General features: G+C 42.7%; 1 protein-coding gene across 4 annotated transcripts; it reads right to left on the bottom strand.

Moving 5' to 3' along the window:
• Nucleotides 1-2,472: 2,472 nt before the first annotated feature.
• LOC129812564 (brain-enriched guanylate kinase-associated protein-like) lies at nucleotides 2,473-102,350 on the bottom strand. Of its 4 annotated transcripts, XM_055864224.1 has the most exons (7): nucleotides 102,298-102,350; nucleotides 80,134-80,165; nucleotides 25,444-25,605; nucleotides 21,522-21,588; nucleotides 11,785-11,892; nucleotides 9,213-9,296; nucleotides 2,473-6,447 (listed from the first exon to the last, which is right to left on the bottom strand). In XM_055864224.1, the coding sequence occupies exons 2-7, from the start codon at nucleotides 80,136-80,138 to the stop codon at nucleotides 4,918-4,920; spliced, it is 1,956 nt and encodes a 651-aa protein (XP_055720199.1). In that variant the 5' UTR covers nucleotides 80,139-80,165; nucleotides 102,298-102,350; the 3' UTR covers nucleotides 2,473-4,917. The 4 variants fall into 4 exon arrangements, with proteins under 4 accessions (XP_055720199.1, XP_055720200.1, XP_055720201.1 ...); XM_055864225.1 differs by lacking the exons at nucleotides 80,134-80,165; nucleotides 102,298-102,350 and adding an exon at nucleotides 79,856-80,004; XM_055864226.1 differs by lacking the exons at nucleotides 80,134-80,165; nucleotides 102,298-102,350 and adding an exon at nucleotides 71,485-72,798.
• Between the last annotated feature and the right edge of the window lie 19,546 nt (nucleotides 102,351-121,896).

Here is a 121,896-nt window from a genome sequence, read left to right as displayed (position 1 = left end):
TTGAAAAACGAGTTTTATTGACTTCTAGACATTATATTGCCCATGTAATGTTAAGGTGGCGCTAACAATGACGAGACGGCTTACAGCGAGGAGGTGAGGGCCCTGGCGGAGTGTTGGCAAGAAAATAACCTTCCTAAACGTCAACAAAGGAGCTGATCGTGGACTTCAGGAAATAGCCGAGTGAGCACGCCCTTATTCACATCGCCCCTATTCACAAGCTTCAAGTTCCTCTGCGTACACATCACTGACAAACTGAAATGATCCACCCCCACAGACAGTGTGGTGAAGTCACAACAGCGCCTCTTCAACCTCAGGAGGCTGAACAAATTGGGCTTGGCCCCTAAGACCCTCACACTTTTTACAGATGCACAATTGAGAGCATCCTGACGGGCTGTATCACCGCTTGGTACAGCAACTGCACCGCCCGCCCTCCAGGACACCTACAGCCACAGGAAGGCCAAAAAGATCAACGACATCAACTTCCTGAGCCACGGCATGTTCATCCCGCTATCATTGAGGTCAGTACAGGTGCATCAAAGCTGGGACCGAGAGACAAGGCCATCCGACTGTTAAATAGCCATCACTAACCGGCTACTCAACTCTGCACCTTAGAGGCTGCTGCCCTATAGACATCGTATCACTGGCCACTTTATTAAAGTGACTAGTGTTCCATTATTAATGTTTACATACTGCTTTACTCATCTCATATTTGTATATACTGTATTTTAGTCATTGCCACTCTGACATTGCTCGTCCTAATATTTATATATTTCTTAATTCAGTTATTTTTGATGTGTCTATTGTGAATTGTTAGATACTACTGCAATGTTGGAGCTAGGAACACAAGCATTTCGCTAAACCTGCAATAACATCTGGTAAATATGTGTGTGTGACCAATAACATTTGGATTGATTTGACATGGCTGCCAAATAATTGTGAAGTGTCATGTTAATGCATCATAATGCAGAAATCTCCTTTTATTAATAAGTTAATAAACATACAGCAAAAATATAGAAACATGCATCAAACAGCCAGCTGGACTGTTGGTCCTTGAAAAGTTATTTGTCGTACATAGTCTGAGGTAGAACAGGACAGGAGGACATTTTATTCAGGGGTCAAAGTAAAGAACAACATAACCAGGATAAAAATATAAATGCTAACGATTATATATATATTTATATTTTCTTATTACATCCACAATAAAAAAGACCATCTATGGGGATCAGAATCTGGGCCTCTTCTGTAGTTTAGATTTAGGGAAACCATCAGGTCTGCAAAAAATGGACAGAAAGTACCAAAATGGCCGCCTGGTGGAAGAGGTACAGTGATGCCAGTGCACAGAGGGGCGCAACTGCCTCTGTGCGCTCTCTGTCCCTGGCTTTAGCAGCATTTTGCAGGTGTCCACCTCCCCCAGATGATATCCTGAGACCAGGGCATGAACAACGTGTCCTGGTCTTAAAGTTTTGGGGAAAGTTAATAAAAAATAAAAAACGCCACAGTGAAAGGACTTGTCAGAGAAAGAAATGCTTTGTTTTGGTTAGAGATCAATGCGGCTGATGCCAACAATGTTCAAGATTCTAGAGTAGGAAACCTTGCTGGTATATTAATTAACATTAACAACATATACACACACCACTGTCAGAAGTGTAGAAAAGGAGAAGACTTGCTACTGAACAGAATTAAGGCAAAATGTACTAGCTAGTGGTTGGGTATTCATGTAACAGCATTGAATTCATGCTCTTTTCCAATTTGGACAATCAAAACTGCTTAGTTGAGACATTAGGTGCTCGGGCCAAATTCCTACATGTAATATTTAGACAGAGTAAAATAGCCCAGGTACATGGAATATTTCACACCCTGCTGTGCAACTTTTTAAATCCTTTATCAGTATCTCACTTTTTATCAAAAGCGTTGTCAATGTCTGTTCTGTGGGGATATTTTCCTAGAAATAATATTGTACATATATATTCCTTATTTTCAGTATTATTGGAAGGAAAATACCCCATACTGCTCCACCAACTTCTTACGATTGTATTACAATGTATAGTATGTCTATAAAATTGTTATTTAATAGTCTATTCTTTTTAAATCTGCCTTTTGATTCATCGAATTCCAGTGCATGACAAATTTATTTTTCAGACGTCTTCCTCCTAAGTATCAATATGCATGTAAATTGGATAAGAGACATTTAACAATGATTTCTGTAGTCTCTCCCCAATGTTCAGGTGCTAACCATGAGTTGCTGCCTAGAAGAAATCACTCTAGGGTTAAAAGGTTTAACACTTTTCATACAGTGCATTCGTAAAGTATTCAGACCCCTTCCCTTTTTCCACATTTTGTTACATTACAGCCTTATTCTAAAATGGATTAAATTATTGTTTTTCCTCATCAATCTACACAAAGCAAAAACAACTTTTCTTAGGGTGCAAATTTATTAAAAATCAAAAACCGATACCTTATTTATACACCTTTTCAGATCCTTTGCTATGAGACTCGAAACTGAGCTCAGGTGCATCCTGTTTCCATTGACCATCCTTGATGTTTCTACAACTTGATTGGCGTTCACCTGTGGTAAATTAAATTGATTGGACATAGTATGGAAAGGCACACACCTGTCTATATAAGGTCCCACAGTTGAAACTGCATGTCAGAGCAAAAACCAGGCCACGAGGTCGAAGGAATTGTCCTTAGAGCTCCGAAGCAGGATTGTGCCGAGGCACAAATCTGGGGAAGGGTACCAAAAAATGTCTGCAGCATCGAAAGTCCCCAAGAACACAGTGACTTCCATCATTCTTAATCGGAAGATATTTGGAACCACCAAAACTCTTCCTAGAGCTGGACTCCCGGCCAAACTGAGCAATCGTGGGAGAAGGGCCTTGGTCAGGCTGTTATCGCTGTCCAAAGTGCTTCAGCAAAGTACTGAGTAAAGGGTCTGAATACTTATATAAATGTAATATTTCAATTTAAATGTTTTTATACTTTTGCAAACATTTCTAAAAACCAGTTTTTGCTTTGTCATCATGGGGTATTGTGTGTAGATGAGGGGGGAAAACAATTGAATCCATTTTACAATAAGGCTGTAACGTAACAAAATGTGGAAAAAGTCAAGGGGTCTGAACACATTTCAAATGCACTATATATGCATAACATGCAGTTTGTACATGAGAAAATGAGGCCTTAGAAGTTAACAGCTTTCGAGACAGCAGCATACATAAACTCAGCATATAAAGAAACGTCCCCTTTTCAGGATCCTGTCTTTCAAAGATAATTTGTAAAATTCCAAATAACTTCACAGATCTTCATTGTAAAGGGTTTAAACACGGTTTCCCATGCTTGTTCAATGAACCATAAACAATTAATGAACATCCACCTGTGGAACGGTTGTTAAGATGCTTACAGACGGTAGGCAATTAAGGTCAGAGTTATGAACACTTAGGACACTAAAGATGCCTTTCTACTGACTCTGAAAAACACCAAAAGAAAGATGCCCGGGGTCCCTGCTCATCTGCGTGAACGTGCCTTAGGCATGCTGCAAGGAGGCATGAGGACTGCAGATGTGGCCAGGGCAATAAATTGCAATGTCCGTACTGTGAAACGCCTAAGACAGTGCTACAGGGAGACAGGACAGACAGCTGATCGTCCTCGCAGTGGCAGACCACGTGTAACAACACCTGCACAGGATTGCTACATCCGAACATCACACCTGCGGGACAGGTACAGGATGGCAGCAACAACTGCCCGAGTTACACCAGGAACGCACAATCCCTCCAGTGCTCAGACTGTCCGCAATAGGCTGAGAGCGGCTGGACTGAGGGCTTGTAGGCCTGTTGTAAGGGTAACATCTCACAGCAAGAACTGGCAAATCTGGTGCAGCGCATGAGGAGGAGATGCACTGCAGTACTTAATGCAGCTGGTTGCCACACCAGATACTGACTGTTACTTTTGATTTTGACTCCCCCTTAGTTCAGGGACACATTATTCCATTTCTGTTAATCACATGTCTGTGGAATTTGTTCAGTTTATGTCTCAGTTGTTGAATCGTGTTATGTTCATACAAATATTTACACATGTTAAGTTTGCTGAATATTAACACAGTTGACAGTGAGAGGACGTTTCTTTTTTTTTGCTGATGAGTTTAGGTAGCCTTTAGTTGGTGGTATGTCATGGTAATGAGATCCTCAATAGCGGGGGTTTGATGGGAACTTGTAATGGAGCGCTCAGCTCTCACAGCATAAGTCTGTCTGCCGAAATGGTACACATTATGCTTGTACTAAATTATGTTGTGTTACTGACATACTTCAAATGCTAATAGCTTATGTATTTAGTACAATAGTTACTGCCTCAATACTGTCGTCATTGTTAAGGGATAATTCGTCTTGTGAGCCTTTTCCAAAATAGCCATTCAGCAAGCTCAAAGCTGTCTCGGAGAATAAGGGACGATATACTGTAGGAAATCTGGTGTCTAGTCTCTCTGATAACTACACCGTATCATGACATAAACAGCGAAAAAACAACAGCTGTGTAGCATCTGACGGCTTGAAACTTGCCTTCACCGGATTACAAATGAATCTCAAATCCTCACCAACTGTGTGTTTGCCACAGGAAACATGGAGATGTCCATAATCATGCATAAATGGAAGAGCTGTTGGTAACACTACTTCAAGCTGACCGGTATAATTGTATTACTTGTTATAAGCACGCGCGTGAGCTTTTATTTCTTATTACAAGGGTTACAATATGTTATGTCCTTTTTATGAAGCATATTTTCAACTTGCTCAAAATTGCTATTATTTGGTCATTGAGATAATATTAAGACTTTTTATAAGGGGTCACATGTGCTTATGACAAGTCTTACAATGAATTATAACCGCATCGTAATGCATTATACCTGTCAAGTCTAAAGTGTTACCGAGCTGTTCAGTTCAGGAGGGTGCCGTACAGCTGGGCCTTGGTAAGACTGTCCTTCCTGTTAAGTCCTGATCCTGTGCTTCCACATTTTTGGTGGTGTTGAGAACTCTTCCTGGGAACAGCTAGGATCAAGCTGGGCCTCACTCTCTCCCTCTGGTAGTGTTGCTGCTGCAGACCGGAAGCTTCCAGGGAGCTTTGGTGGTGCAAGGACTCGGCCAAGCTGTTGGGGCTCACATCCACATGTTCCTTGTTCATGGTCCCCCGTGCCGCTCCAGCCGCCCCGCTCTCCTTGTCCTTCAAGCTTCCAGAGAAGAACTGGCTGCACTCTGAGTCCTGGCTGTCCTCCTTGGCTCTGTAAAGGGGCTGGGGCTTGCCCCGCAGGCCCATGCTGGGGTGTTTGGGACTGGGTGAGAGTCCGCCACCACCGACGGCAGCGGCCAAGCACTGGTCCAGCACATGGCTGTGGAGAGAGATGTTGTCGTCCCCCTCCTGGAAGCTGCTGTAGAGCGGCCCCAGTTTGAGCTTGGCTGGGCCTATGGTGAAGTGCTGCTCGGAAAAGCTGTAGGGAGACATGCGGCCCGGATTGCAGTTGTAGGAGTACGAGTTGATGTCCTCTACACTCAGCTGCCTCCAGCTTCCAGATAGTTCTTCTTCGGTGGGGACACCTATGCTGGCCTGGCTGTCAGAGCGCTCCACCGCCTGGGGTCCTCCTCCACCCTGGGCCGAGCCCACGGTGTGCGACGATGCTAGGTGAGGCGAGTGGTACGGCTCACTGTAGCCGCAGGACGGCGTGTGCACGTATGCTGGCGAAGAGCCGCCACCGCCTTTCGCGGGGTTGGGGGAAGGCGGCATCATCATGTGCTGGAAGCTGTGGGACATGGGGAAGAGGCTGTGGCTGGGAGGGCTGTCCTTCTCATAAGAAGAGGTGCTCTTGCGCTCACCGTACCCCCCATCCCGCCAGTCCATGTAGAGTGCCTGGTGGGAGGAGGACATGGTGCTGCTGAGGCCGCCACCGCAGCCTTCCCCTCCCCTCTCCTCCTCCGAAGCTTGGCTGAAGCTGGAGTAGGAGCTAGAGGCCGGCAAGGAGCCCACCGTAAACTCTCCGTGGAAGGAGGGGGCCCTGTGTTGGGAGAAGTTACCTGAATGGAAGGCCACCTCCTGAGGGTTGGAGTTCTGGGCCTGGAGGAAGAGACCCTTGGGGAGGCCGTGGACCTCTACGCTCTGCCTGCGCTCCTGCCAGCGCTCAGGGCAGTAGAGGGCCGTGTCGCTGCAGTACAGATAGGCGGTACGGCGCTGAAGGATTTCACCGCCCACACTATTGGTCACGAAGTCATGGTCATGGCCCTCATCCACCAATGGCTGAGGGCTGGTTGAGCGGGTGACTGGGCAGCTGCTGCCCGGCTCGGGCTTCTCGAGCACCTTGGCGATGACGGCGGTGGGCACAGCATCGGAGTAGGATGAGTGGCACAGCGCCATTGTGACGCCGCATCCGTGCTTCTCTATGTGGGAGCTCACCCGCTCCTGGAAGTCAATGGGCAGCTGGAAAGAGAGAGCGGGAGGGTGAGGAGAACTTCTAAGATAGGAAGGAAAGAAAGCTGGATAGCCAAACAACATAAAGGAAGAAATGGGAGTGAATTTAAGAGATGGATTTAGAAATTACAGCAATAAATAACGAAGGAGGACTACTACTTCTCTAACAAAGAGCCAGCATAACTTTTACCAGCATAACTTTCTCTACAACAAAGCATTCCTAAAAATAGACTCCATATAGATTCATACAATGCTGACAACCACTATCAAATCTCCCCATACATATTCACAACCACACCATTATCGAATGCTTGCTACATCCACACAGCTGTTTTTGTCAATGCTGTTCCCTAGACTCCAATCTGGAGTTTGAGTTTAGAGAAGTAATTTCTTATTGTGTGTTTACTCAGACCAGCTCGGACACCCGTTGGGACTTCCACTACCCTCTCTAATGAACTTGTCAGAACTTTTGCTGACCACAACCTCTCCATTGCTGTGCTTTGGCCTTTCTTTTTCCTCATTTCTCAGTTTACAATCGCTAAGTTGTAGGATACATCAGCATGGACAGAGAGGTACATCAAGACACACACGTTCATCCATCCTCACTTGTACAATGCCTTCAAAGTGTTCATGCCCCTTGACTTATTCCACATTTTGTTGTCACAGTCTGAATTCAAAAATGGTTAAAAAAAAAAAATTGTTCTCACCCATCAACACATAATACACCACACCAAGGGTTTGCACATTTATTGAAAATGAAATCCAAAAATATCGACTTTACATAAGTATTCACACCCCCGAGTCAATACTTGGTAGAAGCACCTTTGGCAGAGATTACTGCTGTGTCTCTTTCTGGGCTTTCCACATCTGGATTGTGTGACATTTGCCCACTATTCTTTGAAATGTTCAAGCTCTGTCCAATTGGTTGTTCATCATTGCTAGACAGCCAATCAATTCTTGCTGTAGATTTAAGTTGAAAATGTAACTTGGCCACTCAGGAACATTAACTGTCTTCTTGGTAAGCAACTCCAGTGTAGATTTGGCCTTGTGTTTAGGTTATTGCCCTGCTGGAAGATGAATTAATCTCCCAGTGTTTGGTGGAAAGCAGACTGAACCAGATTTTCCTCTAGGATTTGCCTGTGCTTAGATCCATTCCGTAATATTTTTAAACAATTACCATCATACCCATAACATGATGCAACCACCACTATCCTCAAAAATCTGGAGAGTGGTATTCAGTAATGTGTTAGATTTGCCCCAAACATAACACTTTGTATTCAGGACAGAGTTAATTGCTTTGCCACATTTTTTGCAATATTACTTTAGAGTCTAATTGCAAACAGGATGCATGTTATGAAATATTTTCATTCAGTACAGGCTCCTTCTTTTCACTCTGTCATTTAGGTTAGTATTGTGGCGTATCTACAATGTTGTTGATCCATTTTCAGATTTCTCCTATCACAGCCATTAAACTCTAACGGTTTTAAAGTCACCATTGGCCTCAGTGAAATCCCTGCGCGGTTTCCTTCCTCTCAAGCAACTGAGTTAGGAAGGACACCTGTATCTTTGTAGTGACTGGGTGTATTGATACACCATCCAAAGTGTAATTAATAACTTCACCATGCTCAAAGGGATATTCGTTGTCTGCTTATTTTTTGGGCCATCTACAAATATGTGCCCTTTTTGGATAACCTCCCTGGTCTTTGTGGTTGAGCTGTGTTTGACATTAAATGCTCGACTGAGGGACCTTACAGATGTGTGGGTTACAGAGATGAGGTAGTCAATAAAAAAATGATGTTCAACACTATTATTGTGTCCATCAATGTATTATGTGTCTTGTTGAGCACATGTTTACTCCTGAACGTTTAGGCTTGCCATAACAGAGGGGTTGAATACTTATTGACTCAACACATTTCAGCTTTTCATTTTTATTCATTTGTCAACTTTTCGAAAAACAATTCCACTCTGATATTATGGGGTATTGTGTGAAGGCCAGTAATAAAAAATCACTGGGAGCAGCTTCGATTTAAATTAGACCAGTGCTCAAGGTCTCCAGCTGAGAATCAAAAATCAAAAATAGCCACTTGCTTTTTTGGTTGAAAATAGACACCCAGCTGAAAAATACCAGTGTTTGAAGTATGGAGCTATTTTTAGCAGCCTGCTTTCCCCATTTGAGAATTGAGTGGAAAAGTAGATGAGACTGCAGGGTTAAAGCGTAACTCCAACACGCCGCTTTCAGCAGCTTTCCCGAGGGGCTCCTCTGTACACGATACATTTCTCTGGCTGGTAGCAGAGTTAAGTCCCAATGAAAGTCATACAGCATCCCTTTGATCGCACTCCGCTATATTCATCGCTGCATTTTTGATGGATTCGTCAATGCTCTGGAATTGGTCACTTTGTCGACTCGAAAGGAGGAATGTGCTTTTCAAAAGCCAATCACTGTTATTTCACCGGAGTACGATTATGGCGAGCCGAATGAGTCAACAGCTGTGGATGCTGATATCCTACAGTACCTAAATAACTCTGTCAATTTCATACCGTAGCTGTGCTACTACGTCATCCATAGATGCATGACCTTACATTTTAAAAGATAGTCCCACGTCTTTGAGGAATTTTTTTACGAGGAACTGTGATTTCTCTCTCATACCTCACTTCCTACTCCCCCTTCGAGTGGACTAGATGTTGTCTTAGACGGTTTGCACGGTGAAGTCAACAGGGGGAAATAATACGTGGGGCTACTTGTTAGTGTGAGTGGAGAGCAGAGCAGAACTCACCTCGGATAGCTTGTGGGCTCTGTGGTGTGACTTGGAGCACTGGAGGAGCTGTGCTGCCAGGTTACAGTCCTTCCTGTAAAGGTCCTGGGAAATGGGAAAGATTAACACTGAGTCATAGGTTGGGATGCCATGCAGACTAAGAACTGTATAAATTGTAATGGGAGTAACTGACCAACATTTGTTTCAAATAGGTTACTACATGTAATGACATAGTATTGGGACCAAACAGTCATTTCAGCATGTGGCGTTGTTAACCTACCAATGCTTGACAAACCAAAAAGAATGCCTCCGAAAAAAATATTCCAGATTGATTGCTACATCCTGAAGCTGTTTTCCCACTCAACCCTCTTGTGACAACCCCAAAAGTTTACTTCGATTTAAAGCTCTGAGGGTCTAACACTTTGGGAGAACCCAATCGAAGTAACAAACGCATCATCGGCCACGGAACAAATCCATCCACCCAGAAAATAGTGCTTGTTTTTCTCATCAGGCCCCTGTGGCGCTGACAATGGCATTAATGATCCGCAAAATCGTATTAACTCTGAGGAACTTTTTTCAATTGCAATAAAGCTCTTCACTGTTTAATTTTATTACGGGGCTTCTGAAATGGGCTCTTCTCCTCTGATCTAGAGGCTAGGCTAGTAAGCTTCCTCTCTGTCAGTCTGTATCCATGCTCTCGCTTTTCCACTGAAACTCCTCTGTGACACAGCAAAATCTGACAGCCCTCTCATAAACATCAAAGGCATTTCTTTGACAGCTTCAATTCTCCTTCTAGTTAACAGTGTGCATTTTTTTTCTCTCACATACAGAACAATTGGGACGGTGGTAGTTTGAAGGCAGCACAAAGACCTGTCCCGTCCAGTCATTAATGTCTCAATGTCAGCCATGTTGTTTTCTCTCAGCACTCTGGTGTGAAGAAGTTCCATGCTAACTGAGAGAATAGCTTTTGGCTGCAACCAGAGGAAAATGGCTAGCTGTGAAAGCTGTTGCTAACAGAAGTAGCTACCACAAAACAAATAGGTGACAAAAGACACATGTACCATTACACCCAACTCTTCCTTCCACATCTGCAAATGCAGCCTGAGTCAACCTAATGGCTTATTTGGTCTTTCCTCACATTCGAGACATTCCGCCATCTCCAATTAAGACAAGATGTCTGCCTTCTCCTCCTAACAGATAAAGTTCTCCTGTAAGACCCAATTCTGACCCCAATCAGCCTCCCTGGATTCAAGGGAATCTCATCATGCCCAATGGCTCATATGTGTCTCGCTAGCACAGCAGTCCTGCAGAGAGCTAGGTAGAGAGCGAAGCTCGACAGATGCTTGGGCATTCACATCAACGAGACCAAGACCGTAGATTGAAACAGTAGGTCCCCAGGGCTAAATCCAGACTCGAGCTTTAAACCTGCGTACAGTCTCAAATCCCCTATTGATTTAGGAGTAACTACTGTACACAGAGTACAAAACAGTAGGAACACCTTCCTAATATTGACTTGCACCCCCTTTTGCCCTCAGAACAGCTTCAATTTGTCGGGGCATGAACTCTACAAGGTGCGTTCCACAGGGATGCTGGCCCATGTTGACTCCACAGGGATGCTGGCCCACGTTGACTCCACAGGGATGCTGGCCCATGTTGACTCCAATGCTTTCCACAGTTGTGTCAAGTTGGCTGGAAGTCCTTTGGGTGGTAGACCATTCTTGATACGCACAAGAAAATGTTGAGTGTGAAAAACCCAGCAGCATTGCAGTTCTTGACACACTCAAACCAGTGCACCTGGCACCTACTACCATACCCTGTTCAAAGGCACTTATCTTGCCCATTCACCCTCTGAATGGCACACACACACAATTCATGTCTCAATTGTCTCAAGGCTTAAAAATCGTTATTTTAACCTGGTCTCCTTCCATTCAGCTACACTGATTTGAAGTGGATTTAACAAGTCACATCAATAAGATATCATAGCTTTCACCTGAATTCACCTAGTCAGTCTATGTCAAGGAAAGAGCATATACTTTATGCTGTAAAAAAGTATTTGCCGCCTTTCAAATTTCATAAACAAAGTTATGCAACACCCTATTGCCCATGTGTGAAAAAGTAATTGCACCCTGGTTGTCACCTTTTAGCTGCAATGACTCCAACCAAATGCTCCCTGTAGTTGTTGATCAGTCTCTCACGTCGCTGTGGAGGAATTTTGGCCCACTCCTCCATGCCGAACAGCTTTAACTCAGCAACATGTGTGGGTTTTCAAGCATGAACTGCTCGTTTCATGTCCTGCCACATCATCTCAATTGGGATTAGGTCTGGGATTACCACCACCATGCTTGACCGTTGGGTAGAAGGTTCTTACTGTGGAATGCAGTGTTTAGGTTTTCGCCAGGCACAATGGGACCCATGTTATCCATAAATGAGTTGAGGCAGTTCTGCATGAAAGAGTGGGCCAAAATTCCTCCACAAGCAGTGTGAGAGATTGATCAACAACTAGGCCACCACCAGGCATTGGACGTCTAACTGGCCATTTATGCTGTTTCGGCGATTCACTGATGCACAATGACTGGCTATACAGTATACTCACGTTGTCCTCTCTGAGCTTTTCAATGGTGATCTTGGCCTCCAGGAGGTGATTGTTGAGGACGATGATCTCCCGACTCAGCGCTCTTTTCTCGTCCTCATGGTGCTGGGACTAAAGGAGGGAAGAGAGAGAGGAGGAATTGAAAGACCAGGAAGAGAAAGGAGAGGGAGAAGAGGAGGAGAGCAGCCAGTCAGTCCGTGTTCCTGCTCTCTACGCCAGTGGCAGGTCTTAATTCAAATAAGATTTCACTGGCCAGTGCCCATATAAAATCAATTACTCTGCCAGGGCGAGAAAGCATCAATCACAGTCCTGAGAAATGAAAGCGGTTATTAAAGCAATTTTTTGACACATTAGTATTTTATGAGAGTTAGCCTCAAACAATGCATGCCAACAAGATCCTTTCCCCCTCACTCAATAATTGTTAATCCCCTGTTGTGTGAAAGGATGTGACAAAGGATGCATCATTGAGTCTCCACCGCACAAGGGTCACGATTGTTTTGAAATACGGGGTGGGGGAGCAGTTTAATAGAAGTCAATTAGAGGTCAGTTTAAGCAACCGGTTGGCATTGATATTCAAATCCATTCTGTAATTGTCTCATCTGCTCTGGCATGTTGCTTTGGAGGTCTCATTCAGGCACATTATAATCATATTTCACTCTGGGGGAAGGTGAGTCTTGCTATAGGCCTCCTACATAAGAGACTGACATGAGTCTCCAAAGCTGCTAACGCCTTGTCCCCGGCTTTCTTTCAGAGATTTCCACATCCCAAAACCCCCTCTCACAAAACTAGCCCTTCCTAACGTGGAATGGGTTTGTAACGTTGCCAGAAAGGTATTGAGCGTGTCCACTCCAGGGAAGGTGGAAATTGTAAAAATGTGAGTTGTAGCCATTACATTTAGCTTGAATTTGAATGACTCACTTCAACTGTTTCTTGGGTTAGCTGAACACCCGCATCTAATCTGCAACCTGTTTGGATTGACATTCAGCCGAGGGATGATTTAACATCCGAATATTAGAAATCGTCTAGAGGTTGCCCATAGATTAAAAGAGTGCAGGATATTATAGATTTGCATATGATGACTGACATGGTCATATTCCATCTTGGCAGTACAGTTTGAGGTTTTATTTAATTACAATTGTTGGGGTTGAGAGTTAGTAATGGCCTCCACGCATATAAGCACCTTTAGAACATCTACTTAAAATTAAAAAAAGTATAATAAATCAATTAAATATACACCACAACAATAAATCCATTTATTTATTTTAGGCAAGTTTTAAAGAAACATGATATGAAGAACAATATGACTTGTCTTACTGTACGTTATCTGGCTATGTGCCATAGGCTGTAGGCTTGTTCATTTAGCAGACAAGATATGTTTATAAGTCCCGTGCTGTTCATTTTATACTATATGCTTTTATAGTAAGAAGAATATAATTGAACTTAGCTGAATAAAATAGAAAGGCTGTTTTTCCCGGTCTGGAGAGAGTGAGAGTGCGCATATGAAGTGGAAAAAGTACCCAATTGTCATACATGAGTCAAGAAAATGACTCAAGTAAAAGTGAGTCACTCAGTAAAATACTACTTGAATAAAAGTCTAAAAGTATTTGGTTTTAAAAATACTTAAGTATCAAAAGTATGAATCATTTCAAGTTCCTTATATTAAGCAAACCAGGCTGCACCATTTTCTTGTTTATATTTATTTATGGGTAGCTAGGGTCATACTCCAACACTCTGGCATCATTTACAAACAAAGCATGTGTGTTTAGTGAGTCCCCCAGATCAGAGGCAGTAGGGATGACCGCGTGAATTGGGCCAATTTCCTGTCCTGCTAAGCATTCAAAATGTAACAAGTACTTTTGGGTGTCAGGGAAAATGTATGGAGTAAAAAGTACGTTATTTTAAAAGTTCTCAAAAATATAAAGTACAGATACCTCAAACTACGTAAATAGTACTTTAAAGTATTTTTTACTTAAGTTCTTTACACCACTGGAAGTGGCTATGTTGAGTGTAAAAGTGATCCCCTCTCTCTGTGTGCTGGAGAAAGGAATGAAGGACAGAGGGGAGGAGATGGAAACGCAAGGTGGTGAGATTCTGTGGATGTAAACCTATTAATTATGAAACTATAAAAAAAATCCCTATTACTAGGCTATTCAAAATCAAATACAATTCACTAGAATTGTAGGCTGCAGTGTGTAATATGTGGTAGGCTATGTATTTTATAACCATTATGTATTGTATAACCGCACAATCATTTTAATTCAGGATTTTTTTCTGGCTTGGGCTCGTACTATATATAGGCCTATGCATATGCGTGTTTTGAATGAATCATCCCCTTAGAAAGCGCTGTCCATTTTGTTGTAAGGCTTTGAAAACATCTACAACGACCATGTTCTCCATTTCAATTCTTCAAATTGATCGATCACAGTGAGGGGAGTTTTAAAAGCACGCACTGTTTTGAGAAGTGTTTGATGTGATTTTCGATTGCATTTGCAAAATTTATTTATTTTGCTAATGCAAGTTGGGTAACGCATGTCCAGAGTGCATAAGAGGAGATTACCATCAATGGTCAAGTAGAATTTTACTGCAGTCATGACTCATGACTGCCGTTGTGGTGGTAATATGGTCACCGCAACAGACCTAGTCATGGCCATCCAGTGACTGACTTGAGTACTTTTTTTGTTCCCCTTAGAGTCGACAGTGTAGCCTACTGTACTTTCATCCACATCCAGCCAAAGTTAGATCATTTGATGTACCAATGCCTCACACAATGGGGCAGCAAGGCAATTTACAGAGGTTAGAGTACTTTTTTTTATCATAGATTGCAGAATATTACTGGGCTTATGTGAATATTGAAAAATCATATTGTCCCTCACTTTAGCGCCTCAATTTGGAGCTAAATTGTGTTTTGCAGTGTTATTATTATTATTTTTTATATATCCCCCTTCCTGTCTGTCTCCACTGAACTGCTGTCTTCACAGGACAACAAACTGAGCTTTTCCCCCCCCGAGACGCAATTACTGTATACTAGAGTTGGGGAAGGGGAGAGAAAAATACAAGATTTACAGGCTTCTGAGAAAAAAATACAATTTGTAACCTGAAAAAAAAAGGTTATCAGCCTCTCAAGAAATAAATAACTACCTGCTCAAAAGTTTTAAATGATCAATCGGTGTACAATTATCTGAAATGCCTACAAGTCTCTAAAGGATAGGGCTGGCCATATGTGACTTGATAGCCAATTCATCTAAAGTTTGATGTGCTTCAACTAAATCATTTAGGTTTTCTTTAGCTCCTTTTCCCTTCTGGCCCCATTTCAATTCTTAGGGTGAAAGACAGTATCTTTTGAAGGAGCTTTAATTCATGTCTTTATCTAGGTCAAGTCTGATAGCTGTTTGAGATTTTTTTCCATCAATCCATGACAAGCCTGGCTAATGGATAAGGGGTAATGCATGTTGGGTTCAAATGCTGAGAAAACTAGCAAGACCACAATAAACGTTTCTCTATACACCGGATGTGTACCAAACTCACTAACAGTGGCAGTAATAAAGCCTCTCTTGAAAAAGCCAAACCTTGACCCAGAAAATGTATAAATTAAATCGGCCTATATCGAATCTTCCATTCCTCTCAATAAAAAAAAAAGAAGCTGTTGCGCAGCAACTCACTGCCTTCCTGAAGACAAACAATGTATACGAAACGCTTCAGTCTGGTTTTAGACCCCATCATAACACAGACTGCACGCATGAAGAAGGTAAATTACCTTTTAATGGCGTCAGGCCGAGGCTCTGCATCTGTCCTCGTGCTCCTAGACCTTAGTGCTGCTTTTGATACGATCAATTACCATATTCTTTTGGAGAGATTTGAAACCCAAATTGGTCTACACGGACAAGTTCTGGCCTGGTTTAGACCTTATCTGTCGGAAAGATATCAGTTTGTCTCTGTGGATGGTTTGTCCTCTGACAAATCAACTGTAAACCTTGTTCCTCAAGGTTCCGTTTTAGGACCGCTATTATTTTCACTATATATTTGACCTATTGGTGATGTCATTCGGAAACATAATGTTAACTTTCACTGCTATGCGGATGACACACAGCTGTACATTTCAATGAAACATGGTGAAGCCTCAAAATTGCCCTCGCTGGAAGCCTGTGTTTCAGACAGAAGGAAGTGGATGGCTGCAAATGTTCTACTTTTAAAGTCGGACAAAACAGAGATGCTTGTTCTAGGTCCCAAGAAACAAAGAGATCTTCTGTTGAATCTGACAATTAATCTTGATGGGTTGTACAGTCGTCTCAAATAAAACTGTGAAGGACCTCGGCATTACAAAATAAACTTCAGTTACTAGCTGCTAGAATCTTGACAAGAACCCCAAAATTTGATCATATTACTCCAGTGCTAGCCTCTCTACACTGGCTTCCTGTTAAGGCAAGAGCTGATTCCAAGGTTTTACTGCTAACCTACAAAGCATTACATGGGCTTGCTCCTACCTATCTTTCCAATTTGGTCCTGTCGTACATACCTACACGTACGCTACGGTCACAAGACGCAGGCCTCCTAACTGTCCCTAGAATTTCCAAGCAAACAGCTGGAGGCAGGGCTTTCTCCTATAGAGCTCCATTTTTATGGAATGGTCTGCCTACCCATGTGAGAGACGTAGACTCGGTCTCAACCTTTAAGTCTTTATTGAAGACTCATCTCTTCAGTAGGTCCTATGATTGAGTGTAGTCTGGCCCAGGAGTGTGAAGGTGAACGGAAAGGCTCTGGAGCAACGAACTGCCCTTGCTGTCTCTGCCTGGCCGGTTCCCCTCTCCACTGGGATTCTCTGCCTCTAACCCTAATACAGGGGCTGAGTCACTGGCTTACTGGTGCTCTTCCATGACGTCCCTAAGAGGGGTGCATCACTTGAGTGGGTTGAGTCACTGACGTGATCTTCCTGTCTGGGTTGGCGCCCCCCCTTGGATTCTGCCATGGCGGGGATCTTTGTGGGCTATACTTGGCCTTGTCTCAGAATTGTAAGTTGGTGGTTGAAGGTATCCCTCTAGTGGTGTGGGGGCTGTGCTTTGGAAAAGTGGGTGGGGTTATATCCTGCCTGTTTGGCCCTGTCCGGGGGTATTGTCGGATGGGGCCACAGTGTCTCTCGACCCCTCCTGTCTCAGCCTCCAGTATTTATATGTGTCGGGGGGATAGGGTCAATCTGTTATATCTGGAGTATTTCTCCTGTCTTATCCGGTGTCCTGTGTGAATTTAAGTATGCTCTGTCTAATTCTTTATCTCTCTCTCTCTCTCTCTCTCTCTCTCTCTCTCTCTCTCTCTCTCTCTCAGGACCTGAGCCTCTCTCTCTCTCAGGACCTCTCTCACCACCTGGCTGTGCTGCTGCTCCAGTTTCAACTGTTCTGCCTGCGGCTATGGAACCCTGACCTGTTCACCAGACGTGCTACCTGTCCCAGACCTGCTGTTTTCAACTCTCTAGAGACAGCAGGAGCAGTAGAGATACTCTGAATGATCATCTATGAAAAGCCAACTGACATTTACTCCTGAGGTGCTGACCTGTTGCACCCTTGACAACCACTGTGATTATTATTATTTCACCCTGCTGGTCATCTATGAACATTTGAACATCTTTGCCATGTTCTGTTATAATCTCCACCCGGCACAGCCAGAAGAGGACTGGCCACCCCTCATAGCCTGGTTCCCCACTAGGTTTCTTTCTAGGTTCTGGCCTTTTCTAGTGAGTTTTTCCTAGCCACCGTGCTTCTACACCTGCATTGCTTGCTGTTTGGGGTTTTAGGCCGGGTTTCTGTACAGCACTTTGAGATATCAGCTGATGTAAGAAGGGCTTCATAAATAAATTTGATTTGAAGAAGCTTGGTAAACAAACAAAAAAAGCTGAACGGTGGCAACAATAACCCAATTTGGTGAGCTGTATGTTCTGTGATGCCTATCCCCTGGGTGTAATTTGCACTTTTCATTGAAGAGCATTGACTAATGAGTGCACTGCGAATAGCACATTGAGAAATGTACGAAGCAGAAAACAGGCTCTTCTGGCACGCTGGTGAGCACGGCAGAAAGGCAGCACACCCTGATGAGAACTCTAATTAGACGCTCACTGTAGTGCCAGTAGAGCCAGGAGTTGCCTGCTTAGCCGGGATCTTGAAAGGCACACACACCCCTGCTTGTGTGCAAGCACACACACACACACAAACATCTCCTTGATCACAAGGGCAATATTACCCTCCAGGTGCCATACTGTATGTGAATCATTCATGATCTATTTCGCCCCCAGATCGTGCGTGGTGGCTTTGGACAACAACAACACTAACAAAAACAACAACCACTCCAGGGGCCTCAGCCCCACTAATTACCTTGTTGACTAGTGTCATGAGGAGGCAAGCTAACCCTTCCTCATAGAACCAAGGCTTCATTAAGCTTTCCACTCTATTCTGATGGGCTAATTAAAGTAGTGATTAGAGTACACATTTGTTCTGCGGGCCTTGTATTCTACTAACCCATATACAGTTCAAAATGGTCTTTAACGAAATACTATTTTGTTCTACGTAGAGCTAGAAAAGTGTTAGACATAGTTAAGGTACAGTTAATATGATATTTAATATGGTTGTGTGCTGCTGGCTGGGCAGCACCAGTTCAGCACCCTGGAGAGCGCCCTTTCCTTTGGCCTTTTCAGCACTGACCAGGCAGACAGCTCCACATCTCTGTCAACACTGGAGTCACCACAGCCAGGGTCCAGGGAGGACTCAATTAAAACAAAAGTGTTTTTTCACTGACCATGTGACCTGACCAGGTTACACTCTGGGCCCTAGTTGGGTAACATGGTCTGAAACAACTCTTGTCCCCATGCAAAATAATAGAAACCCTTTTGGAAATCCTCCCACTCTGTTCTCTTACTTGGTTGTTTTCATCATTTGGTTCGTCGTTTTTTTTCTAATGACCTTCCCCGTAGTTTCTCCTCCAGAACTTTTTAATTGCATGATGTGATTGAACCTCTTTGTCACCGAGTGTCTATCTAAGACCATTTCCTGCTCAAGAAATATTTTGCCCTTAAAATGCCATTTCGAGACATCAAAAGGAATGGCAATCACAATGAGGCATGCTTCTGAAGCAATCCTGTACTACTTCCTGTCATGAATGGTGATTAGTTACACCAAGGTCCAAGGAAGCTAATTCCTTTGAAAAGCCAACCACTTCAACAACAACAAAAAATCACACACTTCAACTGTATTCCAGTCATGTGACAGAATATGATTCGGGATACATTTTTTGGGTTATTGTCTTTTGTGACAATGCAATTCTGATTACTCAGACGTGTTAAAGAGCGATGGGTGAAGAAACAGCGAATAATACACAAATACTGTAGAACTGGTGTAAATAATATACAGTACTTTGCCTGGATCAATGTTCAAAATTTGTCATAAAACGACATGTAATAGATAGGCTATTGATTTTCTTATACCTCAGCACCAATGTATATAATAGGCCTACAAAACATGTAGCCCACAAATAGGCATATCTAGGGACAATGTTGTATGAACAGTGTTATCACCACAATCTCTTGCCTGAGGCAATCATCTAAGAAGAGGTGGTTGGGAAAATAAATTAATTTCACACAGTCGTATTCTATTAAAATGGCCACGGAGAATCAGCCATTGACTCAAACTTTTGTTTTGATGAGATTAAAAATCAATTTTAATCAGGATAGTCATACAGTACGTCTTAAATATGGACCCGAGGCCTGACCATGGACTCATCTTGAACAGTAATGACAGTGTCTTTGGGGCCTGGAGGAGGAACGAATGGAAAGGGGATTCTCTTGTCGGGGGAGATTGGGAGAGATACGCCCAGACAAAGAGGTTGTAGTAGTTTTCTAACAAGGTTCTGCGGCAGGTTCCATCACTTTGGACATGGATTGCGCTCCGTCTCTGATCATGTAATTGCTTTTAGAGAGGTGCGTCGGGGCCTCTCACCAAGGGAGAACGCATGTTCGGATCAATTATACTGGAGTTCTCATCTAAGATCTCAAACCACAGACCACATAGCCGATCACCAAGAGAGACAGCTCCACCTCAATTCAAGAGGCGTATGGAATAATCAATATACCCATTCTCATTCCCATTTAATATTTTCATGATAGCTGTTCTTGTTATCATTTTTACTGCTTGGCCTATGTTATATTGGCTGTATTTTACAAAACAAAGCTGGTAAGCCTCTTAGCAGTCTGTCGCACACTTCTTCAAACAAACACACACACTCACTCACTCCTAGATCCAATCTGTCCAAGCTCCAATTACAGGGGCCAAGGCACCTCAGAGCCATGTGTGTGTGCGTGAGATTGTGTCAGATGCTCGATAAGGTTCTGGTGGGAGATGTATAAGGAAAATATACTAACGAGACTAACAAAGTTTCAAACCCCCGCCCCCCTAAACGGAAGATCTCAGACAAAGTCCCACCACTTCCAATAACGTTCTGCTTGAAATCATTGCTTGAAATCCCCGCCCCCACGTTAAGGACCATCTTCACCCAATCCTAATAAGTCAAAATAACCAGTGACGGGAAACCAAAGCACCAGAACTACGGTTGGTCGTTAGTCGTTGCATTCAGCAGTCTTCCGACAGACATAACACTACCATTTTATGTTATGTCGTCTCTCCATGAGAGACAAGGGTGTGTGTGTGATGCGAGCGTGCATGCATACGTACTTGTGTGACGCTATGCTCTATGTGTTGCTTAGTGAAACAGAGCTGGGGGTTTTCCCTTTCATGCACTGACGCCAGACCCTGACCAACAGGTCAGCCTTGTCAGCAACATTCATATTCTAAAGCCTTTTTATCGCAAAGGATATGAAATATTGAAATAACTCCATTGTAAATGCAACATAAGGTGCACGGCGGAAGGTGTAACTATATCAAGACATCGACTTGTGTGTTTATCAAACGGAATCGAAAGCTAATTGGAATGGTTGCAGGGGAAGTAAACATGATTTCTCAATTCACTGGAGTGTGGCGCATGGAGCTGCATGCCAGGCTGCCTTAAAGAGAGCTGCATGCCAGGCTGCCTTAAATAGAGCTTATTCCTTAGATGCTGTATTCACCAGGGGCCCCTTAGGGTACCACCGGAGTGGCCGGTGGGGAGCGTAGAGCAAACCTCCATCCACCTCCTACATTATTTATGAGAACAAAGTGAGAGCTGAGGTACTTACAGGGAGCATTAGGAGACAGCAAATCTATCCCTGTAATGTCAATACCAACATCTTGGTAATGCCCCTGCGCCACAACTGTGAAGAGGTGGAGACTCTTAGGAGTGAAGAAGTGCTTAAGGGACAGGACTTTATGGGCACACTAGGTGATGTACTGTAACACAGAGTAATGAAGGTCGGAATGCCATTTAAGGTTGAAATGGTGCCAATTCAAATGGTCTTCTCGCAGGTCTCGGAAGAGTCCAGGAGACCTGAGGTGAGATGCTGTTTCTGACTTTCTGAGTTGACACCAGTATAGACTGTCAGAGGCAGACACAATGCTGTTGGAGTCTCGCAACAAACTGCCAGGAGCAAGAGAGTTGTTTTTAGGTCATTTCACTGCACTTCAGCTCAGTGGAGTCAAATGTGAAGGATGACGTTACTTCCGTTCTGCTTAATTGAGCTTAACTGGCGGAACCAATCGACGTGTCAAAAGTGAGAACATTGTGTGGTATTGGAGTGGGTGTCAGCAGAGTGGACGGCTGATCAGGTGGCTTACTGTCCTGTGCACCTTCTCCTCCAGGTCTTGATTGATCCTCTGTTGAGCTGCATAACTGCTCTGGATCCTGCAGGACAGGAAAGAGTACACATTGATGAAACATAGTCTCGAGTATGAACATGCTTTCAAAACCAATAATTCATTGACTTTAATTCAAGATGATGAATATGAAAATCCAAAACAGTTATTTGATCATTCAATGGATATATTCAAGATCATTCAATGGATATCTGATTTACTGTACAGTAATACTTTTTAGATGTGAATCCTCACACTTGAAGCATGGAAAAACACATTTTGTGATGAAAGCAAGAGAAAAGGTGATGGAAAATGCAGAATCAAACCCATAGGACTTATGCATGACTCATGAATGAGCTGAAGATTTAGGCAACATTTCAGCGCTGGCCGAGGTGTGTTTCCCAGCACAAAACACTGTCTGGTCGGCTTCCAAAACAGTAGTGGGCTTAATGAAATAAGCTGTTCTTTCACCTTCCATTAGTTAAATCATTATCAGCATTAGGCTACTATCTCTTTCAGCACACAGTACTTGCTGCATGTTATTATCACTGGCCCCGGTCTCATGGGGGTTTGGATACAAGCATTTGGAGATTCATTGTAAAAAATGTTTGTTATATAAGAAGACGGTGCTTTAGAAGTGGATTTGGAGCTTATATTCCAGGCTGCTCAACAATGATTGATCTCATAACACGTTCTATATTTTTTTAAATATATTTTTCTTTGTTTCCTGTCAAGTTAAATTGTAGGCCAAAAAACATTTGGTATTGTAACACGGGTTACAGAATAAACAACTCCAATTAGAAGCCACTTAGAAAGGTGTTATTCAATGAGCCGATGCTTGTTTTAGTGTCTTTACAAACATGCCGATGAAGATTTAGGAATTCATGAATCAAGTGATTATTGATCTGTGGAACATTCTCCATATATCTAACATACAGTATATACTTTTTATCAGTAAGATAAGGTATTTTGATGAATATAGTTCATGACAATATACACTGCTCAAAAAAAGAAAGGGAACACTAAAATAACCCATCCTAGATCTGAATGAATGAAATATTCTTATTAAATACTTTTTTCTCTACATAGTTGAATGTGCGGACTACAAAATCACACAAAAATGATCAATGGAAATCAAATTTATCAATCCATGGAGGTCTGGATTTGGAGTCACACTCAAAATTAAAGTGGAAAACCACACTACAGGCTGATCCAACTTTGATGTAATGTCCTTAAAACAAGTCAAAATGAGGCTCAGTAGTGTATGTGGCCTCCACGTGCCTGTATGACCTCCCTACAACGCCTGGGCATGCTCCTGATGAGGTGGCGGATGGTCTCCTGAGGGATCTCCTCCAAGACCTGGACTAAAGCATCTGCCAACTCCTGGACAGTCTGTGGTGCAACGTGGCGTTGGTGGATGGAGCGAGACATGTTGTCCCAGATGTGCTCAATTGGATTCAGGTCTGGGGAACGGGCGGGCCAGTCCATAGCATCAATGCCTTCCTCTTGCAGGAACTGCTGACACACTCCAGCCACATGAGGTCTAGCATTGTCCTGCATTAGAAAGAACCCAGGGCCAACCGCACCAGCATATGGTCTCACAAGGGGTCTGAGGATCTCATCTCGGTACCTAATGGCAGTCAGGCTACCTCTGGCGAGCACATGGAGGGCTGTGCGGCCCCCCAAAGAAATGCCACCCCACACCATGACTGACCCACCGCCAAACCGGTCATGCTGGAGGATGTTGCAGGCAGCAGAACGTTCTCCACGGCGTCTGCAGACTCTGTCACGTCTGTCACATGTGCGTGTGAACCTGCTTTCATCTGTGAAGAGCACAGGGCGCCAGTGGCGAATTTGCCAATCTTGGTGTTCTCTGGCAAATGCCAAACGTCCTGCACGGTGTTGGGCTGTAAGGACGTCGGGCCCTCATACCACCCTCATGGAGTCTGTTTCTGACCGTTTGAGCAGACACATGCACATTTGTGGCCTGCTGGAGGTCATTTTGCAGGGCTCTGGCAGTGCACCTCCTTGCACTAAGGCGGCGGTACCGGTCCTGCTGCTGGGTTGTTGCCCTCCTACGGCCTCCTCCACGTCTCCTGATGTACTGGCCTGTCTCCTGGTAGCGCCTGCATGCTCTGGACACTACGCTGACAGACACAGCAAACCTTTTTGCCACAGTTCGCATTGATGTGCCATCCTGGATGAACTGCACTACCTGAGCCACTTGTGTGGGTTGTAGACTCCGTCTCATGCTACCACTAGAGTGAAAGCACCGCCAGCATTCAAAAGTGACCAAAACATCAGTCAGGAAGCATAGGAACTGAGAAGTGGTCTGTGGTCACCACCTGCAGAACCACTCCTTTATTGGGGGTGTCTTGCTAATTGCCTATAATTTCCACATTTTGTCTATTCCATTTGCACAACAGCATGTGAAATTTATTGTCAATCAGTGTTGGTTCCTAAGTGGACAGTTTGATTTCACAGAAGTGTGATTGACTTGGAGTTACATTGTGTTGTTTAAGTGTACCCTTTATTTTTTTGAGCAGTGTATATTTTTTTCTTCTTACAAGCCTTTAATTAGTATACTTGGGGTTAGTTGTAACACAGTGTTACAACTTCCCCCTTACCTAAAATGATGTAGTATATAGACAAATTAAGATTTTTACATATATGTTGGCAGTGCAACTAAGATTACACCTTAGAAAAAATTATGTTGAACGCTAATACAAAATATAATATTTAAATATAGCATGCCTAAAATATCAAATAAAAATATTTTGTGTCAATTTAGTGTATTTTCATTCAAATATCAGTGTCAAATCTTAACATTGTTGAATTACTACTCATTTGTACTATTAAAGACATTGTCCCATATACTGTTTCAACTAACCCTGCTATTGGGGTTAATTGTAACATCGGGATTTTTTCAGACTTGAGGCAGAATTGTGAAAAAGCCACATTTAGCACGGTTCTCTGAATGTTACTATTAGTTAGCAGACAAATGTACATTTTGAAATCTCTACATCACAGTGTTAAAGTACATGTGATTTTTAAAACAACTTCAAAAAGTGTTACAATTCTCCCGTCTCACCTTATTAATTGGCAATATCAATTATTTGAAGTCAGAAAATGTGACCTCTAAATAAAAAAATAAAAAAGGTTTTCTTTGTCTCTGGTAAAAGGAAAAGCCACAGGCTACATATGTACTTCTGTTGTAAATTACTTGCATTTTAATTATTACTGGCTTTCGATCATCTTGCCCTGCAGTAACACAGATGATTCAGCTAATTATGGTCCGGACTGAAGACATTGATTAGTTGAATCAAGGTGTGTTCCTGCCTGCCAGACAACTCACCCTGAATTTAATTCCGCTGCTCTATCGATCGCTACATACATTAAGTCTGAAACTGCCATCCTAGAAGTCATTTGTGTGACTTCAAAATGAGGAGCATTGTACAAAACAAATTAATCAGCGATTGGATCGTCTCTAACAAATCTAACCAATCAAAGTTCATAACGTCCTTATGTAGTAACCAATCGGTTTCTGGGACCAATCAGAATGTCAGAATGTGTTCGCATTCTAGAAATTGTTGGGGAGGGAGACAAATCCAGACTAATCTTGGAAGAAGAAAAATCAATTGGCCAGAGCAATGCGGAAGGGTAGCCAGGCAATGTTACTGCAGGGATAGGATCATAGACAATAGTTGTAGAACCTTGCATTGGATTATTCCCAATGCAGACTCAGTTGAATTAGTCGATTTGTAAATCCATTGACTCATTAGGTTGACGTGAAAGATGGCATAGTCACGCTTTGTTAGACACAGGAGCTCTGGTAAGAGAATAAAGATGGCGTAACGGGACTGACATGGCGTAACGGAACTGACATGTAACAGGGCTGACATACCTGCGTAGTTTGTCAGTGAATTTCTCCAACTCTTCCTGGGCTCGACGGAGTTCCGTCTCCAGGTACTGACGGGTGGAGTCGAACTCAGACTCCACCATCTCTAGTTTGTGGGTGGTGTAGGACAGACGCTTGTGAAAATCATCCTTGTGATCATGTAGAGAACTAGACGGGAAGTAGAGTGATGGGCAGACAGACACAGGGTCAAAACAGCTCATGGTATCATGAGGTCTTAATTTAGGCTGTGTGCAAACTGCTGAATATTCTTTGAGGTAATTGAAGTGCGTGACTAGACATAACGTACATTAGATATGAATGAACTAAACAACATTTCAGTCATTTAGAAAAATAATCTGATTTCTTTTCTACGCATATACAATATGTCATCTACATATCAACTCTCTTCTGAATTGTGTTAAAGATACAAAATGACTCAATTCTCAAAAGGTACTAATTGTTCACAGTACTGTTTTATAACCGGAACACAGTCAGACTTAGATAAGAGCAAAAGAGAGAGGTATGAAATGGAGATTAAATCTAATTCAGCATGGTGTGAAAAGTCCCAGCCAAGGAAGGCCCGTGGGTATGTATTGATCGATGGAGGCTCGAGCGGTAATGATTTTCCATTGATAGCTATAGGGAACCAGGGCAGCTCACAATGTAACGGTGAGTCCCATTACACACGTCTCCAGCGTGACATCACTGGCAAACCAGATAGAGATTCTGATTCTATCAAGATACAATGCCATAAGGGGTTTGTGGGAAGAGGGATGTGACTGGGGTTGCTCAGTTGGTGAATAAGTTTGGTCTTATAACGTACTGTATTATACAGGAGAATACTGACAACATGTATCTGGAGAGTTTCTCTAACGTGCAAACGTGTTTCTTTGGTAAATGATAGAGAGAATGTGTGCGTGAGTGCTTGTGTGTGTGTGTGTGAGAGAGAAAGACATACACAGACAAAGAAAAAGAGAGAGGCTGGAAATAAAGTAGGTTGGAAAGGGAGCAGTTTGCTCTGGGGATTTAGAGGAGACTGATACGGCGCCTTGCAAAAGTATTCAGACCCCTTGGATTTTATTGTGTTACAAAGTAAATATAGTTGTCTGCTTAATTATTCAGTCCCTTTGTTTAGGCAAGCCACAAGTAAAATGTGGCTTAACAAATCACATAATAAGTTACATGGACTCACTTTGTGTGTGTGTTTTTTTTTTACGACTAAACCTCTGTCTCCCATACATACAATATCTGTAAGGTCCCTCAGTGTCACGACTTCGACCGAGGCAGGCTCTCCTTCCCGTTCGGGTGGCGTTCGGCGGTCGTCGTCCCCGGCCTATTAGCTGCCACTGATCCTTTTCTCCCCCTCCCTATGTGTTTATTGGGTGCACCTGTTTTGTATGAGGGTGTAATTAGTTGGGCTTATTTAGTCAGCCGGCCCGCACGTTTCTTTGTGCGGGATTGTTTGTATGCAAGTGTGGTGTTGGTTTTTGTGCTTCACGTTATTCTGGACTGTGTTCATTTTCCCCCGTGTCTGGGGTAGTTTATAGTGGACTCCCAGTGTGTTAGTAGGGTGGCCTATTTTGTTACGTGTTCATTAGAGAACATTTGTATTTGCACTTGCTGCTCCTCCGCTTTTCCTTCACACTCCGACACCCAGGCCTTACACTCAGTCAAGTAAAGAAGGGCAGTGATTGGTAGATGGGTAATAATAACAAATCAGACATTGGACATTTCTTTAAGCATGGTGAAGTTAATAATTATGCTGTGGATGATGTATTAAACCACCCAGACACATCAAAGATACAGTACTTCTTCTGAATTGAGCTGCAGGACAGGAATGAAACTGCTCAGGAATGTTACCATGAGGCCATTGGTGATTTTAAAACAGCTACAGATTTCAATGGTTGTGATGGGAGAAAACTGATGGATTGATCAACAACATTGTAGTGACTCCACAATAATGACCTAAATGACAGTGAAAAGAAGAATACGAATATACAGAATAAAACTATTCCAAAACACAAAGAAGAAAGGAATACAGTTTTTGGTCTACTTGCAAAGCCTTATGTTTGGGAAAAAACACGACACATCACTGAGTAACTGCCTCCTTATTGTCAAGCATGGTGGTGGCTGCATCATGGTATGGGTATGCTTGACATCGGCAAACACTGCAGAGTTTTTCAGGATAAAAAGTAACGGGATGGAGCTAAGCACAGGCAAAATCCTAGAGAAAAACCTGCTTTGATCTGCTTTACACCAGACTGGGAGAGGAATTCACCTTTCAGAAGGACACATCTACACCAAGAAGACAGTGAATGTTCCTGAGTGGCCAAGTTACAGTTTTGATTTAAATCTGCTTGAAAATCTATGGCAAGACCTGAAAATTGCTGTCTAGCCATATTCCCCAACATCTTGACAGAGCATGAATAATTTTGAAAATAATAAATGGCCAAAAATTGCACAATACAGGTGTGCAAAGCTCCTATAGACTTAACCAAGAAGACTCACAGCAGTAATCCATGCCAAAGGTGTTTCTAACGTGTATTGACGCAGGGAGCTGAATACTTATGCAACAACTTTATTTTAGTTATTACATTTGTATTAATCTTATATAAAAAATAAATGTAAAAAACGTGCTGTTTGACATATTTTGTGTAGATTGTATTTTTTTTGTTGGTCAATCAATTTTGATCCCACTTTGTAACACAATAAAATGTGAAGAAATCCAAGGGGTCTGAATACTTTTGCAAGGCACTATAGATTCTGACTCCGAGACAGTACCCCTGTAGAGGTTCAATATCAGGCTGCCAGTGGCACACTGATCTCATGTCATGACAGTCTGAGGACGGACCATTTGACTTTCTCACAGCCTGGTTGGCTAGTGCAGAAACAGTTTGACAAGGTTATTTAAATTGTATTTATTTAACTAGGCAAGTCAGTTAAGAACAAATTCTTATTGTCAATGACGGCCTAGGAACAGTGGGTTAACTGTCTTGTTCAGGGGCAGAACGACAGATTTCTTTTACTTTGTCAGCTCGGGGATTCAATCTTGCAACCTTTCGGTTACTAGTCCAACGCTCTAACCACTAGGCCACTTACTCACGGTACCAATTTCTCAGTCATTCTCAGTCATCGGTATTCTATTTAAACTTTTAGACATATAATATAACCTTATATAACCTTTTAGACACTTAACCTTCAAAACCTGATGTTTGATACAGTACCAGTCCAGGGTTCTTCAGATTGTTTTTCTACATTGTAGAATAATAGTGAAGACATCAAAACTATGAAATAACACATATGGAATCATGTAGTAACCAAGAAAAGTGTTAAACAAATCAAAATATATTTTATATTTGAAATTCTTCCAAGTAGCCACCCTTTGCCTTGATGACAGGTTTGCACACTCTTGGCATTCTCTCAATCAGATTCACCTGGAATGCTTTTCCAACAGTCTTTAAGGAGTTCCCACATATGTTGAGCACTTGTTGGCTGCTTTTCCTTCACTCCGCGGTTCAACTCATCCCAAACATCGAAAATTGGGTTTAGGTCGGGTGATTGTGGAGTCCAGGTCATCTGATGTAGCACTCCATTGCTCTCCTTCTTGGTCAAATAGCCCTTACACAGCCTGGAGGTGTGTTGGGTCATTGTCCTGTTGAAAACAAATGGGATGGCGTATCGCTGCATAATGCTGTGGTAGCCATGCTGGTCAAGTGTGCCTTGAATTCTAAGTAAATCACTGACAGAGTCACCAGCAAAGCACCATCGCACCTCCTCCTCCATGCTTCACGGTGGGAACCACACATGCGGATATCATCCGTTCACCTACTCTGCGTCTCACAAAGACACGGCGGTTGGAACCTAAAATCTCAAAGGACAGTTTTTCACCGGTCTAATGTCCATAGCTCGTGTTTCTTGGCCCAATCAAGTCTCTTTCGTCTTATTGGTGTCCTTTAGTAGTGGTTTCTTTGCAACAATTCGAACATGAAGGCCTGATTCACGCAGTGTCCTATGAACAGATGATGTTGAGGTGTGGCTGTTACTTGAACTCTGTGAAGCAGTTATTTGGGCTGCAATCCGAGGTGCAGGTAACTCTAATGAACTTATCCTCTGAAGCAGAGGTAACTCTGGGTCTTCCTTTCCTGTGGCGGTCCTCAAGAGAGCCAGTTTCATCATAGTGCTTGATGGTTTTTGCGACTGCACGTTCAAAGTTCTAGAAATGTTCTGTATTGACTGACCATGTCTTAAAGTAATGTTGGACTGTCGTTTCTCTTTGCTAATTTGAGCTGTTCTTGCCATAATATGGACTTGGTCTTTTACCAAATAGGGCTATCTTCTGTATACCACCCCTACCTTGTCACAACACAACTGATTGGCTCAAACACATTAAGGAAATAAATTCCACAAATGAACTTTTAACCGGGCACACCTGTTAATTTAAATGCATTCCAGGTGACTACCTCATGAAGCTGGTTGAGAGAATGCCAAGTGTGCAAAGCTGTCATCAAGGCAAAGGGTGGCTATTTGAAGTATATTTAGATTTGTTTAACACTTTTTTGGTTACTACATGATTCCATATGTGTTATTTCATAGTTTGTCTTCACTATTAGTCTACAATGTAGAAAATAGTAAAAATTCTGAAAAACCCTGGACTGGTACTGTATAATACATCCAGGTTTTGAAGGTTATGTGTCTAAAAGTTTAAATAGAATACTGATGACTGAGAATGACTGAGAAAATGGTACCGTGAGATGGTCGTATAGTTGAAACGACATTTTGATTATTTTGGTAGTATTGAGACAAAATCTTTTGGAATGGGTTCTCCAATGAATAAGATTGATTCACATGATATAAATGGCATTTATAAGTTAAACCACCACTCTTACCTTCTTTTCTGATGCTTGCAACTATTTCTCTGGGCTTTGAGAGCTGTTTTCCCAATATATATCTTTTTCATATTTTCCGCTGTGCATTCACCTTCATTTGTTTTCTAGTTGCTGATGACGCTGATGCAGAGTGTGACCTCTAACACCAACCACTCAAGCTGTAAGTCTTGCCTGTGGAGTCAGGCAGCAAGCAGTTGTCTATCTAGGTTGACTGTTGACCCTGCTAACAGAGCACAGAAAAAACAGCTTTGCAGATTCAAGTGTACATGTAATACATTACTACTATGGTATGTGCTGTGAATTCATGCAATCATTTGAACAAAACCACATTCCTCATGGATGATATCAATGAACACCATCAGCGGGCCTATGCTACAGTACAGTCATATACTAACATTTTCTCCAGTGGCCCCAATAGGTCACTTAATGAGCTCCCCTTTCATATCTCTCCATTTGTCCCATTTAAAGTCACTGTCCAGTGTTTACACAATTCTGTGAAATAAGACTTATAATTAATTACAATATGAGTGAAATACCTTCTCTTCCAAATATGTTTAATTTCACTACATGACCAAAAGTATGTGGACATCTGCTTGTCAAACATCTCATTCCAAAATCATGGCCATTTGTATTTATTATGGATCCCCATTAGCTACTTTTCCTGGGGTCCAGCAAAATGAAGGCAGTTTATACAATTTTAAAACATTACAATACATTCACAGATTTGACAACACACTGTGTGCCCTCAGGCCCCTACTCCACCACCACTACCACATATCTATCTTTTGGGGTGGCAGGTAGCCTAGTGGTTAGAGCGTTGGATTAGTAACCGAAAGGTTGCAAGATCGAATCCCCGAGCTGACAAGGTAAAAATCTGTCGTTCTGCCCCTGAACCCACGGTTCATAGGCCGTCATTGAAAATAAGAATTTGTTAACTGACTTGCCTAGTTAAATAAAGAAAAAAGAAAAGAAAAAAATCAACAGTACTAAATCCATGTGTCTGTGCCAATGTTTGTGTGGCTTCAAAGTCCTCGCTGTTCCATAAGGTGTTTTATTTAATCTGTTTTTTAAATCGAATTAAATTTTACTGCTTGCTCAAGGTACTTGATGTGGAGTAGAGTTCCATGTACTCATGGCCCTATGTAGTACTGTGTGCCTCCCATAGTCTGTTCTGGACTTGGGGACTGTGAAGAGACCTCTTGTGACATGTCGTGTGGGGTATGCATGGGTGTCTGAGCTGTGTGCCAGTAGTTTAGACAGACAGCTCGGTGCATTCAACATGTCAATACCTCTCATAAATAAAAGTAGTGATGAAGTCAATCTCTCCTCCACTTTCAGCCAGGAGAGATTGACATGCATATTATTAATATTAGCTCTCTGTGTACATCCAAGGGCCAGCCGTGCTGCCCTGTTCTGAGCCAATTGCAATTTTCCTAAGTCCTTTTTTGTGGCACCTGACCACACTGAACAGTAGTCAAGGACAAAACTAGGGCCTGTAGGACCTGACTTGTTGATAGTGTTGTTCAGAAGGCAGAGCATCGCTTTATTATAGACAGACTTCTACCCATTAAAACAACTTTGGGAGACTGGTTATTGTTCGGAATTTCGGATGACTCACGTGCCCAAAGTAAAATGCCTGCTACTCAGGCCCATAAGCTAGGATTTGCATATAATTGGTAGCATTGGATAGAAAACACTCTGAAGTTTCTACAACTGTTACAATAATGTCTGTGAGTATAACAGAACTGATATTGCAGGGAAAAATCAGAGGAAAATCCATCCTGAATATAAAAAAATTGAGGTCACAGGCCATTTCAGTGCTAGCCTATGGAAAATACAAATAGATAGGACCCAGATTGCAGTTACTATGGCTTCCACTAGACTACAGTCTACAGTCTAAAGACTACAGTCTTTAGAAAGGGTTACAGGCGTGTTTTTTGAGAAATTAGCAAGTAGTTGGAAAAACTACGAGGTGTCTCTCATTAGAAAAGTAGTCTTGTTGGCGAGTGAATGAGGTGCGCACTCTTTGTTATTTATCTTCCCTATTGAACATACTATTCTCCATCTTAAATATGAACGTTTATTTAGATATTAGAGTACATGAGGATTAATTAGAAACATCGTTTGACTTGTTTGGATGAACTTTACCGGTTGAACGAGTGGATTACTGAGATCATTGGCGCCAACTAAACTGACTTTTTTGGATATAAAGGACTTTATCGAACAAAACAACCATTCATTGTGTAGCTGGGACCCTTGGGATTGCTAACAGAGGAAGATCTTTAACTTCTTGCAACTATAGGGGGTGCTGTTTCGCATTAGCATAATTTGCTCTACAGATTAAACTGCCTAGTACTCAATTCTTGCTCGTACAATATGCATATTATTATTATTATTGGATAGAAAACACTCTCTAGTTTCTATAGCCGTTGGAATTTGGAATTTGGAATCTCTGAGTGAAACAGAACTCAATCTACAGCACTTTTCATGATAGGGAGTCAGATTTCAGACATCTTGGCCCCTGATCTGGAGTCAGTTTAAAGGTCTGTGTAAATGCTATGGAGAAACAGACACTTCTTACGTCTTCCCCTGGATGTCAGTACGTGATGACGCTTTGAATGGAGTCGATTGCGCAATCAGTGCCTCTATAAATCACCAAATACCGGAAGTTACTTTCTTTGGCTGCCTGCGCCTGGCGCACGAAGGATGTCGGACTCGCCTACTTCCAAGCTGTTGTTTAGCCAGTAATATTTCTCTGGTCATATTTTTACTCGTTATAGGTGTTAACAACATCATAAGGTAGGTGCCCCTGTGTTGAAGATCAGCGTGGCAAATGTGTTGCTACCTACCCTTACCACCTGGGGAGGCCTGTCAGGAAGTCCAGGATCCAGCTGCAGAGGGAGGTGTTTAGTTCCAGGGTCCTTAACTTTGTGATGAGCTTTGGTGTTGAACGCTGAGCTGTAGTCAATGAATAGCTTTCTCACATCGGTTTTCCTTTTGTCCAGGTGGGAAAGGGCAGTGTGGAGTGCAATAGAGATTGCATCATCTGTGGATCTGTCGGGGCGGTATGCAAATTGGAGTGGGTCTAGAGTTTCTGGGTTAATGGTGTTGATGTGAGCCATGACCAGCCTTTCAAAGCACTTCATGGCTACTGATGTGAGTGCTACGGGTCGATAGTTATTTAGACAGGTTACCTTAGTGTTCTTGGGCACAAGGTGGTCTGCTTGAAACATGTTGGTAGTACAGACTCAGACAGGGAGAGGTTGAAAATGTCAGTGAAGACACTTGCCTGTTGTTCAGCGCATGCTCGGAGTACACGTCCTGGTAATCCGTCTGGCCCAGCAGCCTTGTGAATGTTGACCTGTTTAAAGGTCAACTTACTCACATCAGCTACGGAGAGCGTGATCACACAGTCGTCCGGAACCTCGAAGCGAGCATAGAAGTAATTTAGCTCATCTGGTAGGCTCGTGTCCCTGGGCAGCTTGCAGCTGGGCTTCCCTTTGTAGTCTGTAATAGTTTGCAAGCCCTGCCACATCCGACGAGCATCGGAGCTGATGTAGTACGGTTCAATCTTAGTCCTGTATTGACGCTTGCCTGTTTGATGGTTCGTCTGAGAGCAAAGCGGGATTTCTTATAAGCGTCCGGGTTAGAGTCCCGCTTCTTGAAACCGGCAGCTCTACCCTTTAGCTTAGTGCGGATTTTCCCTGTAATTCATGGCTTCTTGTTGGGGTATGTACGTACGTTCACTGTGGGGACGACGTCATTGATGCACTTATTGATGAAGCCAGTCATTGATGTGATTTACTCCTCAATGGCACCAGAAGAATCTCGAAACATATTCCAGTCTCTGCTAGCAAAACAATCCTGTAGCTTGGCATCTGCATCATCTGACCACTTCTTTATTGACCGAGTCACTGGTGCTTCCTGCTTTAGTTTTTGCTTGTACGCAGGTTAGGATAGAATTATGGTCAGATTTGCCAAATGGAGGGCGAGGGAGAGCTTTGTGTGCATGTCTGTGTATGGATTAAAGGTGGTCTAGAGTTTATTTTCCTCTGGTTGCACATTTAACATGCTGGTAAAAATGAGGTAAAACTGATTTAAGTTTCCCTGCATTAAAATCCCCGGCCACTAGGAGCGTTTTCCTGTTTGCTTATGGCCTTATACAGCTCATTGAGTACGGACTTAGTGCCAGCATCGGTTTGTGGTCGTAAATAGACAGCTCCAAAAAATATAGATGAAAACTATCTTGGTAAATAGTTTGGTCTACAGCTTATCATGAGATACTCTACCTCAGGCGAACAAAACCTTGAGACTTCCTTCATTTTAGATTTCGTGCACCAGCTATTGTTTACACAAAAAAAACAGACCGCCACCCCTTGTCTTACCGGAGGCAGCTTTTCTATCCTGCCGATGCAGGGTAAACCCCGCCAGCTGTATTTTTTCCACGTCGTCGTTCAGCCACAACTTGGTGAAACATAAGATATTCGTTTTTAATTCCCGTTGGTAAGATATTCGTGATCATAGCTCATCTATTTTGTTATCCAATGATTGTACTTTGGCTAATAGGACTGATGGTAGAGACAGATTACTCACTCTGTCGGATCCTTACAAGGCACCCCGACATCTCCGTCGCTTTCTCCTGCGAATGACAGGGATGTGGGCCTTGTCGGGTGTCTGAAGTAAATCCTTTGCGTCGGACTCGTTATAGAAAAAATCTTCATCCAGTACTAGGTGAGTCATTCTGTGCTGATATCCAGAAGCTCTTTTCGGTCTTAAGAGACAGTGGCAGAAACATTATGTACAAATTAAGTTACAAATAACGTGAAAAAACACGCACAATTGTTTAAGAGCCCAAAAAATGGCAGCCATCTCCTCCAGTGCCATTCGAGGAAACCATTTATGTATGGACCTTGCTTTGTACATGGGGCATTATCATGCTGAATCAGGTTCCTTCCCCAAACTGTTGCCAGAATGTCATTGTATGCTATAGCGTTAAGATTTCCCTTCACTGGAACTAAGGGGCCTAGCCCGAACCATGAAAAACAGCCCCAGACCATTATTCCTCCTCCACCAAACTTTACAGGTAGTGTTCTCCTGGCGTTCGGACTACCAGATGGTGAAGCATGATTCATTACTCCAGAGAACGCGTTTCCACTGCTCCAGAGTCCAATGGCTTTACACCATTCCAGCCGACAATTGGCATTGCACATGGTGATCTTAGGCTTGTGTGCGGCTGCTCAACCATGGAAACCATTTCATGAAGCTCACAGCGAACAGTTCTTGTGCTGACGTTGCTTCCAGGGGCAGTTTGGAACTCAGTAGTGAGTGTTGCAACCAACAGACAATTTTTACTTTGCATTTAGGGTCAAAAGTGTATTCCTTTTGCTTTTTAAAAATATTACTTCAGTGCATTCAAGAAGCATGTTTTGGAATAATTTTATTCTGTATATTTGTCTTCTTCTTTTCACTCAGTCATTTAGGTCATTATTGTAGTCACTACAATGTTGTTGATCCATCCTCAGTTTTCTCCCATTAGCCATTGACCTCTATGTAGCTGTTTTAAAATCACTTAGGACCTCATGGTGACATCTAAGTGGTTTCCTTCCTGTCCTGCAGCTCAGTTCAGAAGGAAACCTTCATCTATTATGTGTCTGGGAGGTTTAATAATTATGCTGTGGATGATGCATTAACTTGACAATGCTTAAAGATGATTTGTTATTGTTACCCATCTACTAATTACTGCCCTTCTTTATGGGGCTTTCGAAAAGCTTCCTGGTCTTTGTAGTTGAATCTGTGCTTGAAATTCAATACTTGACTGACGGACGTTACAGATGTACGGTGCCTTCGGAATGTATTCAGACCCCTTGACTTTTTAATGACGAAGCAAAAACAAGTTATTGGAATTTTTGCTAATTAAAAAAGAAAAGAAAGGAAATAACATTTACATAAGTATTCAGACCCTTTACTCGGTACTTTCTTGAAGCACCTTTGGCAGCATTTACAGCATTGAGTCTCCTTGGGTATGGCACACCTGTATTTGGGGAGTTTCTCCCATTTCTTCTCTGCAGATCCTCTCAAGCTCTGTCAGGTTGGATGGGGAGCTGTGTGCTCAAAGTCGTTGTCCTGGAAGGCGAACCTTCTCCACAGTCTGAGGTCCTGAGCAGGTTTTCATCAAGGATCTCTCTGTACTTTGCTCCATTTATCTTTGCATCAAATCCTGACTAGTCTTCCAGTCCCTGCCCCTGAAAAATATCCCCACAGCATGATGCTGCCACCACCATGCTTCAACGTAGGGATGGTGTCATGTTTCCTCCAGACATGGCGATTGGCATTCAGTCCAAAGAGTTCAATCTTGGTTTCATCAGACCAGAGAATCTTGTTTCTCATGATTTGAGAGACTTTAGGTGTCTTTTGGTAAACTCCAAGCGGCCTGTCATATGCCTTTTTACTGAGGAGTGGCTTCTGTCTGGCCACTCTACAATAAAGGTCTGATTGGTGGAGTGCTGCAGAGGAACTCTGGTGCTCTGTCAGAGTGACCATCAGGTTCTTGGTCAGCTCCCTTACCAAGGCCCTTCTCCCGATTGCTCAAGTTGGCCGGGCGGCCAGCTCTAGGAAGAGTCTTGGTGGTTCCAAACATCTTCCATTTAAGAATGATGGAGGCCACTGTGTTCTTGGGGACCTTCAATGCTGCAGACATTTTTTTTCTCAACACAATCCTGTCTCCGAGCTCTACGGGCAATTCCTTCAACCTCATGTCTTGGTTTTTTCTCTGACATCCACTGTCAACTGTGGGACCTTATATAGACAGGTGTGTGCCTTTCCAAATCATGTCCAATCAATTGAATTTAACACAGGTGGACTCCAATCAAATTGAAGACACATCTCAAGAATGATAAATGGAAACAGGATGCACCTGAGCTCAATGTCGAGTCTCATAGTAAAGGGTTTGAATACTTGTGTAAATAAGGTATTTCTGTTTTATATTTATATTTTTTTATTTTTAATACAATACAACCTGTTTTCACTTTGTCATTATGGGGTATTGTGTATAGATTGCTGAGGGGAATTTAAAAAAAAATCTATTTTAGAATAAGGCTGTAACGTAGCAGAATGTGGAAAAAGTCAAGGGGTCTGAATACCTTCCGAAGGCACTGTATGTATGGGCGACAGAGGAAGGGGGTAGTCCTTCAAAAATCATGTCAATCCCTATTATTTTCCACAGAGTGAGTCCATACAACTTATTATGTAATTTGTTAGGCCAAGTTTTACTTCTAAACTAATTTAGGCTTGCCTAAACAAAGGGGGTGAATACTTGTGCAATGACTATATTTTTATTATTTAATTTGTATTAAGTTGTAAACATTTGTAGAATTCTATTTACGTTGACATCATGTAGTATTTTGTATAGATCAATGACAAGAAATTACAATTTCATCTGTTTCAATCCCACTTTGTAACTCAATGAAATGTGAAAAACGTTCAAAAGGGGTGTACACTTTCTATAGGCACTGTACGTACCTTTTTGAGGTGTTTAAAAAATATATTTTAAATTGTTTTATTTGGCAACAAATACAAGTATAGGATGAGTCAACAACATTTGGGGTTTGAGTTAACGGAATATGACGTTTCAAAAGTGGAATTTTCGCTGGACAGTTACTTTAATAATCATCAACAGCCGCATCCACAAATAACAAAATCCTATTGAGCATCGATGACCTGGCAGGTTATATAGATCAGCATTACAATATCCCGCTAACGGAACCTATGGTGTGTCTATTCATCCCTCTCCATCTGAACTGACTGTGGTTGGGATCAGTGGAGGAGCTTGAAGAAGATGTCTCGTTAGCATTGATAACCTTGTCACAGTCCCCCCTGGGAGTAGTAGGTAAAAGGTCTGGTTGGCTAACTGTGAGACGGAGCTGAATCACAATAGCGTCAGGCTGCTGCTTTCCTACTATTTTTACTTTATTTATGGCTAATGTTGGCAGTATTGACTGCATGATTTACGATATGATACTCAGACAGGAAAAAGAGGGGCTTGAAGGGGTGGGAGGTGATCAGACATCTCATATCCACTGATTTCTCCAACACTGATTTTCTTAACACTGATTTCTCCAACACTAATCTAACACACATTTTTTTTTAACACTGATTTCTCCATAACTGATTCACTTAACACTGATTTCTCTCCTTCAAACTCCAAGGAGACCGTGATGAATCTGTACCAACTCTAATTCCCCACAGAGTTCAGACACATCTTTAAACATCCTCTAAAATGAAAGAGAAACTTCAGGCTGTCAATAATTCACTATGACAACAGTTGCAAGGGATTAGAGGCCTTTATGTGCAGGCTTGTCCTCGCTCCAGGGATCTAGCCTATGCTGAGTGATTAGTCAAAAGGAACGTTTCGCCTTTGCACGCTTTGACAGTCATTACAGAAAAACTCTCCACGTATGATCGCTTTCAAAGTGGTTGAGAGCATAAATGAATTTGAAATACGAAACAAAACTTTTCAATCCCATTAACCCTACAACAAACTCTTTCGGATGAACACTCCAAGTGTCAATTTGTGACTCCACAGAGTATTCAACATCATTCAGATAGCATCTGATTGAAAGAGCGGCACAAACAAACTAGGCAGAGGTACTGTAAATGTCTAGCAATTTACCCTATAAACAATCCAGCTGCAGGCACCTATTAACCTGATAAAAACATGACAATGAAGTTCTACATATCTGTGGGGAAGCGTTATCGCTGTGCTTCAAGAGCCAAGAGCCTCAATGTAAATACCAAAAGAGCTGCAGTAACACTTCATCGGGTCCTTGCAGAACAGAGTTGGTGTACGACAGCGAGGCAGCAAAATGAATGTTCGCCGCCTGTCTCTTTCGCTCCGAAGACACCACTACTTATAATTTTTTTTAAATCTCTCTTTCACACTGCCTGCTAGAAAACAAAAAGGAGCCGGGATACACACTGAACACAGTCGCTAGCTGTGGTCTTCTCTCTAACTTGCAGAGAAAAGTTGCTGGAGTGAGGAATTGTGCTTGTAGCTAGCCGCCCCCCTCTTTTCTCTTTATTCTCCGGTGCTGTTGTCACTCTCTCCCTGTGTGTATGATATTGTACCTGTAATCGAGTACCTCAGGGGAGTTAAGAGAGGACTGGGCCTACGACATAAGACACTTCTGATGCTGGAGGATGTAAACGAACACAAGATACGAGTTGTATGTCTTCAGAAGGACCCATGTTTGCAGCCTAGTCGTACTCCTGAATACATGTACTACTCAACAAACATACCCTGGACAAAATATTTGTTATGTTGTAACATTCTAGTTTCACACCCTCCACAGCACAGTAAACACATTTTCACACAACACCTTTGACCATTCCTTCCCCTCAGAGAAAGCAGCTCCCATGGCTCTTTGTTTAATTAAAGATAAATGATCCTTAATTCTGCCAAACATGTGCTAAAAGGTCACTGCAATGCGACATCCATCTTTAGTGTGGTGCCTAGTGCCAGCGTCAGGAGGCTATTTAGTGCCTCCAAGATATATTACTTTATGAGCTAATGGAGGTCTGCAATTTTAATTACTACAACGTAATGTGAGCACTCCTTATAGGCTAGACTGTGTGGACCTTTCAGGGAAAACAGAATGGTCTGTTAAAGTTTTAATCAAGGAACCAGATCCACCACGTAATAACGACAAAATGTACTGGAGGAGTAGCCGTTCCACTTTACATGATATAGTATAACAGTTGTAGGTACTAGGTTATAATGTGTACTTACATTGTAAATGTACCTATGAGAACAAACCAGAAAAGTACATGCAACTGGTGTAAATCAATGCAAAACATTGTATAGAAAAGTGAAAACTGGCTGTACGAATGGCAAGAATTTAAAAATGTTTGGTCCAACTTTTTTCTTATTTTCTGTAGGCAAAACACAGCAATTGATTCTGAACACTCCAGAAAGCTTCTCCTATGTAATCCCCAGTGTGCGCCACCAAAAGCGATAAGGGCAAGCCCATGGTAACGGAATTGACTGAGACTCAGATTTGTCACCTTTTAAAATGTATGCAAAAACAAAAACAAATTATTTCCTCTAGGATTTTGCTTGTGCTGAGCTCCAATCTGTTTCTTTGTTATCCTGAAAATCTCCCCAGTCCTTAATGATTACAAGCATACCTATAACATGATGCAGCCACCACTATGTTTGAAAATATGAAGAGTGGTACTCAGTAATGTGTTGTATTGGATTTGCCACAAACATAACACTGTGTATTCAGGACAAAAAGTAAATTGCTTTGCCACATTTTTCCAATATTACTTTAAACAGGATGCATGTTTTGGAATATTTGTATTCTGTACAGGCTCCCTTCTTTTCACTCTGTCAATTAGTTTAGTATTGTGGAGTAACTACAATGCTGTTAATCGATCGTCAGGATGTAGTGATCACAATAAATATAGTAGTCATATCTAGGAAAAGTTCCAAAGGCTGGCCCTAATATAGTGTATAAGAGGTCATACAATAAGTTTTGTAGTGATTCTTATGTTGATGATGTAAAGAATATTTGCTGGTCTGTGGTGTGTAATGAGGAGCAACCAGATGCTGCACTTGACACATTTAATAATTTGCTTATTCTAATTACTAATAAGCATGCATCCGTTAAGAAAATGACAGTGGAAACTGTTCAATCCGGTTGGATTGATGAAGAATTAAAAAATGGTATGCTTGAGGGATGAGGCAAAATGTATGGCAAATAAGTCTGGCAGCCCAATCGATTGGCAAACATACTGCAAATTAAGAAATCATGTGAATAAACTAAATAAAAATAAATTATTCTATGAATCAAAAATAAATTATATAAAGAATAATAATAATAATAATAATAGTAAAAAGATTTGGAGCATCTTAAATTATATTTCGGAAAATTGGCAAACTCGGCTCCATCATTCATTGAATCAGATGGCCCATTTATCAAAAAAAACACTGATATTGCCAACTACTTTAATGACTTTTTCATTGGCAATATAAGCAAACTTAGGCATGACATGCCAGCAACAAATGCTCACCCGACATATCCGACCAAATTATGAAAGACAGGCATTGTACTTTAGAATTACAGTTGAAGTCAAAAGTTTACATACACCTTAGCCAAATACATTTAAACTCTGTTTCACAATTCCTGACATTTAATCCTAGTAAAAAATTCCCTGTCTTAGGTCCGTTAGGATCACCACTTTATTTTAAGAATGTGAAATGTCAGAATAATAGTAGAGAGAATTATTTATTTCAGATTTTATTTCTTTCATCACATTCCCAATGGGTCAGAAGTTTACATACACTCAATTAGTATTTGGTAGTATTGCCTTTAAATTGTTTAACTTGGGTCAAACGTTTCGGGTAGCCTTCCACAAGCTTCCCACAATAAGTTGGGTGAATTTTGGCCCATTCCTCCTGACAGAGCTGGTGTAACTGAGTCAGGTTTGTAGGCCTCCTTGCTCGCACACGCTTTTTCAGTTCTGCCCACAGAACTGAGTAAAGCCAGTGTAAGGCCAGTGTGTCTATGTATGTGGATGACTCAACACCATACACGTCAGCTACTACAGCAACTGAAATAACTGCAACACTTAACAAAGAGCTGCAGTTAGTTTCAGAATGGTAGCAAGGAATAAGTTAGTCCTAAATATTTCAAAAACTTAAAGCATTGTATTTGGGGCAAATCATTCACTAAACCCTAAACCTCAACTACATCTCGTAATGAATAATGTAGAAGTTGAGCAAGTTGAGGTGACTTAACTGCTTGGAGTAACCCTGGATTGTAAACTGTCGTCGTCAAAACATATTGATACAACAGTAGCTAAGATGGGGAGAAGTCTGTCCATAATAAAGCGCTACTCTGCCTTCGTAACAACACTATCAAGAAGGCAGGTCCTACAGGCTTTAGTTTTGTCGCTTCTAGACTACTCTTGTGCGGTCAGGTGCCACAAAGAAGGAAAATTGCAGTTGGCTCAGAACAGGGCAGCATGGCTGGCCCTTAAAAGTACACAGAAAGCTAATATTAATGATATACATGTCAATATCTCATGGCTCAAAGTGGAAGAGAGATTGACATCATTACTACTTGTTTTTGTACAAAGTGTTGACAAGCTGAATGTACTGAGCTCTCTGTTTAAACTGCACAGCTCTGACATCCATGCATACCCCACAAGACATGCCACCAGAGGTCTCTTCACAATCCTCAAGTCCAGAACAGACTATTGGAGGCGCACAGTACTACATAGAGCCATGACTACATGGAACGCTATTCCACATTTGGTAACTGATGCAAGCAGTAGAATCAGATGAATAAAACAGGTAAAAATATACCTTAGGGAACAGCGGGGACTGTGAAGAGACACACACAAAGGTACCTGACAGGTGTGGCATATCAAGAAACTGCTTAAACAGCATGATCAGTACACAGGTGCACCTTGTGCTGGGGACAATAAAAGGCCACTCTAAAATGTGCAGTTTTGTCACATAACACAATGCCACAGATGTCTCAAGTTTTGAGGGAGCGTGCAATTGTCATGCTGACTGCAGGAATGTCCACCAGGGCTGTTGCCCCATGGTTGCGGTGGGGTTAAGGTATAGGCAGGCAAACTAAGGACAATGAAGGTATTTGCAATTTGAATGCACAGAGATACCGTACAAGATCCTGGGGCCCACTGTTGTGCCTTTCATCTGCTTGCTGAAAGGTGAATTTATCTCCCAGTCTGTTGGAAAGCAGACTGGACAGGTCTTCCTCTAGGATTATGCCTGAGTTCTATATATATGAGTTCTACTCAGTGATGGATTTGTTGAACTTTCCTCAAACATAATTCTTTGTATTCAGGACAAAATGTTGGTGCCAATGGATCCTTTTACATAGAAATTCCCATAACCGAAACAATTTTATTTTGTAAGCAGAGTAAATGACTAATCAACAAAATGAGACTAGGAAACCGTGCAGTTACAGGGGAAAAAATCAAACCCAAAAATCAAATCCCAAAAGGTCACTTTTTTTCTTAAATTATCGTTTTTTCTGAGGAAACGATATCCTCACTGAAAGCTCTAGTCGGGAGGTAGAGAAGAAGAACATAATGTTATTTTGAGTAGCAAAGACAAGCAGCCAGCATCATCTTTCTTATCTGATCATGGTCCTTGATTTGCCAATTGCAAACCTGGGTTCAAATGGTATTTTAAATATTTCTAATTCTTTAGCTGTGCTTGATTGAGCTTGTCGAATGCAATGGAACCAATGGCATAGTTCCAAAAGTGCAAACCCCACCCACCAGACACACCTGGCCAAGTTTATTGGCCATGTTTAAACTTTAGTTACTTGTGCATCAGCTGGATGAGGATTATGCTTGATGAGCATCTGCATACCATAACTACTAATGAGGAGGTACTGCCCTCCACCTGCACTTTCCCATCTGGACAAAAGGAACTCCTATGTGAGAATGCTGTTCATTGACTACAGCTCAGCGTTCAACACCATAGTGCCCACAAAGCTCATCACTAAGCTAAGGACCCTGGGACTAAACATCTCCCTTTGCAACTGGATCCTGGACTTCCTGACGGGCCGCCCCCAGGTGGTAAGGGTAGGAAACACATCTGCCACGCTGATCCTCAACACGGGGGCCCCTCAGGGGTGCATGCTTAGCACCCTCCTGTACTCCCTGTTCATCCACGACTGCGTGGCCAAGCACGACTCCAACACCATCATTACGTTTGCTGACGACACAACGGTGGTAGGCCTTATCACCGACAACGATGAGACAGACTATAGGGAGGAAGTCAGAGACCTGGCAGTTTGGTGCCAGGACAACAACCTCTCCCTCAACGTGAGCAAGACTTAGGAGATGATCGTGAACTACAGGAAAAGGAGTGCCAAACACGCCCCCATTCACATCGGCGGGGCTGTAGTGGAGCGGGTCGAGAGTTTTAAGTTTCTTGGTGTTCACATCACCAAGAAACTATCATGGTCCAAACACCCCAAGGAATTCGTGCAGAGGGCACGACAATGCCTTTTCCCCTCGGGAGACTGAAAAGATTTGGCATGGGTCCTCAGATCCTCAAAAAGTTCTACAGCTGCACCATAGAGAGCATCCTGACCCGTTGCCTCACCACCTGGTATGGCATCTGCTCGGCATCTGACCATAAGGCGCTACAGATGGTAGTGCGTACAGCCCAGTACATCATTGGGTTCAAGCTTCCTGCCATCCAGGACCTATATACTACGCGGTGTCAGAGGCTCCAAAATTGTCAAAGACTCCAGTCATCCAAGCCATTGACTGTTCTCTCTTTTACCGCATGGCAAGCATTTATTGGAGCACAAAATCTAGGTTCAAAAGGCTCCTTAACAGCTTCTACCCCCAAGCTACAAGACTGCTGAACAATTCATCAAATGGCCACCAGGACTATTTACATTATTTAGCTCATAATGAATAGTTCTCCCCTGTTGTGAGATGACTCATCACTAAACTCACTTCTACTCCCTCATGCCTCATCCTTGGCCTTGGAACGGCATGTCTGTCAGATCGAGTCGAGGGGAAAGTGTGTGTGTGTGTTGGCCTCCACAGGAGGGAAAAACAGAAATTCAATCAACATTGGCCTTATTCCAGGTGAGTCACAAATCTCGCTCTGATCGGATCACGTCAGGGAGACACATGAGAAGAAGCCTTGGGGACCCTGTATACCCAGCATAGTGTGTATGTGTGTGTACGTTCATGTGTGTGCCATACTCTGCTTCTACACTACTTCAATACAGTGTTTACGTGACAAGCAGATCGTAGAAAGGATCAGTCTCTGAGACCTCTCCTGAGGGAGCTTGTGACTGAGATTAGTTAGCTTTTAAAGTACTGGTCCCGAACAAGGTGTCAACGTTCCAACAGCATCAAGATAGTTTGTCTACTCAGACTTTAACATCTTGTCTGGAGCCACCATTTCCATATGACTGGGCACAGATTGAGTGTTGAGCCTTGCAGCACTATAGTATCACATAGTGACATTTTAAAGCACTTTGTCATTTAGAATATTCATATCGAAGCACAATTTGTAAAGAAGAACACATACAATGCCTTCGGAAAGTATGCAGACTTTTTCCACATTTTGTTACTTTATAGCCTTATTCTAAAATGGATTAAATAAAAAGAAATCCTCATGAATCTACACACAATACCTCGTAATGACAAAGCGAAAACAGGTTTTTAGAATTTTTTTGCAAATGTATCAATAAAAAAAAGTATTCAGACCCTTTTCTATGAGACTAGAAATTGAGCTCAGGTTTTTTTTTTTCATGTTTCCATTGATCATCCTTGAGATGTTTCTACAACTTCTACAACAAATTAAATTGATTGGACATGATTTGGAAAGGCACACACCAGTCTATATAAGGTCCCACAGTTGACAGTGCATGTCAGAGCAAAAACCGGGCCACGATGTTAAAGGAATTGTTCGTAGAGCGCAGAGACAGGATTGTGTCGAGGCACAGGTCAGGGGAAGGGTACCAAAACATTTCTGCAGCATTGAAGGTACCCAATAACACAGTGGCCTCCATTCTTAAATGGAAGAAATTTGGAACCACCAAGTCTCTTCCTAGAGCTGACCGCCCGGCCAAATTGAGCAATTGGAGGAGACGGGCCTTGGTCAGGGAGGTTACCAAGGACCCGATGGTCACTCTGACAGATCTCTCGAGTTCCTCTGTGAAGATGGGAGAACCTTCCAGAAGGACAACCATCTCTGCAGAACTCCACCAATCAGGCCTTTATGGTAGAGTGGCCAGACGGAAGCCACTCCTCAGTAAAATGCACATGACAGCCTGCTTGGAGGCACCTAAAGGACTCTCAGACCATGAGAAACAAGATTCTCTGGTCTGATGAAACCAAGATTGAACTCTTTGGACTGAATGCCAAGCGTTACATCTGGAGGAAACCTGGCACCATCCCTACGTTGAAGCATGGTGCTGGCAGCATCATGCTGTGGGGATGTTTTTCAGCGGCAGGGATTGGGAAATTAGTCAGCATTGAGGGAAAGATGAATGGAGCAAAGTACAGAGAGATCCTTGATGACAACCTGCTCCAGAGCTCTCAGGACTTCAGACTGGGGTGAAGGTTCACCTTCCAACAGGACAACAACCCTAAGCTCACAGCCAAGACAACGCAGGAGTGGAGCCCGGACTTGAACCCAATCGAACATCTCTGGAGAGACCTGCAAATAGCGTTGCATCTTGAGAGCTTGAGAGGATCTGCAGAGAAGAATGGGAGAAACTCCCCAAATACAGTTGTGCCAGGCTTGTAGCATCATAGCCAAGAAGACTTGAGGCTGTAACCGCTGCCAAAGGTGCTTCAAGAAAGTACTGAGTAAAGTGTCTGAATACTTAAGTAAATGTGATATTGTTTTATATTTTTTTTATACATTTGCAAACATTTCTAAAAACCTGTGTTTTGCTTCGTCATTATGGGGTATTGGGTGTAGATTGATGTGGGAATAAAAAAAAAAAATCTATTTTAGAATAAGGCTGTAACATAACAAAATGTGGAAAAAGTCAAGGGGTCTGAATACTTTTCGAATGCACTGTATATATATATATATATATATATATATATATATATATATAAAATGCACTGTATCCCTGTTGAATATCCCATTCTATAGTCTGATGTTTTGTGGTGGTAGGTGCAGATAAGGTGAATGGTATTGGGGTATGCTCTGATTATACTGTTTTTATTGAGAGTCTACCTGATAGCATAGTGGATCATCTTGCTAGCGCTCTCTCTCTCTCTCACTCTCTTTGTCTTGGATGCACTTTTTCCACATGAGTGCTGGTTTATGTAAGTGGGGGAGCAGATTACAGTATGCCCAAAGAGCACAATGATGCCTTAGCTCATCCTTCCCTGCCCTACCTTTACAACACAATATCTCAAATAAGCAGGCTTAAAAAGACAACACCTTAGTCAAGCAAGCTTAAACCCCTGTAAACATCACAACATCTTCGGTATAAATACGGTAACTCATTTCATACCCTGGTTTGGAGAAAGGTGAAGATGTTACTTGCCTCTGTATGCTGACTAATTTATTTTTCTCTCCAAAACTCTTGAACGTGCCGTCCTTGGCCAGCTCTCCTGCTATCTCTCTCAGAATGACCTTCTTGATCCAAATCAGTCAGGTTTCAAGACTAGTCATTCAACTGAGACTGCTCTTCTCTGTATCACGGAGGCGCTCCGCACTGCTAAAGCTAACTCTCTCTCCTCTGCTCTCATCCTTCTAGACCTATCGGCTGCCTTCGATACTGTGAACCATCAGATCCTCCTCTCCACCCTCTCCGAGTTGGGCATCTCCGGCGCGGCCCACGCTTGGATTGCGTCCTACCTGACAGGTCGCTCCTACCAGGTGGCGTGGCGAGAATCTGTCTCCTCACCACGCGCTCTCACCACTGGTGTCCCCCAGGGCTCTGTTCTAGGCCCTCTCCTATTCTCGCTATACACCAAGTCACTTGGCTCTGTCATAACCTCACATGGTCTCTCCTATCATTGCTATGCAGACGACACACAATTAATCTTCTCCTTTCCCCCTTCTGATGACCAGGTGGCGAATCGCATCTCTGCATGTCTGGCAGACATATCAGTGTGGATGACGGATCACCACCTCAAGCTGAACCTCGGCAAGACGGAGCTGCTCTTCCTCCCGGGGAAGGACTGTCCGTTCCATGATCTCGCCATCACGGTTGACAACTCCATTGTGTCCTCCTCCCAGAGCGCTAAGAACCTTGGCGTGATCCTGGACAACACCCTGTCGTTCTCCACCAACATCAAGGCGGTGGCCCGTTCCTGTAGGTTCATGCTCTACAACATCCGCAGAGTACGACCCTGCCTCACACAGGAAGCGGCGCAGGTCCTAATCCAGGCACTTGTCATCTCCCGTCTGGATTACTGCAACTCGCTGTTGGCTGGGCTCCCTGCCTGTGCCATTAAACCCCTACAACTCATCCAGAACGCCGCAGCCCGTCTGGTGTTCAACCTTCCCAAGTTCTCTCACGTCACCCCGCTCCTCCGCTCTCTCCACTGGCTTCCAGTTGAAGCTCGCATCCGCTACAAGACCATGGTGCTTGCCTACGGAGCTGTGAGGGGAACGGCACCTCAGTACCTTCAGGCTCTGATCAGGCCCTACACCCAAACAAGGGCACTGCGTTCATCCACCTCTGGCCTGCTCGCCTCCCTACCACTGAGGAAGTACAGTTCCCGCTCAGCCCAGTCAAAACTGTTCGCTGCTCTGGCACCCCAATGGTGGAACAAACTCCCTCACGACGCCAGGACAGCGGAGTCAATCACCACCTTCCGGAGACACCTGAAACCCCACCTCTTCAAGGAATACCTAGGATAGGATAAAGCAATCCTTCTGCCCCCCCCCCCCCTTAAAAGATCTAGATGCACTATTGTAAAGTGGCTGTTCCACTGGATGTCATAAGGTGAATGCACCAATTTGTAAGTCGCTCTGGATAAGAGCGTCTGCTAAATGACTTAAATGTAATGTAAAATGACTAACCTGAGAGAAATCGGATTTGATGCTGTGTAAAATTCTTCCTGATCTCGAGGTTGCCACCACCAGTCATCTCATACCTTTGCTCGCAGCAAAAGTCCTGTCAATGGACCACCCAAATTGAGCCTGCATTGTTGCTGGCAATTACACTTACTGCACACCAATAACTTCTTATGGCTGGGGGGCAGTATTGAGTAACTTGGATGAATAAGGTGCCCAGAGTAAACTGCCTGCTACTCAGGCCCAGAAACTAAGATATGCATATTATTAGTAGATTTGGATAGAAAACACTATGACGTTTCTAAAACTGTTTGAATGATATCTGTGAGTAGAACAGAACTCATATGGCAGGCAAAAACCTGAGAAAAGATCCAACCACTAACTGGGAAATCTGAGGTTTGTAGTTTTTCAACTCTTTGCCTATCCAAGATACAGTGTAAATATGGTCCGATTGCACTTCCTACGGCTTCAACTAGATGTCAACAGTCTTTAGAACCTTGTTTCAGGCTTCTACTGTGAAGGGGGAGCGAATAAGAGCTGTTTCAATCAGGTGTCTGGCAGAAGGTCATGAGCTGGTCACGCGCAAAGACAAAGGAATTGTCCGGTTGGAACATTATTGAAGATTTATGTTAAAAACATCCTAAAGATTGATTCTATACATCGTTTGACATGTTTCTACAAACTGTAACGGAACTTTTTGACTTTTCGTCTGGACCTAGTGCGCGCGCCTCATGAATTTGGATTTGTGAACTAAATGCGCGGACAAAAGGGAGGTATTTGGACGTAAAGTCCATAATTTATCGAACAAAACAAACATTTATTGTGGAACTGGGATTCCAGGGAGTGCATTCTGATGAATATCATCAAAGGTAAGTGAATATTTATAATGCTATTTCTGACTAATGTTGACTCCACAACATGGCGGATATCTGTATGGCTTGTTTTGGTGCCTGAGCGCTGTATTCAGATTATTGCATGGTGTGCTTTATCCGTAAAGCTTTTTTGAAATCTGACACAGCGGTTGCATTAAGGAGAAGTTTATCTAAAGTTCCATGTATAATAGTTGCATCTTTTATCAATGTTTATTATGAGTATTTCTGCAAAATCACCAGATGTTTTGGAAGCAAAACATTACTGAACATAACGCTCCAATGTAAACTGAGATTTTTGGATATAAATATGAACTTTATCGAACAAAATATACATGGTATTGTGTAACATGAAGTCCTATGAGTGTCATCTGATGAAGATCATCAAAAGTTCATGATTCATTTTATCTCTATTTCTGCTTTTTGTGACTCCTCTCTTTGGCTGGAAAAATGGCTGTGTTTTTCTGTGACTAGGTGCTGACCTAACATAATCGCATGGTATGCTTTCGTTGTAAAGCATTTTTGAAATCGGACACTGTGGTGGGATTAACAACAAGTTTATCTTTAAAATGGTGCATAATACTTGCATGTTTGAGGAATTTTAATTATGAGATTTCTGTTTTAATTTGGTGCCCTGCACTTTCACTGGCTGTTGTCATATCGATCCCGTTAATGGGATTTAAGCCGTAAGAAGATAACAAAAGAAGATACTGAAAAGCTAAAGAGAGAGAACTATGCACGCTTTAGCTAACAACCACAGTGGGGGCATCCAGTATCTCCTGTGCACAGCACAGCGGAGGTGCATGACATTCAGATTTGGCTCCTCAGAAAAGCTTGGCTTTTACCTTAATTAATGCCTGTTTACCTTTATCAGCCCAATCCAGAGTTCGGGTATTCAAAGCTGGATAAATCCCCCTACACGAGCCCTGTGCTGGGCTGGGGAAAGGGGGGAGGAGGTGGTGGTAAAGGGAATCCTCTGTACTTCTGTCAATGGAGCAACATTCCCATCGGAGAGAGACAGACAGAGAGTTTCCTGAAGTTTGAAACAGCAACAGCAGAGTTGAGTTAATACAAAAACAAACTCAAAAGAAAATATATAAACTCAGGAAAAAAAGAACCGCCCCTTTTTCAGGACCCTGCCTTTCAAAGATAATTCTTAAAAATCCAAATAACTTCACAGATCTTCATTGTAAAGGGTTTAAACACTGTTTCCCATGCTTGTTCAATGGACCACAAACAATTAATGAACATGCACCTGTGAAACGGTCGTTAAGACACTAACAGCTTACAGACGGTAGGCAATTAAGGTCACAATTATGAAAACCTTGGACACTAAAGAGGCCTTTCTACTGACTCTGAAAAACACCAAGAGAAAGATGCCCAGGGTCAATGTGAATGTGCCTTAGGCATGCTGCAAGGAGGCATGAGGACTGCAGATGTGGCCAGGGCAATAAATTGCAATATCCGTACTGTGAGATTCCTAAGACAGTGCTACAGGGAGACAGGAAGGACAGCTGATCGTCCTCGCAGTGGCAGACCACGTGTAACAACACCTGCACAGGATCGGTACATCCGAACATCACACCTGCGGGACAGGTACAGGATGACAACAACAACTGCCCGAGTTACACCAGGAACGCACAATCCCTCCATCAGTGCTCAGACTGTCTGCAATAGGCTGAGAGAGGCTGGACTGAGGGCTTGTAGGCCTGTTTGTAAGGCAGGTCCTCACCAGATATCACCGGCAACAACGTCGCCTATGGGCACAAAACCACCGTTGCTGGACCAGACAGAACTGGCAAAAAGTGCTCTTCACTGACGAGTCGCGGTTTTGTCTCAGCAGGGGTAATAATCGGATTTGCGTTTATCGTCGAAGAAATTAGCATTACACTGGGACCTGTTGGATCGGAGGGTGAGGGCTAGGGCCATTCCCCCCAGAAATGTCTGGGAACTTGCAGGTGCCTTGTTGTAAGAGTGGGGTAACATCTCACAGCAAGAACTGGCAAATCTGGTGCAGTCCATGAGGAGGAGATGCACTGCAGTACTTAATGCAGCTGGTGGCCACACCAGATACTGACTGTTACTTTTGATTTTGACCCCCCCTTTGTTCAGGGACACATGCCAAAGCAGCAGCTACTATTCCTGGGGTCCAGAAAAATGAATGCAGTTTATACAATTTAAAAAAACATTACAGTACATTCACAGATTTCACAACACACTGTGTGCCCTCAGGCCCCTACTCCACCACTTCCACATATCTACAGTACTAAATCCATGTGTATGTTATCGTGTGTGTGTGTCTGTGCCAATGTTTGTGTTGCTTCACGGTCCCCGCTGTTCCATAAGGTGTTTTTTAATCTGTTTTTTTAAATGTAATTTTACTGTTTGCTCAAGATTCTTGATGTGGCATAGAGTTCCATGTTGTCATGGCTCTATGTAGTACTGTGTGCCTCCCATAGTCTGTTCTGGACTTGGGGACTCTATGCCACATCCAGAATCCAATTTTCCTAAGTCCTTTTTTGTGGCACCTGACCACACGACTGAACAGTAGTCAAGGACAAAACTAGGGCCTGTAGGACCTGCCTTGTTGACAGTGCTGTTAAGGCAGAGCATCGCTTTATTATAGACAGACTTCTCCCCATTTTAGCTACTACTGCATCAATATGTTTTGACCATGACAGTTTACAATCTAGTGTTACTCCAAGCAGTTTAGTCATCTCAACTTGCTCAATTCCCACATTATTTATTACAAGATTTAGTTGAGGTTTAGTGAGTGTTTTGTTCTAAATACAATGCTTTTAGATTTAGAAATATTTATGGCTGTAACGGTGTTCCTCCTCCTCTTCATCCGAAGAGGAGGAGCATGGATTGAACCAAGGCGCAGCGTTTTGAAATGACATAATTTTAATTAAACAAGACGGGAAAAACACGAAACGAAACCACTTGAAATAATTAACAAAATAACAAAACGAATGTAGACAAACCTGAACATACGAACTTACATAAAACACGAAGAACGCACAACAGGAAAAATGACTACATAAAACGAAGAACGCACGAAACAGTCCCGTATGGTGCAACAAACACTAACACAGGAGACAACCACCCACAACGAACACTGTGAAACAACCTACCTAAATATGACTCTCAATTAGAGGAAACGCCAAACACCTGCCTCTAATTGAGAGCCATACCAGGCAACCCTAAACCAACATAGAAACAGAAAACATAGAATGCCCACCCAAACTCACATCCTGACCAACTAACACATACAACAAACTAACAGAAATAGGTCAGGAACGTGACAATGGCTATCTTATTCCTTGCCACCCACTGAAACTAACTGCATCTCTTTGTTGAGTGTTGCAGTCATTTCAGTTGCTGTAGTAGCTGATGTGTATAGTGTCAAGTCATCCGCATACATAGACACTCTGGCTTTACTCAAAGTCAGTGGCATGTCGTTAGTAAAACATTGAAAAAAACACCCTCTGTGTTCTGTTAGACAAGTAACTCTTTATCCACATTATAGCAGGGGGTGTGAAGCCATAACACATGCGTTTTTCCAGCAGCAGACTATGATCAATAATGTCAAAAGCCGCACTGAAGTCTAACAAGACAGCCCCCACAATCATTTTATCATCAATTTCTCTCAGCCAAACATCAGTCATTTGTGTAAGTGCTGTGCTTGTTGAGTGTCCTTCCCTATAAGCATGCTGAAATTCTGTTGTCAATTTGTTTACTGTGAAATAGCATTGTATCTGGTCAAACACAATTTTTTCCAGAAGTTTACTAATGTTTGGTATCAGACTGATTGGTCGGCTTTTTGAGCCAGTAAAGGGGGCTTTACTATTCTTGGGTAGCGGAATTACTTTAGCTTTCCTCTAGGCCTGAGGGCACACACTTTCTAGTAGGCTTAAATTGAAGATGTGGCAAATGGGAGTGGCAATATTGTCTGCTATTGTCCTCAGTAATTTTCCATCCAGATTGTCAGACCCCGTTGGTTTGTCGTCATTGATTTTTTTCACCTCTTCCACACTGACTATACAGAATTCAAAAGTACAATTCTTGTCTTTCATAATTTGGTCAGATATACTTGGATGTGTAGTGTCAGCGTTTGTTGCTGGCATGTCATCCCTAAGTTTACTTCTCTTGCCAATGAAAAAGTAATTAAAGTAGTTTGCAATATCATTGGGCTTCTTGATGAATGAGCCATCGGATTCAATGAACAAAGGAGCCGAGTTAGCTTTTTCCCCAAAAATTTCCCAAGGGGATTTATCAGGGTTTACAGTCATTTTCTTAATGGGTGCATGCTTATTAGTAACTAGAATAAGTAGTTTTGTAAATGCGTCAAGTGCAGCATCTGGTTGCTCCTCATTACACACCACAGACCAGCAAATATTATTTACATAATCAACATATGTACAAAACTTCTTGTATGAACTCTTATACACTATATTAGGGCCAGCCATTGGAACTTTGGTTTTCAAAGATATGGCTATTATATTGTGATAACTACATCCTATGGATTTGGATACTGCTTTTAAAACTTCTTATGGCTGCAATCCTGTTAATGGGATCGATATGACAACAGCCAGTGAAAGTGCAGGGCGCCAAATTCAAACAACAGAAATCTCATAATTAAAATTCCTCAAACATACAAGTATTTTTTTACCATTTTAAAGGTAATCTTGTTGCACCACAAACGATTATGTTCGGTCACCGCCAAGTCACAGAAAAACACAGCCATTTTTCCAGCCAGAGGAGTCACAAAAAACAGAAATAGAGATAGAATTAACCACTAACCTTTGATGATCTTCATCAGATGACACTCATAGGACTTCATGTTACACAATACATGTATGTTTTGTTCGATAAAATGCATATTTATATCCAAAAATCTAATTTTACATTGGCGTGTTATGTTCAGTAGTTCCAAAACATGCAGTGATTGTGCAGAGAGCCACATCAATTCAGAGGAATACTCATAGTAAACATTGATAAAAGATACAACTATTATACATGGAACTTTAGATAAACTTCTCCTTAATGCAACCGCTGTGTCAGATTTCAAAAAAGCTTTACGGAAAAAGCATACCATGCAATAATCTGAATACAGCGCTCAGGCACCAAAACAGCCAAACAGATATCCGCCATGTTGTGGAGTCAACATTAGTCAGAAATAGCATTATAAATATACACTTACCTTTGATGATCTTCATCAGAATGCACTCCCAGGAATCCCAGTTCCACAATAAATGTTTGATTTGTTTGATAAAGTTAATAATTTATGTCCAAATACCTCCTTTTTGTTAGCGCGTTCAGCCCTGTAATCCAAATTCATGACGCGTGAGCAGACGAAAAGTCAAAAAGTTCCGTTACAGTCCGTAGAAACATGTCAAACGAAGTATAGAAACAATCATTAGGATGTTTTTAACATACGTCTTCAATAATGTTCCAACCGGAGAATTCCTTTGTCTGTAGAAATTCAATGGAACGCAAGCTAACTTTCACTTGACCGCGCATGGTCAGCTCATGGCTCCTGGCAGACCTCTGACTCATTCCCCTCTCATTCGGCCCCCCTTCACAGTAGACGCATCAAACAAGGTTCTAAAGACTGTTGACATCTAGTGGAAGATGACCAATATCCCACTGTATCTTCAATAGGGGATGAGTTGAAAAACTACAAACCTCAGATTTCCCACTTCCTGGTTGGATTTTTTCTCAGGTTTTTGCCTGCCATATGAGTTCTGTTATACTCACAGACATCAATCAAACAGTTTTAGAAACTTCAGAGTGTTTTCTATCCAAAACTAATATGCATATCTTATCTTCTGGGCCTGAGTAGCAGGAAGTTTACTCTGGGCACCTTATTCATCCAAGCTACTCAATACTGCCCCCAGCCATAAGAAGTAAAAAAATATATCTGCAGCGTTAGTAAAGATGTGATCAATACATGTTGATGATTTAATTCCCGTGCTGTTTGTAACTACCCTGGTAGGTTGACTGACAACCTGATCCAGGTTAGAAAGCTGTAGGATAAACAGATGTATTCGGTGCAATTAGGGGTACATAAATTAAATGACTTACATTGCGTTTGCCAATGCCCCTAAGATCAGAAACCTTGTTTCTTAGGCTACATATGTTAATAGGGGCTGTTTTTTAAAACTTTTCTGTGTTGCTAGATTGTTTTTAATGCTTTGCTGGGAAGCTTATCAGAGGTAGACTTACTCATGTTATTTACATTGGAGCTGATAGTGCAGGGTGAGCTGCATAAAGTGGTCTTCCTGCTATTGCACACCGCCTCAGTGCTAATGGTGTAACTCTGGTTTATAGGCTCATGATTACTGCTTACAATAGCTGTAGGTTTAACAGATGTATTCGGTGCAATTAGGGGTACATACATTAAATGACTTACTTTGTGTTTGCCAATGCCCCTCATGTACATTTGATGCAGCATTATGATGACTCATTGTCACAATGGTAGGGATTAACTGAGCTGGTCTTGGATCATTTACCAGTCATTGTTCCAACGCAGCCTTGAAATCCGTGGACAGAGTCCAGGAGCCAAGATGATTTATCCATCATTCCATCATTCCTGTAGAGTATCTTCTGTTTCCAGAAGTTGTCAATAAAAGTGACTCCAGCAGAGCTACAGTCGTCTTGTAGCCAGATATGTAATGCCAGCAGTCTGCTGAATCATTCATGCCCGCGATCCAACGTTGGTACTGGAAATGAAATTATTGGCAGTTTTTTGGAGTCTTTTAATGCTAAAATCAGTTCTGAGCTAGTCCTCCTGATGTCGTTTGACCCCCACATGGACTACGACAGTGTCATCTCCTGGCATCTGTGGTAGAACAGTCGGAAGCAGCCTTGTTATGTCCTGTATTTGTGCTCCTGTGTAGCAAAAGGTTTTTGCCTTGGGGACCGAGATGTTTCTCACCAGAGCTGCCTATGATGACAGCTGGTGATGTTTAATGGGCCGGGCTCTCAGGCAGCCACACGGACTGGTGAGGCTGGGAGCTCCGAGAATCTAAACTCGAGTTAGAAGCCACTGGAGAGGGAGACATGGACGAGGACGAAGACGCAGGTACCTCTGGATCCGATCTTGATTGGGAAGCCACCAAGGACGAAGGCGCCGGAACCTCTGGTCTGTGTCAGTTCCAGGCTCAACATATCCATGGAGATCCCTGTTGCCAGAGGACGCCTTCTTCGACATCCATGGCGAGTGGCATGGCTGGTTGGTTGGGTCGAGATCAGCTCCGTTCTCCAGGGAAGGGGGAGACTTCTTCGGGGATGGAACCCTGCCTAGCACCGACCAGTCGGCTGTGGAGAGCCGACCAGACCAGAGCGGCGTCCGGCTACTGGAGTGGAAGAAAAATGTAAAGTTGGTGGGCGTGGGTTCCTTAGTAGCAGTTGCTACAAAGCAAAGTAAACACAGCTCCTGCAACACTGGAAACGTTTAATAGCGGCCTCCATTTGAGCCCGCCGAGCCAGCTAGGCTAGCTGGGCTTTCGCGTCTCTCCCCCTATACGGAATCTGGCCAGATCCCGGGACAGATAGCAGCGCTCACAGCAATTTAGCCCAACAGAGCTGCAGGATTCAAGATAAAATAAAAGTATAGAAAAACACTGTCAGCTTTTAAACTGAGGTTTATAGTTCAGGTTTCAGCGTTCGACAAGTTTCAGTTTCGGCGTTCGACAGCGTTCAACAACAACTAACATACTTCGCGCTGAAGTACGAAGCTAAATATTAGCTAGATATTAGGCCATTCATTAGCTAAATATTAGAGTTATAGGCTATATTTTTACCTGTCAAAGTGCAAGAAAAATAGTTAACAGGTTATGAAATGGAAAATCTGTAGTGCGTTCCAACAGGCTGCGCTCTGTGGTCCCCGGGCACGCAAAGTTCAAATATTGATTAGACATATCAACGTATTAGATAAGACAGTTATTATATCTGGGCAACGACAACACAGTGCCACGAGGAACGTATTATTGTTATCAAGTGACTACACAATTATTTTCCATAATAAACTGCAGTGATGTAGGCCAATTTGAATAACTGCTCAAACGTCAACAAACGTTGTTTGTTTAATGCAGAAATAACCGCATAGGCCTACAGCCTAGGCCTGATTATGCAACCATTTGGATCAGTTTGGGTCTATTCTCAACAGTTTAGAAGGACAAGAAAGTTACATTAGCAGGCCACTCATATTGTCTATTTTGTCAGAATGTAGCCCGGTGTTAAGATTTACTATAGGAAAATAAATGAACAAGATGGCGCCTTACTGGATGGCCTCTGTTTTGCAAGCTCCGACCCAACTTAGCTATTTTGTTATTTATTTTTACTCTATTTTCATGAAATATATCCCCTGTTATTTCTTACAGCTGACAAGAACACTTGAACATAAGATCGGCAGTTACTTGCTTCTATTTCGAATCATCTGCCCTGGGCTTTCTCTGTAATTCCAACCCAGTTTTTGGGCTACCCAAGAGGAAATGCCAGTGTTACGGAGGAAAGAGAGAGGGGATCCCGGTGAGATCAAGGGAAAACCAGCCACCTCTTCCCTCCATTCTACAGTCACTTGATAATAATATGGAGGACCTCCAATGGCGGTTTGCTACCAACGGGACTCTCGGGAACTACAATATTATTTTATTTTCAGAAATATGGCCATCAGACAAGATACCCCCCACGGCTAACCGACTCGATAGATTCTCCATTAACCGGGCGAACAGGACAGTGGAGTCGGGGAAATCGAGGGGGAGAGGGGTTTGCCACTTCATCAATTCCAACTGCGCTAATTCCAGGGCGGTGGAAGTGTCGACCCACTGTTCACCTGTCTTGGAATACCTGATGGTCAAATACCGACCCTTTTACCTCCGGAGGGAGTTTTCAGCTGTTATCGGGACTGCTGTATACATTCCACCCCAGGGACAATAAAAATAACAAGCTGGCTCTTAACAAACTGTACTAGGCTATAAACAAGCAGGAAACTCTACACCCAAAGGCGGCCTTTCTGGTTGCTGGCGATTTTAATTTGGCGTTACTAAGACACGTGATCCCCAACTTCCATCAACACGTCTCCAAAACCACTTGGGGCGATAAAGTCCTAGATGACTGATATTCTACCCACAAGCAAACAAACAAGGTCCTACCTCGTCCACCATTCGGCAAATCAGAATCAGAGGCTGCACGACTGCTTTGCTAGCGCTGATTGAAATATGTTTCGAGACTCCGCCGATAACATTGACGAACTAACCACCTCCATCACCGGCTTCATTAGAAAATGCATCGGCAACGTCGTATGGTGAGGGTTCGATGCTTCCCAAATCAAAAAACCTGGATTAACACAGAGGTTGGCGTTAAATTAAGAGCAGGGCTACCGCTCACAGAGCTATCGTAGACAACCCTGATGCTACGGCCGAAGACAGGAATAAGTACAAGAAGGCCCGCTATGACCTTTGCAGAGTCATCAAACGAGCAAAAGGACAATATAGGAATAGGTGGGATCATATTACACAGGCTCTGATGCCCGCTGCATGTGGCAGGGTTTACAGTCCATTGCGGATTACAAAGGAAGACCTAACCGTAATCTGCCCAACGATGCCTCACTGAACTAAATGACTATTGCCCCGTAGCACTCACTTTTGTCATCATGAAGTGCTTTGAGAGACTAGTCAAGGATCATACCACCTCCACCCTACCTGATAGCCTAGACCCACTCCAATTTGCTTACTGCACCAATAGGTCCACAGACGATGCAATTGACATCGCACTGCACACTGTCCTATCCCATCTGGACAAGAGGAATACCTATGTAAGAACTACAGCTCAGCATTCAACATCATAGTACCCTCCAGACTCCTCATTAAGCTTGAGACCCTTGGTCTCGACCCCGCCCTGTGCAACTGGGTCCTGGACTTTCTGACGTGACGCCCCCAGGTGGTGAAGGTACACCCTCACACACACTGTCACTCCAGCACACACACAAACACTCACTCTATAATTTTCTCACTCACACATAATATGCGCATACATGTATACTGACTATACAGACCCGCACACCCACTGACATGCAAACTGCTGCTACTCTGTTTATCTTATATCCTGTTGCCTAGTCCCCTTACCCCTATACATGTTTACCTACATCACTCCAGTATCCCTCCATATGGTATTGTAACTGACTTTAAATATGTCCTGTATTTAGTATGCTTGCTTGCTTACTTTATTTTACTAGTAATACATTGTTATTTATTATTGCATTGTTGGGGTTTGAGCTTGCAAAAAAGGCATTTCACTGTACTTGTGCATGTTTATATTCAGCAAGCAAGAGCAAGCGTGCATCTCTCCTCCAACAGGCTAAAGAAAAACGGTTGAAATAAGTATCCAACAAGCTTTTGTAGTCTGGCTTGTCGTGGCACCAGAGAGGCCAGGTGCATACTTGTGCTACAGAACATAGACAGACAGGCTCAAGATGTAGCTAATAGAGTAAGTAGAAGCGTAGGCATATTATATTAAACCACAATTCAGTTTACAGCTTCCCCCAGATTACCGAATTAACTCCTCGTTCCATGCATCTCTCCTCAGGCCGGTGGTGGCTGGTCCACTCCAGGAGTCTGAGGTGCAGGAGGTTCCTCCGCCCCCTCTGGACATCGAGGGGGCCCCGGCGTATGCAGTCCGATCCATACTGGACTCGAGGCGTCGGGCGAGGCGCCTTAAGTACCTCGTGGAGTGGGAGGGGTGCGGTCCGGAGGAGAGATGCTGGGTGCCAGTTGAGGACGTATTGGACCCTTCGATGCTGCGGGAGTTCCACCGTCTCCATCCGGATCGCCCTGCTCCTCGCCCTCTGGGTTGTCCTCAAGGCCGGTCCTCGAGGCCGCAACTCCAGGCACTGCTGGAGTTGCGCCTCGGGGGAGGGGGGTACAGTCATGACTTCCGCCGGAGTCGGTCTCTCTCCTTGTTCGAGCGGCGTTCAGCGTCACCGGCCTTCTAGCCATCGCCGATCCACTTTTCATTTTCCATTTATTTTGTCTTTGTTTTCTACACACCTGGTTACAATTCCCCCCATTACATGTTCATTATTTAATCCTCTGGTTTCCCCCATGTTTGTGTGCGTGTTTGTTCTATTGTTAAGGCTGTTACTGACGGCTGGTTATTTGTTGCCGGGTTTTGTTATTACGCCCGTTTACTTCGTGGTGCCGGTATTTTTCCCGCACCGTAGTATTGTGTTTATACTGGTGTGATCTTGTATTAAATACCTTGTCCACGCATCTCAGCTCTCCTGCGCCTAACTCCTTGCACCAGTTACCCACAGCCATGACAGAAAAGCCTTTTGCAATTATGTTAGCGCACCTGAAAACTGTTGTGGTGATTAAAGATGCAATAAAACTGGCCTTCTTTAGACTCGTTGAGTATCTGGAGCATCAGCAATTGTGGGTACGATTACAGGCTCAAAATGGCCAGAAACAAATAACTTTCTTCTGAAACTTGTCAGTCTATTCTTGTTCTGAGTAATGAAGGCTATTCCATGCGAGAAATTGCCAAGAAACTGAAGATCTGGTACAACGACGTGTACTACTCCCTTCACAGAACAATGCAAACTGGCTCTAACCAGAATAGAAATAGGAGTGGGAGGCCCCGGGGCACAACTGAGCAAGAGGACAAGTACATTAGTGTCTAGTTTGAGAAAAAGACGCCTCACAAGTCCTCAACTGGCAGCTTCATTAAATAGTACCCGCAAAACACCAGTCTCAATGTCAACATTGACCGATGACTGGCACACACACAATGTCTCAACTTCATCAAAGCGCAACGTATGTTTGCAGTTGTCGAACGCCAAAGCAGCAGCTAATGGGAATCCATAATAAATACAAATACAAACAGTGAAGAGGTGACTCCGGGATGCTGGCCTTCTAGGTAGAGTTGCAAAGAAAAAGCCATATCTCAGGCTGGCCAATAAAAATAAAAGATTAAGATGGGCTAAAGAACACAGACACTGGAAAGAGAAACTTTCCCTGGAAGGCCAGCATCCCGGAGTCGCCTCTTCACTGTTGGCGTTGAGACTGGTGTTTGCGGGTACTGTCAATATTTCACGCTGCTCTGAGACAAGCATGGGGACTAGTCTTGATAAATCATTGCGATTTTTATTTTCACTGAATCTCCGTTTGGGTATTGGTTAGACTACAATTATACAGTAGAAATGTTATGCTCTTAGTTTAACCTTTATTTAACTGGGCAAGTCAGTTAAGAACAAACTCTTATTTACAAGGACAGCCTACTCCTTCCTCCCCATCGGGGAATTGAACCTCGGTCTCCCGAGTGCCCTTATGACAGAGGGATTCTTTAGCTAAAAAGCCAAGTACTGTAGCCTACTCCTGGCCATCACGTTGTACAGCGCCAAATTTTCCGTTCCATCCTAACGTTATGGTTTCACTTGGAATAGAAACACCATAATATTAATCAAATTTATTTTGTAACATTTCTCAAAATTAGTCTCATATACTATGTTCTCACAAAAAAATTATCTAGTACAGACACTATTGAAGGCTATCAAAAGCTTCTCAAAGATGCCCTCTGGTGGTACTAACTAGCACAAACGGTACCAGCGGTTCACACTTAAATTACGTGCCATAGAATTCTGCGGCACCATGCAAGCTGTGCTGCAGTACGCTGCAACTTTTAAAGGACAATCCACTATAGATTACATGCACTGAGTGTACAAAACATTAGGAACACCTTCCTAATACTGAGTTGCACGCTCTTTTGTCTTCAGAACAGCCTCAAATAATCTGGGCATGGACTTTACAATGTATAAAAGTTCTCCTCGGGGATGCTGGCCCATGTTGACGCCAATGCTTCCCACAGTTGTGTCAAGTTGGCTGGATGGCCTTTGGTGGACCATTTTTGACACACATGGGAAACTGATGAATGTGAAAAACCCAGCAGCATTGCAGTTCTTGACACATTCAAACTGGTGCGCCCTGCACTTACTACCTTCTTAAACATGTCCTCTCCCTTTCATCTACACTGATTGAAGTGGATTTAACAGGTGACATCAATAAGGGATCACAGCTTTCACTTGGATTCACCTGGTCTGTCATGGAAAGAACAGGTGTTCTTAATGTTTTGTAAGCTCAGTGTATTTCTTCTCCAAATTCACAATAAAAATTAATACACATTTTACAGAACAATCGAACAAAGTCAAACTTTGTATAATTTTGGGGAAAGGTGTGATGTGATAGTTGGCAGCATAATACGACACAGCTTGCCCCAAGTCAAGGGAGGAAACACAAAATGTACTACAGCTCATGTTATATTCATGCCATTAAAGGAGAGAGAGAGCGAGCGAGATTGTAAGAGTGAGAGAGAGAGAAACCACTACCAGCCTGGAACCAGAAAAAAACAGAAGCTTTACTGTCTCTTCTTCCCCACAGAAACAACCCCCCCCCTTCTGATGGATCAAGGTGCTGTTAGTGAGCGATAGCCCTGTGAATAATACTCCACTGTAGATTAGCAGTATGCTTCAGGGAGTGCCAACATCCTCTCAGAGAAGAGCCTGGTCCCAAACCCTCCGTTGCCCTCAGCCCATAGTATAATGGCACTTGAGGGGATGGCTGCCGTTTTACGGGATCCTAACCAATTGTGCTATTTTGTTTGTCTTTTCTCATTATTTGTAACTCATTTTGTACATAATGTTACTGCTACGGTCTCTTATTACCGAAAAGAGCTTCTGGACATCAGAACAGATTACTCACCTCGAACTGGACGCAAAGGATATACTGCTTTGTCAAGACAAGGCCTAAATCCCCATCATCAGCGAGAAGAAAAGATGTAGGAAAAGGGGGAGGAGTGCGGGGTGCCTTGTAAGAATTTGCTGACGAGTAGGTAAACCACCACTTCCCTCTGTATTATTGGCCAACATGCAATCCTAGGAATACAAACTGGACGATCTACGATGTAAGACTATCCTACCAACGGGACATTCAAAACTGTAATATCTTATGTTTCACCGAGATGTGGCTGAACGACGACATAGATAATATAGAGCTGGCTGGCTTCTCCGTGTATCGGTTGGACAGAGCAGCTACGTCTGGTGCTGGTGCGCGATGTCTAATACGAACCCTCAAACAGGCAAAACGTCAATACAGGACTAAGATTGAATTCTAATACACCGGCTCTGACGCTCATCGGATGTGGCAGGGCTTGAAAACTACAAAAGGGAAACTCAGCAGCGACCTGCCCAGTGACGCAGGCCTACCAGACGAGCTAAATGCCTTTTATGCTCGCTTCGAGGCAAGCAACACTGAAGCATGCATGAGAGCACCAGCTGTTCTGGACGACTGTGTGATCCCACTCTTTATAGCCATTGTGAGCAAGACCTTTCAACAGGTCAACATTCACAAAGCCGTGGGGCCAGATGGATTACTAGGACGTGTACCCAAAGCATGCGTGGACCAACTGGCAAGTGTCTTCACTGACATTTTCAACATCTCCCTGACCGAGTAATACCTGCATGTTTCAAACACACCACCATAGTCCCTGTGTCCAAGAAAGCGAAGCTAACCTACCTAAATGATTACCGCCCCATAGCACTCACATCAATAGCCATGAAGTGCTTTGAAAGGCAGGTCATGGCAACACCATCATGCCAGAAACCCTAGACCCAACTCCAATTCGCATACCGCCCCAACAGATCTACAGATGATGCAATTGCAATCACGCTCCACACTGCCCTTTCCCACCTGGACCTAAAGGAACACTTATGTGAGAATGCTGTTCATTGACTACAGCTCAGCGTTCAACACCATAGTGCCCACAAAGCTCATCACTAAGCTAAAGACCCTGGGACTAAAGGGTGGGCAACAACAGATCTGCTACGCTGATCCTCAATACTGGGGCCCCTCAGGGGTGCGTGCTTAGTCACTTCCTGTTGTTCCTGTTCACCCACGACTGTGTGGCCAAACATGGCTCCAATACCATCTTTAAGTTTGCTGACGACACAACAGTGGTAGGCCTGATCACCGACAACGATGAGACAGCCTATAGGGATTAGGTCAGAGACCTGACATTGTGGTGCCAGGACAACAACCTCTCCCTCAATGTGAACAAGACAAAAGGAGCTGATCGTGGACTATAGGAAAAGGTGTGCCCCCCAAGCTCCACAATTCGATAGGGTGCAGGCCAGGCAGCAGGCTGTTAGCCAGCCTGCCAGCTTAGTGGAGTCTGCCACTAGCACAGTCAGTTTAGTCAGCTCAGCTATCCCCATTGAGACCGTGTCTGTGCCTCGATCTAGGTTGGGCAAAACTAAAAATGTTTGTGTTCGCCTTAGCAAGCTCACTGGAATAAAGACCTCCTCCATTCCTGTCATTATTGAAATATATTGTGATATCTCACATCTCAAAATAGGGCTATTTGATGTTAGATCCCTCACTTCCAAGGCAGTTATGGTCAATTAACTAATTACTGATCATAATCTTGATGTGATTGGCCTGACTGAAACATGGCTTAAGCCTGATTAATTTACTGTGTTAAATGAGGCCTGGTTACTTTAGTGACCATATCTCCTGCGCATCCCGAAAAGGCGGAGGTGTTGCTAACATTTACGATATGTTTTCATTTTTTGAGCTTCTTGTCATGAAATCTATGCAGCCTACTCAAATCACTTTTTATAGCTACTGTTTACAGGCCTCCTGGGCCTGAGACAGGAATTCAGGGAGCTCAGGGAGGAAACCTATCAGACCTTGTAGTCATGGCAGATAATATTCAAATGGAAAAGTCCACAGACCCACTCCAAAAGACGTTCGGAGCCATCGTCGACTCAATGGGTTTTGTCCAACATGTCTCCGGACCTACTCACTGCCACAGTCATATTCTGGAGCTAGTTTTGGCCCGTGGAATAAATATTGTGGATCTTACTTTTTTCCCTCATAATCCTGGACTATCGGACCATTATTTTATTACATTTGCAGTCGCAACAAGTAATCTGCTCAGACCCCAACCAAGGATCATCAAAAGCCGTGCTATAAATTCTCGGACAACCCAAAGATTCTTAGATGCCCTTCCAGACTCCCTCCACCTACCCAAGGATGTCAGAGTACAAAAATTGGTTAACCACATAACTGAGGAACTAAATTTAACCTTACGTAATAACTTAGATGCAGTCGCACCACTAAAAATAATAAACATTTGTCATAAGAAACTAGCTCCCTGGTATACAGAAAATACCCGAGCCCTGAAGCAAGCTTCCAGTAAATTGGAACGTAGATGGCGCTACACCAAACTGGAAGTCTTCTGACTAGCTTGGAAAGACAGTACTGTGCAGTATCGAAGAGCCCTCACTGCTGCTCGATCATCCTATATTTCCAACTTAATTGAGGAGAATAAAAACAATCCAAAATGTATTTTTGACACAAGCTAACTAAAAAGCAGCATTCCCCAAGAGAGGATGGCTTTCACTTAAGCGGTGATAAATTCTTGAACTTTTTTGACGAAAAGATCATGATCATTAGCAAAGCAAATGACGGACTCCTCTTTTAATCTGCGTATCCACTGGATGTGTACCAAACTCACTAAAAGTGGCAGTAATAAAACCTCTCTTGAAAAAGCCAAACCTTGACCCAGAAAATATTAAAAACTATCGGCCTACAGTGGTTGCTCAACTAAAAGTTTTGAGATTATGCTGCGGGACGTAGAGGTTATTTGTGGTTTAGTATGGTACCCTGCGTCACTACGTCATTGCTCCAGACCAGCACAAGGGGGAGTTAGAGCACTGATTATGCTTTTGGGTCCCAATGCGCTAATGTGTCTCTAACTGACAATGAATGGGTGACATAAACCAAATAGAAACTGATAATTGTGCACGACTTCAAATGAAATTCAGATTTCAATGAACTGAATGATGAGGATGAAGGCGGAAATTGAATTTAGAACAATAGTGTAAGAATTGCTATTCCTCTGTCCTGCCCACACACACACACACACACACATTTTCTTGGGTGGCTTTGTTTCTACTTCGTCAGAAGAAGCTGTAACTGGACTGTAGCGTAATACTTACTAAAACTGTTGTTACACTAAGGTTTTTATTCTAAGAGAAACTAAAATGACCTGGATGCCATGTATTACAGTCTGTAAAAGGACAAATATTACCACCGTCTCTTGCATGCGTGTCATGCATGCTTATTTACAAAGCAATTATTATTATTAGATTCTCACAGAGCAGATTTGCTCGAATGAAAAATGCCTATTAAATGCTGTATGAATTCGGAGGGCAAAAGTTATGCTTAAACTGGATTTAACAAAAAATTACATTAAGTGCACATTTGTAAATCCCAAACTCTAAAAGTAATTGGAAAGGTAGATACAAATGATTTGTGACATTATGGTAACAATAAAGAATGTAAACAAGATGTAAACAAGATGCTGTGTTTTTATTTACAGTAGTGATGGACAGCTGGAGGCAATTTCAACGAATTACTATGGGAATAAATATCACTGAATTACATGTGATCAACCGTTTCGCGCTGCTCTGAGACCAGCATGGGAACTGGTCTTGATAAATAAACCAATGAGATACAAAACAAGAACGAGCATGGTTAACCTCTCTAGGGGGTGTGGGACGCTGCAATCCCACCTGGCCAACATCCGGTGAAATTGCACAGCGCCAAAATCAAAAACAGAAATACTCATAAGAAAAATTCATAAAACAAACAAGTGTTATACATCGGCTAAAAGATTAACTTCTTGTTAATCCAACCGCGGTGTCAGATTTCAAAAAGGCTTTACGGCAAAAGCATACCATGCGATTATCTGAGGACAGCGCCCAGCACCCAAAACATTACATACAGTTACCAGCCAAGTAGATTAGTCACAAAAGTCAGAAATAGCAATAAAATGAATCACTTACCTTTGATGATCTTCGTATGGTTGTACTCACAAGACTCACAGTCCAGCGCGCTATCAACTGTTCCCCAAAAGCATGCTCCAGTGGCAGATTCGATATCCGCGCATATAAACCCAGGGTCGTTACCCAACCCAAGGTCGTTACAATAGTTATGTTCTGGTCTGCCGAGACACTCCCCCAACGGGGAGGAAGGAGTAGGCCGTCCTTGTAAATAAGAATTAGTTCTTAACTGATTCCATATGTGTTATTTCATAGTTGTGATGTCTTCACTATTATTATACAATGTAAAAAATAGTAAAAATATAGAAAAATCCTGGAATGAGTAGGTGTGTCCAAACTTGTGACTGGTACTTGCTTAATTCATTTGATGTGGTGTTTCTATTCCATGAAAAACGAAAAACCCTCTGGGTTCCTGTTAGGATGGAACAGAAAATATGACGCTGTACAACATGACACTCATAAATTCAGAGCGTTGTCAGACTGTCAGTTTGTAAATTCAGATTGTTTCGCTCTCGGAGCGCACACTGGACATTGGCCGAGGAGTAGGGTTGATTTCGAGGGTTCTGGCCTTAGAACAGCAGTCAAGCGCCCAAGCTAACGTTGGCTAGCTTCCTAGCTACTTCCAGACACAAATGAGACCACTCTGACCATTTTACTCGCCCTAGCAGAGCTGCTTAGGCAGTTTTCGTGTTAACCAGAGCGTTTGTGAATGTAACTGTGCTGCTGGAAACTATTTAATTATGCTTTTTTGCCGATGTTTACTGACACCGGCCATATTCAATGGGTGTTGAACGCTCGCAAATTCATTTTTCTGCGCTCTGGTACACTCAGATGAGAGTGCTCTGAAATCGGAGTAGATAGCCAGAGCGAATTTACGAAAGCATCTGAATGTCCATTGAGAACGCACAATGACTATACCATTTAGCTAAGCTAAGAATGACGGGAATAATCAATTCAATAAACGTTAGGCAGTTAGATAGGCTATAGGTAATATACAGGCAAGTTTCATGTATAACTACTAACGTTAGGTAGCTAGCTAACATACCAGTACATACTGCTGTAATGATATGCTATGTGGGTCGTAAGGACAGCGTAGCTAACAAATTGTCATCCAACATACCGTGTAAGGTAACTTATTTTTCTAAAGTCATTACTTTATTACATTGAGTAGCAAGTTACCCCTTGGTCGTTAGGGCAAATCTGGTCTGTGATAGGAGGGGGGATTTTTACACCTAGCTCGGCAATTAGACTATTCTTTAGTAAAGGTTGAATAGTCTATTATTCAGCTATTATCCCCCCCCCCCAACTTGCAAAAAATTGTTGTTACTCTGATCTTGTTCCTTGCCCCCTTCCATCATTCTACACCTGAGTGGCTCGCTTGTGGGCGTGCTGGCAGCACCTTCAGTTGTGCGTCAAGAATTCTGCATACAGTAGCAAGTATGTATGAAGGTGTGGTTATTCACAGGCAAATTGTTATATGCATTGGTGGTACATTTGTGTCTTGTTGTCGAGTGCAAAACCTTTTAATTTCTATTCATAAAGAATTGTTCTGAAAGCTACTTTTTCCAACACGAAGGAAGTCATAGCAGACAATGTGCGATGATGGCATCTCAGGCAAGCAGCACTGGGTGTTCTTCCATCCAACTTTTACATAGCTCCTACGATTCCGTGTCGGTTCATAACATTGTACTATATTACATACCGTAGAATGTCAGGGGTGCGTACTGGCGGCAGAGAAGTCAGACGCAGGAGAGCAAAACTGTGTTTCCAACGGCTAAGTTTAATCATCAAAACTCACCGGATACAGAACAATGAAATAAACGGGGACATAACCCGACGCACACCAGAACATAACGTGCACAAGCACTGAGAACAAATAATTATGGACAAGGACATGGGGGGGAACAGAGGGTTAAATACACAACATGTAATTGATGGAAATGGAACCAGGTGTGATGGAAGACAAGACAAAACCAATGGAAAATGAAAAGTGGATCGGCAATGGCTAGAAGGTCGGTGACGTTGACCGCCAAACGCTGCCCAAACAAGGAGAGGGACCGACTTCGGCGGAAGTCGTGACATAGAATGATAAATCACGCAATTATTATTCTCAAGATAACCAAAAGCATTTAGCTACGAACGCCTGTTCTTGCCATTTTCATTTGAATTAATCTAACTTTCTTTTATGGCAACTCATAAACAGGCCATGTCATATTTGTTTCATACACTATATATAATCATATTTCATGACAGTGTAATGGTTAGCTTTTTTAAAAAGCTTCAGGTGGTATTTATGTCTATTGATTGTCCTCGTGTCTGTTTTTCATAAAGTACTCTGTAGCCGCTTAGCGTGGACACCATGTGAGACCACACACACACACAATAAAAGTCTCTCTCATTCACTTCGTCCCTCTCCCCCTTCTCCCTAAATCCTCTAGGTTATATCAGCTGTGTTGGTGAACCGCTCCCGCATCTGAACTGGCTGACACAGATGGCACAGCATGATCATAGGTGAGAGGTCACTTGGTCGGGTCAACAGGAAGTATTATTAAAGAGATGTTTTACATTGAAATACAGATAGAGATGTAGTAGTCCCAGAGTTAATGATCCAAGGTCAGTTTTGCTTTTCACCCCCTGATGATTATGATGACTGACCGTGTTAGAATATAAAAAACAAGGCTTAATCATGCTCTCTCTCTATCCATCTGTCTCTTGTCTGCAGGTATGTTTTGATGTGAGAGAGGAAGCCAGTCCCGTCATCGCCACCTCACCCGCTCTTAAGATAACCTTAGAGCCAACTGGGGGCCCAAGGCTGGTTAGGAGACACCGCTAAAGACACTGTAATTGTGATGAACTCAGAGAATATTAGTGAAGCACTGAAATTCATTAATCATATGCTGTCTGCCTCTGTTCTTACCTCTTTCCTTTCTGTCTTCTACACCTCTCTCCCCAACTTGTCTTTCTTCCTCATTTTATAATGCACACCATATGTGCATTGAAGTACAGATTGAATTTGTATTTATAATATAATATTACAATTATCATAATGCATGTGTTTTTAATTTATAACACATAGATAATGAACTTCTTTCAATAAAGCGTTTCACATTCTCTACTGGTTGAAATTAAGTATCTCATTGAAATACTATCCCGTGTCCTCAGATTAATGCAGATGAAGGGAGTTAGATATGCATAGTTTTTTTTTCTGTATATATGAATTACAAATCAGCCTTTACTTATATCATGTTTCTAGTCTATAGCATAGTTTCTGTGAGACATTATTTTTCAGTCATATCCAATACCAGGTTTATCAAACTCCATTCTTTTAATGATGCTGTGTCTGCATGTATGTTTTACAATTATACACTTCAACAGTGTTTACCACTCCTGCTCCTGGGACATCAATGATTAGACATTGTGATTCATATCTGAACCACACCGTTATTTACCAAGGAAGAGTACATGATCAGTTAATTTATTCAGTGTACAAGCTACAATGTGAGGATCTCCTGCGTGGTAATAGCTACAGTACATGTATATAGGACTTGCATCCTTGGCACAATAAAGTCATTATATTCTACTCTATCCATAGGCTTCATTAATGCCATTCAGACTTGAAGTTCATACAACAACTATGATAGCTGAGGTTCATAGATAGGTTCTGAACTAATATTCATACCAAACGTTTTACGGTCCATACACAGATCGGCTACATACTGTAGCTAGCTACACATCCATAGGCATACAGTTATTTTTATCCTCCAGTACACAATAAGCAAGTAAATAGTTAGCTAGCTATGTTACGTCAGCTGCATTGCAAGGCAAGCTTACCCAATTGTACATTCAATTTGCAGTAAATGCTTTAGCTAGCTAGATTCTTTATATCCACTGTTTCCCAAGACGACAGCCTGGTTTGCTGGTTCTCAGGAGTCCCTAAAACATTAAACAACACAAATTACAACGTCATACTGTACTCATGTCATAACACCAGCTAGCTAGCTGGCTAATGTTAGCTAGTCAGTTAACCTGTTTGGGCTGAAGGGGCAGTATTGAGTAGCCAGATAAAAGGTGCCCATTTCAAAAAGGCCTCGTACTCAATTCTTGCTCGTACAATATGCATATTATTATTACTATTGGATAGAAAACACTCTCTAGTTTCTAAAACCGTTTGAATTATATCTGTGAGTGAAACAGAACTCATTCTGCAGCAAACTTCCTGACAGGAAGTGGAAAGTCTGAAATTGAGGCTCTGTTCCAGGGGCTGCCTATTAAAGCCCTTGTTATTTATTAGTTTAGATACACTTCATACGTCTTCCACTATATGTCGACAAGGAGTGAGAGAAGAAATGGACTGTGTAACTTGATCTGGACTCGAATTACAGCTCATGGAATGACGTGTCCTCCATTTCCTGTTTTCAGGAAGGCGCGAAGAGAGACAGGGATTTGCCTTCTGTTTAGCTGTCGTTATAGGCGACTACTATCTCCGGCTTTGATTTTATTTGATACATGTGACCATATCATCGTAAAGTATGTTTTTTAAATATAGTTTAATCAGATTATTGAACATTTTTCCGGAGTTTTGCCGTGTTCCGTTCTCTTCCGTTTGTTGACATGGAGAGCGAAATGCCACTTGGCAAGTGTGCTTGCTAAATCGAGAGGGATAATGGACGTTCCAAATCCAAACAACGATTGTTCTTGACAAAGGACACCTTATCCAACATTCTGATGAAAGATCAGCAAAAGTAAGAAACATTTTATGATGCTATTTCATATATCTGTCGTACATGTGAACTAGTCGCCGACGCCTAACGTTTGGGTACTCTAGCTATACCGAAGCTGCATATCGTAATGAAGTTATTTTTAGAATTCTAACACTGCGATTTCATTAAGAACTAATGGATCTATCATTTCCTATACAACATGTATTTTTTAGTTATGTTTATGAATAGCTATTTGGTCAGAATATGTGTGTCAGAAAAAGTGTCAGAAAAATATCTGGACGTTGTGGAAAAAGTAGCTAAGTTAGCACAATGTGTAACCACTGATTTCAGCTCTAAATATGCACATTTTCGAACAAAACATAAGTGTATGTATAACCTGATGTTATAGGACTGTCATCTGATGAAGAATATCAAGGTTAGTCAAAAAATATATATATTTTACTGTTTTTTTACGATCGCTAACTTTTGCTACGCTAAATTTTCGCTAACTTTTGGCTTGTCTTTCTGGCTATTGTGGTAAGCTAATATAACGCTATATTGTGTTTTCGCTGTAAAACACTTAATAAATCAGATATATTGGCTGGAATAACAAGATGCCTGTCTTTCATTTGCTGTACACTATGTATTTTTCAGAAATGTTTTATGATGAGTAATTAGGTATTTGACGTTGGTGTCTGTAATTATTCTGGCTGCTTTCGGTGCAATTTCTGATTGTAGCTGCAATGATTTATGATTCAACACTTTGATTTATACCTGAAATATGCACATTTTTCGAACAAAACAGATTTATTGAAAACATGTTATAAGACTGTCATCTGATGAAGTTGTTTGTTGGTTAGTTTGGTTGGTTCTTGGTTGGCTTTGTGCATGCTACCTGTGCTATGAAAAATGTCTGTCCTTTTTTGTATTTGGTGGTGAGCTAACATAAATATACGTGATGTTTTCGCTGTAAAACATTTTAAAAATCGGACATGTTGGCTGGATTCACAAGATGTGTACCTTTCATTTGCTGTATTGGACTTGTTAATGTGTGAAAGTTAAATATTAAAAAATATATATATTTTGAATTTGAGCTGGCTGTTGTCATATTGTGGGCGGCCTCGGGCTTGCAGCCAGAAGAAGTTAACTTGCTAAAATCGCGATTTTCGTAAATTAACTTTATGACAAAAAAATATGCACAATCGTTTGTCTATACATTAACTAACATATTCCTCTCAATTGTACAATTTTAGCTTGACTCGTTATGACGTTATAATTACTTACATTTGCTTCCCCTGTAATGTTTTGTCAGCCATCTTTGCTGAAGAAAGTCACCAGGGACGAGTGGCTCACGTCAAATTCGTCATTGGAACCACTCGACATGATTGGTCATATAAAAACCTTAGAGCACTCATTATGCATTTGGGTTCCATCTCCCCCTTGTGGTGGTTTGGAGCAATGAAGCTGTGACGCTGGGTACCTCTAAGTCCTGGGGTGTAAGCTCACAACTTTTAAAGGAGGAAAAACTGTACTATGTTCTTACAAAAAATGTTTTAAATTATTTAGTTAAGCCAATATTGAAGGCCATCAAATGCTTCTCAAAGATGCCCTCTGGTGGTCAAACTAACATTAATGGTAACAATGGCTGACAATTAAATAGCGTGCCATAGAATCCTGGACAGCCCACAATGTGTGCTGCAGTATGATGCAACTTTTAAAGGACGAACCACTGTATTTCGAATCTCTCTGTTCCCCGCTGCTGCAGTGATTGTCATCTGTCTTTGTGTTTCCCAGTTCTGACGCTGTCCTGTCCGGTTGCATGTCCGTTCCAAATACTCTTAGGGATGCCAAGAGCAGTAGTAAGGTGAGGATGGAGGGATATTACATCTCCACGCTTTTCAGTGGCTAGTAGCTGCTGTGAAAAGATCTTAACTTTTTGAGGCTAGGGGGCAGTATTCGGAGGTTTGGATGACTGAGGTGCCCAAAGTAAACTGCCTGTTACTCAGGCCAAGAAGCTAGGATATGCATGGTAGTATTGGATAGAAAACTCAAAAATTTCTAAAACTGTTAAAATAATGTCTGTGTATAATAGAACTGATTTAGCAGGCGAAACCCCGAGGACAATCCATCCAGGATTTTAAATTTTTTAGGTCATTGGACTTTTCAATGCTTATCTATGGGAAAGTCTAATTAGGACCCAGTTTGCAGTTCCTATGGCTTCCAATAGATGTCAACAGTCTTTAGAAATAGTGTCATGCTTGTTGTTTTTGGAAAAATGAAGAAGTATTCGTATTCTTTCGAAGTCCTCAGAAGGACTCTAGTCTTTTGGCGTGCGTGAATGAGTGCGCACTCCTCGTTTTTCTCCGGTATTGAACACAGTATATTCCGTCTTAAATTTGATTGATTATTTACATATTAGAGTACCTGAGGTTGGATTAAAAATGTTGTTAGAATTGTTTGGACGAAGTTTACTAGTAACTTTTTAGATTCCTTTGTAGGCATGTTGGGCAAGTTGGAACAGGTGGATTTCTGAATCAAACGCGCCAAATAAACTGACATTTTTGGGATATAAAGAACGACTTTATCGAACAAAATGACCATTCATTGTGTAACTGGGACTCTTTGGATTGCAAAAAGATTAAGATCTTCAATGGTAAGTGATTTATTTTATCGCTATTTTTGAGTTTTGTGACACCTGTGCAGGTTATGAATTCATGTTAATGCAGGAAGTGGGTGAGGCGCTGTCCTCAGATGATCAAATGCTATGCTTTCACCGTAAAGCTAATTGTAAATTGGACAAAGCGGTTCGATTACCAAGATTCTAAGCTAAAGAATGGTGTATAACACTTGTATTTTTATGAATGTTTAATATTACAACTTTTGTATTTCGCGCTCTGCAATTTCACTGGATGTTGTCGAGGTGGGACGCTAGCGTCCCAATGATCCAAAATAAGTTAATTAAGCACAATAGACACTTCCCAGGATGAGCTAAAGGCTTAGAGACTGGGCGTAAGTGACATACCCCTTAGAGAATACACAAAGGTTATGGATAAACTGTCGAGGCCTTGGCTGGAAAAGAAAGCGGCTAAAGGACCTTAATGATGAACCCTCTCTCAATCCCCAAAATCCTACAAGGAGGATAGGACAATGGAAAAGTGTAGGAAGGAACAATGTGTTTAGTCATTTATGTAAAACAAAGTGTGCATAAGGGAGCTGGCACTCTCTTCCAAGAGTTGTGGGCCTGTCTCCTCTCTCTCACCAGCTATACCTGATGGCAAAGCATCTGGGTGCGGATAGAGAATTGCTTCATTTGCTAGGGTACAAACTGGGTGTAACTTTAGACCGAAAAGTCACTGGTCATTGAGGGGCTCAAAGATGAGGGAAGGGAAGATGGGCAACATAGGAGGAAAAGCATACGGCATCACCCTATTTTCGTGGGTGTGGCAGCTCTCCCACCCCAAATGGAGTGGTCACCGTTTTGCGGTTGGGGTCTCTAAGCACCCTCACAGGGTCGTCGCTTCCACCAGTCTGCAGAAAGTCAGTACTGATTGATGCTGGAAGCGGGCTTTCTCGTCAGAGCAGCCAGTGGAAGGACGTAAGATATCAGGCAATCTAACCGGAGAAAGAAGGAAACAACTGCAGTGCAGTATTCCTTAATCCTGGGCAGTAGGACAGCTATGTAACTCGTCTTGGCACTTCTCCATGGATGATGCTTGTCAAGAGCGAAGATACACAAAAGTATGTAAAAACCTGCTCGTCAAACATGTCATTCTAAAATCATGGGCATTAATATGGAGATGGTCCCCCCTTTCCTGCTATAACAGCCTCCACTCTTCTGGGAAGGTTTTCCACTGTTGGAACATTGCTGTGGGGACATGCTTCCATTCAGCCACAAGTGCATTAGTGAGGTTGGACACTGATGTTGGGCGATTAGGCCTGGCTCACAGTCAGCGTTCCAATTCATCCCATAGGTTTTCGATGAGGTTGAGGTCAGGGCTCTTTGCAGGCCAGTCAAGTTCTTCCACACCGATCTCGACAAACCATTTATTTATGGACTTAGCTTTGTGCACGGGGGCATTGTCATGCTGAAACAGGAAAGGGCCTTCCCCGTTCTGTGGTCCCGTTCTGTGGTCCCGTTCTGTGAGCTTGTGTGGCCTTCCACTCCACTTCATGGCTGAGCCATTATTGTTTCTAGATGTTTCCACTTCACAATAACGGCACTTACAGCTGACATGGGGAGGTCTAGCAGGGCAGAAATTTTACGAACTGATTTGTTGGAAAGGTGGCATCCTATGACGGTCCCATGCTGAAAGTCTCTAAGCTCTTTAGTATGGGCCAGTCTACTGCCAATGTTTGTCTATGGAGATTGCATGGCTGTGTGCTTGATTTTATACACCTGTCAGCAAAAGGTGTGGCTGAAATAGCCAAATTCTCTCATTTGAAGGTGTGTATATAGTGTATATTGTAATTCTCTTGTAAGATGGGGAGCCAGTGCAGGTGGCCCAGTTGTGTGAACCAATCGCAGTGAAGACGGGACAAGGAAAAAATGTATCATTGTGGACTCGGGATTACTAGATACCTGTCTGGGGCTCTGACGCCTGGGGAGGGCAATGTACTTTATGGGTCTTAGGAAAGAAGGGGGGGACAATGCCCTCCCCTCTTTCCTAAGACCCATAAAGTACAGTGAGTAAAACTATATTACTATACTGAATGATCTCTAGCTCAATGGAGAGTGTTCTCCAAGCCAAGCCACCTTTGACATTGTAGAGGATTAACATCCCTCAGAACCTAAAAAGGGCTGCGGGGATTTTATAGTGAGCCCTGGTCTACACTCTTAGAAAAAAGGTTCCGCTTTCTGATTCAAGTTTGAAATTATTTGGGTTCCATCTAGAACCCTCAGTGTAAAGGGTAATACATGGAACTCAAAAAGGTTCTACCTGGAACCACAAAAGGTTCTCCTATGGGAATAGCCGAAGAATCTTTTAAGGTTCTAGATTACACTCTTAGAAAAAAAGGTGCTGAGTGGAAGGTCCCTCTGGCAGGAAAACCGGAGCGAGCGTCTCAGAGCTGACTTGACAGTGATTGCTTGCGCATTAACAGTGAGGAAACAAGGCCATAGGCAAGGGGAAAGGGCTACAGTGGATGGCGAAAGACATATTGTCGTTCTGCTTCGTGCGTTGGTGAGACTCTACACTTGTTGTTTACAAAGCATGTGACAAATAACATTTTATTTGATTTTGACATGCTGACTTCTGCACTGGGGGTAGAGCCTGAGGGAGGGAGGCAGTTGTGGGGAGGGTTGGTCACATGTGAGCATGGAAGGGAGCTCTGAACGTTATCCTTTTCAAACTCCAGGGCTGCGTCCTAGGTTGGCCGCCACCTACTTACCTCACTAAGGAGGGTTACAAGGGTGGAAACCTGCTGCGGAACCCTGCTGCTGCTTCCGTACAGGGGCCTAGCCTGAGTCTTGGCATACTGCTGCATTGCCGGGGACCTTAATTAAAAACTTCTTGACGCTAGGGGTCAGATTTTTTTTATTATTTTTAAATAATGTTCCCAAGGTAAACGGACTATTTCTCAGGTCCAGATCGTAGAATATGCATATCATTTACAGATTAGGATAGAAAACACTCCAAAGTTTCCAAAACTGTCCAAATATTGTCTGTGAGTATACAACACTCGCAGAACTTGTAGAAGAGCTGCCTGAGCATGTTTGTTTCCCATTGGGTACAGCAGGCTCATAATAACTCTGGGGAGAAGCATTTCTTAACCGGGTTTTGCTAGTCGAAGTTTAGCCATGAGGCTTTTGATGTTAGCTAGCTAGTGTTCACCTAGCTGGCTAATAGCCTAGCTAGCTAGTAACACGTTAGCCTAAGACAACCGTGTGAACAGCGTTGTTTCTTCAATCTTGACTCTCCTTTGGCCATAGCACCTGTGAGGTGTACCTGGTCAGATTAGCCAATAAAAACAGGTGAATGTCAGGTGTACTTACGAGAGAAGCAAGCTGGCCAGTAGTAGCTGGAATAGCAGTTAGTTTGTAGAGCATCTACAGATGGACTATCCAAATAATCTACAGACTATCAGAAACATGTCAACTGCATGTCTGTTGACTTTCAACAAGAAAGTGTCTTTAGTCCATCCACAGATGTTCAACAAACTATCTGTAGACTAAGCAGCATTTCAGCAATACATGTCTTTAACCTTTCAGTAGCATCTCAACAGTATATCTCATAATCATAATATCTCATAATATAATCTAATATCTAATAATATAATATCTAATATCTAATAATATAATCATAATATATCTCATAATATCTCATAATTTCCAACAAGGTAGTCTATAGTCCATCTATAGATGCTCAACAAACCATATTTAGACTATCAGCACCATATCTGTAGCCTGTCAGTAATATTTCAACATTACACAGTATCCCTTCACGACACCAATGTTTGCTTTGTAGCATCTACAGACTAAACGTTATGGAGTCTTAAAGGAGGCCTGGGTAAGGCCAAAATGTAATAAATATGCCAACTTTAATAAATAATTTATCAGTTATGCTTTTAGATACAAATGTCAAATATATGTCAACAATCCTTTCTCCAAAGGACTATTATATGGATTATATTTTGTAAAAGTTCCCCAAATCATGGTCATTTTTTGTCAGGGTTTTGTGAGGAATCACTCAACAGCAAATCGGCACCTTCTCCTAAATACATTTTCTACCTCGGGGTTAAGTCTTGAGGGGAAGGCAATTAACTCCAAGGATGTAATGATCCCATTATGCTGACGACAACATTGTCAAGTCGTTTGAGAGCAATATCTGGAAATAGCATTCTAAATCCCTCAGCGTTGTGCTAAATCAAATCTTCTCCAATCTCCCATGCTTGGCAAAGCCTTATCGTCATGGTTTTGGACAAAAAGAGAGAAAAGTTTCAAGTGAGAGTAACAACTTAGTTTCATGTCATCATATTCTCTCTTTCTGTGTTGCCATTTTTGTAAAGCTAGGGAAGTGTCTCTAAATGACAGATACAATGCTTAGCGTACCATAATTCCTAGTTTAATTGCATTCATGATACAAATAACCTCAAATTGGCAAAGTGAAAAATAATTGACATAAACAGAAGTGTTAACACCACTATTACCCATATCCATTATCAAACTAACTGTAAGATCTCTCAACAACACACGGCATGAATAAATACACATGCAAGTCCACTTCCTGTATTTCATGCATTCTACAAACATACAACTATGTGCTTCCGCCTCATAATATGCCTGACAATTTACCCTGATCATCTCACCACTCAGTCAATGGTTCTATTTTCACAGTGTCAGAATAGCAACAAGGCAAAGCACAACAAGGCAAATCAAAATTACTACAGCAAAGAATTCACAATCATTGTGTAAATTGTATGGCAGCTTTCTCTTACACACTCACACACACACAAACAGCACACCCACTCATGACCGCATGCTTCCCTCAATCTCCTCTGCTTACCGTTTATATGTTTAACATCTCATTTTCAACGGGTACGATGACAATATTAATCTGTCTGTGCATCTGCAGCTCTGAGCAGTAGCAGCGGTAGCAGCATGCATTAAGAAATAAGCCCTCCACCAATGCTGACTGAATACAGCATACTGGCGGGCAGGAGGGACCTCAAAGCTGAAGGAAGCAGGAGGGGGAGAGATGAGTGGGAGGGAGAGAGAGGAGGGGGTTTGTGGTGTTTCAGCACATTAGCACAGAAGAAAAGTTGAAAAGTGAAAGTAGCCTACCTCATGTCCTACATCTCTCCATCAGAAGAAGCCTAGGGGGGAAAGGGAAAGAGAAAAGGGGAAAGAAATGAAAAGATTAGATGGAAAATCTGTTTTTATCCCGGTTGTTACTGAGCCGAGGCACTCTGTCTAGTATCTTTAACAAGCCACCTTTCAGTGGTAGAAGTGTCTCTCACTTACACACTCCATATCAGCATTGAGACAGAGAGAGAGAGAGGAGAGGAAAATGACAGATTCACAGGAAGACAAAACAAGAATGGGACCTGGTACCCCCATGGCCATGGGTAATGAGAGAGAGATCAGCTTCTACTTTTACTTTTTAATTGAAAATGAGCTGCTGATTTTGCTAAAGTTTGTACGGATGCTGTTGCAGTAGAAAGACTGAACTGAAATAAAAACAGAGCCACAAAAAGCTGAAAAAGCTTGGAAAATAACTAAAAAATAAATGACTAAGAGAAAATACACTGCTCAAAAAAAGAAAGGGAACACTAAAATAACACATCCTAGATCTGAATGAATGAAATATTCTTATTAAATACTTTTTTCTTTACATAGTTGAATGTGCTGACAACAAAGTCACACAAAAATTATCAATGGAAATCAAATTTATCAACCCATGGAGGTCTGGATTTGGAGTCACACTCAAAATTAAAGTGGAAAACCACACTACAGGCTGATCCAACTTTGATGTAATGTCCTTAAAACAATTCAAAATGAGGCTCAGTAGTGTGTGTGGCCTCCACGTGCCTGTATGACCTCCCTACAATGCCTGGGCATGCTCCTGATGAGGTGGCGGATGGACTCCTGAGGGATCTCCTCCCAGAACTGGACTAAAACATCCGCCAACTCCTGGACAGTCTGTGGTGCAATGTGGCGTTGGTGGATGGAGCGAGACATGATGTCCCAGATGTGCTCAATTGGATTCAGGTCTGGGGAACGGGCGGGCCAGTCCAAAGCATCAATGCCTTCCTCTTGCAGGAACTGCTGACACACTCCAGCCACATGAGGTCTAGCATTGTCTTGCATTAGGAGGAACCCAGGGCCAACCGCACCAGCATATGGTCTCACAAGGGGTCTGAGGATCTCATCTCGGTACCTAATGGCAGTCAGGCTACCTCTGGCGAGCCCATGTAGGGTTGTGCGGCCCCCCAAAGAAATGCCACCCCACACCATGACTGACCCACCGCCAAACCGGTCATGCTGGAGGATGTTGCAGGCAGCAGAACGTTCTCCACAGCGTCTCCAGACTGTCACGTCTGTCACATGTGCTCTGTGTGAACCTGCTTTCATCTGTGAAGAGCACAGGGCGCCAGTGGCAAATTTGCCAATCTTGGTGTTCTCTGGCAAATGCCAAACTACCTGCACGGTGTTGGGCTGTAAAGCACAACCCCCACCTGTGGACGTCAGGCCCTCATACCACCCTCATGGAGTCTGTTTCTGATCAATTGAGCAGACACATGCACATTTGTGGCCTGCTGGAGGTCATTTTGCAGGGCTCTGGCAGTGCTCCTCCTTGCACAAAGGCGGAGGTAGCGGTCCTGCTGCTGAGTTGTTGCCCTCCTAAGGCCTCCTCTACGTCTCCTGATGTACTGGCCTGTCTCCTGGTAGCGCCTCCATGCTCTGGACATTACGCTGACAGACACAGCAAACCTTCTTGCCACAGCTCGCATTGATGTGCCATTCTGGATGCGCTGCACTACCTGAGCCACTTGTGTGGGTTGTAGACTCCGTCTCATGCTACCACTAGAGTGAAAGCACCGCCGGCATTCAAAACTGACCAAAACATCAGCCAGGAAGCACAGGAACTGAGAAGTGGTCTGTGGTCACCACCTGCAGAACCACTCCTTTATTGGGGATGTCTTGCTAATTGCCTATAATTTCCATCTGTTGTCTATTCCATTTGCACAACAGCATGTGAAATTTATTGTCAATCAGTGTTGCCTCCTATGTGGACAGTTTGCTTTCACAGAAGTGTGATTGACTTGGAGTTACATTGTGTTGTTTAAGTGTTCCCTTTATTTTTTTGAGCAGTGTATAATTGGAGATGATGTACTCTACAGATGTCTGCTCTTCCAGGACAAAGAAAAACATCAAAAGTAAAGTAATGAGAGAGTTACCCGAGACCTTGGTGGCAAGCTTCTCAATAATAGATCTGAAAAAACATAAAATCTCTTATTTCACAGTGAGACCCCCACAGCCTTCCACACTGCCCTGTCCACGAAATACCCAAAACAGAAGTAATGGTATTGAAAAAACGGATAACAATCAACGAGGACAATGATGGAAACGGCCTGTGCTTCACCGTTAATTGTATATCTTTCTAACACGCTTGTGTCATTTCTATTTCTATTATGTAGTAAATGCATATGGACCTTGAATATTGCAAGTTGACAGCCTCTCTACGTTATGTGTGTTTCAATTGGTGTGGAAATGCTATACGTTTCTCCAATATTAAATATACATGTACAGACTCCAGACTGACATTTTATTTGCATTTGTGATCATTTGTGTTTCACCCCAACAAGATTCCATATCTCGTCCTTAACACCTCAGAGCGTTTATTATCCAACCAGAGCCTATTTGCAAGGACCATTCATTCATCCGACCACGACTCATTTGTCCGATCACGGAATAAAACTAGGTCTATAGCACAACCTATGTTTTGCATACAACGGTTGGCCTGCGACATGATGATGTTGGCCTATCGATACCATGCAGAAAGTCCAAAAAGAGCAATGTGGGCGTGCATCTATGACCCTGCTGAGCCAATGGACAGTCCTTGAGTTACCTTTTCCATTAGCAAGGAAGTGTAGTCCGTCACATGGAATGGACGTCAGTCAGATAGACTCCCTATAACGTTCTCACACTAACACCCCAGTCTTTCCACCTCTACCAATAAAGGCAGATACAAGCAGTCTATTAGAAGGGTCACTACTCACTGACATTGGGGTTGTACCTCTTGGCTCACTATTCCTCACAATTCGAACCGGGAGGCTCTCCGTGTTCGCGGCTCATCATCGGACGTTGCGACGCCATTTATCCAACCAGGGCTCATTTATCCAACCGAGGACCATTCAACAAACCAGGGCTCATTTATCCAACCAGGGCTCATTTATCCAACTGAGGACTATTCATCCAACCAGGGCACATTTTTACAACCGAGGACCATTCATCCAACCGGGGCTCATTTATCCAACCGAGGACCATTCATCCAACCGGGGCTCATTTATCCAACCGAGGACCATTTATCCAACCGAGGACCATTCATCCAACCAGGACTCAGTTATCCAACCGGGGCTCATTTATCCAACCGAGGACCGTTTATCCAACCATGGACCATTCATCCAACCAGGGCTCATTTATCCAACCGAGGAACATTCATCCAACCGAGGACCATTCATCCAACCACGGACCATTCATCCAACCAGGGCTCATTGATCCAACCGAGGAACATTCATCCAACCAAGGACCATTCATCCAACTGAGGACCATTTGTCCAACCACGGCTCATTTATCCAACCAGGCTCATTTATCCAACCGAGGGCCATTCGTCCAACCGAGGGCCATTTGTCCAACCACGGCTCATTTATCCAACCAGGGCTCATTTATCCAACCGAGGACCATTCATCCAACCGAGGACCATTTATCCAACCGAGGACCATTTATCCAACCAAGGACCATTTATCCAACCACGGCTCATTTATCCAACCAACGGTACGTCTATGGGAGAACATTCATCCAACCATGGGTCATGTGTCCAAACTGGTTCAAACTTTACCATATATAAATGCACAGCAACACAGTTCTACTATTCACAACCTCGGTCTGTATAATGAATTCCCAGTTATTGAAGAGTTACAGGCACGACATAGCCGAGAGGCATGGGTGATTCAGAAGTTTCTCGGGTGAGGTCCTGACAAAAGACCCCGATGGTGAGAATCTACTCAGGTCTTATCACAGTAAGATCAATCCGGTTAACTTCTCTAGGGTAGGGGGCAGCATTCGGAATTTTGGATGAAAAGCATGCCCAAATTAAACTGCCTGCTTCTCGGGCCCAGAAGATATGATATGCATATAACTGGTAGATTTGGATAGAAAACACTCTAAAGTTTCCAAAACTGTTAAAATAATGTCTGTGAGTATTGATTGTGAGTACTGATTTGGCAGGCAAAAACCTGAGAAAAATCCATTCGGGAAGTATTGTTTTTGTTTTGTTTTCTATTCAAATGTCATTACAGTATCCATTGACTTTGGACTCAAATTGCAGATCCTATGCCTTCCACTAGATGTCAACAGTCTTTAGAAATAGTTTCAGGCTTGTATTCTGAAAAATGAGGACGTAAGAGCAGTCTGAATGAGTGGACCCTAAAGTGTCACAGAGCTTTTTCATGCGCGCGACCGAGAGAGTGCCTTTCTTGTTTACCTTTTACATTGACGACGTTATTGTCCGGTTGAAATATTATCGGTTATTTAGGCTAAAAACAACCTGAGGATTGAATATACACATCGTTTGACATGTTTCTGTGAACTTTACGGATACAATATGGATTTTTTTGTCTGCCTGTTTTGACTGCGTTTGAGCCTGTGGATTACTGAAGAAAATGCGAACAAAACTGAGATTTTTGGATATAAAGAGACTTTATCGAACAAAAGGAACATTTATTGAGTAAATGAATGTCTGCTGAGTGCAACCATATGAAGATCAAAGATAAGGGATTAATTTTATCTCTATTTCTGACTTGTGTAACTCTTCTACTTGGCTGGTTACTGTTTGTAATGATTTGTCTGCTGGGCTATGTTCTTAAATACTCGTAAGGTATGCTTTCGCCGTAAAGTATTTTTTAAATCTGACACCGTGGTTGGATTCTCAAGAAGTTAATCTTTAAACCTATGTAAAAGGTTTTGTTTTCTGAATTTTTATAATGAGTATTTCTGTATTTGAATTTGGCGCCCAGCAGTTTCACTGGCTGTTGAAGTGGTGGGACGCTACCGTCTCACGTGCCCAAGAGAGGTTAAGATGATGCATAAGGTCATCGAACACTGCCTCAAGACCGAGGAATGGGCAGAGAGATTCTTCAAGGTTTTACCTGAGAGAAATCCCTACTTATATGATGACCTGAAAACACATGGACCACAGGGAAAGTTCAGTGAGTACAAACACATGTATAGTGAAATCAAGGGCTGGAATGAATCATCACTCGCTCTTAAACTAAAGTACTTTTGTGTGTTTGTTTCAGTCAGGAAAGATACTCCCGCCGTGGAATTGACAGATGAGGTGCGCACCGCACTCAGTGATTAGGTCCACGATCTATGGTCCATGACTATGCTACCCTCTTATAACCGGAAGATCACGTGTATCATGCCCGCACTAGACATACCGATGGTTCATGATCAACTGCTTCCCGAAGAATATGCAGAGTACCGGGTAAACGGCAATGATGACAATGCTATGATTATGCAACTGGAAGACATGCAGGGGCACTACCATCCCTGAACCGACCCGACATTTCATCTCCTTGGTAGTGTCTTCAATTAACATGCATGTGTTTGTCATTCCGAACATGATGTCTATGAAAGATGTCTTTGTGTTTGCGTAGTACACCTGGGTCCTGTACCAGACCATGATATGTCTGTGTATTACAAACGAAATAAACACGTTGAAGTGAAAAGACCTGTTTTGATCTTCCCTTTAATAGGATGGGAGTCCTTGTTCATGTCAAAGTAAGGAGGTGTTTTCTTTGACGTTTATTTATATGTATATCAATAAAGGACCATTGGATGATAGGCACCCTATAAAAGATGGATCCCTTTCCTCACGTTTACAAAATGGAAAGTGCACATTCCAAATGTGTCTCTGTTTTATTGTCTTATTGTCTAGTTGATTCAATGAGCTTGAAGGATATACCAAAAGGCATCGCACATACACTTGAAAGTATGTTGTGTTATTGCAAGTAAAAAGTTGTTCAATGGATTAACATTGTTCTGGTCCTCACGAGGGCCACAGTTGCGCACTCAAATCAAATCAAATTTATTTCTATAGCCCTTCTTACATCAGCTGATATATCAAAGTGCTGTACAGAAACCCAGCATAAACCACAAACAGCAAGCAATGCAGGTGTAGAAGCGCGGTGGCTAGGAAAAACTCCCGCACTGAAGATATGGGACAAGAACCCTTGTGAGGTCCCAAGACGGGATGAAAACACAACCCTTATAACTCATCCTATAACTCATAGAGTTGAAACGAATATTGGTGGAACACATGTCACAAAGAGTATGCCACAGAAAACACTCTCACAGACAGTCCAGGGTGATATAGTTTATTGTACACAACACAGACTGTATACAGATCACACTGTCCTTAGTACTGGTGCATTCGTAGCTTTGCCTTCTATATAGACATCAACATCCCATTCGTCACAGCACATTACATTTCATAGGTGGCGTCGACACTTGAGTCGTCGCAGTCGAATCGGACTAGACCGTCGCACACAGAGAACCCGTACTCGGATCCAGGTCTCGGGTTCTTCAGGGTCCACAGTTCGCAGACGTATTTCATTGTTTTAGCCATTAATCGGCAATCCACCTCGGTCCAGTACTTAGCCCCGATCGTCGCCGGGATCTTTGTGAACCCGGCCAGCTTCATACCCATTTTGTAATAGTCGCAGTCCTGAGAAGAAGCGCCCTCGACTCTCCAGAGTAGACTCTTCATCTCTCGGCACCAAGAGGAAAAGGCCTTGTGGTTGGTCACCACTCCGGTCATCAATCTCTTAATTCCCAGTCCCCTCGGAACTATGTTATAATCGGTGCCACACAGCGCCATGAAAAAGAGCTTTTCCCTTCGCTCCGTCTCGTCTCGGATTACATCTGGTTTGATACGCAGGTAAAAGTGCCTGCCCGCTCGGTTCATCCTCATGAAACGACCGTAACTGCCCCTCGGGTTTCAACCCGTTCAGGTACGCATTACTCAACCGCTTGAGGCCATTCATGACATTTTTCTGTTCTTTGCTTAGGACCACCTTCTATTCTGCGCAGTCGTCTAGGTAGGGCTCGGGGACCTCGTCCTCCTGCTGACACAAGATCTTCCTCTGCTCACCGGTAGACGGGGGGGGGTATCCGACTCGGAGTCCGATAGTGGACTCTTGTCAGATGTGGGGCATAGCTGTTCGAAGATGTAACAGGCCGTCTTTGTACTGACACAGCCTTTGTCTACAATGAGCCCCAACCCATCCAATCTGTTCCGGGCGTTCGACTTGAAGAACTTAGACAAGAAGGTGCGGTAGAGAGATCCCCTGATCCTGCATAGGTACAGGTACATAGCTACTGTTTTCTTAAAGTTGACAGCAGTCTCAATGACACTACAAGTACGTTTATTCCTCTTCATCGAGATTGCTGTCACGATCGTCGTCATCGTAGTCGATTTCAACACGAGATACATCATCCGAATCTCCGGTCATTGACGCCTCTACAGTCTTCTTGTTCTTCATTTTCTCCTGGTTGAAAAGTATGTTCCTGTAACACAAGTCGGTAGGGTCTAACCAGGAGGCCGATCTGCTTGCCGAGGAGGCAAGATGACGGAGCCATATGTCCACCGGTATAGGCGTTGCGGTAGACGCGCAGTGCAAGGATGTGTTCAACAGAAAGAAGACAATGCGTGACGTGGACCCCGTGTCAAGTCTCATTCTCACGCAGCTCGAGGCTCTGCGCCTGACTCCCATTTGCGCAGGCCTCAAGGTTGCAGACCTCCTCTCCTCTCCTCCCTTTTAACCCGCCATCTACCCCAGGATCCCACCGAATGAACTAATGCAATGGCCACTTGGTACAACTGCCTCATCCTGAAGAATAGGACCCTAACAGATCACGAAAAGGAAAACCTGGACCATGTCAATGTGAGATCCTTCATCCACAACAGAGTTGATGTAATGATAGGACCCAAGGACAGTCCCTTCACCAGACCCATGTACGTGGAGTTGACGCACTACCACCATCTCGACACCCTATCAGCCATGAACGCGTGCTACGTCTACCCGACAGTGAAAAGCTTATACGACTATCTTGTGAGACACGTGCAATTTGCAGTAGCGCAGCAAGTCGTCCACGCGTCATGATCAGCTGTCAATTGCAGGGAGGAGAGGACAAGAGTAAGGGAAAGAAAAGACTAGCCATGAGACGTCATGACAAGAGAAGCCTAAAAGTAAAGAAGATGATCGTCATCACAGTACATCCGCCAGTGGAAGGAAACGTTTGACCTGGACCTTGGACCCATAGGCGCGTTCAGTGAGCCTTCATGCTGTTACACAGCAAACAGCCATTGTTGGAAACAAGCAACCCCACGAGATTGACTTGACCGCGATCTAGCAACAGCTGTGCCTGTACAGCATGTACTATGACAATGAAAACGAATACATAATAAATAACTGAACAGTCTATTGAACACGGCGGTGTCTCTCATTGAGTATGTGTATCTATCCCTACATCTCTCTCTCTGTCATTACTATGTAAGGCATGTACAGCGCAGTGTTTCATATACCACATAGGATAGTTGTTACATTCACATGAGTTACAGAGGAGCAGTAGCAATCTGCATTCATTTCCAAGTTGTAGTGACAGGCTGAAGTTAGTGTTTACACTGGGAGGGAAATATAGAATATGTCTCCCTTGACAGATAGACTTTAAATAGTCAGTCTTGCCAAGCAACTTTCCCAATTCACTCTGCGAACCGGGGGATATGTGACGAATGCAATAAATCTAACAATGACGAGAGTGATTCAGTGGCATAAAGTGTAGTTACAGAGAGAGTTTGAGAGAGAAGAAAATAGCAAATAAAATGTGCCACATGAGCGTTTGGGTATTTATTTTAAAAACGCCCCTCACCCCGTGCCTAACCCAAACTAACCGTGGGAAGGAGTTTGATCGTGACACCTAGTGAAAGTGTCACATTCTACCAGCAAAATGTAGACCTGTATCTCTTTGACTCAACTCATTATTAATTTCACACTTGTAATGATGTTAGAGGAGAGTGGTATAGAAACCGACAACAGCGAGCTCACCCCGGTAGGATACACATGATTATATCCTACGTTACACACACCTTGTTTATACAACATGCTAATCGTAATCTTTTATCTTGTACGGTTCTGACGCTAATCTCCACTTCACAGGCATCAACCTTCGCCCTGAGCCGTTCTGTAGGTACACAGATTGTGAATGACTAATTCGATCACGTTTCATGCACTGTTATACCATGTCTATGTGATATTTTTATCCCACGCATACACATCTCATCACATCATAATACACATCTCAGGAGACCGATTACATACTATCCTCTGACGGAGAGGGACCTGAAATCCCTGTGGTATAAACAAGATCGTCCACTGTTGCCCCAGGAGGTCCTCAACCATGCACAACCTCATCCAGCATTTCCTCCTCCTGCCCAGCTGAACAAAAAGAAGGTGACATGGTACATCTGGAAATGTATACGGTGATGACACTTTGCCTGTGTGTATAGCCTCTTGATAATGTGATTATTTGTCTTTCTCTCAAATACATGGCCGATGATGAGGAAGAGCAGGGGGATGACGATTTTCCAATGTAGTGAGGACTAAGGAGAAGAACCCGTTTTTGTTCCTTTCTGGGCTCAATAAAGTTTATATTCTTTGGAAATGAATGCTGCCCCTGCTTCCCTGGTTGTAGACAGTGACGGTTTGGGTATGGATTTACTGACAAAGTGAATGCTTGTAATGTACTCTGTCAATAAACGTGAATGATCATTCGGTTTCAGAAATACTTTGTCTTTATTCACATGGGCATTGATGACTACAACACAAGTACTTTTGAAATGACATAGTGAAACAGGGATAGAACAGTGATTACATATGCTACCAACTTCCATCTATAGTAATCTACAGATTTCTTGTCGACTCTGACACGCGTGGACCTTCCATGTCTTCATCCCTGACGCTCGGGTTCGCTTGCATCGCGGGAACAGGGTCGAGTTGCAAAGGTGACTTTTTCAACCATGCTGATGTAGGACATTACATTTGTGATCTCAGAGAAGCGTGCACTTGTCCCAAGCGTAAACCCCAATGTATCAAACGTCACCTTGAATCTCTTTCCCTTGGCAGTTATAATCTTGAACAGGTATCCCAAACTCTCGTTATCATTATAATGCATTGCTGCACCCGGGTCGGCGTACAGTTTTTCCTTCATTCGTAGATGCTGTATCACTTCACGGTGCTCGGGTGACCTTTCTGCCGTATGAAGCTCCCCACCATGCACCTTTCAGCACCTTTATCATGTAACACATCTCTTCCACTATATGTGTCACAGAAAAGTAATCAGGGTTATGAGGTATTTTCCTCTGTCTAGGCAGCAAGTGCCCTACTCCCAGTTTACAAACGAGATCTATTATGTCAATAGGATTTGAAAATTCTCGTTGCACCAAGTCGTTACATATGTAACTGCCTCGACGGATGAGCACAGCAAATGTCACGACTGTTTCGTTGGTCTTCACCGTAACCGAACACACTCCTCCAGGTATGTCACCAAAGTGTGCTGCGATGATAATATCTCCAGCGCGAATCTTAGGTGTATCCATGAAGGATCTAATCTGCCGAGCCCCACCAGCGCTCACCCAGCCATTCTAAAAATGAAAGCCATGATCTGTTCAATAGTGACCAATTAAGCTTGCGTTGCATCTGCTGTTTTTGTCTCGCATCCTCCTCAGCACGAACCTCGTTGTCATCGTCAACCTCGTCGTTGTCCAGAAGGTTGTTGTTGGAATTGTATTGGTGACGAGTTTCGGCTTCGTGGTCCCTGGTATCCTCCAAGTCATCACCCGGAGTTTCGTGTTCATGCTCATCGTGGTACCACTCTTCATGTTCACGCTCATCATCCTCTTGCCAGCATCCGGGATCATCCTCACAGATCCAATCATCGTATTCACTGGACATTGTTGCTCGCCAAGCTCTCTCGGAATCGGGCCAGTTGGAGGCTGAAGACTTGAATGTTTGTGGTGCAACATTGCATCTGAGGCCTCTTGACGCAAACAACTGTCTCATAATGGTTCCCACGATTCTCCAAAATAAATCCCCTTGTTAGACACCTGTAAACCGTTCCAACTTATGCTTACACCCAAACAATCTGCTGCTGCTTGAATCTACACTTCGGTCGCCCAACTACCTAGAGAGCTCAATTTGGATTTGATAATATATTCTGACACTGAACGTTAACCCACTCTCAAAACGCTCCTACATGTACCGTCGTTCCTTTCTAGCTGCTTCACCACGACATTTTGAATTGTTCCATGATACTCATCTTTACCACACATCGTTTCACTGACCGCTCTGAAGAAACAACTTCCGTCTCCTTTTATTTTCACATTCTTACAAGGAGCCCCTAACTCACCAGCAGCTGTAAGAATTAGACTGCTGCTTGCACTGCACCTTCAGCCTCTTGCACAGAAGCTGCACAACTGCAGCTCTAACAGGGTTGAGCTGCAGCTCTCTACAAGTGTTGCCACTAACAAACTCAACGTCTGAGTTATTGCTACTGTCATTCCCGTATCATAATACCGGGGTGTATCGAAACACGCTGATGTAGCATGTGCCATTATTCACTCTATTCTGTGTTGGAGTGCCTTTGCTACTGTCATTAGTATAGTCATTAATATATGGCGTTGGGCCCCTATCGCCAAGGACCCCTGCATCCTGTACAGAATGTCTCCACATTCCCAAAGTTGTGGACTGTGTGCGTTTTGGGTATGGATTTTAAAACGCCCCCACTCCAAGACTAACTTCCCTGGTTGTGGACAGTTGTTCATTAAGCCATTTTGCCACAACTTTGGAGGAATAGTTTGGAATTTGGAAGACCCATTTGTGACCAAGCTTTAACTTCCTGACTGATGTCTTCAGATGTTGCTTCAATATATGCACATCATTTTCCTCCTCATGATGCCATCTATTTTGTGAAGTGCACCAGTCCCTCCAGCAGCAAAGCACCGTCACAACCTGATGCTGCCACCCCCATTCTTCACGGTTGGGATAGTGTTCTTCGGCTTGCAAGCTTCCCCTTTTTCTTCCAAACATAACAATGGTCATTACGGCCAAACAATTATATTGTTGTTTCATCAGATCAGAGGACAATTCTCCAAAAAGTATGATCTTTGTCCTCATGTGCAGTTGCATACCGTAGTCTAGCTTTTGCATGGCAGTTTTGGAGCAGTGGCTTCTTCCTTGCTGAGCGGCCTTTCAGGTTATATCGATATAGGGCTCGTTTTACTGTGGATATAGATGATTATGTACCAGTTTCCTCCAGCATCTTCACAAGGTCCTTTGCTGTTGTTCTACGGACTCTTCCTGAGCGGTATGACGGCTGTGTGATCCCATGGTGTTTATACAGATGAACGTGGTACCTTCAGGCGTTTGGAAATTGCTCCTGAGGATGAACCAGATTTACAATTGTGTTTCTGAGGTCTTGGCTGATTTGTTTTGATTTTTCCATGATGTCAAGCAAAGAGTCACTGAGTTAAGGTAGGCCTTGAAACACATCCACAGATACACCACTAATTGACTCAAACGATGTCAATTAGCCTATCAGAAGCTTCTAAAGCCATGACATAATTTTCTGGAATTTTCCAAGCCATTTAAAGCTACAGTCAACGTAGTGTATGTAAACTTCTGATCCACTGGAATTGTGAATTATTTCACTTATAAATCACTGTCTGTAAATAATTGTTGGAAAAATTACTTTTGTCATGAACAAAGAAGATGTTCTAACAGACTTGCCAAAACTATAGTTGGTTAACAAGATATTTGTGGAGTGGTGAAAAACGAGTTTCAATGACTCCAACCTAAGTGTATGTAAACTTCCGACTTCAACTGTACGTACTGACCCACAAAGGCAGTTTTGTAGGATCCTGTATGCGAGATTGGGGGCAGAGGAACAGTTCAAGTGGATTTCGGTCATCAAATTCCTTTGGTTCTGGTAATGACTCATTTCCATCTAGATCCGAACATGGTTCATGTGGACAGAATGATGTAAGTAAAATCTCTAATATTGTCAAGGTAAAGGCCACTGGAAGAATGAATGTCCTATTCTTGGTAAAAAGGTTTTCCGCATGCACTGTGACTCGTGCTATGAGCCGTGCTGACACTAAGGTCAAAATGGGATTTACACAGCACATAACCGAACAGTTAGATTATCCATTAAATTATTTACCTTTGCCTATGTCCTGTAGTGATCTTGTGATTGAGTAGTCCGCTGATCCCACCTTAAGGTTTATTTGATCAAGTACTTCCGGTTGAGGTAAGGAGTGTTGCCCAGGGTTACAACGTTCAAGATCAGTTGTTGATGAGGAAATGGACGCCTCACAGCAAAAGTTATGGGTGATGCTATTGTTCAGATCACAGTTCCTTATAAGATTTGTGATCTAGTTTTGAAAACATCTCATGACGTTTCTGATCACTTAGGCGTTAGTAAAACCTATGATCGAATTGTGCGTCATTTTGATTGGCCTTGTTTAACCTATTGAGGACAGAGGGCGCTGTTTTCACTTTGGGGAAAAATTGTGCCCAATTTAAACGGCCTCGTACTCAATTCCTGCTCGTACAATATGCATATTATTATTACTATTGGATAGAAAACACTCTCTAGTTTCTAAAACCGTTTGAATTATATCTGTGAGTAAAACAGAACTCCTTTTGCAGCAAACCTCCTGACAGGAAGTGGAAAATCTGAAATCGATGCACTGTTCTAGGGCCTGCCTATTAATGGGCTTCATATACACTGCTCAAAAAAATAAAGGGAACACTTAAACAACACAATGTAACTCCAAGTCAATCACACTTCTGTGAAATCAAACTGTCCACTTAGGAAGAAACACTGATTGACAATAAATTTCACATGCTGTTGTGCAAATGGAATAGGCAAAAGGTGGAAATTATAGGCAATTAGCAAGACACCCCCAAAAAAGGAGTGATTCTGCAGGTGGTGATCACAGACCACTTCTCAGTTCCTATGCTTCCTGGCTGATGTTTTGGTCACTTTTGAATGCTGGCGGTGCTCTCACTCTAGTGGTAGCATGAGACGGAGTCTACAACCCACACAAGTGGCTCAGGTAGTGCAGTTCATCCAGGATGGCACATCAATGCGAGCTGTGGCAAAAAGGTTTGCTGTGTCTGTCAGCGTAGTGTCCAGAGCATGGAGGCGCTACCAGGAGACAGGTCAGTACATCAGGAGAAGTGGAGGAGGCCGTAGGAGGGCAACAACCCAGCAGCAGGACCGCTACCTCCTCCTTTGTGCAAGGAGGTGCACTGCCAGCGCCCTGCAAAATGACCTCCAGCAGGCCACAAATGTGCATGTGTCTGCTCAAACGGTCAGAAACAGACTCCATGAGGGTGGTATGAGGGCCCGACGTCCACAGGTGGGGGTTGTGCTTACAGCCCAACACCGTGCAGGACGTTTGGCACTTGCCAGAGAACACCAAGATTGGCAAATTCGCCACTGGCGCCCTGTGCTCTTCACAGATGAAAGCAGGTTCACACTGAGCACATGAGCACATGTGACAGACGTGACAGAGTCTGGAGACGCCGTGGAGAACGTTCTGCTGCCTGCAACATCCTCCAGCATGACCGGTTTGGCGATGGGTCAGTCATGGTGTGGGGTGGCATTTATTTGTGGGGCCGCACAGCCCTCCATGTGCTCGCCAGAGGTAGCCTGACTGCCAATAGGTACTGAGATGAGATCCTCAGACCCCTTGTGAGACCATATGCTGACACATGCACATTTGTGGCCTGCTGGAGGTCATTTTGCAGGGCTCTGGCAGTGCACCTCCTTGCACAAAGGCAGGGGTAGCGGTCCTGCTGCTGGGTTGTTGCCCTCCTACAGCCTCCTCCACATCTCCTGATGTACTGGCCTGTCTCCTGGTAGCACCTCCATGCTCTGGACACTACGCTGACAGACACAGCAAACCTTTTTGCCACAGCTCGCATTGATGTGCCATCCTGGATGAACTGCACTACCTGAACCACTTGTGTGGGTTGTAGACTCCGTCTCATGCTACCACTAGAGTGAGAGCACCGCCAGCATTCAAAAGTGACCAAAACATCAGCCAGGAAGCATAGGAACTGAGAAGTGGTCTGTGGTCACCACCTGCAGAATCACTCCTTTTTTGGGGGTGTCTTGCTAATTGCCTATAATTTCCACCTTTTGTCTATTCCATTTGCACAACAGCATGTGAAATGTATTGTCAATCAGTGTTGCTTCCTAAGTGGACAGTTTGATTTCACAGAAGTGTGATTGACTTGGAGTTACATTGTGTTGTTTAAGTGTTCCCTTTATTTTTTTGAGCAGTGTATATCAGTATACATGCACTTCATACGTCTTCCACTAGATGTCGACAGGCAGTGATCTGGGGTTGAATAATAGCTCTCGGCATGACGTGTCACCAGTTTCCTGTTTTCTGGAGAGCGCGTGAAGGGACCTGGATTTGCCTTCTGATAAGCTGTCGTTATGGACGACTAATATCTCCGGCTTTGATTTTATTTGATACATGTGACAATATCATCGTAAAGTATGTTTTTTCAATATATTTTTATTAGATTATTGAAATTTATTCGGGACGTTAGGCGTGTTACGTTGTGTGCCTTTGTTCACGAAGGAGAGCTTAGCGCCACTTTGCTAGCTTCCGTGCTAATTGACTGGAGAAGAGGACATTCTAAATCCAAACAACGATTGTTCCCGACAAAGGACCCCTTGTACAAAATTCTGATGAAAGATCATCAAAAGTAGGACCCATTTTATGATGCTATTTCATATATCTGTAAAACATGTGAAATAGTTGTTTGCGCCCAGAGTTTGGGCACTCTCTCGCTATACCTAAGCTGGATGTCGTAATGAAGTTATTTTTAGAATTCTAACACGGCGATTGCATTAAGAACTAGTATCATTTCCTATACAACATGTATTTTCTATTAACGTTCATGAATAGTTCTTTGGTCAGAATAGATGGAGTGTCATAAAAATATCCGCACATTCTGGGAAAAAGATGCTACGTTAGCACAATGTATAACCACTGATTTCAGCTCTAAATATGCACATTTTCGAACAAAACATAAGTGTATGTATAACCTGATGTTATAGGACTGTCATCTGATGAAGGTTTATGAAGGTAAGTGAAAATTAATATCTTTTGCTGGTTTATTCCCTATCGCTAACGTGCCTATTGCTATCGCTAACGTGCCTTGATGAATGAATGCGGTAGTGTGGTAGGCTTTTGTAGTAAGCTAATATAATGCTATATTGTGTTTTCGCTGTAAAACACTTAAACAATCTGAAATATTGTCTGGATTCACAAGATGCTTGTCTTTAATTTGCTGTACACCATCGATTTTTCAGAAATGTTTTGTGATGAGTATTTAGGTATTTGACGTTGGTGTCTGTAATTACTCTGGCTGCTTCGGTTCTATTTCTGACGGTAGCTGTGATGGTAGCTGCAATGTAAAACTGATTTATACCTCAAATATGCACATTTTTGAACAAAACATAGATTTATTGTATAACATGTTATAAGACTGTCATCTGATGAAGTTGTTTCTTGGTTAGTTTGGTTGGTTCTTGGTTAGTTAGGTTGGCTTTGTGCATGCTACCTGTGCTGTGAAAAATGTCTGTCCTTTTTTGTATTTGGTGGTGAGCTAACATAAATATATGTGGTGTTTTCGCTGTAAACATTTTAAAAATCGGACATGTTGACTGGATTCACAAGATGTGTATCTTTCATTTGCTGTATTGGACTTGTTAATGCGTGAAAGTTAAATATTTCTAAAAAATATCTTTAGAATTTTGCGCTCTGCCTCTTCAGTGGAATGTGGGAGGAGTTCCGCTAGCGGAACGCCAGAGCCAGACAGGTTAAAGACATTTCCGCTTACATCCTCGTGTAGCACCTACATGTTAACTGTGATGTGTCAGGCTACGAGATTCTGCAGCCTATCCACTTCGCAACATTACCACTAAATCTGTTGTGAAGGCTTTGTCACCGTTCATCTACATTTTTGGAATACCTCAGTTGATTCAGAGCCATCAGGGCTCCAACTTCACTTCGCACATATTTTTACAAGTCTTGTGACAATTGTGTTTAAAACATACTCAGGCCAGTGCTTATCCGACTTCAAAGTTACTGTTTGTTACGTGCGTACTGCACTGAAATAAAACGTGACTGGGAAGAGGGATTACGCTGGTTGCTACTCGCTGTTAAAGAAGTATCACGAGAGCACTGGTTTCAATCCTAATTACCTTGTTTTTGGTCATATTGTGCATGGTCCTCTTGTTGTATAAAAGGAGGATTGGAAGGTGGTTGAGCCTCCCCCAAATTTAATGTCATATGTTAGTGTTTCTGACACCGGTTGTATGTAGCTTGTGAAATGGCTAAAGAAAAACTAGCTTCCTCTCAGGTGAGGATGAAAAGGTTGTTTGACCGGTGAGCTGAGCCGCGACAATTTAGTCCAGGGGACCAGGTTCTGGCCCTGCTGCCCATTGTTGGTTCTCCTTTTCAGGCCAAATTCAGCGGCCCATACACTGTGGTTCGCCAATTGTCCAATCTGAACTATCTGATTGCGACCCCTGAGCACAGAAAGGCGAATCAGCTCTGCCATGTCAATTTGTTAAAGCCCTATTATGCTCGTTTGTCTTCTGAATTGGCTAAATCAAAACTATGTGCTAAAACTGACGTGGTTAGTCCTGTTCTTTTGGTGGAATCCGTTGATCTGAGTTCAGCCACTTCACCTTCATATGCAGTGTGATGAACAGGGGGTGCCGGGCCCTGATGATGGTATTTTGCAGGGTTGGAGAGTTTGTTGGGTCACCTGTCTGATTGCCAAGCAGAGTTAAATGATTTGATCACTGATTTTCAGTCTTGTTTTGCTCACACATAGATATGTTAGGAGAAAATCCCAGCCCATGCTCTTACAATGGAAAGCATAGGGGAATATCCAATTACAGCTCCCACATTGCAATTCCTATGGCTTCCACTAGGTGTCAACAGTATTTGTTCAAGGCTTCAGGCTTGTAACTCGAATAACGAGTAATAAATACGTTTTGGGGAGAGAGGAGAGGAGGAATCCTGGGCTGGAGAAACCGAAGATGGAGAGAGGAGACCACTCCTCTCCCATCGGTCCATTCTCTCCCTCATCTGGTCCATGGCGGAACCGATGCGATGGAGGACACGTTCCTCCATAGATGGGAGGGGGTTGGCAGCTGCTCCTGCTGACTCCATTCTTGGTGGTGCGGGATTCTGTAATGCCCGTGGTGTAGTGGAGGAAAGAGTCAGATGCAGGACACAGAGAGTTCAGAGTAGCGTAACTTTTAATCACCACAAAGGTGAAACACGACGCCACTCCAACCAAATACCCCAACATACAAGGGGAACAAACTAATTCCGAAAATACAACTAACACGAACCGTGACATACACGCATGTACAAACAGTACACAAAACAATCCCGCACACCAAACAGGCGGGCCTGCTGGGTAATAAAGCCCTACTAATCACCCTAACTAAAAACAGGTGTAACCAATAAACAAATAAGGAGGGGGAGGAGAAAAGTCAGTGGCAGCTAGTAGGCCGGTGACCACGACCGCAGAGCGCCACCCGAACAGGAAGGGGAGCCACCTTCGGTAGGAGTCGTGACACATGCTTTCGCTGTAAAGCCTACTGTAAATTGGACAGATTAGATTAACAACAATTTCAGCTTTCAACCAATATAAGACACATGTATGTACCTAAATGTTTAATATCCATAATTTTAAAGATTATTTATTTGAATTGTGAGCCCTTCAGTTTCAACGGAAGTTGTCCCTCTAGCGAGACGCCTAGCCTTAAGAAGTTTTAAGTACATGCTGGTTAATGATATCGCTGTACCATCATTCTCCAGTTGAGCCTCCCCGTGTCTCTTGGTGAGCAAGCCAGGTAGTTCTTAGATTTTGCACTGACTACCGGAAGGTTAGTGTGACACAATCGGACTGTTACCCACTCCCACGGATGGAAGATTGTGTTTACCAGGTTGGTGCTGCCCGGTTTGTAATTAAACTTGCGGAAGGGTTACTGGCAGGTGCCTTTGTCATCAAGAGCTCGTGAAATATCTGCTTTAATTATTCCTTCAGGTCTTTTCTCCTATACGGTCAGGAGTTTAGGCCTACGCAAGGCTCCCGCTACGTTTCAGCGTCTTCTGAATAGGGTGATCTCTGGCCTTGAAGGCTGTGCTGTTTATCTAGATGATGTGGTTGTTTTATGGTGACACTTGGGAGCGCTATCTGGTGCAGATACGGACTCTGTTTGAATGTTTGACTGAGGCCTGTCCCACTTGAACTTAGCCAAATGTGAGTGTGCCCAGGCAACAGTGACCTACCTCGGCAGAGTGTTCGGGCAATGTCGTGTTCTCCCGGTGCGGGCTAAAGTGGCCGCTATCGATCTGTTTCCACCGCCCACCACCAAGAAGAAGCTGCAACGCTTCCTAGGTATGGTTGGGTATTATTGGGGGTTTTGCTTCGACTTCTCCACGGTTGTAGCACCTCTGACTGATCTGTTGAAGAAGAGGGCTGATTTAATCTGGTCTTCCTGCTGTCAGAGTGCTTTTGAAAATGTGAAACTGCTTCTTAACTCTGACCCTGTGTTGGCTGCCGCATGATTGGAACTGCCTTCAGCCTATATGTGGATGCCAGTAATTTAGTGGCAGGTGCCGTGTTGCTTCAAGCAGATGGGGGTGTTGAACATCCTGTTAGTTATTTCTCCCAAAAGTTTAACAGCTATCAGTTTAATTATTTAGTGGATGAGAAAGAGGCCCTTGCTTAATAAATCTGGGCATTGCAGCATTTTGAGGGATATGTGTGGTCCCTATTGTTGTTTACACTGACCACAACCCCTTTACTTTCCTGCACACCATGCTTTGCCCAAATCGCAGAATTATGCGCCGGTGTTTGTTCCTGCAGGCGTTCCATTTGGATGTACGTCATGTAGAAAGTGAGGATAATGTTGTGTCTGATGCGCTTTCCCGTGCACCGATTTAGTCGATCTTAGGACGCCTTCGTTGTTTTTTTTTTACATTTTCGGTTGGTGGTCTGTACAGGGTTTATTTTGTTCTTTCTGTTGCTCTAGCTTCTGCTCTCCTGTCGCTTGGTCTCCATTTCTTTCTCTTAAATTGTTTTAATTGCTTCCAGGTACTGTGGTTGCTGAGGTTGGATGGGGTCAGGGGATTTGGTTGGGTTGGTATCATCGGAATCCGGTGGGCCTCTTTATGGTTTGTATAGTATTTTGTGTCGGAACGTTTAATAGTTATGGTTTTTGATTAGTTATATTTGTGTGGTTGTGGGTTTTGTTTTCAGGTCTTTGTTAGTTCCTGATTTTCATAGGGGAGTGGGTGTTACACCCCCTCGGTTTCCCTGCCTCCTTCTCTGTGTTTGTGTTTATATTTGCAGATTGGGGACAGGTGGAGCTGATTGGGTCGTTAAGGTGATAAGTTGCACCTGGGTTTGGGATCAACTAGGTGATAAAAGGTCCTGGTGCCCAGTCCTGCCTCCCTCTCTCTCTCTGCAAGCACCATTTTGTTTTGTGATCTGGTTGATTGGTTTTTATTAGGTGCGCTTAATCTCCATTGCATCCCTCACATGCCTACTTTCACACTTCACAAGTTAGTTTTCTTGTTCAAATCTAGGCTAAGCACTATGCCTCCCTCAACAGTCATATGTCGAACAACATCCCTTATTGTACAAGTAATATCCATAATATCCCTCCCAGGAACATTGTACGTCTGACTCGGATCTGATACTCCCCATCACTTTGTTAACACGGTTAGCGAAAACGCTTGCCAAAATCTTATCAGTATTCCGTAAACTTAAAGGCCTAACATTTTCCAGCTTCTCCCTGCTCCATTTGTTTTATAATATTTAACAATCCCGTGGACAATGATTATGGAACTACCTGTGCCTGTTACACGTCCAACAATACAGGTGATAAAATATCCACAAATTGATGATACAACTCACTTTTCAGCCCATCTGATCCCAGACTTTTTTCCCTATTACTGGCCAAGATAGCCTCCCGTATCTCCTTAATAACCGTCATATTTTTCGTTCAGCATCAGATAATTTAGCATCAATAAAACCTAAAACCTCCTCACTACAGCCTTGATCGCCCCCCCCCCCCCATGCATGCACTCTTTTCAAAGTTATGCACAGCAGCCTGAGCTTCCATGAAGCCTGCCACATCATAACCCTCCACCGTATCAACTTTTTCCAGCTCAATGTCAAGTTGTTTATTCAGAGCTATACGCTCCCTCTTTAAAAGAAAATTCCTCCATCTTGAATATTCAACACTCAACCCTCTAATCTTCTCTTTTAGACCCTCCCACCACAATCCAATATTAACACATTTAAAATCACTCAACGTTTCTGTTTAATACAATCGGCAATCATATCAATATATTTCTCTTTTAGTAGCTCAGCATTCAAATACCATGCACCACCCCCTCTAGTAGGCAAACTATGACCCAGCAGGAACCCAAGAGAGGCATGATCACTTACATTTTTTTAATCATACCTAATCTTGTGAACATATTGCACCACATTTACAGCCGCTAAACAATAATCAATGCGGCTTTGCCTGGGACTGTTTAAAACAACCTGCCTCCTCGAACGCTCTCACCTGGATGCATACCCCGACATACATCACTCAATGATCCTTCATTACCCCCAGCAAGACTAGCCTAGACGGATCAGAGCACAATAATGCACTCCTTGACATGCCCAGTTCAGTCAAACGAACGTTAAAATCTCCCAACCAATATACAGTTACCCACACAATGTTGCTCAAGTGACTGAAAAAACAGGGCTCGGTCAATCTCATTATTAGGTGCATAAACATTCAAAAAATGGAACACTTAAAAGCCTACCTTCATCCGTGTGCACTTCCCTAATATTCTGCAGACTATCCCGCTTAATTAAAATAGCAACCTCACAAGTCCTCTTCCTACCATTATTAAAATAAATCAAATCCATCCAGCATACTGTTAGTCCAGTGTCTCTTGAAGGCATTAAATAACAGCCTGAAGTAGGCTTACTGTCTGGTCTAACTTTTCCATATCTTAGTCTCATTAATATTGACAGACATAACGCTCACCATGAGTAGGAGTATGATGTTTATTGTTTCCATCAAGACCCAGTCTTTTTTTTTTTCTTCTTGATATGCCTCCTTTCCTTCGATTATTTTCTTATCCTTTGGACTTCATCCGAGGACACATCACCTACAGAGTCCTGTGTGAGGATTCACCCTTCACCTCCATACTTTCAGGACTAGTCAGATATAAAACCTTCATGATCAGCACCCCCTGCAACTTCAGACAGATCCGTGGCCGACACTCCTCCACCGGCTCCTTTCCATCTTCGACGACGCCTTCCAAGAACTCTCCGTCTATGCTAGACCCGATTCCATCCCCATCTGCCACAGTAGATTCATCACCCTCTTCTCCTTCACCATCCTGGCCTCCTTTTTTTCTCCATCCCATCTCCCTCCACTCTCTTCTCCCACCTCCTGTTGTTCCATGTCATCACCATCTGTCGGCCCAGAACACACGCAGTGGATGCCGCTCTCACCACAGCCATTGCAAGGTCTCCCCGTTTTCACGAAGCACTCTCGCATAATGCCCTTGTATTCCCCATCGCCGGTATAAAAAAATCATAGCAGTCCCGGACTACATGGCCAGGCTGAATACAAATGTGTGTCACACGGGAGTATTCGGGCCACTCCAACATCTCGAACTTTGTGGATTACGGTAGCGAGTGCACCACGTCTGTGACCCGGACCTTGCAGAATTTTGTGACATCCGCGATCTCCGTTACCAGCCATAATCTCCTCTAAATCCGAAACCGCCGACATACCCCATCCTTCCAATTTGGCAACAATAGCATCATCGCTAATATACACAGATATATTCATGAAGGACGCAAGCAGTCCATCCGATGAAATGTCCCTCGCCATTACCGTACACGATTTGATTTTCAGTCCATCCATCAGTCACTCCTTCCCATGGACATGCGACATTGTTATCTTGTACTTCTGATCCCCCTTGAATCTGCACCCTGTCACCGCTCCGCATGCCTCCTTTATCCGTCGCAGCAATTCCATCGTTAGTTTACGATTCCCAGTGATATCCACCGCCACGGTACAAGCCCTATCATAGAACTTCTCCCTCGATGGTGGTGCACCAGGATAATTTTTTCCATGTCCCGCACTCTGTTTCCTCGCGTTGGTCATAGAAGCCATTGTAATCCATCCGGTTACACCGAGACCTTTCCCCCAACACCACAAGCCGCTAGGGGAAAAACAACTCAACTTTCAAAAAACTTAAAATCAAATTGCCAAACAAAATATATGTATACCAAAAAGCAGCAAACAATTCCCTCTCCTACAAAACCAACTTGTCTGCAACAACCTCAATCACTGACCCTGCTTAGCTTCCGAGATCAGATGAGATCGCAGGCCAGGCTAGCAGGCCACCTCAGATAGCAGACAACACAAAACTGAAGACAGTGGGAGGAGCTAAGGGAAGACAAAAGGATACACAGGGGAGGGGAAATGCAAAACAGAACAAAAGAAAATATAAATTAATAAAAAGGACCAGCGGGCCTGTAGTCTACCACCAAGACCACCACCTTACCCAGGACAAAAGAAAATAATTGTGAAGCAGAACAGCAATAATACACTTAACTTCTTATGGGCCAAAATCCGGTGAAATTGCAGAGCGCGAAATTCAAACGACAGTATTATAAATATTTAACTTTCATTAAATCACAAGTGTTATACATTAAAATAAAGCTTAGCTTCTTGTTAATCCAGCCGCTCTGTCAGATTTCACAAAGGCTTTACGGCGAACGAAACCATGCGATTATCTGAGGACAGCGCCACGCATACAAACACATGAAAAACATATTTCAACCAGGCAGGTGCGACACGAAAGTCAGAAATAGCGATATAAAAAATGCCTTAGCTTTGATGATCTTCTGTTGGCAATCAAAGGTCCCAGTTACATCACAAATGGTCCTTTTGTTCGATACTGTCCTTCTTTATATCCATAACGCTGTTTAGCTGGCGCGCTTCAGTCAATAATCCACCCAGTTTCCCTCCATCAAAATTAATCCCAAACGTTACTAATAAACTTTTCCAAACAAGTCAATCAACGTTTATAATCAAACCTTAGGTACCCAAATACGTAAATAAACGATAAAATTTAAGACAGAATTGTTGTCTTTACCGAAGAAAAATACCAAAGAACGCGCGCTTTGAAACACTACAGCCAAAATGGGAGCCACCGAGAACTACAATTTCTGGCAAATTTTTCAAAAAAACAGCCTGAAACTCTTTCTAAAGACTGTTGACATCTAGTGGAAACCATAGGAACTGCATTCTGAGAGGGCTTGGCCTTATAATAAAAGTGATGGCCATTGAAATAGTGGTAGGCTGAATTGTTTTTTGGTGGATGGTTTGTCCTCGGGGTTTGGCCTGCCATATCAGTTTTGTTATACTCACAGACATAATTTTAACGGTTTTAGAAACTTTAGACTGTTTTCTATCCAAATCTACCAATGATATGCATATCCTAGCTTCTATGCCTGAGTAACAGGCAGTTTACTTTGGGCACGCTTTTCACCCGGACGTCAAAATACTGCCCCCTGCCCAAGAGGTAAAAATAAATAAATAACTCAGCACAATTAACTGGGCGCCCTCCAGCCGATGATCTCCTCTCCGATCAAATACAGCAACTGTCAAAGAAACTACACTAAGAACAGATATATATATATATTTTTTAAAGTTGTGACATTTCCTTTTTGTACAACATTTATACACAAAAAAACAGCATTTGAATATTACATTTAAATGTGTTTAAAACAATAGAAACATCCAAACTGTAAAAGCCATTTAAAATGTGTACAAATGATTTTAAAAAAGTAAAATATTTTTAAGACATGACAACATGTTAGAGTCAATTTGTTTAAAAAAGTGCTGTCCTTCGGGGCCCAGAGGAGATCCTTCCCCTAGGCGCAGCACTGTCAGGCCGGGACCTTGGGTGTTGTGGGGGACACTTCGCCTGGGGTCGAGGCCCCCTTCTGTACCAACCCAGGTCTACCGTGGCTACGATGGCCACTGCCTGGGGGGTGGTCTCTACTCGTTTCGCTACCAGCAGGTTGCGGGAGGACCACAGTGCATCCTTCAGACACGTGAGGGTGGGCCTTCGGTGAAGGCCTTCGGTGGAATAGGCCTTCGGCCCACCCTATACAGCACAAGCTGGCGCGTTAGGTCCTCCCCTGCTGGCAGACACGGGGAGATCAGGGGGGGCCTGCTTCCTTCCACAGGTCCCTTGTGGCTCTGCACTCCCAGAGCAAGTGCCTCACCGACTCATCTTGGCCGCAGCCTTGTCGGGGGCAGTCGGGTGTCCTCGCCATGCCCCGGGAGTGCATAACGGCCCTGACCGGGAGGATCTCGTGGGCGTCCATCCAGGACATGTCCCGTTGCCGGTACAGCAGAGCAGGATGGGCCACGTTGCGCCAAACCGTTGTGGGCTCGCCTGTAACAAGCCCGCGCACTGGACACACTGGTTCCCGTTCCTGCACAAGAGCGCGATGTTTAGTTAAAACCGTGACTGCCTCTTTTTCCAGTTTAAAATGTCTTAACTTCTGGAGTTCGACATAGGTTGTGGGGAGCTAGAAAGAGACTGGAGCTCACAGGTAGACCGAGATCAGCCTCAGGGTCCAGAGGTTAGATCCCAGCCAGAATAAAAACAGAACTGAATAATAATAGCACAGGTAAAATCACAGCTTTAATGATTAAAACTTTGCCCTCATAAGTCAGCTGTCAAAGTACACAAAAATCCAGTAGCTGTCTTACTGTGCCCAGGATCCCACTCCAGTTGCCGCTCCCTCCTGGGCAAAATTTACCCCCAGTACACTTATGTCCGTCTTTTTAACAGTCAGTGGTAGTTTGGTCAAGTCTGGGTCTGCCCACGGTCCGAAAAATTGGCCCTCTGTCTTGTCTCTGTTCAGTCTTGCCCGTACCAGTCAGTCCTGTCCAGGGTCCTGTCGACGGATAAAAGGCCGGTACATAAAATGTTCACGTCGTCTGTCTAAAACACGCACTTGGTGGTCATCCCTCCACTCCCCGGGATACCCACCCCACTGATCCGTTGGTTCCGTCGCAAGACCTGTGCCAGTGGTTTGATACAGGCCACAAAGAGAAGAGGAGATAAAGGGCAGCCCTGACGGAAGCCGCAGTGTACTCCCACTGCTTTTGACAAATGCCAGTTTACAAGGATTTTGCTGGTGATATCCCTGTACAGCAGTCCCACTCAAGCTAAGAACCTGTCCGGGAAGCCCATTTTTTGCAGTAACTTGAGGTACTGGTGCGAGACCCGATCAAAGGCTTTTTTAAAATCTAAATTTAGGACTACAAGCCGCATGTTTTTGTCTCTTGCATCTCTGATCAGTACCAGGCTGTCGGGATCTTCCTTCTGGGAATGGCACAGGTTTGGTCTGGGTTAGGGGTTATGTTTAGGTTGGGGACAAATTCTTAATACTGAATAGGTGTAAAGGGTTCATTTCACATGGTCCGAGTAAATAAGGAGGACTTCCCAAGCATTCCTGTGGTTGAATTGTGTTTCTAGCCTGAACTGTTTGGCCGCTGTAACCCAAAAGCACCTTAAAACCTCTAACGCCTCACAAACCCGGATCCGGGATCCCCCCCATCACAAAAGCTGACTAGCATAGCCTAGCCTAAAGTTACAGGGATATCATAAAATAAAATGTTCATGAAATCACAAGTCCAAGACACCAACTGAAAGATACAGATCTTGTGATTCAAGCCATCATCTCTGATTTTTAAAATGTTTTACAGGGAAGACACAATATGTAAATCTATTAGCTAACCATGTTAGCAAAAGACACCACTTTTTTTCTCCACCATTTTTTTTTTACTGCATCAGTAGCTATCACAAATTCGACCAAATAAAGATATAAATAGCCACTAACCAAGAAACAAACCTCCTCAGATGACAGTCTGATAACATATTTATTGTATAGCATAGGTTTTGTTAGAAAAATGTGCATATTTCAGGTAGAAATCATAGTTTACAATTGCAGCCCCCATTACAACTATCACAAATGACTAGAATAACTACAGAGACCATCGTGTATTAGCTAATTACTCATCATAAAACATTTCTTAAAAATACACAGCGTACAGCAGATGAAAGACACAGATCATGTGAATATAGCCAATATGTCAGATTTTCTAAGTGTTTTACAGCGAAAACACAATATAGCGTTATCTTAGCTTACTACAAGTCAGTCACACAGTAGCATTGATTCAAGCCAAAAATAGCAATAACGTTATAAACCACCAAACGCTATTAATTATTTCACTAACCTTCTCAGAATTCTTCAGATGACAGTCCTGTAACATCATATTACACAAAGCATATAGTTTGTTCGAAGATGTGCATATTTAGCCGCACAATTCGTGGTTACACAACGTGTTTAGTGGGCAAAAAATCAAGCAATCTGTCCGGCGCCATTTTGGAAAGGCACCTAATCTTATCAAACTATTCATAAACTTGACTAAAAAAAATACAGGTTGGACAGCAATTGAAAGACAAATTAGTTCTTAATGCAATCGCTGAATTACATTTTTAAAATTAACCTTACTGCGCAATACTGGGTACAATACATGGTGCGATAGCGCAACGCTACACGGAAAATGATGGCGTCTAATACATTTTTCTTTTTCAACAGAACAACGTTTTATCAGCATAAATAGTACCTACTATTAGCTGAACTCCCATCAGAATCTTGTGAAAGGTGTCCGTTGGCCAAAAGAATCGTTGCTGGGTTGGAGAATGTTTCCCTCGACGTTGCAATTAGCAGTACAGAATGGCATTCGAGAGAGACACCCACGTTTCTACAGTACCATGGAAATAAATACCTGAAAATTGCAATATACTGACCTAAACTGGTATAATTCGGTTCAAAATTATACAAGATTATGATGTCTTTAAAGCCTATAGCGAATAAAAACAGAGCCGGATACTTCTAGGAGCTAAAACCAGACGTTCTAAAAAGACATGCCAAGACCCTCTTTGCGTCAGCGCGAAGTTCCAAAAGGTCGGACACCTCGGTTCCAATCAATTTATAAACTTTGGGAACTACGTAGAGACGCCATTTCAACTCTCCCTATTCGCTAACAGCCAGGGGAAGGCGTATGCAGTGCATCTCAACCAATAGAAGACAGGCAAAGTTAGACAGGTCTCAAAGCAGATGATAAAATTTGCCATTCTCACACAGACATAGGAAAAGTGCTCTAAGTCGAGTAATGTTTCACTTACAGAAATAATTCTAACGGTTTTAGAAACTAGAGAGTGTTTTCTATCCAATAGTAAGAATAATATGCATATTGTACGAGCAAGAATTGAGTAGGAGGCCGTTTACATTGGATACACATTTGTGCTATGTCGAAATAGCACCCCCCTAGTGGCAAGAAGTTAAATTTAGGTCAGGCGTCATTCTGGGGCTACCTTTTGGTCTTGGAAGAAAATGGCCCAGGCTGCCTACTGACTTTGAACCAACTGCTATCTTGAAATGTTTATAGTCTGATAATCTCATGTACTGCTGGAACTTTATTCATTTTCACGACAAATTCCAGAGTCTCAGTGCAATGACAATGTTGAGCCATGTGCCTGGTGATTGAACGGATGGTAACCTCAAATCAGCCTTTCAAATACTTTAAAATTAGAGGATGCAGAACATTTTCAACATTTAGAGATCAGTTTGTTAGGATGGTTAAGGTTAGTGTTATTAAGGTCAGGGTTAGATAGGTTATTGTTCTCTAATAATTTTCATTTAGGCCTGTGATCAAAAGTACCCCATTTTTGAATCCACAATCTCTCATTCGTCTGTCTGTGTGTTAACTTCTTTGTGATAGGGGGCAGCATTTTCACTTTTGGATTTATTGCGTGCCCATAGTGAACTGCCTCCTACTCTGTCCCAGATGCTAATATATGCATATTATTATTACTATTGGATATGAAACACTATGAAGTTTCTAAAACTGTTTGAATGATGTCTGTGAGTATAACAGAACTCATATGGCAGGCAAAAACCTGAGAAAAAATCAAAACAGGAAGTGAGAATTCTGAGGCTGGTCAATGTTCAACTAATCGCATATTCAATTCCCTGTAAGATATGGATCTGTTTGCACTTCCTACACCTTCTACTAGATGTCAACAGTCTGTAGAACGTGGAATGAAGCCTCTACTGTGATGTTGAGCCGGATGGGAGGTATTTCAGTCATTGGTCTGGCAGAATGCCAGTTCCTGGTCATGCGCGTTCCAAACAATATCGTCTTGCTTTCCACAACTTCTAGAGACACAAAGGAATTCTCCGGTTGGAACGTTATTGGATAGTTATGATAGCAACATCCTGAAGATTGATTCTCTACTTAGTTTGACCAGTTTATTCAACCTGTTATATAACTTTTTGAAGTATTCGTCCGAGTTCGCCTGCATCTGCGCGAGCATTTGGGTATGTGCACTAAACATGCTAGCAAAAGTAGCTACTTAGACATAAGTAATGGACATTATCGAACAAAACAACGGTTTATTGTGGAACTAGGATTCCTGGGAGTGCATTCTGATGAAGATGATCAAAGGTAAGGGAATATTTATGATGTAATTTCGTATATCTGTTGACCCCAACATGGCGGAGAAATGTTGTTATTTTTGAGAGCCGTCTCAGATTATTGCATGGTGTGCTTTTTTTCCGTAAAGTTATTTTGAAATCTGACACAGCGGTTGCATTAAGAATAAGTTTATCTTTAATTCTATCTAAAACATGTATCTTTCATCAAAGTTTATGATGAGTATTTCTGTTATTTGACATGGCTCTGCAATTTCTCCGGATATTGGAGGCATTGCTGAACATGGCGCCAATGTAAACCGAGATTTGTGGATATAGATATGCACATTATCGAACAAAACATACTTTTATTGTGTAACATGATGTCCTATGAATGTCATCTGATGAATATCATCAAAGGTTAGTGATTAATTTTATCTCTATTTCTGCTTTTTGTGCTACTATCTTTTGCTGGGAAAATAGCTGTGTTTTTCTGTGGCTATGTATTGAGATAACATAATTGTTTGGTGTGCTTTCCCCGTAGATCCTTTTTGAAATTAGACATGTTGGCTGGATTCACAACATGTGTAGCTTTAATTTGGTGTCTTTCATGTGTGATTCCATTAGACAGATTTTTATAGTAATATATTTGAATTTGGCACGTTACATTTTCTGGCTTTTGGCCAAGTGAGACGCTACCGCCCACATATCCCAGAGAAGTTAACGTTGTAATGTAACCTTTGTTACATTACAACCCCATTCTAGTTGAGTCCATGTAAACTTCTGACCAATTGGGAATGTGATGAAAGAAACAACTTTAAAACCGTTTTTTTTTTTTCTTGTATCTACCGGTTCACAAGGGTTGCCTAATCATAGACTATTGTCAATACGTTTCATTTAAGGGTTTTTACCCAGAATGAAGCATTAATTTACGGTCAGACTGATATTTTTTTCCTACTCGCTTCCGGGTAGGCCCCCGATCTTCAATAGTGGAAGACTCACCGTCAACCTCACCACTCTCGCTATCTGTTGAAGACCACCCGACGCAGCCTTGCTCCCTCGGTTCTGACCGCGTTTCACTCAGGCTGGTTGGCTGCCCCACCGCCGACTGCTCACCCTCGTCCACCAGCTGTTGCTCCGCTGACCGCTCACTGTAAACCCCTGGCAAAGTCCCATGGTTCTCCCTGGGCTCCAGACGCATTCCACCACCATCATTCCGCTGCATGTACTGCCCTGATTCGGGCTGCTGTCTGTCAGTCGAATGCCTGCTCGCTAGCATAGTGTCACGTAGAGTAGGCCAGAAGGCTAAACTGGAAAACCTAACCTCCATCAAAATAAAAAGATAGGGCCTCCCGGGTGGCGCAGTGGTCTAGGGCACTGCATCGCGCCCAGGCTCTGTCGCAGCCGGCCGCGACCGGGAGGTCCGTGGGGCGACCCACAATTGGGCTAGCGTTGTCCGGGTTAGGGAGGGTTTGGCCGGTAGGGATATCCTTGTCTCATCGCGCTCCAGCGACTCCTGTGGCGGGCTGGGCCCAGTGTGCGCTAACCAAGGGAGCCAGGTGCACGGTGTTTCCTCCGACACATTGGTGCGACTGGCTTCCGGGTTGGAGGCGCGCTGTGTCAAGAAGCAGTGCGGCTTGGTTGGGTTGTGCTTCGGAGGACGCGTGGCTACGTACGGGAGTTGTAGCGATGAGGGAGAAAAGGGAGATAATTAAAAAGCTAAAAAACAATGCTGCCCCATCCACAGCTCAATCCAAAATGCCTCCATGAACTGAAAGAGGCTCCTTTTGTAGGGCTAGCCCCTCCCCTCAGAACAATTAACACAAATTAATTAAGCAATTACCTATTCAAACCTACATTTTCCATTCAACTAAACATGCTAAAGTATATACATTGCAACACATTTTTTTATGAAACAATATCACAATATAACATTTACAAAATGACATCACTATTAACATAGTGCATAGTGTCTTTCAATATGTCCATTTACATTAATGAGCCATTTGGGACAGGCACTATAAAGTCAGCCCCATTCCCTTAGCTCGGGTCCTTATCCAGCATACCCGGAAGCTACAGAGATGAGGAGAGAGAGGAACAGAACAAACAAACAACACGCTCATCCGTAACATCGATAAGTATAATAAATATTGCTCATATTAAATATGAACACTTGTCTGTTTTTTCTTTATACCATAACCGGTTACTGACGTAAGTGTGAAATGTATGTACTAAGATAGAAGTTAATTTGTGTGTCGACCCACATTGTTAACTTATCTGATAACGGAGCAGGGAGGAGTGATGAATGTGTACGTGCGTTAAAGTACCAAATGCTGCCCGCGGCCAGTGACGGACTTCTACGTCACACATAGCGTGCTCCATTCGATAGTACCAGACGTAAGTGCATGGGCGACTTTGAAATGTCTGTCTATCCGCCCGATGTTCTGCTTGGAACAAAGACCACAGTCACGTTCATGTCTGCTGTTCATAGCTGCTGTTCATAGCTTCTCTCTCCTGCATTCCTGTGTGTGTGCGTCTTTGTTTGCTCCACAGACCAGCAAACTAACACTAAGAAAGTAAAACGTGTATAGAGAATCTGTTGCAGGGTACTGTGTGTTTTAGACAGCTCCACAGTATAGAGCACATGTGTCAAACTCAAGGCCCGCGGGCCAGATGTGGCCCGCCAGGTCATTTTATGTGGCCCGCGAGAGCTTAAAAGTTGAGTGTCTAAAAATAAATACCAAAAAATAAATTAAGAGCGTGCTTTGACCAAAAACTACATTCCCACAATGCCTTTCGACTACGCTAGCCACGGCAGTGTCCATGCCAACGAGTGGAATTGAGATATAAATAATGATCCCAAAATGTCCAGAAAGAGAAAAGTTGATGCAGACGGAAGACTGTTTCAAGAAAGATGGGAAGGCGAATACTTGTTTGTGCTTCAAGGAGAAAGACCGGTATGTCTTTTGTGTTACGAGGCGGTGTCAGTTGTCAAAGAGTACAATCTGCGTCGACATTTTGACACCAAAACACGGAGCTAAGTACGCTAAAGCTAGCCTTCAAGAAAAGCAACAAGTTTTTGAAGCAGTGCATGCTGAAGGTCTGTGAGCAGGTGTGTCCCGACCAGTTACAGACTTTTGAAAATGTCAGTTTATCAAGAAACACCATCGCCGACCGAGTGAAGGAACTAGCAGAAAATCTTACAACACAGCTGACCGAGGAGACACGCAGCTACACAGCTTTTTCATTAGCTGTTGATGAAAGCACAGATAACACGGACACAGCGCAGTTATCAATTTTTATTAGAGGCGTAAAGTCGGACCTCTCTATCACTGAGGAGCTGTTGGATGTGGCTGCATTGCATGGGACCACAACGGGACAGAACATTTTTGATGCGGTAGAGAAGTCCGTAAGTAAAAATACATTGCAGTGGGAAAACTTGGTAGGATTAACTACAGACGGTGTACCGGCAATGTGTGGAGGAAAAGTGGGCTTGGTTGGACTAATGAAGGGGAAAATGCAAAAAATGAACTGTCACACGCCTTTGATAACGTATCATTGCATTATCCATCAAGAAGCTTTGTGTGGGAAGGTGCTGGGGATGGAGGACATTGTGACCACAGTCATGAAAACAGTGAACTTCATTCGGGCGTGTGGCCTGAATCACCGTCAGTTCCAGCAGTTTTTGCTGGAGATGGGCTCGGAACACGGGGATGTGCTGTACCATACAGAAGTGCGGTGGCTGAGTAGAAGCAAAGTCCTCAAGCGATTTTTCGAGCTCAGGAAAGACATTGCTCTTTTTATGCAGAGTAAAGGAAAACTCATGTCTGAACTATCAGATCCAAAGTGGATGTGTGACTTTGCTGTGTTGTGTGACATAACCGACCATCTCGCCCAGCTGAATCAGAAGCTGCAGGGACGCAAACAAGTCATCACGCAGATGTCCGACATGATCACGGCTTTCCAGCGTAAATTGGACTTATGGATGTAGCAAGTGAAACAGGACAATCTTGTTCACTTTCCTGTTTGTCAGAGCATGTCAGCCTCATTTCCCGAGACTTTTTCATGTGCTCAGTTGGCTACCAAACTGAGCTGGTTAAAGACTGAGTTTGATCGGCGCTTCTCTGACTTCAGAGCACAACAGTCTGGCTTTGACATCTTTGCCAATCCTTTCACCACCGATGTCTGCACTGCACCCCAACACCTTCAGATGGAGCTAATTGAGCTTCAAAGCGACAGTGGCCTGAGAGCAAAGTTTCAGGATGCTACAATCCAGGACTTTTACCGTCTGCTGCCTCCTGGTTTGATGCCACAGCTTCGACTTCATGCTGCCCGTGTTCTGTCCATGTTTGGGAGCACTTATCTGTGCGAACAGTTTTTTTCCATAATGAATCTGAACAAAAACAAGCACAGATCACGCCTCACGGATGACAACCTCCATGCTGTTCTACGCATTGCCTCAGCACAGGACCTAAAACCAGACATTGACACACTGGTAACGGGAAAACGGTGTCAGACATCTGGTCAGAAAACACAGGCAAGCATTTGTTTTTAAACTTAATTAAAATATAATAAAATGTAATTCAACCAAGAAGAAGAACAGTTAAACTGTGTGCAATTTAATGATTGCGCTTGCATTTTGTTTTGTCTTTATCATTTTCAGAACATGATCAATCGATAGTAAAGAGAGAATCCACTTGGTGTGTTCAAGGACAGGCAGCATCTCCTCATCAAAGACTAACCGAAAAACTTGACCAATATAGTTGTGAACTGAGTCAACCTTTATTTTGGTATTTTTAGTTGATTACATATTATTTATGTGTAGCTGCTGTAGTAATTATTTAATGTTTGCAGGTTTATGTGTGTATGCAGACATTGTTGTCATCAAACCATCAGTTGGGTGCAAGGCTGTGTGCAGCCTTTTTTTGTAAAATGCTACATGTGTCATACATGTTCTTTGCAGCTCAGTTTTATGTTATTTTTCTTTCTTCACTTGGACAGTTTGATCCTGGAGTTATGTGGGTTTTCATAAGCTGACAAAATTTAAAAGGATTTATGTTAGAGCTACAAGCAAACATATATTTTCTATGCAACTAATTGTCACTTGAATACGTTATAATAAATAATGAGTTATTTAACATTGAGGAGTTACATTTATTTTACATTACATTCGATTACATTTATAAGTTACATCTGGCCCTTTGAGGACAGCCATTATGCTGATGTGGCCCTCGGTGAAAATGAGTTTGACACCCCTGGTATAGAGAATCTGTACAGTGTATTCGGGAAGGTTTCAGACCCCTTGACTTTTTTCACATTTTGTTACGTTACAGCCTTCTAAAATTAATTATGATTTCATTTTTCCCTCAATCTACACACAATGCCCCATAATGACAAAGCATTATGGGGTATAGACTATCCTACCAATCACTAGAGAATAAACTGGATGAGCTCCATTTGAGATTGATAGGATAGTCTAACAGAGCTCGTCCAGTTTGTTCTCCAGTGATTGTACGTTTGTTAATAGAACGGAGGGTAGAGGCGGATTATTTTTTTGCCAAAGTATTTTCTCCAGGGTGACCGCACTTCGGCCTCTCAGGCAGTCTTTTCCTTTTATGAGTCTCTGGGATCAGAGTGAGTGGTATGTCCTGCGCCGCCGGCTCCTTGAAATCTTCATCCAAATTCGAGGTTAGTGATCGCTGTTCTGATGTCCAGAAGCTCTTTTCGGCCATAGTTAACAATGGTGGAAACATTTTGTATGTATATACAAACAGCAGAATTAGTCATGAGTCCTTAAAACGGCAATTATCCATTGCAGCAGTCTGATTCTTGACGTATTATATCCTGTTAATTTTGTCTTGTAGTATTTATTTGAGTGAAGTCAGAAGAAAAATGGGACACTTTTAGCGTTTCAATCTTCTGTAACCTCTGCAGACACACTGAGTGTAGAAAACATTAAGGACACCTTCCTAGTACTGAGTTGCACCCCCTTTTGCCCTCAGAACAGCCTCAATTCTTTGGGGCATGGACTCTACAATGTGTCGAAAGCGTTCCACAGGAATGCTGGCACATGTTGACTCCAATGCTTCCCACAGTTTTGTCCTTTGGGTGTTAGACCTTTCTTGATACACACGACTAACTAACAGAGTTGCAGTTCGTGACACTCAAACCGGTGTGCCTGGTACCTACTACCGATTATTGAAAGATGTTTTTAAATGTGTCTCAAATTGTCTTTATAATGTGTTGTTTTGCATAATAAACCTGATTGGATTAAAATAATGATTGCTATTTGGCTGTTCCATTTATTTCCCTGTGCAAAAACAATATGCATTGAATTTGAATGGGATAAGATCATGTTAGATTCAGATAAATCAGATTATTCAAAAATCAATGACAGACAGCAAGAAATCAAATGATTGTGTCTTTAAATCGAGCACCGTATTCAGTACGCATGGCAAACCAGCAGTGTAATCTCCTAACCTGCTACGATAAATCAAATCTGACGTTAACTGGACACACGCTGGATCCCTTCTAGCCATTACCAACTGCCTCTGCCTTCACTAAATCAATGGTATACAGTGGGACAAAAATATTTAGTCAGCCACCAATTGTGCAAGTTCTCCCACTTAAAGGGCTGTATTTTTCATCATAGGTACACTTCAACGATGACAGACAAAATGAGAAAAAAATTCCAGAAAATCACATTGTAGGATTTTTATTAATTTATTTGCAAATTATGGTGGAAAATAAGTATTTGGTCAATAACAAAAGTTTATCTCAATACTTTGTTATATACCCTTTGTTGGCAATGACAGAGGTTAAACGTTTTCTGTAAGTCTTCAGAAGGTTTTCACACACTGTTGCTGGTATTTTGGCCCATTCCTCCATGCAGATCTCCTCTAGAGCAGTGATGTTTTGGGGCTGTTGCTGGGCAACACGGACTTTCAACTCCCTCCAAAGATTTATGGGGTTGAGATCTGGAGACTGGCTAGGCCACTCCAGGACCTTGAAATGCTTCTTACGAAGCCACTCCTTCGTTGCCCGAGCAGTGTGTTTGGGATCATTGTCATGCTGAAAGACCCAGCCATGTTTCATCTTCAATGCCCTTGCTGATGGAAGGAGGTTTTCACTCAATCTCACGATACATGGCCCCATTCATTCTTTCCTTTACACGGATCAGTCCTCCTGGTCCCTTTGCAGAAAAACAGCCCCAAAGCATGATGTTTCCACCCCCATGCTTCACTGTAGGTATGGTGTTCTTTGGATGCAACTCAGCATTCTTTGTCCTCCAAACACGACGAGGTGAGTTTACCAAAAAGTTCTATTTTGGTTTCATCTGACCATATGACATTCTCCCAATCTTCTTCGGGATCATCCAAATGCTCTCTAGCAAACTTCAGACGGGCCTGGACATGTACTGGCTTAAGCAGGGGGACACGTCTGGCACTGCAGGATTTGAGTCCCTGGCGGCGTAGTGTGTTACTGATGGTAGGCTTTGTTACTTTGGTCCCAGCTCTCTGCAGGTCATTCACTAGGTCCCCCTGTGTGGTTCTGGGATTTTTGCTCACCGTTCTTGTGATCATTTTGACCCCACGGGGTGAGATCTTGCGTGGAGCCCCAGATCGAGGGAGATTATCAGTGGTCTTGTATGTCTTCCATTTCCTAATAATTGCTCCCACAGTTGATTTCTTCAAACCAAGCTGCTTTGCTTACCTATTGCAGATTCAGTCTTCCCAGCCTGGTGCAGGTCTACAATTTTGTTTCTGGTGTCCTTTGACAGGTCTTTGGTCTTGGCCATAGTGGAGTTTGGAGTGTGTGGACAGGTGTCTTATATACTGATAACAAGTTCAAACAGGTGCCATTAATACAGGTAACGAGTGGAGGACAGAGGAGCCTCTTAAAACCTCTTCTGGCTGCAGGGTGAATATTGAAAAAACTGGAAAATATGCGCACATTTTCAAACGGCCTCTTAAGAAATTTTTGATCTTACAATATGCATATATTTACTACTATTGGATAGAAAACAGTCTATAGTTTCTAAAAACGTTTGAATTATTTCTCTAAGTTGAACAGAACTATTTTTACAGCCCATTTCCTATCCAGAATTGAGATTTCCAAAATGCAATGTCTCTCTTTAAGACCTTGTCTATAAAAGGTCATGTCACTTAGGACCGTAGAAACACGTCACACGCCTTCATCTGGGTGTAATGCGGAAGTGAGAGAAAAAAGCAGTCGAATATCTCTTCCAGGGACTGAACACAACATCTTCTAGTGAGACCTGCGCAGTTTAATTTTTTTTCTGGGCGTGAGGTAGAACCTGGACTCGGCTCCTGGAATACGCTCGTTAAAGGTGAATATGACCTCTGGCTACGATATTATTTGATACATGTCACAAAATCATCCTAAAGTATGTTTTTTCAATATACTTTAATTATATTATTGCAATTTATTCTGGACTTTAGACGTGATGCGACGGAAGAATTTTTTGAAGAAAGAGAGATTAGCGCCGCACGGCCATTGTGCTTGCTAACCCAAGAGGGAAATAGTTCGTTCTGGAACCCAACTAAAGACTGTACTGGACAATGGACCCCGTTTTTTATATAAATATGCACATTATCGAACAACACATACATGTATTGTGTAACATGATGTCCTATGAGTGTCATCTGATGAAGATCAAAGGTTAGTGATTCATTTTATCTCTTTCTGCTTTTTGTGACTCCTATCTTTGGCTGGGAAAATGGCTGTGTGTTTTTTGGACTTGGCGGTGATCTAACATAATCATATGTTGTGTTTTCGCTGTAAAGCATTATTTTATTTTTTATTTTTATTTTTTATTTTTTTTAATCGGACATGGGTAGATTAACAAGATGTTTATCTTTCATTTGCTGTATTGGACTTGTTAATGTGTGAAAGTTACATATTAAAAAATAGTTTATTTTGTGCTAGATTTTAAAGTGAATTTCTTTTACTTTTGACATACAAAATGTATGAGGGAGCAACCAAGCTTTCTTCTTTTAAATTTCAGTAATTATATGCATTCCAGAAGAATTTCCCTCCAGGAGGGATCTTGTTCTTGGAGTTAAAAAGTTATCTTAACTCTGGAATAGGGCCTAGTTTCCTGAATTTCCGCCTGTCTGACATGCCCAAAGTAAACTGCCTGTTACTCAGGCCCAGAAGCTAGGATATACATTTAATTGGTAGCATTGGTTAGAAAACACTTTAATGTCTGTGAGTATAACAGAATTGATATGGCAGGCGAATATACACATTTCTAGCTCCAAGTCTCCTCCAATGCAAAGCTATTGCTCATGTGTATTTCTGTCTCCCAGAATGCAGTACCTATGGCTTCCACTAGATGTCAGTCTTTATACAAGGTTTCAGGCTTTTGAATGATGTTAGACACTTGTATTTTCATGAATGTTTAATATTACGATTTTTTTTATTTGAATTGCACACCCTCCAATTTCACCGGATGTTGACGACTTTGGCCCCGCTAGCGGGACACCTAGCCCTAACAGAATGGATTATTACATTTACCCAGTAGGGAGCAACCTTCTAACATACATTGTGCATCTATCGTGACATGTTCTCCAAAGCAAAAATGAGATTTAATAAATTAAGTCCTGAAGATATTGGTTTGAATATAGATTTACATTCTAACAATTATCGTAGGTTTATGTAACTTCTGACCTTATTTCAGGTACTAAAGTTTTGAAACTCAATTCATTGTGATTTTGTTTTACTTTGTTTCTTCAGATAAAATGTGTGGTGATGTCCTTTTATTTATTTATTTTATAATATACAGTGGGGCAAAAGAGTATTTAGTCAGCCACCAATTGTGCAAGTTCTCCCAGTTAAAAAGATGAGAGGGCTGTAATTTTCATCATAGGTACACTTCAACTATGACAGACAAAACGAGAAAAAAAAATCCGGAAAATCACATTGTACGATTTTTTATGAATTTATTTGCAAATTATGGTGGAAAATAAGTATTTGGTCACCTACAAACAAGCAAGATTTCTGTCTCTCACAGACCTGTAACTTCTTCTTTAACCTGTTAGGCGGGCTGTCCCGATATCGGTACACTTATGACAACATCCAGCTCTATTGCAGGGCGCGAAATTCAAAATCTATTTTTTTTTAAATATTTAACTTTCACACATTAACAAGTCCAATACAGCATTTGAAAGATAAACATCTTGTTAATCCAGCCAACGTGTCCGATTTTTTAAATGTTTTACAGAGAAAACACCACATATATTTATGTTAGCTCACCACCAAATACAAAAGTGGACAGACATTTTTCACAGCACAGGTAGCATGCACAAAGCCAACCTAACTAACCAAGATCCAACCAAACAAACCTAGAAACAACTTCCTCAGATGACAGTCCTATAACATGTTACACAATAAATCTACATTTTGTTCGAAAAATGTGCATATTTGTGCTATAAATCAGTTTTACATTGATGCTACCATCATAGCTACAGTCAGAAATGGCACGGGAGTAGCCAGAGTAAATACAGACACCAACGTCAACTACCTAATTACTCATCATAAAACATTTCAGAAAAATATATGGTGTATAGCAAAATAAAAGACAAAGATCTTGTGAATACGGTCCCGTGTGGCTCAGTTGGTAGAGCATGGTGCTTGCAACGCCAGGGTTGTGGGTTCAATTCCCACGGGGGGACCAGGATGAATATGTATGAACTTTCCAATTTGTAAGTCGCTCTGGATAAGAGCGTCTGCTAAATGACTTAAATGTAATGTAATGAATACAGACAATATTTCTGATTTTTTAAGTGTTTTACAGCGAAAACACAATATATCGTTATATTAGCTTACTGCAATGGCTAACACACAACAGCATTGATTCCAAGTAATCGGTAGCGATAGCACAGCTCGACAGATATATTAAATAGCATCCCAAATTGGGTCCTTATCTTTGTTGATCTTCCATCAGAATGTTGTAAAGGGGTCCATTGTCCAGTACCGTCTTAGTTCGTTCTGGATCCAAACAATTTCCCTCTTGAATTAGCAAGCACACTGGCCGTGCGGCGCTAACCTCTCCTTCTTGAAAAAATTCTTCCAAAAATTCTTCCAAAGCATCACCTCTAACACCCGGTGACACCCGATCTTGTGGAAGGTCGGCCATCTTCTGTTCTCCAGCTCTAGCTTGCATCCGATTGCAGAAGACACATCTCTTAACTTCTCTAGGGTAAGGGGCAGCATTCGGAATTTTGGATGAAATGCCTGCCCAAATTAAACTGCCTGCTTCTCGGGCCCAGAAGATATGATATACATATAATTGGTATATTTGGATATAAAACACTCTAAAGATTCCAAAAGTGTTAAAATAGTGTCTGAGTATAACAGAACTGATTTGGCAGGTGAAAACCTGAGGAAAATCCATTCAGGAAGTAGTTTTTTTTGTTGATTTTGTAGTTTTCTATTCAATGCCATTACAGTATCCATTGACTTAGGACTCAAATTGCAGTTTCTATGCCTTCCACTAGATGTCAACAGTCTTTAGAAATTGTTTCAGGCTTGTACTCTAAAAAATGAGGAAGTAAGACCAGTCTGAATGAGTAGACCCTAAAGTGTCACAGAGCTTTTTCTTGCGCGAGACCGAGAGAGTGCCTTTCTTGTTTACCTTTTATATTGACGACGTTATTGTCTGGTTGAAATATTATAAATTATTTAGACTAAAAACAACCTGAGGATTGAATATAAACATCGTTTGACATGTTTCTATGAACTTTACGGATACAATCAGGATTTTTTGTCTTCCTGTTTTGACTGCGTTTGAGCCTGTGGAATACTGAAGAAAACACGCAAACAAAACTGAGGTTTTTGGATATAAAGAGACTTTTTCGAACAAAAGGAACATTTATTGAGTAAATGAATGTCTGCTGAGTGCAACCATATGAAGATCATCAAAGGTAAGGGATTAATTTTATCTCTATTTCTGACTTGTTTAACTCTTCTACTTGGCTGGTTACTGTTTGTAATGATTTGTCTGCTGGGCTATGTTCTCAAATAATCGTAAGGTATG

Source organism: Salvelinus fontinalis, chromosome 16 (genome assembly GCF_029448725.1).
Source record: "Salvelinus fontinalis isolate EN_2023a chromosome 16, ASM2944872v1, whole genome shotgun sequence".
NCBI lineage: Eukaryota > Metazoa > Chordata > Actinopteri > Salmoniformes > Salmonidae > Salvelinus > Salvelinus fontinalis.
The sequence above is the reverse complement of the archived record's forward strand: the minus strand, read 5'-3'. Positions and strand labels throughout refer to the sequence as shown.

Coding starts and splice junctions, on each gene's coding strand:
- LOC129812564 (XM_055864223.1), bottom strand. CDS start 30,394: ATGAAAAAGATATATATTGGGAAAACAGCTCTCAAAGCCCAGAGAAAT. Junction 25,606..30,323: donor TGCAAGCATCAGAAAAGAAG/GTAAGAGTGGTG, acceptor CTTCCCGTCTAG/TTCTCTACATGATCACAAGG. Junction 11,893..21,521: donor AGGAGAAGGTGCACAGGACA/GTAAGCCACCTG, acceptor TCCCTCCTTTAG/TCCCAGCACCATGAGGACGA.